Source organism: Dama dama, chromosome 7 (assembly GCF_033118175.1).
Source record: "Dama dama isolate Ldn47 chromosome 7, ASM3311817v1, whole genome shotgun sequence".
Lineage (NCBI taxonomy): Eukaryota > Metazoa > Chordata > Mammalia > Artiodactyla > Cervidae > Dama > Dama dama.
In genome coordinates, this window is record NC_083687.1 from 48,885,510 (window position 1) to 49,007,405 (window position 121,896).

General features: G+C 43.5%; 2 protein-coding genes and 1 non-coding gene across 5 annotated transcripts; all 3 read left to right on the forward strand.

The window, feature by feature from the left end:
- The first annotated feature begins 49,998 nt into the window (after positions 1-49,998).
- On the forward strand, positions 49,999-50,070 carry TRNAC-GCA (transfer RNA cysteine (anticodon GCA)). Its single transcript has one exon. It is a non-coding gene; the product is annotated as a tRNA-Cys (tRNA).
- A 16,109-nt stretch (positions 50,071-66,179) lies between these two features.
- On the forward strand, positions 66,180-81,711 carry EEF1E1 (eukaryotic translation elongation factor 1 epsilon 1). 3 transcript variants are annotated; one of them, XM_061147655.1, is made up of 4 exons: positions 66,180-66,321; positions 71,019-71,219; positions 76,195-76,290; positions 81,061-81,711. In XM_061147655.1, the coding sequence occupies exons 1-4, from the start codon at positions 66,235-66,237 to the stop codon at positions 81,199-81,201; spliced, it is 525 nt and encodes a 174-aa protein (XP_061003638.1). In that variant the 5' UTR covers positions 66,180-66,234; the 3' UTR covers positions 81,202-81,711. The 3 variants fall into 3 exon arrangements, with proteins under 3 accessions (XP_061003638.1, XP_061003639.1, XP_061003640.1); XM_061147656.1 differs by lacking the exon at positions 81,061-81,711 and adding an exon at positions 77,901-78,181; XM_061147657.1 differs by lacking the exon at positions 81,061-81,711 and adding an exon at positions 76,968-77,886.
- Positions 81,712-91,494: 9,783 nt separating this feature from the next.
- On the forward strand, positions 91,495-121,354 carry BLOC1S5 (biogenesis of lysosomal organelles complex 1 subunit 5). The gene is made up of 5 exons (XM_061147658.1): positions 91,495-91,650; positions 92,459-92,541; positions 100,624-100,753; positions 106,367-106,425; positions 113,786-121,354. The coding sequence occupies exons 1-5, from the start codon at positions 91,536-91,538 to the stop codon at positions 113,963-113,965; spliced, it is 567 nt and encodes a 188-aa protein (XP_061003641.1). The 5' UTR covers positions 91,495-91,535; the 3' UTR covers positions 113,966-121,354.
- Positions 121,355-121,896: the final 542 nt, after the last annotated feature.

A 121,896-nucleotide genomic window follows, 5' to 3' on the forward strand; every position in this document is an offset into this window, starting at 1 on the left:
CACCAGCTAATTACCAGTTAGTGATGGGTTAGTCACTTCTGTACTCATTTCTGAAAGCCCCACTTTCCTTAGAGTGGGAATTCCTGGAGTACAGAAATGTCTGTGTACAAAGAGTACCATCATAGCTAAATTTTAAGAAGTAGCTGGAACACTTTAGCAGACAGTAGTTTACTTGATCCTTACAAATCCAATTATTTGGGCCTTCCCAGGTGGCAGAGTGGTAAAGAATCCGCCTGCCAAAGCAAGAGACGTGGGTTCAATCCTTGGGTCAGGAAGATCCCCCAGAACAGGAAATGGCAACCCACTCCAGTATTCTTGCCTGGAAAAGTCCATGGATGGAAGAGCCCAGCGGGCTACAGTCCATGGAATCACAAAGAGTCAGACACAACTGAGCAACTGAGCACAAACATACCGTTAGAAAATGGAAAGTGGATGGATAAACTCTAGCTATTGCTTATTTATTTAAACTTATTTAAAGCAGATTTGATTATTTGACCCTGTTTTACAGGCAGGACATGAATTATTATTCATACTTTACATATGATCAAACTGAGGCTACAGAAGATTGTAACTTACTTACTCTCACGCTGCCTGTCAGCTCACAAACAAGCCTGCTTTTCTGATGTTAACGGGAGTACCTGTTCTATCAGACCACAGTTTCCCTCCACTGTCACTAATGATCACACACAGGTGTTGAGAAAGCATTCCCCTGGATGCTGAGAGAGAGACAGGAACCCCCAGAAGGTCTCCATCCCACAGCAGTCTGAAATCTAATTGAGAGAACAAGGCATTTCATTTGTAAAAAAAAAAAAAGTGTTTTTAAAAAGCATGTAATAGCTGTGTTAAATGTTGAAAAATAGATAATAAGAGACAATCTAGGCAATAAAAGCCACAGGGCCTGGTGTTTCAAACTCAATAAAAGGGAAGAGTCTTTCAACAAATACTTCTTCACTATATTTATTGAGCACCTACTATGTCTCAGCTATTTTGTCCAAGACCGAAGACCTTGTACTTTTCTTAACTAGCTTCTCACAGCACTTGGAGAATCTGAGTAGGAAAAAGACTACAGAATGCACCCGGATGTCTTTGGGGGCCCCTAAAGTGCAGAATTGATGGGGTCTTTAGGGCCCGTGTGTGGCACTGGGCTGGGACCCCGGATGTTACGCCAAATTTCACGTGGCCAGATGGCTATCTCATGCCCCTACCCCGCCCCTTGTCTTGTCAAGCAATCCGTACTTTGAGAAAACTACTGATAAAATATTCTTGGGACCAGATTAGTTTTCAGATCTACCTAGTTCAGTTCAGTCGCTCAGTCGTGTCTGATTCTGCAACCCCATGGACTGCAGCACACCAGGGTTCCCTGTCCATCACCAACTCCCAGAGCTTGCTCAAACTCATGTCAGATCTATCTAATGGGCCATGAAATGTGTTGTGTTGGCTCCAGCCATCACAGGCCATGTAACCCACTCTGCTTTGTAGCCACGCTGACTGGTCAGGCTCTGGAGCACATTCTTCTGGTTTTTATCCTTTTGAGTCTTTGGGGGAAGAGAAATCTCCCTGCCAGTCCTTCTGGCTTGTCTTCCCTGTTCATTGGCTCACACACACGTCTTTTGTTTTTCTGTTTTGCTGGGGAAGTTTCTTCCATGCCCCAATCTTAGCCAGCTCCTAACCAGAAGAGCCAATGAGGGATATTATTTTTAAGAAGAACTGTGTTTATTTTTAAAAATATGTTTGATTTGTTTCTTGGTGATAAGACTTACTACAGGGAGAGTTGCATGCTTCACACTGTCTGTAGACTGGTTTTGTTTTGTTGTTGTTGTTTTGAGGGCTTTTTTTTTTACATTTTTTTATTATGATAATTTTTATTTATTTATTTTTTTTTTTGGCCACACTTCGTGGCATGCAAGATGTTAGTTCCCCTTGTTATTGTTGTTGTTCAATTGTTCAGGCGTGTCTGACTCTTTGCGACCCTGTGGACTGCAGCACACCAGGCTTCCCTGTCCTTCTCTATCTCCTGGAGTTTGTGCAAACTCATGTCCATTGAGTCAGCGATGCCATCCAGGGATCAAACCCATGCCCCCTGCAGTGGACGTGCAGAGTCCTAACCACTGGACTGCCAGGGAGTCTAGAGGGAAAGTCACTCAGTCACGTCCAACTCTTTGAGACTGACCCTGTAGACTGTAACCCACCAGGCTCCTCTGTCCATGAGATTCTCCAGGCAAGAATACTGGGGTGGGCTGCCATTTCCTTCTCCAGGGGATCTCCCCAACTAGGGGATTGAACCCGGGTCTCCTGCCTTGGAGGCAGATTCTTTACTGTCTGAGCCATGAGGAAAGCCCGGACTACCAGAGAAGGCCTTTAATTCTTATTTTAGTTGAAGTATACTTGACTTACAATATTGTGCCAACCTCCGCTGTACACAAAGTGACTCAGTCACACACATGTATACATTCTTTTATATAAGCATATTATTTTCCATTATGCTTTATCCCAGGAGATTGGACATGATTCCCTGTGCTATTCAGTAGACCTTTTTGTTTATCCTGAGCTGGTCTTACATTAGTTACGTTAACTCACTAATGTAATGAAACAATCTGCCTACTGTGTGCCAGAAATTCAGGAGGAAAAAACTGATTCCTTTATTATATAATAATTTTTCAAAGTGGTTATTACTAGTTCCTTTTAAGCAGGGCCTTCCCTTGTGGCTTGGGCTTCCCTGGTAGCTCAGGGGTTAAAGCGTCTGCCTGGAATGCGGGAGACCCAGGTTCGATCCCTGAGTTGGGAAGATCCCCTGGAGAAGGCAATGGCAACCCACTCCAGTACACTTGCCTGGAGAATCCCATAGAGGGAGGAGCCTGGTAGGCTATAGCCCATGGGGTTGCAAAGAGTCGGACATGACTGAGCGACTTCACTTTCACTTTCCCTTGTGGCTCAGCTGGTAAAGAATCCACCTGCAATGTGGGAGACCTGGGTTCAACCCCTGGGTTGGGAAGATCCCCTGGAGAAGGGAAAGGCTACCCACTCCAGTATTCTGGCCTGGAGAATTCCACGGACTGTATAGTCCATGGGGTCGGGAAGAGTCGGACACGACTGAGCGACTTGCACTTTCGCTTTAAGCAGATTGCGAAGAATGATCTCTTCCTTGGTTGATCTCTGCCTTGGGTATCATTACCCCGTTTTATCCTCACCTCCCACCACGTCAGCACAGACCCTCTGTTCTGCCAGGCCAGGCTCCTCACACGTGGCTCCTCACCCCCCGAGTCCCGCCCATCACCCTGGCTGCAGTGTCCTCTTAAATGCTGACTCATATTCCACGTACCCTTGTGGCCAAGGTGCTTCCCAAATACCATGGAAGCATTCCTGGCCACTCCATCCTCAGCTCTGTCTCTCCTCTGAAGTCCGCTCTACAGCAGCCGTGGGTAGAATCTAACCGGTACCATTTCTTCAAAATGCAGGAACTCCGACAGCGGGTGTCAGATGCTATAGCTGGTGCCATTCCCAGTTCTGAGCATGGAGGTGCCGGAGTAACTGACTCTGAACCGGTCTCCCGTATTGTTAGAGAATCGAGAAAGAAAGGTGGGTCCTATAGCTGCTTGTTTTCCAATCAGTCTCCTTTTATATTTTTAGTTCAGAAGGCAGTAATTTAGTCCGCCTCGTTTTTGCCCGCTACCTTTCGGCACACTTCCCCAGAAGTCTCAGTTCTAAATTATACTCTTTTCTTTTTTGTGTCCCTCTTTTCACCCCATCAGTCAAAATTTAGCCATTTTCGTTTCTCGGACAAAACATAAAAACTGAATTTGGTGATTCCAATTAATTAGCAGCTGTTCTTACTAAACAAATCAGGAGCAAAAAGCTGGTTAAAAAAAAAAAAAAAGTCTTAAAATCTACCAAACGTATCTGCAACTTCTTACACCGCCCAGGCCCTCGTCTCATCTCAGCAACAGTCAGAACCGGATTGTCCTGGTTCCCTTAGAAACTGCCCGCTGACCCCTGTCAGAGGCATTCGTGTGCACACAGCGTTAGGTAGAGCAGAACCTGGAAGATTTCTGCACGTGCCTCTTTGTGCCGCATAACTCTACGTGATTTTCAAGATCCTAACCCACCTCTCCTTCTCCCTGCCCCCCAGAACTAATCTATATGCTAATTTGCACTTGATCATGCCGCCCCACAATATGGTAATTGCTGTAATGTTTTCCAGGGAGGAAAAAAAAAAAGAAGAAATTCAGCCGTGCCTCTTTCTCTGAAGTCTGCATTCGTGAGAACCTCGGCCCAAATAGCAAGTTAGAGAGCCTGCGTCCACGGTGATGCTTTGCCTCATCCAGGTCAGCGTGAGATTGCTTTGGAAAAACTGGAAATGTTCCCCTAGGCTACCTTATTTTGAACTGATCCCCAGAAGTCCCATGTGTCTGGGGAAGCAGTGAGTTAAGGTGGCTGCCTTCCCCTACCTGAGAGGGTCTCTAGATTTATAAGAAACCTGAAAGCTCTCACTTAACGGTTCACCCTCTGAAGGATGGCCAAGTGGTCCAGGCTTCCGGCTTCTCCGCTTCGCCTGTATCCACGCAGGGGTCCCTCCCTTCTTGCCCTGTTTCCCACTGTGTGCCCTCCGATGCTATTAAGATGTCAAATGCTGGAGTGACAACAAGAGAGCCCTAATTAAACAGCATCAAAGAGGGCCCTCGAAGGAACAGACTGAACCCAAACAAGAGGAGCTTGGGACTGGAAATGGGGAAGAAAGGCGATGGGGGCTTGGTAATCAGCTGGGTTTCAAGCCTTGGGTTTGTTGTGTGTATTTAAAGGGCCCAACGACACAAAGAGCTCCCCACGGTGTCAGGCCAGAGACCAAGTGTGGACGCGCCAGGACAGAAGGGGTGATGCTCCCTGAGTCCTGTGACCAGGATCACGTCGTGATTGGCCTCCGAGATCACTTATGGCAATCAGGGAAGTAATATACTTCTGAATAATTATGAATAATTAGGCACATTTATGAATAATTATACTGATAATAACTATCCAACTCATTCCATTTTAAAATTGTAATTCAGTCATTATGTGTTGGGTAGTCATTGCCTCCCTCCTGCCTTCTGCATATTCATGGTCTGATCCAACTGCCAATCTCACTGAGTCTGGCGCTTCTCTGCAGGTCAGGGTGGTCATAGCAACAGCCAGATCCTGGACTCATCCTGGGGACCAGAGAACAGACTGGTGGGCAGGATCGGAGCTTCGTAGCCTTCGCGGCTGACTTGGAAGCATCTGAACAGTAGAAAGCAGCAGAAAGGACATAGGAAGCCCATTCGTGAAATGCTGGAGCTCTGCCAGCTCGTGACTCATTTATCAACATGCCCAGGACTTCAAAGTAACGGCCCGGAGTCGCTGGTGCCTTCAATGCTGATGGTAAAAAGAAGCTGTTGTTTCCACCACGTGTCATTGTAAAGAACACCAGTAAACTGTACTAGAACTGTCTCTTCGTGGAATCTTCTGATCAGAGTTCTAGGCTGCTTAGAAATCAGAAGTCCCAGCTGGAAGACGGAATTCAAATCATGGGTGTTTCCTCAGGTTTTAAAGCAGCACGTGCACTGGTCTTCTTGCCTTACGCTTGTTTCCTCTCATCCTACTTTTCCTTTTTCTTTCTCTGTCTCTGTCTCTCTCTCCCTCCTACACCTTTGCCAACTTCCCTGTCACCTTCGTGCCTTTTGCTGTTCCACTTTTAACAATGACAATCATAAAAGTAAGGCTGTTGTTGTTTAGTTGCTCAGTCGTGTCTGACTCTTTGTGACCTGATGGACTGTAGCCCACCAGGCTCCTCTGTCCACAAGAATACTGGAGTGGGTTGCCATTTCCTCCTCTGAGGGATCTTCCCAACCCAGGGACTGAATCACCTGTCTTCTGCATGGCAGGCAAGTTCTTTACCACTGAGCCACCAGAGAAGCCCCCAAAGTAAGCTTATATTTCCCCAATTCCAAAAGTAATATGTGTTAACTCGGAAATTGGGAAAGGATTGGGGCATAAGGAAAATGGAATTTAAAAAGTCAATATCTCAATACCTGAAAGAACTAATAGTAACTTAACATTACAAGCTTTCTTTCTCCATGCATATTTTATACAACGAAGGATATATTACAAAACCTATTTTGCATCCCAAAATTTTCTTTAACATTTTGCATAGAACTGTATTTTCTATATTATTAAATCATAAGTATTTTATGTGTTATTAAAATTTGTTTTAAAAGCTTCATGTTTGATATGGTCAAATGAAATTATATGAAAATGTATATGATAGTCATTTACTGATGCTTTGGATATCCATATTTCCCATTTTTGCTAGTTTGCCATATAATATTGTGGGGAAGTCTTTTCATTCTTATTTCTCACCCTATTATTTCCATGTTCCCCTCCTCTTAGATTAAGACTTGACGTGGGCGTAAGGAAGTATGAGGCTCCAGAAATGAGACAGTAGAATAATGTTTAGCACACAGACAGGCTTACAACACACAATCTTTTGAGGGATGAGCAACAATAATATCCTGCAGTTTAACTCTAAACAAAACTTTTTGTGCAGAATTAACCATAACAGGATTTCATCTTGGACTTTAACCAAGGGGACTTGGTAACTGAAACACCTTCTAATGCCTCCTTTCCTGAGACTTGATTACAGAAAAACAGAGGCCTGAATGGCATCTTGTTGAGCTTCTGAACAGTCATTTGCAAAGACAGCTTCAGATGCATCAGCGCTGCCTGGTGAGCTTTGTAAAAAGGCGTGTTCCTGAGTCCACTGCTGATACCCTGATTGAGTGGAGCTGGGAGCGAGGATCAAAGCAGGAAGTGAAGCAGGCGGTAGAGGTGAGGTGCCGTGTGTGTCATGCCAAGAACGCTGGACTTCACCCTAGAAACGTGATTCATGCGAGCGACCCAGACAAGGGGTCGCAGGAGAAAGGTGGGCCCGGTGCAAGGGGACAGAATATACTGAGCGGCTGTGAGCCAAGCGTGCAGAGGTCCAGCCTGAAGGGAGGCTTTTCTTTCCTTCGTGAGGCAGGCCGCACCCTCTGTGAGCCGCCACCGCGCACCATCAGCCTCTCGGAAAACAGCGTGAGCCCCAAGTGTCAGTGAGCCCCCCTTCCCTCTGCCTTCCCCTCCACACAAAGAGGCCATTATCTCCCGCCCCCACCTTTTTAGTTTTTTGAGCGAGGTATTTGGATAATGATTCCGCTGCCCAGTCAACCCCTCCTCCCCCACTTTCCCGCTGCCAGCTAAATTCTAGTGATTGATGGGGGCAATACTTGGAAATTTTGAGATGTGGGGAGAGGGATGGGGAGGAGGACCACTGGGGACAAGGAGGCGCGGAGGAGCTGCTGGAGCACCCGGGACGTTGGAACATGTCGGGGCTGGTAAATGCTTCATTGAGGTGATGATGACAAACATTTATCTCTGAGCATATATGTGCATTTTACCTAACGATCTCAGGCGTCCATAAGGAAATCACAGGAACAGGCCCTAAATGAGAATCTCTTAGGAGTGGGAACTGAATTGTAAATGCCTGCCAGAATCTTGCACATCAAATTACAATCAGCAGAATGATATTTTAAGCAGCTTAATACTTAAAGGGTAGAGGGTAGGTCTTCCCTGGTGGCTCAGACAGGGAATTTAAAGAATCTCCCTGTAATGCTGGAGACCCTGGTTCGATCCCTGGGTCAGGAAGATCCCCTGGAGAAAGAAATGGCCACCCACTCCAGTATTCTTGCCTGGGAAATCCCATGGATAGAGGAGCCTGGCGGGCTACAGTCCACAGGGGTCACAAAGAGTCGAACATAAGTTAGCAACTAAACAACAACCACCACAAATAATCATACAATCCCCAATATCACTTTCCTCTAAGAATTCAAGATAGAATCCCGGGCAGTCCAGTGGTTACGACTCCACACTTCCACTGCAAGGAGCACAGGTTCGATCCCTGGTCAGGGAACTAAGATCCCCCAAGCCTCATGGTGTGGCCAACACAAAACAAAAAAGAGAATTCAAGATAGTTCAGAATTTTCCAATGCCTTGTGATCGTTTTGAATGTCACTTATTTTAGGGAGATGCATCATTTTTCTGTGACAAACATTTACAGATGAACAATTCTGAATAACAGAGAGCTTGTCCAGTAGAGTAATAACAGGAATAGTAAGGAACATCACGGGGTGACAGGAGGCCCAGCTCATCCTTCACTTTCTCCCCACACCCACCCTAGCAGACTCCTCCAGGTCCCCCTTTCACACTTGAATAGAGATTTCAAGAGGCCAGGAAGCCTGCCCAGGTCAGGCAGCCTGTAAAAGGCAGAGACAGGAATTTGAACCCTGCCCTACTTATCTGTTTACCCCAAAGCTCTTTTACTGAAGGCTCGGGAGCTTCCAGCAAGGTTCAACTTACCAAGAGCTCAACAAAGGAAAAAAAAGAAACACTGTTGAAAAACAAGTGGGAAAATAGCCCATTTTACAAAAGGAAAACCACGAGGCTAAAACTTAATATTAAAACACTTAATATAAAAATTATATACGTGTGTGTGCTCAGTCGCTCAGTCGTGACCCCACGGACTATAGCCCGCCAGGCTCCTCTGTCCATGGGATTCTCCAGGCAAGAATACTGGAGTGGGTTGCCATTTCCTTCTCCAGGGGATCTTCCCAACCTAGAAATCGAACCCAGGTCTCCTGCATTGCAGGCAGATTCTTTACCAACTGAGCTATGAGGGAGAACCCCCCCAAAAAAATATATATATACAAAATAACATATATATAAATATATATATAACATATATAAAGCTTTTTTAATATATAAAGCTTAATATAAAAATTTATTAAGAAAAAACAGCTAAAAGAAAACCAGGCTCTAAAAAAGTACTTTATTATCAAGACATTAGGAACATAATGTATTATTCAGTCTATTTGAAACTGATATGGAATTTATGATTTTATTTTTTGTTAACAAACTGGAGATGAAATAGTGGTAACCACTCTTCAAGTTTATATCTTTCTTCTTTTGGTTTTTTTTTTTTTTTTTTTTGGCCCACCATGCAGCATGTGAGATCTTAGTTTCCTGACAGGGGTTCAAATCCATACCCCCTGCAGTGGAAGCATGGAGTCTTAACCACTAGACCTCCAGAGAAGTCCCTCGAGTTTGTATTTCTAATACAATGGCTAAACTTCGTTTTCCTGTGACTTCTATCTTCCTGTGTCTGCAGGCTGATGGACTAAGATGAATTGTGATAGGATTGGTAGAACTCCAAGTTAATGTCAAATAAAACCTCTTATGTGTTGTTTCTGTTTTAATTGTACAGCATCTTATAGGCTTTGGTCTCTACCAGAATGATCAACCTGTCACTTGCATTGTTTGACTATTGATTAAGTTTCAGAAATGTGTTGACATAAGTCTGACTGTAAAAAGAAAGTCAGCTCCCCTGCCTCCTGCCACCGGGATTCCCAGTCTCATGCCGTTGCCTTTTTGCATGATTAATGTTGTTCTGAAAAAGCTACAGAATCAATAAACATTTTCTGAAGCAGAGATATCTACATCCCCAAAGAGGGGTGCCTATTTAGTTTCCCACTCAATCTACAAAATACATTACCCTTTGGAGTGGAAGGGTCAGTCTTGGCTGCTGGATAAGAATCAGGAATTTTGCTTAGATTTATTTCTTCTTTTCAGAGTGAAAGTCCTAGGAGGACACCAAATAGTCTCCCGGGTGGCTGGGAGGACTAACCACACTTACTCTGGTTTACAAACACCCCTGAATGACACAAGTTAGACACAGGAGGGATCGGACCCTTTGGAGCTTCTGCTTAGAATGCTTCTTAAAAGAACAAAGCTGAGGGCTTCCAGGTGGCTCAGTGGTAAAGAATCCGCCTGCCGACATAGGAGACTCCAGTTCGACCCCTGAGCCGGGAAGATCCCACAAAGCACGAATCAACTGAGCCCGTGCCCCACAGCTACTGAGCCTGTGTTCCAGAGCCTGAGATCCGCAACTACTGAGCCCACAGGCCTTAACTACTGAAGCCCTAGCACTCTAGAGCCTATGCTCCAGAACCAAAGAAGCCAGCACAATCAGAAGCCCGTGCGCCGCAGCTAGAGAGCAGCCCCCACTTGCCCCAACTACCGAAAAGCCCGCAGAGCAGCGAAGACCCAGCGCAGCCAAAAATAAATAAATATATTTTAGAAAACCTCTTTGTTAAAAAAAAATTTATCTCTCTCTCTCCTACACCCTCTCTCTCTCCCCCTGCACCCTTTCCCTCTCTCTCTCTGTAATATAAGATTCTTGGGAATAAACAGCATCACCTCCAAGTGTTTAGAAACCTACCTTGTTCTGCCAGATATCATTCCATTAGCTTGAGAAAAACCCTCTTTTCTACTGAGGCTGTATAGTATGACACCTCTGTCCCCTTCCACTGGGGAAAGATGTCCACAAGCACAGCTGCTACAGACAAACCCAACTGTGGCCAACACACACGAGTCCAGGGAGGCAGGGAGCTGTCAGAGCCGCAGACGTGGACGAGATTCAGGTTCTCTGGAATCCTCTTTCTCCCACAACCTTACGTAGAATTGCCATCAAGGAGAAAGTCTTGACTTCAGGTCTTTTCAAGATGAGGGCTCCCTTCTAAGTAAAATGAATGAAATAATTTGGAACCAAGGTTCAACTGTACAAAGGGAAAAAAAAGAACTCCCCACCAAGGTCAGGTACTCGTGGCTCCCACCCCCCACCAAACCGCCGCCTTCCACGTGCTCAATCCCCCGCCCCGTGGCCAGGAGGTCCTGCCTTGAGTCATATCTGACACTGAGCCCCTGTCTTGCTACATGTCACTCCGGACCTAGGGAAGGATAAGGATGGATGGTGGAAGGCCTTTATCTCAAACCGATGGGATTCTTGTTGGGATTCTGGTCTTTTGAGTCAGAGCTGACTCGAAAAATAAAGCAAGACCAGGCGATGCCATGTGATAAGCTGAGAAATGACTGTCAGTTCCCTCAGCCTCAGGGAGGCTCCTTCAGGACCCTGTCAACACACGGTCAACACGCTGGATCTGATCTCAGGGTTGCAACAAAAAGCTTTCCCTGTGTGCTCAGTCACACTCCCTAGCTCAGAGAGGAAGAATGGGAAGACTGACTCTTCTTCTTGAAGACGACACCATGGCCCTTCCTTCCACGCAGCAAGGATTCCCCAATCAGCAAGCTTCTGAGGCTATTTGGGGCACAGCTCTTCAGTGAGAATTCTCTCCGTGCCTGGAAAGAATGAAAATTAGCAGTCCAACCATGTCATGGAAACAACCTGGGACATCACTTAATAGATCTAATTACATGAGAATAATTTCATTAGCACAAGCTTTCAGTTGAATATGCTACAAATGGTCCCCAAAATGTGTATTTCCTTCCTGGAACCTATCCATAATGAGATTTTTGTGGCTGAGGGTTTATTCCATAGGACAATTCCAAGGCACCCAATTTTGAGCTAGATGAACACATTAAGCAACCAGGCATGCTCAGGTTTGTATCTGTCATTATTTATTTACAAAGTCTTCCTATAAACACCAGGATAATGTCATTGAAGTCACGTGAGAAGTGTTAGAGAGACTATCTAAGTGGTGGACACATTTGCAGAGGCCAGGAATTCTGGCTCTTCATTGACCATCCCTCTCTCCCAAGGTGGGAACTAGGGGAGCGCCAGGCATCCTCCCAGGCCCCTCCCAGGGCCAGGGAGCACTTCCTCTCATTATGATGCAATGACCTGAGTTTCCTGCGGTGAACAGGCTTCAGATGAAATCTAACCAATAAGGTCTTTCCTTCCTCTTCCCTCCTTTCATATCTTCCTTCTTTTCAATTCCTCTCTCTTCCTTTTTTTTCCCTTTCTTTCACTACTTCTCTCCCTCTCTGCCCTCCAATTCTCAACACACTGGAGAGTAAACATTTAACAATGAATCTTGTACATATATATATATATATATATATATATATATATATACACACATATATATATAAATGTATGTATAATGTAATATTAGTCATAAAAAAGAATGAAATAGTGTCAAACATCAACATGGATGGGCCTAAAGATAATCATATTAAGTGAAGCAAGTCAGACAAAGACAAATGTCATATAATACCACTTATATGTGGGATCTAAAAATATATATACAAATCAACTTATTTATAAGACAGAAATAGAATCACAGATGCAGCCAACAAACTTAGGGCTACCAAAGCGGAATGGGAAGAAAAGGATAAATTGGGAGATTGGGACGGACATCCACACACTACTACATATAAAATAGGTAACTAATAAGGACCTACCGTGTAGTACAGGGAACTTTCCTCCATACTCTGTAATGACCTAGATGGGGACAAAATCTAAAAACCAGTGGATACACTTCTATGTATAACTAATTCACTTAGCTATACAGCAGAAACTAACACAATATTGTAAATCCAATATACTCCAATGAAAGTTAATTTTAAAATGATACCCCCAAAAATGAATCTTACTATCTGATAATAAAGGATTTCGATTTCAATTTCAGCCCAGTCCAGAAGTCTTGAACGATGTAGCTAAGACTTACTTATGGAGAATTAGATCATCCCGAGACTCCTTAAAGACTAATCAATAAATATGTGAAAATACAGCTTCTCCTGCATCACATTGCCAGCCTGGGAAATCAGCATTAACATCATTTTCCTTTAACTTTCTGTGATTCAGCCAAGCTGCCATCGGTTCCTTGCGTTACCAGCATTCCTCCGTGTTTTACTTTTCTTTTGCACCAGCTAGAAGCAAGGATCGCTGTAAATTGCCACCAAGTCCCTAATTACTAAACCGTGAAATGCCACTCTACTGGAATCAGCAGGAAGGGGTTGATGTTCCAGATGAAAGCAGGCCACCAATAAAACCTCATTAATACCTGCAGCTTCAGAGAAAGAACACGGGCCACCGCCATGCTTCAAAAATGTCAAGAGAACAGGATGACAAAGGCCGCCTCCTCCCTGCTCCCCAAGCCCACCCCCCAAGGACAGACAATGTGCTAACCAGGTTGAGGGACGACAAGGCATTCCCAAAAAGAAGACCAAGAGGAGAAAAAATGCACTAAATTCATTCTTTTTCCCCCCATAAGTCATCTGCCACCAGAAGTATGTTCGTCCCCGCAGTCTCTCGTAGAGCAAAAAAAAAAAGAGAGCTTCAGGTGAAAGGTTACCTACATTTATAATGTCAGGCAACGGGCCTGCCGAGGTAAAAGGTAAATGGTAATTTTATCATTAGCATGCCTGACCCCTGGCCGCCCCATATCTCACAGGAAACGTTACCAACAGCTCACCTGTCAAGACGCAAATGCTTAAAGGTCAATGAGCACAGAAATCTTCCAGGGCTCACAGCTGAATTGCTGACACCTTATATTATTGCCGCTTAAATAAATGATTCAAGGAGCAAGATAAGGAAAGACCGGCTTCCTGGGGAGGTTCCATGATGGCTTCTTGGGGGTTTTGTTTCAAAACTCTAAACCTCTTTGCTGTGCATTGGCATCGCGAAGCAAGCCAGGCTTCAAGGCTTCATAAATATTCCTGGACTTGAAGGATTTTCAGTATTCCTCAAAAAGACACCATCCATTTGTAATGGAATTTGGCCAGAAGTTCCCTTCCTGTTTTGCTTTTTATTCCACAGAAATTCAACATTTTCTCCTCCTTTCTATTAGCAGTAGCAGGGCAGATAGTAAGTCTGCTTTTCACAGCGTCGTGTGAATATTGCACAGTTGGAAAAGCAAGAGGGATGAATGGAGATTTGAAAGGTTGTTCACTTATTTTTTTCACAATTAAAATCATAGGTAAAAATACATTGTTTAAAAGTAAGCATGGCAGTACCTCATATGGTTCCAAATGGAGTTGCCAAGTGGTTCAGCAACACATACCACTTCCGGGGTTCTGCCCAAGAGAATCAAAAGCCAAGACTCGAACAGACACTGGTACCCCATGCTCACGGCAGCGTTATTCACAGTAGTCACAAGGCAGAAATAGCTCAAGTGTCCATTCATGAACAAATGGATAAACACAACCTGATGTGCACGAGTGACGGAATATTATTCAGCCTTGAAAAGGAGCTCAGTTCAGTCCAGTTCAGTCACTCAACCGTGTCCAACTCTTTGTGACCCCATGCACTGCAACATACCAGGCATTCCCTGTCCTTCCCTGTCCTTCCCAGAACTTGCTCAAACTCATATCCATTGAGTTGGTGATGCCATCCAACTATCTCATCCTCTGTCATCCCCTTCTCCTCCTGCCTTCAATCTTTCCCAGCATCAGTGTCTTTTCTAGTGAGTCAGTTCTTTGCATCAGGTGGCCAAAGTATTGGAGTTTCAGCTTCAGCATCAGTCCTTGCAATGAATATTCAGGGTTGATTTCCTTTAGGAGTTAAATTCTGATAAATGACACAACATGGATGAATCTTGAAAACATTTTGTAAAGTGAAAGAAGTCAGACACAAAAGGACAAACGCTGTTATCAGTCTACTTATATGAGATGTCCAGAAGAGGGCACGCCATAGGGACAGAAAGTAGATTGGTAGTAACTTGAGACTCAGGAAAAGGGAAGGAATTGGGGAGGAGGTCACTCAGGGGAGGAGAGCACTTTCTTGGGCTGATCAAAAAAACTCTATGTCATCACAGAGCACCAAGTTGAGCTCCCTGTGATATACAGCAGGTTCCCAGGAGCTATCTATTTTACACGTGGCACTGTATTTATAGGCTTCTTCGGTAAGCTCGGACTTCCCTTGTGGCTCAGCTGGTAAAGAATCCACCTGCAATGTGGGAGACCTGGGTTCAATCCCTGGGTTGGGAAGATGCCCTGGAGAAGGGAAAGGCTACCCACTCCAGTATTCTGGCCTGGAGAATTCCATGGACTACAGTTCATGGGCAAAGAGTCGGACACGACTGGGTGAGTTTCACTTTCACTTTCACTTTTTCTTGGTAAGCTCAGGGGGTGAAGAATCTGCCTGCAATGTAGGAGACCCCGGTTCAATTCAGGAAGGTCCCCAAGAGAAGGCATAGGCGACCCACTCCAGTACTCTTGGGCTTCCCTTGTGGCTCAGCTGGTAAAGAATCCGCCTGTGATGCGGGAGACCTGTGTTCCATCTCTGGGTTGGGAAGATGTCCCAGAGAAGGGAAAGGCTGCCCACTCCAGTGTTCTGGTCTGGCTGCATAGTCCATGGGGTCACCAAGAGTCGGACACGACTGAATGACTTGCACTTTCCAGTATTCTTGGGCTTCCCTGGTGGCTAAGACAGTAAAGAATCTGCCTGCAATGTGGGAGACCTGGGTTCGACCCTGGGTTGGGGAAATCCCCTTGAAATGGCAACCCACTCCACTATTCTTGCCTGGGAAATCCCATGGACAGAGGAGCCTGGCGGGCTACAGTCTGCGGGGTCGCAGAGAGTTGGACGTGACTGAGCAAGTGAGCACAGCACGGTGTATATATGTCAAACTTTACCTCCCAGCGCATCCCACCCCCGCCCCCTTCCTCCTCTGTGTCCACTTGTCCATTCCCTATGCCTGTGTCTCTCTTCCTGCCCTGGACGTGGGGGGCAGAGGGAGCGGACATAGGTATACATGTAGCTGATTCACTTTGCTATGCAGCAGAAACTAACACAAGATTATGAAGCAATTATACTCCGACAGAAAAATTAAAATAAATTTCAGATTGCTACATACTTTTTTAATGATCTAAAACCGAATGTGGTAATGAATTTACAATTCCTTAAGCGTAATAAAATCCTGAAATTCTGTATTTTAAATGGGTGAATTGTCTGATAGGTGAGTCTTATCTCAATAAAACTTTTTAAAAAGAAAACAAGGTGTATTTGGATGTGAATGCTAATGTCACTGACGGAATCAAGATAGAACTGCAAGATAAAATACTGGTCCTTTTTATCTGGTAAATCTCATTTCCCTAAGTTGTTCTAAGCACTGCCAGAAAAAACCTTGAAATTATATCCATACTATGCCTGTTTGATTCATTCGCCACAAGGATCAGAATTTAGAATAATTGACAATCGCTCTGAATTTGTGCCTGCTCAGGTAGACCAACCACGGCTGTCACTTGTTTCCAGCTCTCCACCGGGGCCAAGCTGCAGGTTCGAGTTAGGGGTGTCCCTTGGAAATGTTCCTGATGAGCCCTCAAAAGTTGGGGCTTCTAGCCTTCTGGAATTTGCGGGGAATCTGAGCTCCCTTTCACTAGTCCCATGAAAGAAGGAGGGACATCTAAACTCGGAGCTTAGGGAGGGATCCTGAGCATTTCAGCTCCATCTGGGCTCACTTTCTCAATCTTAATTTGCCTACAGCCCACGCACCTTCTTCCCCAGGTAGAAAGCAGCCTGCACCTTCCAGGAGGCCCATAGGTCCCCAGCTGTCCAGCACACAACTGGCTAGTTAAGCTCATGCAATTCAAACAAGAAAAACAGAAAATTTTCCTTCTGGCTTTCTACTGGGTGATCTTTATCAGACCCTTCCTCTCAACTGATTGAGAACCCACGTGGGAAAGGAGAGTCACCACTTGTTTCTGCCAAAACCCAACAGAATTTCAGTTCAGTCCAATCGCTCAGTCGTGTCTGACTCTTTGTGACCCCACGGACTGCAGCACGCCAGGCCTCCCTGTCCATCACCAACTCCCGGAGTTTACTCAAACTCATGTCCATCGAGTCCGTGATGCCATCCAACCATCTCGTCCTCTGTCGTCCACTTCTCCTCCTGCCTTCAATCTTTCCCAGCATCAGGGTCTTTTCAAATGAGTCAGCTCTTCGCACCAGGTGGCCAAAGGATTAGAGTTTCAGCTTCAACATCAGTCCTTCCAACAGACTTTACCGGTCAGGAGAAATAGCCATCACACTTGGAGCAGTCCCCTGCCTTGTATTTAAATAAAACCTCACTCTCTTTCAAGCTGCTCTATCAACAGCCACATTGCTAGAGCCTGAGGCCATGCTAACAAAAAGATCACCAGAATGCCAGTGAAAGATGGGGTTGGTCATTCCAAGCTTTATTTTTCAAGCTTCAGAGGATCATAAAAATGGGCTCAAGGAAAGAAAATACACAGATGGGAAATCTACAAATGGTCTTAAATATAAAGTTACTAAAAATTGATTTTTAAGGCCGTCAGAATTTTATCTTCTAATTTTATCTTGAAAAACTAGCGTTAAGTTTTAGTTGCTGAGATGTGTCCGAGTCTTTGCAACCCCGTGGACTGCAGCCCGCCAGGCTCCTCTGTCCATGGAATTCTCCAGGCAAGAATACTGGAGTGGGCTGCCATTTCCTTCACCAGGGGCTCTCCTGACCCAAGGATCGAACCCAGGTCTCTTACACAGCAGGAAGATTCTTTACCATCTGAGCCTTCAGGGAATTTTATCTTGAAAAACTAAAAGCAGAAGGAAATACCAACCATAAACCTTCCATCTGAGCACCTTCTCACAAATCTTCAAGGGCAGCATCTACCTTCATAGACATCAGTGGCCATTCCATGAGGCAGCGTCTGGATGCATGACCATCCAGATGACGGGGAGAAAGGACACGTGTGTGTGGTTTTTTATGTTCTTTTTTTAAAACTGAAGTATAGTTTATTCACAGTTTTGTATTAATCTCTGCCGTACAGCAAAGTGACTCAGTTATATATATATATATATATATATATATATATATACATAAACTCTATTTTATAGTCTTTCCATTATGGTTTGTCCCAGGACGTTGACTATAGTTCCATGTGCTATAAACAGTAGGACATGCTTATCCATCCTTTCTATATGTAATGGTTTGCAGCTGCCAACCGCAGACCCCCAGTCCATCCCTCCCCCACTCCTCACCCCTTTGGCAACCACAAGTCTATTCTCCATGTCTGTGAGTCTGTTTCTGCCTTGTAGATGGGGTCACTTGTGTCATATTTTAGATTTCACATGTAAGTGACATCATATAGTAGTTGTCTTTCTGACTTATTTCACTTAGTACAATAATCTCTAGGTCCATCCATGTTGTCGAAAATGGCATTATTCCATCGTTTTTTGTAGCCAAGTGGTATTTGAGTGTGTGTTTTTGAGGGGGAAAACGATCCCAATAAACAAGGCATCAGCCTAAGTCTTCTCAGGGATTTCCCCCCAAAGAAGTAGCTCTTTGCTCTAATAACTGTGTTTCACCTCCATCTACCAGACCGTCCCTTACATCTTAGAGCTTCCTCTGGAGCTTCCCATTGAGTATGCACCAGAAGTGACTCAGGTCATTTCCAGAACTAAAGGAAGACTCCTACCATCCCCATGATTGCAGGATCCAGAGAGAGACCAACAGGAACTGGGGTTCCAGGCTGGCTTACTTACTCCCCCTCCTCTCTTCTTCCCCTCATCATCCATCATTCTCCCCTTTCTCTCCCTGTCCAGCCCTCCACTCTACTAACCCAAATTCCCACACAAGTCATATTGTTCCCTGAGAACCATTGGTCAAGAAGCTGCCGTGTGAAGTGGCAGTTAGGACAAGTGTGTGTGTGTTAGTCATTCGGTCATGTCCAACTCTTTGCAACCCCAATGGACTGTAGCCCGCCAAGCTTCTCTATCCATGGGATTCTCCAGGCAAAAATACTGGAGTGGATGGCCATTACCTCCTCCCCTGTGATTGGGTAGGAGTGCATATTTGATTTTTTCGGCTTGATTCTAAGTTGGAGGTGGGGACAAGAATTAGGGAAGTCACCAGTTATTCAGTCCTGACCATTTGGGGATGATCGTCACAGGGGTTATTGTTCGGCTTCCTGAATTATTATTGGAGACAGTAGTCTGACATAAACCTGTCTTAGAGAGAGTAGGCTGGCAGCCAGGGCTGACTACTGCAGATAATGGATGGGTTTCCTGGGCTGGTTGCTGCCACTCTGTTTTCCTATATGCTGTGGATATCATCCACTTGTATTTATTAGCTCTCTGTCCATATACGTGAAATAAGAACTGGCTTCTGGGTTCCTGGCTGACACTAAGAGTAAGGTCTGTTTGGTAAACACACAAGCTTTGGGGATGAAAAGGTGCAGGAGGAGTTGCATGAGGGCGGACATGTGCAAGGTCAAGGTCGGCCAGGTGCTCACATGGGTGTTCGGCAGTCAGGGCTGGAGGGGGGCAGAGGTCCCGGCTGCTGCCCCGAGGGACTGAATCCTCTGGAGAAAAGGACACCTTCTCAATGTTCAGGGTGTGGATATGACATCCCTGGACATGTCCTATACAGTGTGTTGGCCTCTACATTCCTTTGAGAGACAGTCGTGTAGACACCACCTCAATCTTTGATAGATAGTCGTGTGGACACCATCTCAACAAAATGCTTGTCTTCTCTCAAGTGGGAGCCAGGAGCAGAATCCCTTATTGAAGCTATTGGAAATAAAGCATGAGAAGCAAAGAGACTTAAAACTTTATTTTTTAGGGACTTCCCTGGCAAGCCAGTGGTTAAGACTCTTGAGCTTCCAATGCAGGGGGCACAGGTTCAATCCCTGGTCAGGGAACTAAGATCCCACACACTACACCACATGGCCAAAAAAATAAAAAATAAATTAAATTTCAAAGATTATTTTTTTATATAAAGTTCAGGTATGCAGCATTTCAGTTTAACATCTGCCTGTACTACGGACTGCTCACCACCCCGGAGACTCTGCTCTGGTGAGACAGACGTGACCCTTGTGTCTCTTTAATAAAAAAGAGACTTGTCTCTTCTCAACCCTCCCCTGGAGTCTAGAAGGCTTGACTGGAAAGGCAAATCTTTTTTTCTCCCCCCTTGACTAGTATCAGGTGTCCTACTCAGGTAGTTGGGTAAAATAGTCAAAATATTTTTATAAAGGCTATAAACGGTTTTACAATATACTTACTCTTTATGAGGGAGGCCGACACATTGGGAGTTTTCACAGCTGTGACAGACACACAGCAGAATGGCCAGGGTTTCTTATGGAGTTTTGCTAAAATGCATTAATCCTACTCACAAAGCCAAGTGTAAAATTTTAGTGGCTTCTGAAACTGTCACCTTTTTTTATGTTCCTCATCTGAAGCTCTCTGGAAGGCAATGGAATCTGACACAGCCAAACATATTTGCTTCTGTGAACCATGTTCACAAGGTTGCCTTCGCTTACTGACACAGGGAAGGGGACTAGGGGGATGGGAGTGTAAATATCACCTTCTAAATAATTACGGCCCGAACTAAAACAGTATTATGAATGCCTTGAAAAACTTTTTCACTTAACCTGAAAGCCTTTTTGCCCAGTTAAATGGTTATCTCTTTACACAGAAAAGTTCAACCACTGAAAACTTGAAAAAATTATCCAGTTTTCAAAAAGGCAAGAATGAAAATAAAATGAACTGGGGCACATCAACTTTTTTTTTTTTTTTGCAGGATCAGAGAGTACGTTTAAATTATTAGCATTCTCTTTTATAGCCAATAGCAAATAAACAGAGTTTAATGATCCTAATGATATAAATTCTTTTGAAATAACAATGTGCTAGAAAATTATAAGGAGATTCTCATTAGACTCCCACAACCAATATCGAGAGATGACTACAATTTGGCAGATGTTCTTTTTTTTTTTAATTGAAATACAGTTAATTTACAATTTGTGTTAGCTTCAGTGTACAGCAAAGTGATTCAGTTATCTGTCTGTCCTCTTTTCCATTATATGTGTATGTGTGTGTGTGTGTGAACTCAGTCGTATCCGACTCTGTGCGACCCCATGGGCTGCAGCCCGCCAGGCTCCTCTGTCCACGGAATTCCCCAGGCCAGAATACTAGAGTGGATTGCCACTGTTTGCTCCAGGGGTCTTCCATCCCCTGCATCAGCAAGTGAGTTCTTTACCACTGAGCCCCCTGGGAAGCCCCTTTTCCATTTTAGGTTATTACAAAATATTGAGCTGGGTTCCCTGTGCTTTCCGGTAGGTTAAGGAGGGAGGGAAGACGGAAGTCTTTATATCAGCTGTGTTTCCTGCATAAACCCTCTCTCTTTCGGGTGCCATTTCTGTCAGACACACCTAGTAACCCTGCAGTCAGATTCCAGCGCGTATAAACTGCCCGATCAGAACCGAGTGCGCCTGCTTCCCCAGGTCAGAAGGACAGCCACCCTTCTGAGCTCAGTGGCCAGGCGGCCACACCTCGATTGAAACCCGACTCTGCCCTGTGCTCTGCCCTAAACTCCCTGAAGCCTCCCTCGGCCTCTGTCACGGAACAGGGACACCTCCTCAGAGGACCATGTGTTGTTCAGTCGGTCAGTCGTGGCTGACTCTCTGTGACCCCATGGACCGTAGCTCGCCAGGCTCCTCTGTCCGTGGGATCCTCCAGCCAAGAACACTGGAGTGGGTTGCCCATTTCCTCCTCCACGGGATCTTCCTGATCTAGGGATTGAACCTGCATCTCCTGCATTGGCAGGCGGGTTCTTTACCACTGACCACCAGGAAAGCTCCCAGAGAGCCATGAGCGTATATTTAAATGAGACAAGTAGGTAAAATTCTGGCACATAAAGGGCAGTTCATTTTTTTCTCCACGTTGATTTTCTCATTTTATTTGGGCATCCGAGATCAGAATCCAGCAGCCCTGGTTGGGTAGGTTCTGCAGTGCTGTCAGCATTCAGTCACACAAATTAGTGATCGTTTTTTCCTCTAGAGGAGCCCAGAGTTGAAAAGCTTTGATATTTTTGATCATTGACAACTCCAAATTAGGAAGTTACATTCTCAGGCAAATCCATCACCACAGAGAGGCGGGGTCATGGAGCTCAGAGAGGAAACCCTCCTCAGAGCTGTAGCCTTAGAAACCCGCTTCTCCTCCAGCCTTGGTGTCCCCCCATCCTTCCTCCCCTACTCTCTCCAGGCTGGGACAAAGGCGACCCAGACACAGCTGGACAGACACAAGCCTCTGAAAGAGTTGCTCTGCATTCCAGGGAGATGAAACAGCTGCTCAGCATTCTGCTTTTTCTGGAAGAAAAAGCACAAATATTGCCTGAGGTGAGGATAAGAGCAAAGAGCCATGGGGCCAGGAAAGAGGCCGTTCCTGTGACTCCCAGAGAAGAGCCCAGGGCTCACACGGCAGCTTCTGCAACCTCGCCCCTCTCCTGCAGGTCCTGCCTCATCCCTCGCTTTATTTACAGTGGCTGCCATCAAAGAGAAGGATGATAAGCGGTTTTAGGCAGTTTGGGAGGTGCAGAGGGGACAGGAAAGCAGGAGGGAGAGAGTGGAGAGGTAGTATCAATGGAGAGAAAAAGAGTTAAAATTGCATAAAAACCAGACAGGGGCGAACTCCACCAGGAAACCATAGGACTGAGGGCCATGAAGGCTTCAGAGAGAAGCTCGAAGTTAATCTGAGCAGGTGAGGTTCACCTGGTGCCCTTTCCAAACTCTCCGCGTGGGGTTATTGTCCATGGAATGAGCTCAGCAAGGCAGAAAGACCGAGGGCTGGAAGGAGTCGTGATCACAGGTCACTGAACGCTGGCGTCAGTTTCTCTGACATTTGCACACCTGGGAGAAGAGCTGCAAAGACGCGAGCACACTTCTTTAAAGACCAAAGAAGTGTGGTGTGATATCCATCAGCTTCCACCCTGAGACTGCCTTCCTCCCACCCTCTCCTGGAAGGGGGTGCAGACGCAAGCTCAGACAGAGCCCCCCTGGTTCAGCTGAGGCTGACTTTATTTGCAGACTCTCTCAAGGACTTGATACACATAGCAGTCCTGGCAGACGGAGGCAGCAGGCCATCTCACTTGGATTCTGAGCGCGTGGGCCCTGCAGAGAAAGGGACCCATAGCTGTCAACTCAACTCCGAGCGCAGCCGGAGACTCACGAGCCTCCAGGAACCCTGGCCAAGACCCTGTGTCACCTTTTGAAGTCTGACTGGACCCAGCAGAGCCAAATCTTCCCCCTTCTGTGTCCCCACACCCTGTAATTCATACCCCCATTATATCATGGTGGTTTAGTCACTAAGTTGCTAAGTCTGACTCTTTGCGACCCTATGGACTGTAGCCCACCAGGCTCCTCGATCCATGGGATTTCCCAGGCAAGAATACTGGAGTGGATTGTTATTTCCTCCTCCAGGGGATCTTCCCAACCCAGGAATCAAACCCAAATCTCCTTGATTGGCAGGCAGATTCTTTACTGCTGAGCCATCAGGGAAGCCCCTATTACATCATAAATCATGTTTATTAGAATCTGTACACATGCATCTCTGTCTGCCCAATACACTATGAGCCTCTCAGAGGCAAGGAGCAAGACTCGTTCAGAGTTTATACCTCTAGAGTTTAACACAGTGCCTGATATGTTATAGATACTCGGCCAGAGTTCAGTGTGTAAGTAGATTAAATTTAACAAATTCTAAAAGAGAGAATCTTCCTCAATTGGTCCCCACCAACACCAAAAGTAATAGGGGTAAAGAAACCAATAATTAACCCACTTTCACATTTCCACCTTACAACTTGTGTTATACTTACCAAAGGCTTCCAACATAATTTTTAAAGTAAACTGCAAATATTAACAACTTTTCAAAAGAGATAGTAAATTTTTTCACTTAAATTTATTCTTGCTGATCCCCAAGGTATCTTGGATTCTAGAACTTTAATCAAGAATCCCAGGGTGGGGAGATGGATGAAATGAGTGAGGAAGATTAAAAGGTACAAATTCCCAGTTATAAAATGAATAAGTCACAGCATGTTATGTTCAGCATAAGAAATACAGTCAATAACTTTGTAATAACTTTGTACGACAGATGGTAACATGATTTATCATGCTGATTATTTTTTAATACATAAAAAGTATTGAATCACTATGTTGTACACATGAAACTAATATAATGTCAATTATACTTCAATTTTTAAAAATGTCAAAGATAATTTTCAGATACAATAGTCTCTACTAATTTTCTAAAAGGCTGGTCTTTAAACTACAGAGTCTGAGTCCCGCCCCAACCTTACTGCCTTAGAGTTGACAAGAGAATGACTTAGGAATCCGTATGTTTTTAAAAAGACCAACCGGCAGGGTCATTGTTAGGATCAGAAACAAAGCTATAAGAAAGTGGTAACATGCTGGAAAAGTGTCATTCTTATGATGAATTCTGTCTCAATTCTAATCATCCAGCTTATTCAGAAATGTACCCTTGGGGGCTTCCCTGGTAGTCCATTGGTTAAGATTCCAAGCTTTCACTGCAGGGGGCATTGGTTTGATCCCTGGTCCAGGAATTGAGATCCCAACAGCTACGCAGTTCAACCAAAAAAAAAAAGAAAAGAAATACAACTTCTTCTGGTTCCAAGAGAGTATAATCTCTCCAAGCTGAGAATAAATAAGCATTTCAGTGCCTAGCAATACAGCCAAGAATCCCACCCCAAAACTTGCAAACGTCATGGTTTCCCAGTAGGGTGAGTGTCAACCCAAGAGCCCAAAGACCAACAAGTGGGGTTGTAAATCTCATTAACACAGAAAGGGGACAGAAGAAGCAGACCAGTGAGAGGCCTTGCTCTTCTGGAACCTTCCCAAGGCCTCAAGAGCACCCACCACCTGCCCAGCTGAGGAGTGAAGGGCCAACTCTGCCGTGGTGGACAGTGCCGCCGTCTATGCACTGCAGACGTGGGACAAAGGGCAGAGGCTCTTTCTTTGCGCACACACTGGTCACCTATGACACATTCTAACTGGGAATTACCCAGTTAAGTTACTGCACTAGGCCTGGTTGGGGAACATGTAAAACAAGGTGCTTGTCCTTCTCACCCTTGGTTGAGCTGTAGCTAAACTGTTGATACAGTGGATCAGCCTCTCCATCTTTCATTCTCCGTGCAGTTCTCCAAAGTCCGTTTCAGTTGCTTGCTCCTAGGCCTGCCTGCTTACGGCTGACACCCTGTGATGTTGAGTGCGTTTTTCTGTATCAGGTGTTTCAGTTCTGAGAAAGTTGTTTTCTGGGAACAGTCACGGCTGCACAAGCAGCTGGAGGGACCCGAGCACAGCTAGGCTGACACTGCGCAGCACAGACGTCCCAGGCGGGGATAAGCGTCACTGCAGACGGAGATTCTAACGAGGTTAGCCTGTGAGGAACAATTTTATAGCCACGAGGTTTGCCAGATACAGCAAATAAACATACAGGACACACAGTGAAATTTGAATTTCTGATAAACTTGTAATTATTTAGCTTGTGCATGCTCCAAGCAATATTTGGTATACAGAATTTTTCTAAAATTATTCATCGGCTATCAGCTTTAACTGAGTCCTGGATTTTATCCAGACAGCCTCGATAGTAACAGTGAGTTCTATTTCTTTCTCTGGTGACTCTCAGCTTTGGCTGCCCATTAGTAGCATCTAAAGAAATTTGAAAAAAATCTTGATGCCAACCCAGTGAAACAGAATCCTTACAGGTGGGGTCCAGGAGGCTTCTGTGTTTTTAAAACTCCTTTGGAATCACAAACCTTGGCCAAAGTTACTACCACTGTCAGACTTTTATTTTTTAACTAAAGAAGGATAGACCATCACTGCTAATAGTTGTTTCTTTCGCGCTTTCTCGAATTGGGATAAAGTTTGAGCACCTCATCGAAGTCCTTATTACCAGGAAGCTATGAGCTCTGAGCTCTTCAATAAGCAAGCACTAATTGAGCGCCATGAACAGGACTAGAGAAGCAGAAATAGATAAGACACAGCTCCTGCCATCCTGTACTAGACTTTTACCAGAAACCTTCCCAGAAAAAAGCTCTTTCTTTTCAAGGAAGAACTGAGTAAAGGAGTTCAGAGTGAAATCTGAGGCATGGCAGAATGATGTCCCCAAGTATTTGTGGACACGTTTCATCAGAAGCAGGAGGACTTAGTTGCTTGCATGAGTGATCGTAGGTCCCCAACCAGGGACCAAACCTGCGTCTCCCATATTTCAAGGCGGATTCTTAACCACTGGACCACCTGGGAAGTCCTGTTCTACTCATGTTTCAATGCCACATTCACCAGTAACTTTTTTTGCCTAACACTTTAGCCTAAAATTAGCCTAACATTTAGCCTGTCTATTTCACCAAGAATCATGAAAATGAAAGTGTTCCTAGAAATTACACATCCTAGTTCAACCCATTTATTGTATTAAGGAGGATGTTGGAGCCCAAAGAGGTGACAGGGCTCCCCTGACACCTACCAGAGAATAATCTGGTAACCAAGCCAGCACCAAACCCATGGTTCCTGATTCCCTCCCAAATGAACGTTTCAACTTCAGTGTAAATACACTGAATGAGGTATTTCCTAAGAGCGGAGTGAGAGAGATGGCAAGAAGGTATTGGATTCCTGAAATAGGCAGAGAGTCACAGAGAGAAAATGAGTAGACCCAATTCACAAATTCTGCCTCGGGCTAGACCTTTATACATTTAATATATGATCATAATAATAATAGATCTGCTCAGTCGTTCTTTTCTTCCAAGGGACTAAATTCGCCAGTTCTTTCCGATGGTCAGATAGGAATGACATTTGGGGGCAATGACATTCTATATACATCCTGCCCTTGACGTCCCAGGGTGCATCTTCCTTGAGGGTTATAATTCTTTAGCTGACTTCTAGCCTACTCCTGGTTCTCACACCAATGACTTACACCCAAGAGTGTATATCTATTATAATTGCTACCTAAAGAGAATAAGAATTACAGATAAGTAATTTTCTTTTTCTAATCTAACCCCCTGGAGGCATTTTAGCAGCTAATACGGGTGATGACAGGCATTTCTGCTATAATTTATACAATTTCATTTTTCTTAATCATGGGTTTTAGTTCTCTTACGTCACTCGCTTGAAATGGAAGCCAAATTTTTTTTGTCACTGCTTCTACACTTGCAGTCTCTTTAGTAAAGTGCTTAAAATGTCCACACAATTATGAGAAATTTAGATTAGCATCATCTCAAAAACAGCTTCCCTCTAATTACTTGGAAATCCCCTGAAAACAATTTATAAGGCATGAATTTAGGTGCTTCCATGGGACATCATATTTTCAATACTTAAGAGTACATGAGAAAAGTAAATAAGTGGGCCTAAAGGTCCACTTATAAACAGCTATTTGCCTTGGCAAAGAAATTGGTGATTAAGAACGTATATTTAATACAATTTGTATGGTGCAACATAGAAGAAAATTTAGGAAATGCCTGGTGTGGGCTTGAGTAATTCATTTTTGTGGTTCTCATATCTGACACAATGCTAGGTGCATGGAAAGATGTCAGTAAATATTGATAACTTGCATTTAATACAGTTCAGTGTCACCAAGTAAAGTAGTATTCTGATCACACCCTTAACTTCCCCATCCATTCCTTCAAAGCCAATTCATTTCAGCCAGCCTGACAAATCCAAGACAAGCTAGTGATCACCATTCAAGTCTAGACCATGATCATCTGAGATCTAGAATTGTGGGTGGCACCACCATTAATGGGTCATGAGATCAATTTAGTAGCTCACCAAACAGGATTTTGTTGGAGTGGAATGCGATGTTATAGAACAGAATAGAACAGATTGCATCTCACTCTGGGAAGAGAAAGCACTGTTTTGTACAATTCTGTTTCCCTGGATACATGGGAGCTAGCTTGTGTTGTAACAGTATTTCTTCCTGTAGTTCAAAACAAGTTTGAGGGAATCTTCTCAAACCAGGGATCAAACCTGTGTCCTCTGCACTGGCAGGCGGATTCTTATCCACTGCACCACCAGGGAAGTACTAAAACCATGGCCTTCAAGAGAAACATAAAAATTCAAGGCCCCACAAACTGACATAGCCCTAGGATGGGAAAAAGAACTGTATACCAGCTCCAGTCACCAAAGCCAAATAAAGACAACCCTCAGTCCTTTCCTTTCAGATGAAGAAATTTCATTAAGCTTAATTTTCTGTACAGTAAGTATTTTAATTTTCCTAATATAAATTTATAATAATAGTTATGCTCTTTCAACCCTAAAGAATGGATTAGAAAATCACTGTTTTCAACTTCTCCCTAATCACTAGAGCCAGCCAAAAATGGAACTTGGCAAGAGTGAGGAAAGATGGCTCCTTTAACAACGATAATTCTTCTCCCCATACTCTTTCCAAGATAGGCCAAAAGAAGGGTTATTTCTAGAAACGTCTGAATATCAGTCACCATAAGGCATGCTATCCAGTGCTGGCCCATCCATGGGCCCTGAACAACTGTCTGATATCCAAGCTCTATGGCACACACTTTAATTGGACCATAATAAAACGGAGTTCTAGGTGTTTATGATGAACCCACTGCACCGTTAGTATCAGCAGTAAGTAGTGCTATGAACTGCCAAGGACCTACCATAGTTGTGGGCCTCCCTAGTAGCTCAAACGGTAAAGAATCTGCCTGCCAATGCAGGTGATGCAGGTTCGATCCCTGGGTCGGGAAGATCCCCCAGAGAAGGGAATGGCAACCCACTCCAGTATTCTTGCCTCGAGAATTCTATGGACAGAAGAACCTGAAGGGCTATATCCATGGGGTCCCAAACAGTTGGACACGACTAACACTTTCACTGTCACTTTTCTTTACCATTTGGCTCTTCTCCAGCTTAACATGAGGACTGCAGTGCATGTCATTTCAAGGAGCCAGCACCTATGTGAAAAATACAGGAGACAGGACTTCCTGGTGGTTCAGGGGCTAAGACTGTGTACTCCCAATGCCAGGGACCTGGGTTCGATCCCTGGTCAGGAAACTAGATCCTACATGCCACAACTAAGACCCAGTGCAGCCAAATAAATATTAAAAAAAAAAAAAAAAAAAAAAAAAACAGGAAGCAAGATAATCCAAATCTCATTCACTCACGTAGTCATCACTGTCTTTAAATCTTCATGATAATGACTCTTTGCACTAGTTAGGACACCTAGACAACAATTCATACATAGTAATCACTCTGTACAAACATCAAACCTGATTATACATTTTGAGATGGTAGTACAAACCAGATATTAGGATAATTATCAAGGAGTAAAAAACAGAAGGAGATGTAAGAGTAACTATGACAAAGCCATCAAACCATTTATTGTATTTTTGACCAGCATGCTCTTTATCCCTTATATCTCAAAAACATTGAGATAAATAAGATTTTCAAATTGGTAGCCCCCGCCCCCAATAATATGTTGGTTAAGCTTGAAAGCCTCTCACCAACCATAATCCCTCCCTCCCCTCTCAGGCCCCAGAGAGACAAACCACGCTTCATCAAGGAAATGTCACCACTGATGGATTGCTCTCTTCATCCTTGTGACACTGTCTATAAAAGTGATTTGTGTGCATTAGGATGACTGTAAAGATGACACAAGAGACACTTAGGAGCGAACTAAGACAAAGAGGAGGAGGGAGGCCTGGTTACAGGCAAGGATTAGTAGGAGCAAGGGACCACCACTGTGATCCAGGAGGAAGCCACCTTCTCAGGTGGCAGATAGGAAGGGAGCTATTTCTTAAATGGCTTCCCAGGTGTCTCACTTCTAAAGAATCTGCCTGCCAATGCAGGAGATGCCAGAGACCAGGGTTCAATCCCTAGGTCGGGCAGATCCCCTACCCAGAAGGGAGGAAATGGCAACCTGCTCCAGTATTCTTGCCTGGAAAATTCCTTGGACAGAGGAGACTAGTGGTCTCTAGTCCATGGGGTCGCAAAGAGTCAGACACGACTGAGCACACACACGTTTTTTAAATTAAAACTCCTTGACTTCTTAGGCAAAGAGAAGAAGAGACAACAGCGCAAACTAACGGGAACAGATAACCCTAAATTTGAAGGCTGTACCCTGGATTAAAGAGGGCTTCCCAGGTGGCACAGTGGTAAAGAATCTGTCTGAAAGTGCAGGAGACACAAGAGCCATGGGTTCAGTCCCTGGGTTGGGAAGATCCCCTGGAGGAGGAAATGACAACCCACTCCAGTATTCTTGCTGGAGAAGAAGCCTTGAGGGCTATAGTCCAAGGGGTCCCAAAGGGTCAGACACGATCTAGAAACTGAGTATGCACGCACCCTGCACTTGAAGATTGAAAATGAACTCTGAACTTGAACAGGCGAATGCATTTCTCTAATGCTTAGTTTTCCTTTCTGAGAACGAAGTCAACCAAGCTTCAGGTTGTTATGATTATTCATTGAGCTAATGTCTGTAATATGCTCAGCACAGTCACTTGACAGAGCATTCTGTAAATGCAACCCTGTTCTCAGCTGCCCTGGGCTCACTGTATCCTATAGACATCTAGAAAAAGTCATATCACAAACTTTTCTTTAGACACAAATTAGCACATTTCTTCAGCAAGGACAAATTGGTTTAAGTTCATTTCAGTCAGTGGTTCAGTCCTGTCTGACTCTTTGTGACCCCATGGACTGCAGCACGCCAGGCCTTCCTGTCCATCACCAACTCCTGGAGTCCACCCAAACCCATGTCCATTGTGTCAGTATGCCATCCAACCATCTCATCCTCTGTCATCCCCTTCTCCTCCCACCTACAATCTTTTCCATCATCAGGGTCTTTTCCAATGAGTCAGTTCTTCCCATCAGGTGGCCAAAGTATTGGAGTTTCAACTTCAGCATCAGTCCTTCCAATAAATATTCATGACTGATTTCCTTTAGGATGGACTGCTTGGAACGCCTTGCTGTCCAATAGACTCTCAAGAGTCTCCTCCAACACCACACTTCAAAAGCATCAATTCCTCAGTGCTCAGCTTTCTTTATAGCCCAACTCTCACATCCATACATGACTACTGGAAAAACCATAGTTTTGACTAGACAGACCTTTGTTGGCAAAGTAATGTCTCTGTTTTTTAATATGATGTCTAGTTTAGTCACAACTTTTCTTCCAAAGAGCAAGAGTCTTTCAATTTCATGGCTGCAATCACCATCTGCAGTGATTTTGGAGCCCCAAAAAATTAAGTCTGACACTGTTTCCACTGTTTCCCCATCTATTTTCCATGAAGTGATGGGACCAGATGCCATGATCTTAGTTTTCTGAATGTTGAGTTTTAAGCCAACTTTTTGACTCTTCTCTTTCACTTTCATCAAGAGGCCCTTTAGTTCTTCTTTGTTTTCTGCCATAAGTGTAGTGCCATCTGCATATCTGAGGTTATTGATATTTCTCCTGGCAATCTTGATTCCAGCTTGTGCTTTATCCAGACCAGCATTTCTCATGATGTACTCTGAATGTAAGTTAAATAAGCAGGATGACAGTGTACAGCCTTGACATACTCCTTTCCCTATTTGGAACCAGTCTGTTGTTCCATGTTCAGTTCTAACTGTTGCTTCTTGATCAGCATACAGATTTCTCAGGAGGCAGATCAGGTGGTCTGGTATTCCCATCTCTTGAAGAATATTCCACAGTTTGTTGTGATCCACATAGTCACAAGGCTTTGGCATAGTCAATAAAGTGGAAATAGATGTTTTTCTGGAACTCTTGCTTTTTCAATGATCCAACAGATGTTGGCAATTTGATATTTGGTTCCTCTGCCTTTTCTAAATCCATCTTAAACATCTGGAAGTTCACAGTTCATGTACTGTTGAAGCCTGGCTTGGAGAATTTTGAGCATTACTTTACTAGCGAGTGAGATGAGTGCTATTGTGCAATAGTTTGAACATTCTTTGGATTGCCTTTCTTTGAGATTGGAATGAAAACTGACTTTTTCCAGTCCTGTGGTCACTGCTGAGTTTTCCAAATTTGTTGGCATATTGAGTGCAGCACTTTCACAACATCATCTTCTAGGATTTTAAACAGCTCAACTGGAATTTCATTACCTCCACTAACTTTGTTCATAATGATGCTTCCTAAAGCCCACTTGACTTCATGTTCCAGGATGTCTGGCTCTAGGTGAAATGATCACATCATCGTAGTTATTTGGGTCACAAAGATCTTTTTTGTGTAATTCTTCTGTGTATTCTTGCCACCTCTTCTTAATATCTTCTGCTTCTATTAGGTCCATACCATTTCTGTCCTTTATTGTGCCCATCTTTGCATGAAATGTTCCCGTGGTATCTTTAATTTTCCTGAAGAGATCTCTAGTCTTTCCCATTCTATTATTTTCCTCTATTTCTTTGCAATGATCATTGAGGAAGGCTTTCTTATCTCTCCTTGCTCTTCTTTGGAACTCTGCATTCAAATGGGTGTATCTCTCTTTTTCACCTCTGCCTTTGGCTTCTCAGCTCTTTGTAAGGCCTCCTCAGACAACCATTTTGCCTTTCTGCATTTCTTTTTCTTGTGGTTGGTCTTGATCCCTGCCTCCCCTGCAGTGTCACAAACCTCTGTCCATAGTTCTTCAGGCACTCTGTCTATCAGGTCTAATCCCTTGAATCTATTTCTCACTTCCACTGTATAATCGTAAGGGATTTGATTTAAGTCATACCTGAATGGTCTAGTGGTCTTCCCTACTTTCTTCAATTTAAGTCTGAATTTGGCAATAAGTGTTCATGATCTGAGCCACAGTCAGCTCCCAGTCTTGTTTTTGCTGACTGTATAGAACTTCTCCATCTTTGGCTGCAAAGAATATTATCAATCTGATTACAAAATGGCTTAAACCATATTTTCTCCAGCCCGGCTAACACTGCCACCAGCATCCTGAGCAAAGAGCTCTGACACTGTCCCTCTTCTCCTCAACAGAGCTTCAGAGACCCCTCACCCCCGACCATCCTCATCCACCCCTCCTCATTGCATTAGAATTTCATTCAAGGGACTTCCCTGGTGGTCCAGTAGCTAGGAATCTGTGCTCCCCAATGCAAGGATTCCAGACTCAATCCCTGAGCAAGGAACTAAGATCCCACACACCACAACTTAGACCCAGCACAGCCAAATAAATGAAAAAGTATTTTAAAAAAATCTTATTCAAGACAACATGGCAGAGACGAGATTAAGATGGCAGAGTAGAAGCATGCGGCCTCATCTTCTGCCAAAACACCAAAATTGCATCCAGGTGTTGAATCCAACCAGGAAGACAGTGGAACCCACCAAAAAAAGAAATCCTACATCCAATGACAAAGGAGAAGCCACAACGAAATGCTACAAGGGGAACAATTACGATAAAATCAAATCCTATGGCCACCAGGTGGGCAACTCACAGACTGGAGAACAATAATACCAAAGAAGTTCTCACACTGTTGTGAAGGTTCTAGGCCCCCCATCAGGATCCCCAGCCTGGAGATCCGGCCAAGAGACTGGGAAGCCCCAGGGAATCTGACTCTGAAGGTCAGCGGGATTTGACTATAGAACTTCCATGGGACTGGAGGAAACAGAGACTCTTGGAGGGCACAAACAAAATCTTGTGCATATCAGGACCCAGGGGAAGGGAGCAGTGACCCCCACAGAAGACTAAGCCAGACCTACCTGTGAGTGTTTGGGGGTCTCCTGCAGAGACATGGGTCAGCAGCAGCCTGCCACGGGGATGGGGTACTGACAGCAGCAGTCCTGGGAGACGTGTCTCAACATAAGCCCTCTTGGAGGTCTTATGCTGAAAAGCAGAGACATTACTTTGCCAGCAAAGGTCCATGAAGGAGTCTTTTGGGCCTAGAAAAGAGAGCGACAGTCTCAAGGGCCCCTTGCTGAATCATCTAACTTCGGAAAAAACAAAGCATAACTTTAGTTCCATCCTGATGCTCCAGGCCAGCTGCATCTATCTGGGACTTATCACCCCCTGTCTGGAAACCTACCACCCCCTACACCCGCCCAGAAGGCTTATCACCCTCTGCCCAACTACAAGTGTCATCTCAACAAAAGAATACTCAAAATATCCCGCCTGATTGATGTTTCCCTTATCGCTTCCACAAACCTCCCTATAAGTATGAAGCCTCCCTGATCCCTTTCCGCGCTCAGCCTGGTCATTAGGCCGACTGTCGCCCCTCCTTGCCTGAATAAAGGTAACCTACTTCTGTTGAGGTCGTCTTTCCTTTTCTGCCTCGCCGGAACTGTACCTTACAGTCCATCTAGTCAAAGCTATGGTTTTTCCAGTAGTCATGTATGGATGTGAGAGTTGGACCATAAAGAAGGCTCAGTGCCAAAGAATTGATGCTTTTGAACTGTGGTGTTGGAGAAGACTCTTGAGAGTCCCTTGGACTGCAAGGAGATCCAACCAGTCCATCCTAAAGGAAATCAGTCCTGACTATTCATTGGTAGGACTGATGCTGAAGCTGAAACTCCAAACTTGGGCCACCTGATGCAAAGAACTGACTCATTGGAAAAGACTCTGATGCTGGGAAAGACTGAAATTGGGAGGAGACGGGGATGACAGAGGATGACGTGGTTGGATGGCATCACCAACTGGATGGACATGAGTTTGAGTAAACTCCGGGAGTTGGTGATGGGCAGGGAGGCCTGGCGTGCTGCAGTCCATGGGGTCGCAAAAAGTCAGACACGACTGAGCGACTGAACTGAACTGAATTGGGAGGTCACCAATAGCCCTCCTATATAAGCCTATAGACTCCAGGACTCCATCACCCCAGGCCAAACAACTAACAGGGAGGGGGCACAGCCCCACCCTTCAGCAGACAATTGGATTAAAGTTTTACTGAGCACCTCCCACCAGAGGAAGACCCAGTTTCCGCCACAGCCAGTCCTTCCTGTCAGGAAGCTTGCACAAACCTCTTATCCTCATCCCCTGGAGGGTAGACAGAAGAAATAAGAAAACATGGCAGCCTGGAGAAAAGTGTGTACTTAAAGGTCTGTAGGACCTGGGCTTAAATTCGAGTCCTGCCACTTAGTAAGAGGTGATCTCCAGCAAGTTCCTTGATTTCTCTCTGTCTCAGTTTCCCCATCTGTAGAAAAGGAACAACAACACTACAGAAAAAGGAAAATCACATTTAATTGGGGACAGCTACTTTAGGGATTGAAAACTAGGCCATTCTCAAAGGAACTATCAGTGCCTAGTACAAAGCAGGCACTAGATGGGACTTTCCTAGTGGTCCAGTGGCTAAGACTCCATGCTCCAAGTGCTGGGGGCCAGGGTTTGATCCCTGGTCAGGGATCTGGGTCCCACATGCTGCACTAAAGATCCTGTATGCCACAGCTAAGACTGAGTGCAGCCAAATAGATATTAACTAAAGTTTTTTTAAAACTAAGCAGGAACTAGATGAATTTGAATGACTTCCAGCTTCACTCCGCACCACCCCTCCTTCCATCCCGCTTCCCACCCAGACAGCGGGCTCCCTTCAAGGCTCTCATCCCTCTCCTTGTTCGGCTTGCACGGTGCTCTCTACCTGGAGTGCCCTTTTCCATTCCTAAAAATCCAAATCTTGCCCGTTCTTCAAAGCTGAAGTTAAACACCATCCTTCCCGAAGAGCCTTGCCTCTGGACACAAGAAACGATCGCCTGCCCTCTGAGCTACCTGGTGCCTTCCGGAAACACTTCACATCGAGTTTATAATCGTGGCTGTCAGTTCAATCACAAGTGAACTCTCTAAGGATGAAGTATCCATCTGCATCTTGTTCCTGGGCACAGCTCAAGAGCTTGAAAAATACTTGTTGAATGAATGAATCAATAACAAAGAATGTGCATTGTAAGAAAAACCTATATGAACTATCTATGTTCAATTAATAAATGAGAAAATTCCCCGAAGCAAAGATTTGCCTTCCATTTTACTTTGTGTGTGTAATTAAAGGGATCTGCATGGCTTACAAGGGAATTTAAAAAGTTTCCCAATGCCTGCCTTCAATATTCCCAATATTTTGTGGCCCCTCATTTCCTGTAAAATAGCAAGTGAAGTTAACTGTGCTCCTTTTCAGCTCTTGACAGCGTTGGGGCTCTGTGTAAGAGAAATCAAAGCAATCAGTTACTTCATTAATTCAACGGTGGGAAATGTCAAAATATCACCTGTCTTTGCATACACTTGTGAATTGACTGAATTTTTCTCTACTAATTTGTTCAGTAGTCATATAAACAACACTTCAAATGCAACTGAAATACCCAGTTTTCTGAAAATTTATTTTTATGATCTCTTTAAATTTTGTGGGGTTTTTTAATTGTAAAATATCTTCAATATTTAAAATACTAATAAATGTGATTATACTAAAGACGTGAATCAAAAAATAATACGTTTCTTGAATTCCCTGGAGTCCAGTGTTTAGCAGTCTGGGCTTTCACTGCCAAGGGCCCAGGTTCAATCCCTGGTCCAGGAACTAAGATCCCACAAGCCACATGGCTCAGCTAAAAAAAAATTAAAAATAAAAAAACCACAAACTTTTCCTTTATCACATCCAAACACTAAGAAACTGAGCCCATCAGCTAATTTCAACTATCAGTTGCGGAAAGGCAAGACCAACGATCTTGTTTAATTGGAACCAAACTCTTCTGCTCCATTGTGTTGTCCTGAGCATGAATGGTAGACTCCCAACTAAGGTCAAGGCCAAGAATAAGTCTCATCATATGTAAAGCTGGCTTCCCAGGTGGTTCAGAGATACAGAATCTGCCTACCTGCAGGAGACACAAGTTCAATCCTTGGGTCTGTAATAGGAAATGGCAACCCACTCCGGTATTGTTGGCCTAGAAAATCCCATGAACAGAGGAGCCTGGCAGGCTACAGTCCATGAGGTCAAAAGAGTGGGACACAATTAGCTACGGAACAACAACAACCGTACATAGACCAGCATCTCTCTGTTCCAGAATACGCTTCTGGTCAGCTCTCCCTAGGACATAATCAGACCAACATTTAATATACTTGTAGCAATAGCAAAGCACTTCCAGGTTATGATGCAAAAAGTGTAAGTCAGAAATCATTCCAGCTTTATTTATTATGCTGTCATTTACTGTCACGTGGTAAGGGCCGAAGGATCTAATTCCCTTTGCTACCAGGATTGTAGCAGCCTGTCTTTCTTAAACAGATTTCCTATTTCAAAGATGCTTCACCAGGCTCTCGTTGTTACATGGTGTCATTCGTCTGGGCTTCCCACTGTCTGAGATCTTACGTGAAAAAAAGTGAGTTTAACCCAAAGACATCATGCTTCTACCTTGTGATCTCCTCTGGTGTCTGCCCAAGATAAAATTGAAATACAGTGTTTTTTTATGTGAATCTGTTTACATCTATGTCCTTCACTACAAACATTTTTAAACTCACTTGTGTTGTTCAGATGCTGACAACAGTGCCATGCCAGACCAAACTGAGGCAAAAAGAAAAATCAGTAACACTGATCCTGTCTTCAAAAATTTGTTCATCATAGATTTTTTGTATTAATCTTAAAAATATATTGTCTTAGAATATTATTTATCTTAATTACTGAGTGTTTTGGCAGCTGCTTACGGTTTGCAGCTGAGGAAAATGACTTACTTCATCCTGGTCCCAGTACAAAAACAAAATGTTAATGGCATATAACGGAATCTCCTTAAGAAAAAATTCAAGACTAAAAAGCATAGCTTATTGATTCTGCCATTCAGAATTGTGTTCTACCCACTGTATTCATTTCCTAAGGCTGCCATTACAAAGTACTACAAACTGAATAGTTTAAAAACAAGAGAAATGGGGACTTCCCTGGTGGTTAAGAATCCTCCTGCCAATGCAGGGACACACTTTCCACCCCTGGTCCGGGAAGATTCCACACACCCAGAAGCAACGAAGGCTGTGGGCCGCAACTCTTGTGACCGTGCTCCGAGACTATGAGAAGGCCAAGCACCACAACTACAGAGGAGCCCGCACACAGCAACGAAGACACAGTACCCCCAAAAAATAAATCAATTAAGAAAAAAAAACAAAAAACAGAACCATGGTGTCTCACGGTTCTAGAGACCGGAAGTCTGAAATCAAGATGTCCGCATCGCCTGGCTCTCTCTGAAGGAGTCCCGGGGTGAGTCCTTAGTCTTCGTGGCTTGTAGTGGGGCCGCACTCTGAGCTTGCAGCCGCCTCGCTTCACTTTCTGTCCCTCATCACCCGGCCTTCTCCCTCTGCGCCTTCCCGACGTCTCCTTGGAAAGACCCCAGACACAACAAGGTCCTACCCTTCTCCAGGATGACCTCATCTGACTGAGTCCTTGGGGGTTAAGGCTTCAACACACTCTTTTTGGAGGACGCTATTCAACCTCTATTCAACCCACCAGAGCAGGTGATAACTCGTATTTAAATACTTGGCCTGCCAGCGTGTCAAGCTGCTTGTGTGGGGGTGTGACCCCGTGTAGGTGACCGAGGAAGGTCTCCTTGGCCACCCGATGGCCCCGCCCCCTGTCAGTCACTCAGGGCCCGCCCATCGGGCCCCGCCTCCTCCGCTCTGACCCACTGTGTGTTAACACCGGTCCTCGCTCTCTCTGTCCTTACCCCTGGCACAGCTTCCTGACCTCCTGCCTCCTCCACATCCACTGCCCCACGGATGAAGAGCCTGTGGTCTTCATAGTCCGTCATTCTTTGACCAGTTCCATCTGACTTCATTCAGTAAATCTGAGCCTCCTACTCAACGCGTTCTGCCAAAATTTTGCTAAAGTTGGGTTGTGGAGACCTCATGTGAGATTCTCATGCCTCATATCCACCTTCTCGAGGCTTATACTCCTCCTTCCACGGAGAAAACTTCCAAAACTCCAGATGTGAACTACCATCAGACTTCACGAGGAGGAAAAGAAAAAGGGCAAAGACTTGGAAAGTCGGTATCTATCACCCCACACCCTGGCTCTCCATTCTTCCTGGACAGCCATCATCACCTTTGAACAGTAAACCATTTGCTTAATCACTTTGCTTTTCCCTGACTGCTGGTAATGAAATGCTGCACTCTCTAAAATAATTTCCTGACTATTTGCTAAGATTCATCTCTGACATTTCATTAAATATGATCATTTAACTGTACAAGTACAAATGCATTTTTAATTTAGCTTACCACAGATATTACAGATGTGGGGAAATGAATTCATATTGCTCTAGGACAAATATATCATTCACATATGCAAGCGACAAAAGAACAAATTATTAAAAATTACTGAAACTTCCATGAAGATTTATATTTAACTTTTCCATTTTCAACCTCCACGTCACTGGGAAAACATATAGCATGTCACCCTGTCAGCCATGATTCTGTGAAGAATGTGGGCGGCTTTCTGAAAGGCTCTCGATCAACAGCCTTATCTCTGTCATCGACACATTGAGGCAGGAAAGAGATGGAGATGATTTCAAGAGCAAAGTTAAGAAGCTGGCAGTCTCATCACTGAAGCAGTCGCTAATTTGCCTTCCCTACAAAAACAAAACAGCAACAAGAAGTATATCTTCTATGCCATGTGCTATAAATCCTATCAGAATAAATGCAAAAGTTTTATTGAATAGAAAAGTGCTCACATGCGAACTGACATTCTTGAGGGTCTTCTTGGGATCAATTGTCACTGAATTCAAAGCTGACTGAGGAAAGAACAAGCTTGGTTTGGGGCCTTGAGCTATAAAATCGAGAACTTAAAAGTCATGGGCTAACAATTACAATCTCATAGGGTATCAAGTTTCCACAGGATGTACTTTTATTGATGTGGAAAGAAATAGGATTCTTTTCCAAATTCTTTAAGATATGGTATGGCGGCTCCGCAGTAAAGAACCTGCCTGCCAACAGGAGACTCGAGTTAAACCCCTGGGTTGTGAAGATCCCCTGGAGAAGGAAACAGCAACCCACTCCAGTATTCTTGCCTGGGAAATCCCACAGACAGAGGGGCCTGGCGGGCTACAGTCCCTGGGGTCGCAAAGAGTCAGACATGACTTAATGACTAAACCACAACAATTGGTATGGTATGGCAGTCAGGCGGCAGCCTGAACAGAACAAGAAGGTTGACCCTCCTCTTAGTTACAGGGAATCCTCTTGCCTGGCTGCTTTTGAACCAGGACATTGGCATTGCCTTCAGACTCAAACTGAAATATGAGCTCTTCCTTCCATCTCAGCCCAGAACGTAGTCATTGGCTTTCCTGGGTCTCCAGCTTGGTGACTGTAGATCTTATTCCCATAATCCCATGAGCCAGTTCTTTACAATAAATCTCTTTCTCTATGGAAATGAATCCCATTGGCTCCGTCTCTCTGGAGAACCAATAATAACCCTGGCATGTCTAAACTTCACACCATTTAGAACTGCTTTTTAAAATTCCCCAGCAGTCCAGTGGTTAGGACTGGGGGCTTTCACTGCTGTGGACCAGGTTCAATTCCTGATCAGGGAACTAAGATTCCACAAGCCGCAAGGCATGGCCAAAAAAAAAAAAAAAATCCAACCCTCCACTCAGGAAAAACTTGAACTTAGGCAAATATCGTACACACCCAAAGCTCAAAAGCAATTTCAGAAATAGAAAACTTGGGGACTTTCCTGGTGGTCCAGTGGCTAAGACTCCATGCTCCCAATTAAGAGGACCCAGGTTCGATCCCTTGTCAGGGAACTGGATCCCACATGTTGCAACTAAGATCTGGTGCAGCTGAATAAATATTAAAAAAAAAAAACAGAAAACTTGCCTGCCAGAGCTACTGGATGATGGCTCTAAAATTGATGCCACATAAATATCACACATTAAAATCCTCTCAATGTGTTACAATAAGAAGGCTGATGTTCCCAGGCTGAGTTTACTGTGAAGCTTACGAACTCAACCATCTTATCCCTACTTAGGTAATTTTGAAACAACACACATCCTGTCACTTGCAGGATGCCTGGCACTCCTTTGGTCATTTACATTTGCTTTGGATTTTCTCTTTTCTGATGAATCAAATGTCTTTCTCCCTCACCAAGCTGTGAAGGGGGCTATTTCTAGGCACAGCATGTTAAAATACAACTGGGGAGAGGCAGTGACCCCCAGGTTCTCTTACTGTTGAATGGTAGCTAGGATCACCTTGCTGCGTGATGAAGCAATTAGGCCAGCCAGTAAGAGCTCTGATTCCTGAGCCCTGGGCTTGTAAAACCCCACCACTCACAAGCGTCACAAGTCATGGTGCTCAGTGAGGCTGCACGCCTGTGAGGACTCCGCTCATTCTCGACGAAGGGGATTGAGGGGTGTCTAAACCTCCCAAAATGATGAGATGACCATTGACAAAGTTGGTTTGTTTTTTTTTTAACCACAGGAGCAAATGTGCCATTTGTCAAAAGCTGAGCCTTGATCTGCTAATCCAAAGAGATTTTGAATGCAATGTGTTGAAACATTAAGAGACTAATTCTGTCTCTTAGCAAACAGCTGGACCCAGGATGGAAGTGGACGTGTCTCCTCCCATCAGTGTTTGCTTTCCAGTTCGTAGATTTGCATCACACCTTTAATTTCAGAAGCTTGGCGGTAGGCGCTTTTTTGTCTTCTGGGAGAATGGCAGCATTGTTTCAGTAGCCTCTAGTGCACAGGGGGAGACTTGAACCCTCTGTTGGTTCCAACAAATGCTTTCCCTTCTATCGTGACCGACAAGGAAGGAGCAGCTGTACTCTGAAGGCAGTGGAATGACGGGATGGTCTGCTCACCTGCAATGAGACAGAGCTTCCGGCTCTCCCAGCAATCCCCCAAGGAGAAGTGCAGGTAGGTTTATCTCGACTGCACCCCCAGCCCCTCCCCAGCCCCTCCTCCTGGGAAGCTTCACTACTCTTATCCGAATTGCTTGCAGAGTACATCATGAGAAACACTGGGCTGGAGGAAGCACAAGCTGGAATCAAGATTGCCAGGAGAAATATCAATAACCTCAGATATGCAGATGACACCACCCTTATGGCAGAAATTGAAGAACTAAAGAGCCTCTTGATGAAAGTGAAAGAGGAGAGCCAAAAAGTTGGCTTAAAACTCAACAGTCAGAAAACTAAGATTGTGGCATCTGGTCCCATCACTTCATGACAAAAAGATGGGGAAACAGTGGAAACAGTGACAGACTTTATTTTGGGGGGCTCCAAAATGACTGCAGATGATGACTGCAGTTATGAAATTAAAAGACGCTGCTTGCTCCTTGGAAGAAAAGTTATGACCAACCTAGACAGCATATTAAAAAGCAGAGACATTACTTTACCAACAAAGGTCCGTCTAGTCAAGGCTATGGTTTTTCCAGTAGTCATGTATGGATGTGAGAGTTGGACTATAAAGAAAGCCGAGCACCGAAGAATTGATGCTTTTGAAGTGTGGTGTTGTTGGAGGAGACTCTTGAGAGTCCCTTGGACTGCAAGGAGATCCAACCAGTCCATCCTAAAGGAGATCAGTCCTGGGTGTTCATTGGAAGGACTGATGCTGAAGCTGAAACTCCAATACTTTGACCACCTGATACAAAGAGCTGACTCATTTGAAAAGACCCTAATGCTGGGAAAGATTGAGGGCAGGAGAAGGGGATGACAGAGGATGAGATGGTTGGATGGCATCACCGATTCAATGGACATGAATGTGAGTAAAGTCCGGGAGTTGGTGATGGACAGGGAGGCCTGGCATGCTGCAGTCCGTGGGTCACAAAGAGTTGGACACAACTGAACTGAACTGAGCTGAACTTAGGATAAACAGAAATCATCAAGAGGAAAGAAATCTCTCACTTACCCAGATCAAGTCAAATACCTTGTCATGTATCCAGGACTACTTGTGATCACCAAGGAAATGACTAGCCCAGTCTTAATACTGCTTCTCATTACTACTAGGAATCAAACAAAATACTCCTAATTTTATAAAAATTACTAGGATAATTTTAATGAAAGTCTTAGTAGAGCTGAAATACCCTATCAAGCAAGACAAGACTTTTCTAAAGTAATTCCCAAAATAATATCCTACCTCTTCCCTAATTCTCTCTCTTACAAATAAGAGAAGGGGGTAACAATATTTTTGTGACCCTGCTCTGGATGAAATACACAGCATTTGCAGCTTTTCTTCAGTTCTCATATATTTTTTTAAGAAGTGTTATATGTAAAATCAACATTTCAATTATTTTTGCAATCCAAGCTCTTATTTACTTTTCACTTATTTTCATACTTTATTTTATTTTAATATTTGTTTGAATCATAGTTCCCTTATATTGGATGACTTAGAGAAGCAAGACTCTACATTTAATTCCATTTTTATGGCATTCCCATGCTGTTTCACATAAGAACTTAATGGCAGTGAAAAGGGGGATGCTGCAAAGATGCTGTTAATTAAGATGAAGATAATAGTGATTGTTGTTTAGTTGCTAAGTCGTGTCCATCTCTTTCGCAACCCCATGGACTGTAGCCCGCCAGGCGTCTCTGTCCGTGGGATTCTCCAGGCAAGAATACTAGAGAGGTTTGTCTTTTCCTCCAGAGGGGATCTTCCTGACCCAGGATTGAACCATACCTCCTGCATTGGCAGGCAGATTCTTTACCACTGAGCCACCAGGGAAGCCCCGATGATGGTGATGGTGAGGATGAAGATGCTAACGAGGTTCACCTCGATCAATGAAAAATCCTTCCTCTCCGATGACTTCCACAAGCCATTTTCCTATGGCTTTCAAGTGGCTTTCCTCCTCAGAGACACCAGGTTTCCCTAAAAGACTTTTACCAGCTCTTCAGGATGATTTAGTGGGATGAAAGAAAATGAGAAATTTTCTGTAATTCAGAAAAACTCTTGCTTTACCATAAGGAAGTTCAGCAATCAAATGTCAGGTAGGGGAAAGGAGAAATTGCAGAAGAAAAGTAAATCATAATAAGCCTCAGATGACCCCCTCTGAGTAGGAGGACTACAAAATAGAGCAGAGAAGTAAGAAAGTTAGGTTGTGCCAATAAATGTTTGGCACTTGAGTGCATCTAAGGAGATGCTGGAGGCAAAGATGCCATCTGATAGCAGAACTTGGTCTGAGAAGGCAGGGCTGGGCTACCTCTTCCATCAGGCAGCTGGAGCTGATGAGCCCTGACAGGCAGCTCTGAATAATTGCTCTAATCGCTTCAGTGAGCCCCCTACTTTGTCCTAGGAAAGGAGTCATGCCTCAGCTGACTTCAGAGGCCAGGCACCCCTAACCTGACATCTCTAACAAAGATTCCTTTATTTTCAGGGAAGCATTATTTGGTGTTGCTTGTCGGAAGCAGAGATGGGGGGAGTTCAACAGAGACCTGAAAGTTGGCCATAGATCAGGACCTCGTTAAATGACGCTGGAGTTTGTATTTTGCAGGCAGCCTTGATGTGATGACCACTTAGTAGAGACTGATAATCCCAAGAAGGGCAGAAATATGTCACCCGGAATTGGGTTGTAGATTCCACTCTACCAGAGAGTAGAAGATAATTAGGGCGGTGAGTCATCAAAACTTTTCATGTCAAGTGTAGAACACACTCTCTCTAAAGATTGTCAGATCCGCTTAAAGCTGTGAGCGACAGGGACCTCTTTCCAGCCTGTACCTTCTCATCGGAGATGCCAGCTTACTTTAGAGGGCAAAGGGCTGAGACGCTTCACTTGAGCCTCAGTCTGCTGTGCATTTGTTTGTTTTGCTACAGAATGAAACATAAATGACAAAATTTCTTAGCCCTTGAGGCAATTACGTGTTTGTGGCTTTCCCTGATACTTGAGCATTTTTGCCTCACTACTCAGGTAATTTCTACAGAAGACAAAGTAATTTATTCTGATACTGAGCAATGAATTATCCCACCTGTCAATCTAATGGGAAGGAATTTTCATGGAAAGAAAGCATTGCATAAAATCCCCCGTAATGTGTTAGAAACTATGGAAGCTCATAGGTGTCAATCCAAGTAACCTTTTAGAGTAACGACATCAACCATCTACTCACCAAAGTGCACACTTCTCTATTACTGATTGTAGCATATCTTATTTGAGATAATTATTTTTGTGTCTGTGCCCCCACATGAATTTGAGCTTCAAGAGGGCTGGAATCACTCTGTTCACTGTATAACCCTAGGGCTTATCCTAGTCCCTGGCATTTAGCAGGTGCTCAATGAACGTTGCACAATCAGTCTTTTTTCTTGGCCCTGCCATGAGGCATGTGGGATCATAGCTCCCCAACCAGAGATCGAACCCACAGCCCCTGCAGCAAAAGCACAGAGTCTTAATCACTGGACTGCAGGGAAGTCAACACAACCAATTTTCTTAAACCCTGAGTTAATTCTTTCCATTAGCACAATCCCAAGTAATCATCTTAACTAAAATTGTGCTTCTGTACTAATTTTCATATTGTGTTGATAGCATTCCTTTACTATTCTTTTGTTGTTATTGTTGTTCTCTTTGTCACCTCCTTTTCTCATCCTTCATTCATTCTATTTCATTTACTATGAGGCTAATGTTGGGTTTTCCTGAAGAGTATGTCAGAAAAAAAAAAAAAGTGAAAGAGAATGGATATTTATTGAGTAACCAGGGTTAGTGCTAATGAGAGGGACAAAATAGATGATTAAATAGTTAATCCCACTAGGGGATTGTAAGTAAAAAATATGAGACCCTTGTAAGCCACTCCAACAGGCATTCCAGTGAATTGACCCTAAATGTGCCCAATCTTGTTTGATCTCGAAGCTAACAGGGTCTGGCCAGGCTTGAACTTGGACGGGAGACCAAAGAATTGACTGCAAGATGTTATTCAGTCGCTAAGTCCTACTGTCTCTTTGCTACTTCATTGACTGCAGCACGCCAAACTTCCCTGTCCTTCACTGTGCCCTCAGAGTTTCTTCAAATTCATATCCATTGAGTCCATGATGCTATCTAACCATCTCATCCTCTGTCACCCTCTTCTCCTTTTGCCTTCAATCTTTCTTCCTTTTAAAGGTAGCAGTTGGCTGTATTCATCTATGGACGAGAACCCTAGGCAAATTCCATTAACATTTGAAATTATACTAATGTACCTTCTGTGCATACATTGAGGGGCTAAAGCTGATTGAATAAGGCAGCAGTTTGGAAAGTCTGGATCCTCATTTCTAATTCTCATGCCACGACCATTCAGGGTTGCTTTTTTAAAAATCTATAGACCCAGCATTCATAAACTGCTTTAAATAGTTTGGCAATGGTAAATAGATAAGTAAATGGGATATCTAAAATGGAAAGACAATAGAAAGCAAGATCCCTGGGAGAAAACCTGATTCTCTGTGATACGGGAAAGACGATTCTTTGGAGACCATGTTTCCATTTCATAAATTTAACTATAGACTTCCCTCTCAAGGATGTAAGGAAACCATTCAATCTCCCATATAAATTTAGGTAATTATCAGTAACATGTAGCAGTAAACGTCATTCCTCTAATTTACTATTTTACTTACTGAGACTAGTGACATTTGCAGCAAAGACAACTAAGCCTTTCTCCTTGTGTAAGGAATCATGATCCCAAATCCTCTTTGCTGATTCTTTAAAAACAAATGTTTTGGCCTCTTTTGTGCCCACCTTCCCTGTCTTTCTGATCCGTGTGCCACTTGTGCAGACCTTGCTTTATAAACTCACAGTTACTGCTATCGTAAGAACTAGACCCATGTCACATGATCAAAACCTATTTCTTTAGCTGCTACTCCCTTCAATAATTGTTCCATTAGCATTCTACAGATAAAACAGCATAGCACAAGGGTGCATGCAAAGAAACAAAAGAGCATAAAATAAGGAGGAAGCATTTTATAATCACCGTGTGTGTGTGTGTGTGTGTGTGTGTGTGTGTGTGCGTGTGTGTGCTCAGTGGTAGCCAACTCTTTGTGACTCCAGGGACTGAATCCTACCAGTCTCCTCTGTCCATGGAATTCTCCAGGCAAGAATACTGGAGTGGGTTGCCATTTCCTTCTCCAGGGGATCTTCTTCACCCAGGGATCGAACCCATGTCTCTTGAGTCTCCTGCACTGGCAGGCCCATTCTTTTACCATCTGAACCATCAGGGGAGGAGCCCTTTTATAATCACTATCAAGAACTAACGCACATAAGATAGTTAGATAACAGACTCTAAATGTTACAACTCCATAAATAGGACAAACATATTGATACATTGCTACTTAAAAAATTTTTTGTTTTGTTTGCATGAATTTTGTAGACTTTTACTGAGCTTTCTGTTCAGCATCACAAAATGACATGATGATGTCTTCCAAGGTCCTTTTAACCTGTTTCAGAGCTTCTTCCCTGCATACTGCACAGAATTTGCATCAGCTCAAGTTGATAAGCATCTTAAAACAAACTTTCCAGGTGCTCAATTCATCTCAATCTATTTATTGGAAAGTAATGAATTAATTCATCTTGATGGGAAGTTCTTAACGTGTCTCCCACTGAGCTTAATGAAGGTGAAATAGAAAATTGGAGAAGGGAGACAGACAGGCTCAAATATAAGAAGAGATCTGAGAAGCAAGTTCCCCGGATCAGATCTCCATCTGAAGAAAGTCCTCTCTCCTTTTTCTCTTTAGCTGCCTCCTCATCCTCAGTTTTCTTATCTAAAAGCCCAGGAAGCACCCATTTTCACCCAGAAATCACTTGGATGAAAACCAAATTAATTATTGTTTTCAACTTTTCCTTTGTCATGAGAAGTTGAGACATTTTTAAATCCCGTGTTTGGTATAATATTATTTTATGACATCGCAGACTTATATTCATCAGACCAGGTTGTGCTGGATAACAAAGTATCTCCCACACTTCAGTATCTTAAAGTATCACATGTGCCTTCTGGTCATTTTTATTGTCCAAAGCATGTCACATGAACGTGGGAGATTAGGATTCCACCCCCAGAAGGGCCATGCATAATTGTAAACAATAATAAGATCTACAGCAGTGATGAACCAGTTGACAACGTTTTAAATGGATGTGTTTTAATTTTTAAGTCACTAACTCACTGAGATATTTTTATATCATAATTTATTTTTTAATGGATTGTGGATAGGAAAGAAGCCATAGGATATACACAATTCTCCATTAAGTTAAAATAGAATTCTTTTGAGATAAAATTTTATATTTTATAGTTGATTATATATTTATAAGTTTTTATTAAAATTTATAAATTCTATATATTTATAGTTTATAATATATTTTATAGTGTATTATATATATTATATTTTATTATGTAAAATATATTTATATCAATGATTTATATATATGTATATACTTTTTAAAGTCTGCGTAATGATCGTGGACACCAACCCGTGGCATAAAAAAAGGGATTTTGCTGGAACTTCGCTGATGGTCGCGTGGCTATGACTCTGTGCTCCCAGTGCAGGGGGCCTGAGTCAGGGACCTAGATCCCACACGCCGCAATGAAGATCAAAGATCTATGCTGAAGGTAAGGCCTGGTACAGCCAAATAAATAAACACATATTTTTTTTAAGAAAAGAGAGAGAGGGACTTCCCTGGTGGTCCAGGGCTTAAGAATCCCCCTGGCAACGCAGCAACGTGGGTTCAGTCTGTGTTCTGGGAAGACCCCCCGTGCTGCAGGGCAACTAAGCCTACAGGCCACAGCACCAAGCCCACGTGTCCCGGAGGCTGTGCTCCGGAGCAGGAGAAGCCGCCACAACGAGAAGCCCTTGCACTGCAACTAGTGAGCAGCCACCGCTGGCTGCAACTGGAGAAAACCTGTGCACAGCCAAAAATAAATAAATAAACAAAATTTTTTAATTCTAAAAAAAAAGAGCTGATTTTTCTTCCTTTTATTTATCTATACTTTCTAAATTTTTGACATGACATTATTATGTCACTAAATTTATAATAAAAGTATAATATCTGAACATTATTTTAATACTTGTTGCTTTATTTTGATGTAGTCAAATCCTAAAGCCTTCGATACTTCAGAGGAAAAGGCCACTCTTAATTCAACTAGTTTTGCATTATAACTCCATTTTCAATAATTTAGCCTTCAAAGCATCTTAATATAAGATTTCTTTAAAATACATATATACAGTCTCAGGATCCATGGAAGGAGACCAAGTTAAGTCAGTTTAAAATCAATCACAATCTACAGAGCCAAGGCCTGGGCCCTGGGCCCTGGGCCCTGGCCCCTGTGGGCTTGGGCAGACTCTGTTCCCCCAGGCTCGGTGGTCTTCAGGGAGGTTTCCAGGACATCTGGAAGTTTTCTATGATCTCAGGGTTCTGAAGAGAACTACAGGCTATCGGCAAATCTGTACCATGCTATTCCAAAAGGCATAAGGAAGCTAAGGAAATTGGGGGACATACTTCAGTCAAATAAACCAATATCTCAGGCTGGTCTCCTCATTTCTAGACCGGGGAGGGGGTGGAAGAGGCATTATGGACTGAATCGTGCCCCCCACCCCAATCATGTGCTGAAGCCCTAAACCCCCAGCACCTCCGAATGCGTCTGCCTTTGAAGATGGGTTTTTAAAGATGAGTTAGGACCCACCTCCTTAGGGACAGCCGTCCACAAACTGGGGAAGACAGGAGCCTCAGAAGGAGCCAGTCCCGCCGCCACCTGCTGCCACCGCGGTCTTGAACTTCCCGCCTTCAGAATTGTGAGAAAAGGAGCTTCTGTTGCTTAAACCACCCAGTCTTGATACTTTGTGATGGCAGCCACACAGTTAGTGACCCCGAGTCAGCAGGTCTTTCCCTCAAACACTTAATTTTTTTGTTTTAAGCAACTGTGTGCACTTTTATGACTCCAAATAAACTGCTTTGTATGCGTGTGTGTGTGTGTGTGTGCATTTAATTAAAGTATAATTGATTCGCAATGTATCAGTTTAATACAACTTTAACCTTGAACTTGGAGAAGGCAATGGCAACCCACGCCAGTACTCTTGCCTGGAAAATCCCATGGACGGAGGAGCCTGGCGGGCTGCAGTCCATGGGGTCACGAAGAGTCGGACATAACTGAGCGACTTCACTTTCACTTTTCACTTTTGTGCATTGGAGAAGGAAATGGCAACCCACTCCCGTGTTCTTGCCTGGAGAATCCCAGGGACGGGGGAGCCTGGTGGGCTGCCGTCTATGGGGTCACACAGAGTCAGACACGACTGACGCGACTTAGCAGCAGCAGCAGCAGCAACCTTGAACTTGAGAAGGCTTCTCTGTGGCCTCTGAGAGCCTGTGCATGATAGCAAACAATGGCATAAATACCTTCTACCTACAGAAATTTTCAAGATTCTTATTAGGTCTTACTCCTAACCTTCCCCCTGTACCACACCTCCAAGATTTGCAAAAACCGTGATCAAGAGACTGATCTGAAATCTCAAGTCCAGCTGGGACTCTATGACAGCCCACCCAGATCAAGAGCAGACACAGAAAAGGACACAGGGAATAAGAAGTCTAGAAAATATACCATCCAGTTAATCCCCATTAGAGGTCATTCTAAGTTAGTTGTAGGGCTTCCCTGGTGGCTCAGAAGGTAAAGCGTCTGCCTGCAATGCAGGAGACCCAGGTTCGATCCCTGGGTTGGGAAGATCCCCTGGAGAAGGAAATGGAAACCCACTCCAGTACTCTTGCCTGGAAAATCCCATGGATGGAGGAGCCTGATGGGCTACAGTCCATGTGATCGCAAAGAGTCGGACACGACTGAGTGACTTCACTTTCACTTTTCAAGTTAGTTGTACCTAAGAAAGCGGAAGCAAGAAGAAGCTGACAGATTATTAGCCTGACCCTCACCATTTGCAAAACAGAGATAACAGACTCATTATCTCAGCCCCTTTCCTTAACAGTATGGGTTTGATTGTCCTCTGGCCTGCAGGTAATTCTCCATCAAAATTAAATCTGTCAGCTCGTTCTCAATTTTATAAACTATGCAGGCAGTGGGAGAGAGGAGGTCGGGCGAGGGCTGGCACTGGGTGAGGGGGAGGTTATCTTTCCCCAGGCTGCCAGGATGCCAATCCAAAGTTCCTCTAAGCCAAGGACTTGGAAATATGCCTGCATTCATGGTCCCATAGTGACATCAGCTGGTCAGTTCCCAAACAACACCCCAGCCCGGGAGGAACGGGCTTGAAAGCCTTTAAAAGTCAGCTACAGATGAGAATCATCTGGCAAAGGTATTTTTCAGCACCTATACAATAACCCGATTTTCAAAGTGTCTGTTATAATGATTCTTCCAACTATGTAATATCAATAACTGGGAGTAATAACAAATTTAGAAGTAAGCGTTCAGAAATGGGAATTCAAAACCTTCCAGGGACAAAAAGTATAATAATCAGCCCAAATAAAGTGCATGAATTTTGTAGATCAAGAATGGATTTTATGGGAGAAGGCGAGGGTGGGATGTTTTGAGAGAACAGCATCGAAACATGTATATTATCAAGGGTGAAAAAGATCACCAGCCCAGGTTGGATGCATGAGACAAGTGCTTGGGGCTGGTGCACTGGGAAGACACAGAGGGATCGGGTGGGGAGGGAGGTAGGAGGGGGAATCGGGATGGGGAACACATGTAAATCCATGGCTGATTCATGCCAACGTATGACAAAAACCACTACAATATTGTAAAGTAATTAGCCTCCAACTAATAAAAAATAAATGGAAAAAAAAAAAGAATGGGTTTTAACGTATAAAGTGGAAATCAAGCACAGTCTGAGATGGATTCTCAGACAATATTAAGACAAAAAGTGACTCCTTTTGGAGGGTTACAGCTTTGCCAACTAGCCCAGGCCCAGCATGAATGGGCCTTTCCCGATGGCGCTAGTGGTAAAGAACCCTCCTGCCAATGCAAGAGATGTGGGTTCATTTTCTGGGGTGGGGAAGATCCTCTGGAGCAGGAAGTGGCAACCCACTCCAGTATTCTTGCCAGAGAATCCCATGGACAGAGGAGCCTGGCGGGCTACAGTCCATGGGGCTGCAAAGAGTTGGATACAGCTGAGTGACAGAGCACACACAGCATGAAGTACAAGAAAATGAACAATTCAGGGGAAGGGTCGCAGGAGAACAGAGTCTAGTCTATCTTAGTTAGACCTCTTTTATTGGGTTACCAGAAAGAGGGCTTTGGGCAGGATGGCTCCTTAACCCTACTGTTTGCTTTTTTTTTTTTTTAAGCCATACAGGAGATTCTGTGGATGAAGAAGAACAAGACCACAGGCACAGAGGATTGAGAGGAGGGTTGGAAGAAGGCTCTGAGCATCAAACCTCTAATTCACACCGTGGAGCAGGGCAGGCGTGAAGAAACATTCTTGGGATTCACAGAGCACAGTTTGGAAAGTGAAAATCACTCAGTCGTGTCCAGCTCTTTTCGATCGCATGGACTATACAGTCCATGGAATTCTCCAGGCAAGAATACTGGAGTGGATAACATTTCCCTTCTCTAGGGGATCTTCCCAAGAGATCGAACCCAGCTCTCCCATATTGCAGGCGGAGTGTTTACCACTGAGTTTGGAAGCAGCTGTCTGTATGTAATAGTGTTCTGAAGAGGAGAAATTGGATGACCAAGGATTAAATGAGATAACCTAGGCACTCAGAATGATTTCTCTCTCTTTTTTGGTTATTTTTAAATTAATTTTTATTGGAGTAGAGTTGCTTTACAATGCCGTGTAATTTCTCCCTTGATTCAAGGTAAACTCATTTTAAAGGTAAAGGAAATATGGTGGTTTAGTCGCTAAGTCATGTCCGATTCTTGCAACCCCATGGACGGTAGCCCACCAGGCTCCTCTGTCCATGGGATTCTCCAGGCAAGAATACTGGAGTGGGTTGCCATTTCCTTCTCCAGAAGGAAATATACTGGTAAAGAAAGAATAAGAAGACTGATTAAAATGGAAGAAGCCTTAAAAATTTAAACACTAGAATTAGATATTGGCAATTGGAATGTGTTATTATAAAAACACAACCAATGACTCAGTATTTCTAGTTGATTTTCTCACGTGTGAAGAAGCGCTTATATGTAACTACTGCCCACAATAACAATGATTTCTTGCTCATTATCCATTTAAGCTGTCGGTCAGCAATTGTTTTACGTGCCTTGTTTGTTCAGATTCGGGCTGATAGAAATGCCCCGTGTCTGGGGCATTTTGACAAAAGAGCTAAGTGACAAAATCTAGTGACAAAAGAGCTAAGACCAAACCATACAGCAGCTCTTAAAGCTTCCACTCACCAATCACTGACCAAAATAAGTCAAACGCCCACCCCTGACATCTGCAGGCAGAGAAGTATTAATATAATCCTCACGTAGGGAGACACTGCCATCCATGTGGGTAGGACTGAGTGATATTAATACCAAGGACAAGAATACTAATACGACCTGCCAGTAGTGGTGAAGAATCCACCTGCCAATGCAGGAGATGCAAGAGACTCAGGTTCAGTTCCTGGGTCAGGATGATCCCCTGGAGGAGGGAATGGCAACCCAACCCAGTATTCTTGCCTGGGAAATCCCATGGACAGAGGAGTAGTGGATTATAGTCCATGGAGTTGCAAAGAGTCAGACACGACTAAGCATGCATGCATCACTATACACAGTAGCATGGTTAAGTCTCAAAATAATGATGGGCAATGTAAAACCAAAAAAAAAGTACATTCTGTACGATTCCATTTATTCAAAATTCTAGGAAATGCAAACTAATCCATGATGACAGAAAGTGGTGGCCTGGGGAGAGGAGACGTAGGGGTGGTGGAGAGAGTAGATAAGGGAACTTTGGGGGCGATGAATATGTTAATTATCTTGATCGTGGTGATGATTTCATGGGTGTATTCATCTGTCAAAACCCATCAAATTGTAACTCCAAGTATATGCAATTTATTGTGTGTCAATTATGCCTCAACAAAACATGGAAAGTACTTTTTTAAAGAGTGCTTAAAAGTGAAGTCGCTCCGTCATGTCTGACTCTTTGCGACCACATGGACTGTAGCCCGCCAGGCTCTTCCATCCATGGGATTTTCCGGGCAAGAGTACTGGAGTGGGTTGCCATCTCCTTCTCCAGGGGATCTTCCCAACCCAGGGGTCAAACACAGGTCTCCCGCATTGCTGGTAGACGCTTTACCGTCTGAGCCACTGGGGAACCCCTGGTAAAGAGTGCTTACTGCATGATTCATGAAGTTCAACAAACAGGCAAAACTAATCTCTGGTGGTCTACTCTTGGGCTAGGTCCCGACCAGAAGGATGACAAGGATACAGGTGATGTTGCCTTTGAGCTGAAAGCAAGTCAGAGCTACACAAGCGTGCTCTATTGATGAAATTTCACTCAGTTGTATGTTTTTGCTGAGTGAGCTTTTCGGTAGGCAAGTTATACTTCAATAAAAAGTTTTAAATGTGCTGCTGTTTTTTTAAACAAATACCAACCATCTTAACACTATTAAAGAGAGCCATCCTCATAAATAATGTATGACAGAAAATTAATGGTAATGTGATTGCCTTATTTATCACCTACTTTGGAAATTCAAGGGCTGTGGGTGAATTTTTGTCCTGCAGGTCTCCATTCATTAGAAGGACTGATGCTGAAGCTGAAACTCCAATACTATGGCCACCTGATGGGAAAAACTGACTCATTGGAAAAGACCCTGATGCTGGCAAAGACTGAAGGCAGGAGGAGAAGGGGACAACAGAGGATGAGATGGTTGAATGGCATCACTGACTCGATAGACATCAGTCTGAGCAAGCTCTGGGAGTTGGTGATGGACAGGGAGGCCTGATGTGCTGGAGTCCATGGGGTCACAAAGAGTCGGACACGACTGAGCGACTGAACTGAACTGAGGTCTCCATGACCAAGGACTTGGATCCCTGGATGTGGGATGCTACCCCAACTAAGTCCTAGAAATATGCCAGTTTTCAGGACTGAGATCTTGGTAGGAGCCCCGAGGGCCTTAGAGAGACTTGGCTGAACCTTGATGATGGCCCCAAGGAGACTATTGGTGAGAGCTCAAAGGAAAAGAAAATGTTCTAGGAGACCAGAGGAAAGGGGCAACTTGTGATGTTGTAGCTGGAAATGTAGTAACACGGTGGCTATGGGAACATGGAAATAGGACGTGTACTTCTGAAAGGGATGGTCTAACTGAAGAGACTTCCAAGCAGAGTACGGAAGGTGCTGCCTGCCTTGATTTGCCGCTGTAGAGAAGGCGAGTAGAGAAACAGACTCAGTAAACGAAAGAACTGCTAGATACAAAGGAATCAGGACTTCTTAGGCTCAAAAATAAAACTCTCCTGCCAGCTTTCCAAGTAGCAAACAGCGCTAAGATTAAGAAATACCTTTCAGACAAAGCTCAAACCCAAAGTATGTCAGGAAATCACAGTCTATAGATGAAGCCAAGGATGTGATTGTTAAACCTTTTGTGACGATCTCATAAGGCAACACTCTTTCAAATAGAGAAGTCAAAGAGTCTTAAAGCCTCGGATCGTCGGACGCCACCTTACAGGCAATCTAAGCTGCAGAAAGGTTTAGTTGAGAGATTTCAAGTGTTTCTTTTAGATAATGGAAGGGATTACAGATGAATTCACACACACACACCCACACACACTACGAATTTTTAAAGGAATTACATTAGCTTGAATTGAGAGCACAGACTGTAAACATGAAACGATGCCTTTGAATGCTCAGATTTCTACGGTTAGAAACCAGATTGAGAAATTATTCAGCTTCAAACAAGGGCACATTTCATGGAAAAGGAAGCCTATTTCAGAGGGTGAAACTGAGAGCCGCTGTGAATCATTCCCAGGCATCAGAATTGTGCCCTAATCATGAACCTGGCAACACATGCCCAGATGAACTCCAGAATTTTACAAACCTGTAACTGCTGTGTGTCTTCACCTTTTTTGAAAACAAAGGTCTCTAACGGCAGATACGAGGAGCCCCTGCCACAGTTGTGGAGGTATTGAAGTGTGGACTCACGGAAGGAGCTGGGAGAAATCAGCATCTCAAGAACATAGAGAGTGTGTGGATTTCCCAGGCAGTACAGGAGAGAATCTGCCTGCCAATGCGGGGGACGTGGGTGTGATCCCCGGTCGGGGAAGATTCCACATGCCTCAGAGCAACTAAGCCCGTATGCCAACAACTACTGAGCCCGAGTGCTGCAACTGCTGAAGCCTGTGTGCCTAGAGTCCGTGCCCGTGCCCTGCAGCCAGACAGCCACCACCGTGAGAAGCCTGCACCCAGAAATGAAGAGTAGCCCCACTCACGGCAACTAGAGAAAGCCTACTCGAAGCAACAAAGATAATGCAGGGCAAATAAATACATGGTTTTTTAAAAAGCCAGAAATCTGGATTTTTATGTAAAATTTCTTTTAAATGTTGGCTACTAATTCAACATTTGGCTACTAATTCATCCTGTGAAACGGTATAGTTCAACATCCTGCTGGATAAACCAGCACATCTATAGACTAAGGCAGATCTGCTGGCTGCAAATTTGTGGCCCTTTTGTTTCCCCTATACAGCTTACACCTTACATTTACAGGATGCAAGCTTAGCCTTAGGAAATGGATAATTGTATTTGCTTTAGCAGCGACTCACTGGACAAAATGGAGAATAAAGATGGGTAGCGGACACCCTCATAATGAACTTGGAGCCTCCGTATCGAATCCCTCCATGGAATTAGCCGTGCAAATGTAGGATCCTCCTGGAGCACTTCCCCTTGGAATCATGTCCTAGACTGAATAACTCAGTCTCAGGGAAATACACCAGCCAGAAGAGAGAGACCAATCTCAGTGCATATAGGTTGGAGTTTTCTGGGAGGTTGATGGACAGCCACATCATGGAAGTTTAAAAGTTGGGGGAGGGGAAGTACCTTGGCAAAATTGTATAAATGTGTGGGTGGAAGAAATGAGATTAGGATCTGGGAATACCCATGCGGGTATCCCAAACATCCTCCTTGGAAGGGCATAGCTTCTGGGATGCAGACCTGTTCTTCAAGCAAATGAAACAGTCAAATGTGCAACATAATTTTAGGCTTCTTTCGCTTGTAATTTTCTGTTGTTGCCTTGACCCTTCAGGTGATGTGCAAGGAAACAAAGGAAGAAGGCAGAAATGAGTGTGGAGCCTGCCCATCCTTACTCCTCCACAGGCACGTGAGAGCAAGTGATGCTTATTGTAGCCAGCAGAGAAATGAGTGATAGTTGTCCACACCAAAGCTGTGGGCTTTCCCTGGCAGCTCAGACGGTAAAGAATCCGCCTGCAAAGTGGGAGACCTGGGTCCCATCCCTGGGTCGGGAAGATCCCCTGGAGAAGGGCACGGCAACCCACTTCAGTCTTCTTACCTAGAGAATCCCAGGGACAATGGAGCCTGCCGGGCTACAGTCCATGGTGTTGCAAAGAGTCGGACCCGACTGAGCAAATAACCACAAGCACAGCAAAGCTGTGAGAGGAGATGAAGAGGGCCAGAGGCCAGGACCGCTCAGGAAGAGCACACAGCAGAGCCTCCGCTTTCAACTCATATGGAGAGCGACCTCCCTGGTGGTCTAGTGCCTAAGGTTTCGCACTCCCAGTGCATGGGGGCCGGTTGATCCCTGGTCACGGAACTAGATCCTACGTGACAAAATTAAAAGTTGCGCGCCGCAACTAAAGATCTGGTGTGCTGCAACTAAGACCCAGCACAGCCAAATAAATCAATAAATATTTTTTTAAAAATAGCATTGCAAGGACTGATGCTGAAGCTGAAACTCCAATACTTTGGCCACCTGATGGGAAGAACTGACTCATTGGAAAAGACCCTGATGCTGGGAAAGATTGAAGGTGGGAGGAGAAGGGGACAACAGAGGATGAGATGGTTGGATGGCATCACCGACTTGTTGGACATGAGCTCTGGGAGTTGGTGATGGACAGGGAGGCCTGGTGTGCTGCAGTCCATGGGGTCGCAAAGAGTCGGACATGACTGAGTGACTGAACTAAATACAGAGAGAATGACCCTTCAAGAGAGGGAGGCATATATTACCTATAAAATGGAATCATGGAAACTTCAGACATTATCCATCAGTTTCTACATTCATTTTTCATAGTTCAGTTCAGTCGCTCAGTAGTATCCAACTCTTTGCAACCCCATGGACTGTAGCATGCCAGGCCTTTCTGTCCATCACCAACTCCTGGAGTTTACGCAAACGCACTTCTCAAAAGATATTTTATGTGTTGAAACTGTGTGATCATTAATAGGGATTTATCATATTACTCTCTTTACCTGTGTGTATGTCTGAAAGGTTCCTTATTAACTCTTTTGAAAGAAAGATTGCACTGAAATTGAACAGATGAAACAAACCGAATGCATGCAGCTGAAACACCACCAAATTAATACTGTCAATATTCTACATACTCGCTGAGAATCATTTCCAAGCAACTCTTGGTAGATGGTCTGGCACTGCTTAAATGCTTATGATGACAAGCAGCATACTCATTTTGGGCAGTCAGAGTCGGATGGCTCTGCTGGTGAGGAAAATATGTTAAAATGGACCCAAAATAGGACCTCTTATAACTTCCAATGAAAATCAGACAATTCCTCCACCAAGAAAGTATAGTTATTGTTTTTGTTTTATTCAGTGCGGTTTCAAATAATTCACCCCCCCCCCACCCCGGCACTGTTCGGTATTCAGGATCACACCCGTATATGCTACCGAGTCTTAGAGAGCTGCTAAGGGCTGTGTCTCCATCCTCTGGGTTCAAAAAGATGTGAGCAAAATATTTAAGTAAACTTGAGATACCTACAGGCAAAACCTGACAAAGTGTTGCACACTGTGCTACATAATAGATTGAGATATTTTTTAATATCTTAGCCCCCCATATCTTCACCTACCTGTCAGCTCCACATCATTTGTTATTAATTTAACACCAGAGAGCCTGGAAAGAGCTCCAAGCTAGCGAGAGCGCACAAATCAGGAGCAAAAACAGCAAACCTCCTTGGAGATTCTTGTTCACAAACTTTAAGGGAATTTGAAAAATGCCTCTCAGTTGGGAGGATGCTTGATTTGAAATCAAACAAAGTAGAGAAACATGAGTTTCAGTTGCCTAATTTAAAGCAAAAACCGAGACTAATATATGGGCAGCCAGGTCATCTATGGAATTCCAAGCAGCAAGTGAGGTATAGTTGATTTACCAAGGTGTGGTGGTTTCTGATGTACAGCAGAGTAACTCAGTTATATGTGAATATGCATTCTTTTTCATATTCTTTTCCATTGTAGGTTATTACAAGGTTATTTAATATAGTCCCCTGTGCTATACAGTAGGACCTTGTTGTTTATCTATAGTAGCATTAATCCCAAACTCCTAATTTATCCCCATTTATGGTAACCATAAACATGTTTCCTACATCTGTGAGTTTGTTTCTGCTTTGTAAATAAGTTCATTTGTATCTCTCTCTCTTTTTTAGGGGGGGGTGGGGGTAGCTGCAGCACGGCTTCCAAGAATTTAGTTCCCTGACCAGGGATTGAACCCAGGCCCTCGGCAGTGAAAATGCCAAGTCCTAACCACTGGACTGCCAGGAAATCTGCCAGCTATGATAATCCTGAGGTTCATCCATTATTGACGCTTCATTACTTCATTCTCTTTGTGGCTGAATAATATTCTTTTGTATGCATGTACCACATCTTCTTTACCCGTTCATCTCTTTTGGACGTTTGGGTTGCTTCCATGTCCTGACTACTGTAATCAGTGGGTGCTGCAGTGAACACTGGGGCACATGTATCGTTTTGAATTAGAGTTTTCTCCAGGTATATGCCCAGGAGGGGGATTGCTGGGTTATATGGTGATTCCTTTTTAGTTTTCTGAGGGACCTCTGTACTCTTCTCCATGGAGGCTGCACCGATTTACACTCCCACCAATACTGTAAGCAGGCTCCCTTGATGCAAAGATTTCTTGACGCAGTTGACAAGACACCTTCTGGTCCAGCACCTGCTTGCTCGCCCAGCTTCCCTCTCCCCCGCTGACCCAGAACAGCTCCTGCGAGAATACTGTTCTGCTCAAAGTACAGCCTCGGTACGTGTGATCCCCAGGCTTCCCTGGGGGCTCAGTGGTAAAGAATCCACCTGCCAAGCAGGAAACGCAGGCTCGATCCCTGTGTCCGGGAGACCCCCTGGAGGAGGACACGGCAACCCGCTCCAGTATTCTTGCCTGGAGAGTCCCATGGACAGAGGAGCCTGGCGGGCTACAGTCCACGGGGGTCGCAGAGTCAGACACGACTGAGCAGGTAAGGAGAGCCTGTGCAATCCCCAGCCCCCCAACCTCTCCACCAGCGCTCCCTCTCACCTGTCACTGAAAAACACCTTTTCCTCCCTCCAGTCTCAGCTCAGACACCTTGACCTCCAGGAACCTCCCTTCCCTGACCTCCCCCAGTTCCAGAGGCAGGTTTTCTCTGTGTATTCCTGCCTTTCTCTCTGTGTCCTTCTCCTTGTCTCTCACACGACTCTTTTATTCTTCCCACACGATTCTAATGGCCTGTCTTCCAGCTTCTTCCCTCAAGGCTCCCTACACCGGAGCTGTTGTTCGTCCATGTGACCCTAGCGCTTCAGTCAGGGCTGGTGCGTAGTGATGGCTGCATGAACCCTTGGGATGAGTGCAGGACAGACGTGGATGTGGGAGTTACCTGCACGAAATCAGAGCAGGCACTCACCTGCACCACCTTATTTACCACGCAGTTGATGGCGGTGAAACTTGGTTTTAAACAGAGGTTTAAGATCCCAGCATCTTCTGCAACAGAAACTGAAGTTCTAGAGCTGAACATTTGCAGACAGGCACTGCTAAGAGCGATCTGATACAGTAACGGCTTCTGGCACATGCAGCTCGTTTTAACAGATACCGAGATGACAGACAGAAAGCTGTCAGGCCTGCTCCAGAAAGGAAAATCAGCCGGTTCGTGTTCCACTTGACAAATTAATTTCCTTTGACGTTTAATTTGTATCCTCAGGTACTGTAGATTTAAAACTTGACTAGGACAGCAGCAGATTAGAGAAGGGTTCCATTTCACAAAATCAAATTGTCAAGTTACTTTTATTATGAGCAACACGGTACCCGCATGGATATTTCCAAATCAAATATGCAGATTACTGACTATTGTAAGTAAAATACAACCTCTCTTATCATTCTGAGGCCTAATGTTGAGGGCATGTATCCGCTCACCACAAACACAGGGGAAAGGACAGTGGGAAGTTACAAGTGTGTGGGCCTCAGAACCGGAAAGTTGAGTCAAAAGTCCAGATCCTCCATCTATTATAGGAGGGTCTCAACCTTGGCTTTATGTTAAAATCACCAGGGAATTTTTTTTCCTTTTCTTTAATTCAAGTATGATCAATTTACAATGTCGTATTCTATACACTTTTGAAGCATATAGAAAAGTGATGCAGATAAACATACATATATATTCTTTTCAGATTCTTTTCCCTTACAGATTATTACAAGGCACTGACTGTTGTTCCTTGTTCTACACAGTAGGTCCCTTCTGTTTACTGTATATATTATATAGTGTATGTTAATCCCATCCTCCTAGTTTATCACTCCCCCACCTTTCCCCTTTGATAACCACAAATTTGTTTTCTATGTCCATGAGTCTATTTCTGTTTTGTAAATAAGTTCATTTGTATCATTTTTTCAGATTCTATATATAAGCAGTATCATATGATATCTGTCTTTGTCTGACTTACTTCACTTAGTATAATAATCTCTGGGTTCATCCAGGTTTCTGTAAATGACATTATTTCATTCTTTTTTTATGGCTAATATTCCATTGTATGTATGAACCACATCTTTATCCATTCATCTGTTGATGGACAGTTAGGTTGCTTCCATGTCTTAGCTATTGCAAACAGTGCTTCAATGAACATTTGAGTGCATGTATCTTTTCCATATCCTTAAAATCACCAGAGGATATTTTTTTAATACCAATGCCTATTCCCACCTCAGACAAAATAAATCAGGATCTCCAAGGAGTATGGCATGACATCTGCAATTTTTAAATCCTCCAGGTGATTCATGCATAGATCTATTAGCCACGTGGATTTTTTTTTTCTTCTTTAAAATGTATAATTGCTTTACAGAATTTTGAGGTTTTCTGTCAAACATCAACAAGAATCAGCCACAGGTACACCCATGTCCCCTCCCTCCCGAACCGCCCTCCCACCTCCCTCCCCATCCCACCCTTCAGCCTGTCACAGAGCCCCTGTTTGAGTTCCCTGAGTCACAGAGAAAATTCCTGTTGGCTATCTATTTTACATATGCTACTGTAAATTTCCATGTTACTCCCTCCATACATCTAGCCATGTGGATTTGGGCACCTTTACTTAATATTCCTGGCATATAAATGGAGTGTCGTAGACACCTGTCACTGTCCTAACTGACCATCAACATTTTTCTTATTTAATAACAGGTTTTTTTGTTTTTAGAATCAAGTTTGAAAAAAAGATTCATACATTGTAATTTATTGATATGTTCTCATAACTGTTTACATTTATTGGTTCCATCTCCCCTCTGGTTTTTCTTTTTTTCTTTGCAAATTACTTACTGAAATGATCAGGCCACTCCCTTGTCCTATAGAGTTTCCTGTGGTTTAGAATTTGCTGTTGCCTATCCATGGTTTCACTTAATAAGTTCTTCTTTCCTGTTATTATTTCCTGTGAACTGAGTGTTTGATAAAAGACTTAATAAGATTCAGACTCAATTGGCAAGACTACCTCCTAGGTGATAAGCGTACCTCTTTCAGAAGCTCATTCAGTCTCTTTGCCTCTATTTGTGTGATGTGAAGTTACTGATAATCATTGCCTGGATCCATTATTTCACTGGGATCTGCAAGACAACATCAACATCAATAACCTCGGATATGCAGATGACACCACCCTTATGGAAGAAAGAGAAGAAGAACTAAAGAGCCTCTTGATGAAAGTGAAAGAGGAGAGTGGAAAAGTTGGCTTAAAACTCAACATTCAGAAAACTAAGATCACCCCATCTGGTCCCATGACTTCATGGCAAATAGATGGGGAAACAATGAAAACAGTGACAGACTTTATTTTCTTGGGCTCCAAAATCACTGCCATGGTGACTGCAGCCATGAAATTAAAAGACACTTGCTCCTTGGAAGAAAAGCTATGGCCAACCTAGATAGCACATTAAAAAGCACAGACATTACTTTGCCAACAAAGGTCCATCTAGTCAAAGCTATGGTTCTTCCAGTAGTCATACATGGATGTGAGAGTTGGACTATAAAGAAAGCTGAGCATGGAAGAATTGATGCTTTTGAAATGTGGTGTTGGAGAAGACTCTTGAGAGTCCCTTGGACTGCAAGGATATCCAACCAGTCCATCCTAAAGGAAATCAGTCCTGAATGTTCATTGGAAGGACTGATGCTGTGGCTGAAACTCCAACACTTTTGGCCACCTGATGGGAAGAACTGACTCATTGGATAAGACCCTGATGCTGGGAAAGATTGAAGGTGGGAGGAGAAGGGGACGATAGAGAACGAGATGGTTGAATGGCATCACCGACACAACGGACATGAGTTTGAGCAAGCCCTTGGAGTTGGTGATGGACAGGGAAGCCTGACAAGCTGCAGTCCATGGGGTCACAGAGTCGGCCACAACTGAGCGACTGAACTGAACTGATGCAAAACAATGATATTATGTTGTTTTATCTTCATTTATTAGCTGGAACACTTCTATATAGAGAAACTCCTGGGACTTCCTTGGTGGTCTAGCAGTTAAGATTCTGCACTCCCAATACAGGGGGCTCAGTTCAATTTGTGGTCCGGAAACTAGATCTCACATCTGCTGGTATTAAGGTAAGAAAGTATGACAGGAATATTAGACACCCCCCCATGGCCAGCCCCCAAATATGTTCAAATAAGCAAGCATTTTATTTATACACCACAGTCAGCCCCAACAAAAGGCCCTTCCAACCAACAACACAAAACTGCATTAGTGGCACAGTCACATTACAAAATTACAATGGTACAAAAATACATGCTCACTTTAAGGCAGAAGTCTCCAAATACTGAAAACCTGGATATCAACACCGAAAGAAACCAGAGAGGATATCTAACCCCAGCCATTTGTATTATACTCTGGAAAACTGAGTCCCAGTGGAGTTACCTGCATTCCCGGAGTGACACCACTAGCACCTCTGACTCCGAAAGTCTGGTTTAAATTTGTCCCTTTTAATGTGACACCACCTTTCTGTTCCATCTTAGAAGCACTGCATTGGTCAACCAATTTTATTCCCCAGTTATGCACATTCTCAACAAAAGGAAGACTACAGGGAAGAAAAGGAAATTCGAGGTTAAAAATCTTCAGGATTTGAAGGGAAGAAGTAAACTTATAACTCCTCTAAAACAAACAGCTTTCTTTTAAAGTACAAAATTTATTTATATTTCAAATCAAACTGCATAAATTACAAAGGGATAGTTCACCCATGTATTCAATCTATTTCTTATTAGGGTGTCTGTTCTTTCTGATACGTGTGTGTGTGTGTGTGTGTGCACGCACACGCACTAAGTCATTTCAGTCGTGCCTGACTCTTTGCGACCCCATGGACTGTAGCCCGCCAGGCTCCTCTGCCCATGCGATTATCTAGACAAGAATACTGGAGTGGTTTGTTGTACCTTCCTCCAAGGAATCTTCCTGACCCAGGTAGTGAACCAGCATCTCTTATGTCTCCTGCGTTGGTAGGCAGGTTCTTCACCACGAGTGCCACCTGGGAAGCCCCTGATACTTTATTCTAGAATTCAATCAAACCTTTTAAAAACATATTTATTTACTTGATTGCTCCAGGTCTTTCTTGAGACATTCAGGATCTCTAGTTGCAGCATGTGGGATCTAGTTCCCCGACCAGGAATCAAACCCAGGTCCCCTACATTGGGAGAGCAGAGTCTTAACCACTGGACCACCATTGAAGGCCCTCAAATCTTAGTTTAGGTGATTTAGATCTAGTCTTATTTTAACTACACCACCCATTGGAATCAGATAACTGTAGAAATGTTTTAAATGTTTCATTACAAGCAGTATACCTAAACACTAAAAATAGATGAATTTTGTCAGAGGACTAGCCTTTTTGGAAGTAGAGAAATAGTCATTCAAGTCTCTATATAAGGAAAATAAGGATAATTAATGCACAATAATCCACTTACACTGGAATTTCCTTTGTCTTTTGTTTATGTCTATTTGGCCAAATTTTCTTTTCCTTACCTTTATTTCTGCTGCCAGAATTAACTCATTAAGTATTTTAGGGTAGGGAGAGTGTCACACAGTGATAGCATTGCCCACTAAACTTCTGTACTTTTGACTTAGTGATCAACTATCTTGTAGCTCTTTTCCACTTCTCTCAGACTAATACACACATTGTTTATTCATTCATTAGTGTGGAAATTATTTTCAGTAATATTTTGGAAATATTCAAGATTCAACATATACTACCTCATTTTCTACTTTGAAGATGTAAGACTATAGCAACTTAGGGAGAGTGGGTTATGTGCATTGTTTATTTATACACCAGAAGCTACATAAGTTGTTGTCACTATCACTGAATAAACCCACATAAATTAAACATAAATATACTTCAAGTGCTGTACTCAGTCAGTGGTGTCCAACTGTTGGGCTCCACGGACTGTGTAGCTTTCCAGGACTGCAGCCATGAAATTAAAAGACGCTTGCTCCTTGGAAGGAAAGTTATGACCAACCTAGACAGCACATTAAAAAGCACAGACATTACTTTGCCAACAAAGGTCCGTCTAGTCAAAGCCATGGTTCTTCCAGTGGTCATGTATGGATGTGAGAGTTGGACTATAAAGAAAGCTGAGCATGGAAGAATTGATGCTTTTGAACTGTGGTGTTGGAGAAGACTCTTGAGAGTCCCTTGGACTGCAAGGAGATCCAACCAGTCCATCCTAAAGAAAATCAGTCCTGAATATTCATTGGAAGGAGTGACGCTGAAGCTGAAACTCCAATACTTTGGCCTCCTGATGCAAAGAACTTACCCATTTGAATAGACCCTGATGCTGGGAAATATTGAAGGCAGGAGGAGAAGGGGACGACAGAGGATGAGATGGTTGGATGTCATCACCGACTCGATGGACAAGAGTTTGAGTAAACTCCAGGAGTTGGTGCTGAACAGGGAATTCTGGCGTGCTGCAGTCCATGGGGTCGCAAAGAATCGCACACGACTGAGCGACTGAACTGAACTGAAGTGTCCATGGGATTTCCCAGGCAAGAATATTGGAGCGGGTTGCCACTTCCTCCTCCAGGGGATCGTCCCCGCCCAGGGATCCAAACCAGGTCTCCTGCATCTCCTGCATTGGCAGGTGGATTCTTTACCACTAGGGCCACCTGGGAAATCAATATATATATATATATATATATATATATATAAAATACACATAAATAAATATATACATAAATTGTGTCACTATTATATCTTAGAGGCTTTGTAAGTAAAGATCATTAAAACAAGTAAAGGCTAACTTTCTTGGGCTACGCAAATTACTGGACACTAACATACCCAGCGCTCTCTGAATAATCTTTAAATTCGGGATTCTGCTGCTACCCCAGCTCCATCTCAGAGGCTAGCCAGCCTCTCTCCACCTGTCACACACCCCGCCTTTGGCCCCGCCCTCATTAACCCCGCCTCCTGCGTGTTGGCACGCCCCCCTGCGTTCAGCCAATAGGCGGTGACGCTTGAGGGAGCGGGACGTCCCTCTCAGCCAATGCACGAGATCCTTGCTGACTCGGTCCCGCCCTTTGCCGGGAGGTCTGCCGGAAGATGGCGGCGGCCGCGGAGCTGACGCTGCTGGAGAAGTCTCTGGGGCTGAGTAAAGGGAACAAGTATAGCGCTCAGGGCGAGCGCCAGGTGAGACGCGGAGGCGGCGCGGAGCAGGGGATGGGGACGGGAGCGCGGCCGGCTGAGCCCGAGTAGGGCCGGGCGGGCGGGGGAGGCGGCGGAGGGAGGATTCCGCCCGGCTTCTCCTCACGTGTCTGCGCTACCCGTCTTCTGCGGCCCTGGCTCCGGGAGGGAGCGGAGGGAGCGAGAGGAACCTGCTCCGCTCGCCGCGAACTTTTCCTCCTGCGAAGCTGTCATCATCGCGCTCTGGGAAAGCGAGGAGGTCCTCAAAGAGCCCTCGGGTTCCCGCTCTCGGTAGGCAGGGGGTTCTTCAGAGAGCCCTCGGGTTCCCGCTCTGGGAAGGCGAGGGGCTCGTCAGAGAGCCCTCAGGTAGAGCAGGCTGGAGGCCCGGCGTGTGCGTTCAGTGACAGCACTTACTGTAAACAGTACCTTTCATTCAGAATGCCGCATCGACCGCAGAGACCAAATGGGCTGCGGAGTCCACCGTGCCAGGCCGGGGGGCACGGCCGGTGGTCGAGGCGGCCGCGCCCCTCCGGAGGCTTGATTTTTAGCTGAGCGGACACACATTGCAGCCATTTTGGTTACAGTGCTGAAAAGTGCGGCGTTGCGGCGTGGACGGCCGCGAGATCCCTTAGTGGAATCCTGTTCTAAGGTCTGATCAAGTTCCTTGTGCAACGTACAGACATCAAGGGGGAAGTTCCGCGGTCTGAGGTGACCTAGTGAGGCGTAGGAACAGATTTCTAAGGGCTTTGAAGGGCTTCTGTGTTTTATAAAGATAAATGGTTGCGGTGGAGCAATGACTGTGTTAGAGGAGGGGACTGTAGGAAAACAACTTTCAATTATATAAGGTTTTTGCCCCTTGGAGATTTTTTTTCTAGATGAATTTTTTTTTTTCCTGACTTCCTCCGTTCTTCACATATATATATATATATTTTTTTCTGACTTCTTTGGTTCTTCTTCAGAAGAACCGAAGACTGCTTCATCTCCAAAGCAGTCGTGTTGTAGTTTTTACAAGTTAGACTGAAGTCTAGAAAGGGTTTCCCAGGTGGCTTGGTGGTAAAGAACCTGCCTGTTAATGCAGGAGACTCCGGTTGGATCCCTGGGTCAGGAAGATCCCCTGGAGTAGGAAATGGCAACCTACTTCTTGCCTGGAAAAATCTGTGAACAGAGCAGCCTAGCAGGCTGCAGTCCATGGGATTGTAGAGAATCACACACAACTGAACACACTCACACAGGGTCGGACTTAGCTGAACACACACACACAACACAGAGTTGGACACAGCTGAACACACACACAGACACACACAGGAAAAGATGTGTGATGTGCCGAAGACCAGCCCACTGACTGGAGCCAGAGAGACCTGCTTTTTCCTTTCTCCCCTACCTCCCGCTGATTCCTCTCCTGCTGCTTCTCTCTCATTTGGTTTGTGTTTTTTCCCCACATGTTTACCAAACATGAGTCCTGCCTTCGGGGAGCTTACCATCCAGCACGAGAAAAAGTCATTAGGGGCTCTTTTTAAGCAGAACAGAATAGTTACTAAATGAAGGAGAGCGCTGTTGATGAGTGAAAGAGAAAGTTAATTCTGACTATAAAAATGAATTTGGAAACTTCACGAAAAGTTGGTGTTTAAAGTGTATAAAACTAATAAATTATGGTGGACTGCAAGGAGATCCAACCAGTCCATCCAAAAGGAGATCAGTCCTGGGTGTTCATTGGAAGGACTGATGCTGAAGCTGAAACTCCAATACTTTGGCCACCTGATGCGAAGAGCTGACTCATTTGAAAAGACCCTGAAGCTGGGAAAGATTGAGGGCAGGAGGAGAAGGGGACGACAGAGGATGAGATGATTGGATGAGGCATCACTGATTCAATGGACATGGGTTTGGGTGGACTCCGGGAGTTGGTCATGGACAGGGAGGCCTGGCGTGCTGCAGTTCATGGGGTCGCAAAGAGTCAGACACGACTGAGCAACTAAACTGAAGATTGGGTAATTTGAGGCAACAAGTAGAGCAATGTGATGGATGATGCAATACAAGGTAAACCCAGAATTATAGTTGGAGTCCTAGTTGGGAGGGTTGTGGAGTTTAATTTAAACTTTTTTCTTTTTCTTTTTTTTTTTAAGCAGAGGGCAGCTATTGAAGGTTTGTTGATGTGTTTGGGGAAAGGGATGATGATGTATGAGAAGGTTCATTCATTTTGGGGGGAAGACAACTGACAGCAATTAGCCCACAATAAGGCATTCTCTGCAATAATATCAATAATAATTAAAATTTCAAAACAATCCAGAAATGCAACTCTGGGAGAACCGTTGTTAAACTATGGCACATCAGCACGTTGAGGTGTTATTTATGTAGCCGTTGAAAGTGATTACTTTGAAGACCATGGAACCTTAAGATGAATGTGAAGTAGTGTGTGTCCCATGATTGCAATTGTGTAAGGTTTGTCTGCTTAGGCTGTGTGAACGAAAGAAAATGAACTTTCCAGCCAATTGTACTTTACTGAAATCCTGACTCCCCCATCACAAACCTGGTGACCTTTGTTCTTCATCTGTGAACTGAGGATGAAATTACTTGCCTCTTAGATCTTAGAAGATGTAACAATTAGATGAGAAAGTAACCAGGAATTTTTTGACTTCCTATGATAGGGTTGTGGATAATTTATTTTTACAAATATTTCTCTTTAGAATTGTCCTTTTCCTCCCATGCTCAGCAGTTGTCAGTTCTTTACTTTCCTCTTTCTTTCCTTTCTGTTCCTTCCTTCCTCCCTCCCACCATCTCCCTCTTTCTCTCTTTTCCTCTTTCTTCCCTCCTGACCTCCCTCGCTTCCTGGAAGCATGGGCATCTCTTTACCTACCATAAAGTGCTGAAGAAGGAAATGACAACCCACTCCAGTACCCTTGCCTGGAGAATCCCATGGACAGAGGAGCCTGGAGGGCTACAGTCCAGGGGTCACAAGAGTCAGACACGACTTAGTGACTAAAGCACCACCATAAAGTACACACAGTCACAGTCAGGGAATGGAACATTGGCAGCACCCTCAGCGAGTTTCATGTGTTTTCTTTTTCATGCATTTCTTAAGGGAGATTATTGGTGATCTTAGAAGTGATGGTTTCGCTTGAGGGTGAAGGCAAAAGTGAGAGTTCAGGGAGCTAGGTAGTGAGCGGAAATAGCTGGTGAGGAAGTGGAAAGCTGAGACCGCCTTTGGTCACTTCCTTTATTGTTTAGGAGGCAGTCTTTGAATTTGTATCCATAAGATGTTAATCTTCCCATATACTTCACATGGTCTTGTTGACCCAGGTTTGAGTGTGAAAGGGCCCTGCATAGAGTAAGTCACTCTGAGTTCAGGAGACTGAAGAGAGCAGGAAAGAGCAGCCGTCTTCTGAAAATGTTCTCTTGCAGTTTCCTGAAGTCGTTTAGATTGTTTACTTGTTCTTTATAATTGGTTGGTCTCCCTATTGGTGATACTTCCCATTTTCTTTTAAATTTCTCAAAATACTTTGCCTAGTTGTACATCAAAAGCTTTTAATTAGCAGTTCCTTATAATCTGATCCTTTGTATTGCTGTTATAATAAGGAAAACTTTAAAAAGTAGAATTGTTTTTCAGATGATTACCTGAAGCCCTGACTTTATTATAGACTTTTATTATCAGTGTATTCACTCTAAGTTACTCCGAAATTGATGAATATGCACTCCATGGCAGCAAAGTCACCATCACAGTCCATGCCATATAATGAGTTAAGTAATTAGTTAATGGGGTAACTCATTATATTAGAGCGCCTGTCACTTAAACCAGGCTACAGCTCATTTGATGGTTCTAGCTGCATCAACATGAATTCAGTGCTTACTGCAATTGTTTCTTGTTTTTGTTATTGCAAAGTTGGGTTTATTTAAGCATGCTCATTCACCTTGCTCAATAGGCTGTGGGTAATCTTGATAGAAATCAATGTGGGATTATTAGGATTTCCATCTTCTATTTTTGTACATATGTAGTTATAAATTCAGAGACGGCAGTGGCACCCCACTGCAGTACTCTTCCCTGGAGAATCCCATGGACGGAGGAGCCTGGTGGGCTGCAGTCCATGGGGTCACGAAGAGTCAGACAGGACTGAGCGCCTTCACTTTCACTTTTCACTTTTATGCATTGGAGAAGGAAATGGCAACCCACTCCAGTGTTTTTGCCTGGAGAATCCCAGGGATGGGGTCGCACGGAGTCAGACACGACTGAAGTGACTTAGCAATAGCAGCAGTAGCAGTTATAAATTAGGTAGAAATATCATTACTCATTTTTGCAATGTTACTACCGGTTTCATGGCATGAAGCCACTGTTATCAAATGTAAACTAATATAACTCTTGTTTTCCTGACTTTGATTTGTATATAATTTAATATCTTCGTGCATGCATGCTTACTTGCTCAGTTGAGTCCAACTCTTTGCGACCCCATGGGACTCTAGCCCCCCAGGCTTCTCTGTTCATGGGATTTTCCAGGCAAGAATACTGGAGTGGGCTGCTATTTCCTTCTTCAGGGAATCTTCTAGACCTAGGGATCAAACCTGTGTCTCCTGCATTGTCAGGTGGAGTCTTTACCACTGAGCCACCAGAGAAGCCTATTTAATATCTTAAGAGTATTAAAAAAAAAAATAGTTTAGGATTTAGAACTTACCAGTCGTGATGGTATTTTAAGATTTTTTTTTTTTTTCTGTTTAAGATTCCAGTTCTTCAGACGAACAATGGTCCAAGTCTAACAGGACTGACTACCATAGCCGCTCACCTCGTCAAGCAGGCCAACAAGGAGTATTTGCTGGGGAGCACGCCGGAGGAGAAAGCCGTGGTTCAGCAGTGGCTAGAATACAGGGTGACTCGAGTGGACGGGCACTCTAGCAAGGACGACATCCGCACTGTGCTGAAGGTATGGCAAGGTTTCTTCTCATGGGCTGACGTGTGTGTGAACTGCTAGTAGCTGGGATCTGTTTTCCCTGAGACTCAGTAACTGAAGCTCTTGGTCTCTACTGTTTCCTCTACCCCGCGATACTCTGGACCTGTTACTGCCTTCCCCTGTCTGTACCTGTTACTGCCTTTCCTGGGAACAGACTGCCTGGCCCTCGGCTCCTGCCTCAGCTCAGATCCCCTCCTCAGTCATATCCTTGACTACTACCTCTCTCTCTCACACAGAGGAACTTTCTTCTTTGAATGCTTTTCTTTACTAACATCCTCTGCTTTTCCTTTGTAGCACTCATCACAGTCAATAATTATAGCTTTTTATGATTTTTTCTTTTATATGCTTGCTTGATACTTATTTCCCCCAGTCAGTAGTTCTGATTCTCTAAGCAGCAAAGTACTTTCTTAAAGGAAAGAAGGAATCAGAGTTTGAGGGGGTTGTAGTTTGAGAAAAGCCTGTCCAATTGATGTGAGAATTCCCGTTTCCCTCCCTTGAGACTTAATGCTTTAGGATTTGTATTTTCTTTCTAAAGAAATCAAATTAGAATTAAAGAATCTATTGTTATAAAATATAAACCAAATATGGCTCTAGAGTCACCAAGAATGAAAGTTTCTAAATAAAATTATTTTTGTTACCTATATAAAAATAAAGCAGTTTTTTTTTTTTTTTTTCTAAAAAAGCTTAAAATTTGAAGGAACCTTGACATCACCCAGATAACCACGTCATTGTAGGAATCCTTTGTTTCCTAATTTTATGCCAATTGTAAATTGGTAATGTAAGTTGTACGAGAAGAACTCATAGTACTGAAAGCTTTTCATTTATCATTCTGGGGGAAATGGTTTAAATTCTATTCCTGACAGATACCATCAATAGAATTGGTAGAAAATAAATTCCAGATGTTTTTGCTTTATAGGTCTATCATGATCAGCTATCCTTTTTTTAAGTGTTTTTGTTTGTTTGTCATTGTTTTAATAATATTATCTATTTATTTGTGTATTTATGGCTGGGCTGGGTATTTGTTGCTGCACAGGCTTTCTCTGGTTGCAGCGAGCGGGAGCATCACTCTCGTTTCGGTGAGCAGGCTTCTCATTGCAATCGTTTCTCTTGTTGTGGAGCATGGGCTTGGGGGCTCCGTAGTTGCAGTTTCCAGGCTCTAGAGCACAACCTCAACTGGGGAAGCGCATGGGCTCAGTTGCTCCGAGGCATGTGGGATCTTCCCAGATCAGGGGTCGAACCCACGTCTCCTGCATTGGCAAGTGGGTTCTTCACCACTGTGCCACCAGGGAAGCCTTTCAAGTCCATAAATATTCACTTATATTGTCTCTGATGAACCTTTTAGTATTCTATCATATAGTCTTGCCAGCATTAGTCTGTCCCCATGTAATTACCAGACTGTGGCTAAATATTTTAACGCATTCCGTTTGTTTCCTTAGGCTAAACTGCAAGGGAAACTGTTGGACCAAAGCTACATACATTTCTAAGGCTATGTTGCTCATCTCCCTTCCAGGAAAGTGTTTTATTGTAGCTTGGCAGTATGCGATGACCGTGGCCTCTTCCTCAAAACCCCTGCTGACCTAGATGTTACCCCTCTTCCTCCTGTACCACCCCGATTTCATGACAAAGCCCAAAAGTGATCTCCTTGTTTACTTTGCTGTTTTTGGGTGTGCGACATTATTAATGCTGTGGCATTTTTTCCATAACACGAGCATTTTCATCATTTTTTTAAAAAATTTGCTTACATATCTTCTTTGCTTGTTTTTATACTGGGCTGTTTCTGTTTTTATTACTTTTTAAAAAATCTTGCTATAAGGATATTGTAAAAGGATTTGATTTACTTGCTAAAGTTCCATTTCAAAGTTAAAACCACAGTGACTCAGAGCTAAGGTAATATGTAATTAAAAAACAGGCATTGGGCTTCCTCTGTGGCTCAGTGGTGAAGAATCCACCTGCCAATTCAGGAGAAACAGGTTGGATCCCTGGTCCAGGAAGATCCCTGGAGTAGGAAATGGAAACCCACTCCAGTATTGTTACCTGGAAAGTCCCATGGACAGAGAGGAGCCTGGTGGGCTACAGTGCACAGGGCCGCAAACAGTCGGACACGACTGAACACGCCCGGGAAGATCCCTCCTGCTGAGCAGCAGCTAAGCCCATGCGCCAGAGCTACTGAAGGCCGCATGCCCTAGAGCCCGTGCTCCACACTTAGTGGGTAGCCCCCACTCTCCGAAGCCAGAGAAGAGCCCGCACAGCACAGCCAAAAATAAATAAAATTATTTTTTTAAAAAAGCTGACGTTACAATACACTGACATTTGGATCCAGATGAAGGATGTGTGAAAGTCGCTCAGTCGTGTGCGACACTTTGTGATTCTCCAGGCCAGGATAATGGAGTGGGTAGCCTTTCCCTTCTCTAGGGGATCTTCCCAAAGAATTGTCACTATTTATCTGTTTGGCAGCCCTTTGAGAGCAATGTCTAACCAAATAGAGAATATCAGTGAAGTGAAGTGAAGAAGTGGAAGTTGCTCAGTCATGTCTGACTCCTTGTGACCCCATGGACTATACAGACCATGGAATTCCCTAGGCCAGAATACTGAAGTAAGTTTAATAAGTTTAGTTAAACAGAAAAATCAGATATGATGTCAGTTTGGCAGTGGCATCAGAAATGCTTGTTTAAAAAATATATATATAATATAAATGTATATATAATATATATATATATATAATAAAAATATATATAATAAAATATATAAATAAAATAAAATATATATATAATATATATAATAAACATCAGACTATAGTTCTTTTCTATGAATATTTTGAGTGTGAAATTCTCTTTTAAATTTCAGAATTCAGATTCTGAAAAATCAGAATTTAATTTCTGAAAATTTTTATTTATATCACTAATCAGAAAAAGATTACCTCTTGATAGTTTTTGAAACTCCATTTTAAAGTTTTTCTGACTGAAGAGCATCACCTTAAAGGAGTCTTTATAATGAAACATTCTGTGCTGTGCTTGGTCGCTTAGTTGTGTCTTTGTGACTTTTGAGACCCCATGGACTGGAGCCCGCAAGGCTCAGCTCCTCTGTGCGTGGGATTCTCCAGGCAAGAATACTGGAGTGGGTTGCCATGCCCTCCAGGGGATCTTCCAACACAGGTCTCCCGCATTGCTGATGGGATTCTTTACCGATTCTGAGCCGCCAGGAAAGCCCTAACTAAAACATAGATATGGACTATGTTAAGAATATCTACACTACACAAAGCAGTGTTAAATTATTATTTCAGATTCTTTTAGAGATGGTTCTTAAAATTAATTGTAGGTATATTTATTTTATTCTTATGCTGTATCAGACTTGTTTCATATGAAGACATTTGGAGGAAAAAACATTTCCATCCAACAGATTGCTGGGGAATTTAAGTGATAGCCTGTATATACCATTGTGTTTTACCGTCTCTGCCCAGTTTTATTTTGATTCTTATGCATTTGTTTCCTTGTCTGTGTACATGTTTCTTTATGTCATCATCTGTACCACCGCTTACAATCCCATATTCATATACAGTCTTGAAAATTACTGTCTTTAAATGAAGACTTGGGCATATTCAAAGAGTTCAGATTCAATTCAGCTAACATTTACTGATTACTGAACCACTGTGTGCCAAGCATGTGGCATATGATTTGAGAGTGAAAACAAACTGCTCTCTCTGCAGCTTAAGAAGTTTTTCTAGAATGATTACATAGGAATGTTAATCAGCCTTAATAAAGAAGGAAATTCTGACACAGGCCACATCATGGATAAATCTTAAGAATATTATGCTAAGTGAAATAAGCCAGTCACAAAAAGACAAATAGTACATGATTCTGCTTATATATACAGCATGTGCAAAATTCTGTGAATAAAATTCATAGAAACAGAAAGCAGAATAGTGACTGCCAGGGCCTTGGGGATGAGAGAAAGGGGAAGTTGTTTTAAAAAGTACAGAGCATTAGTTTTCTGAGATGAAAAAGTGCTGAACATCGATTGTACCACAGTGTGGATACCCTTAACATTAAGTGAATTATGCACCTACAGATGGCTGTGGTGGTAAATAAAAATTTGATTAATTTTAATGTGTTCAGTTCAGTCACTCAGTTGTGTCCAACTCTTTGTGACCCAATGAATCGCAGCACGCCAGGCCTCCCTGTCCATCACCAACTTCCAGAGTTTGCTCAAACTCATGTCCATTGAGTCAGTGATGCCATCCAGCCATCTCATCCTCTGTCATCCCCTTCTCCTCCTGCCCCCAATCCCTCCCAGCATCAGGGTCTTTTCCAATGAGTCAGCTCTTCGCATGAGGTGGCCAAAGTATTGGAGTTTCAGCTTCAGCATCAGTCCTTCCAATGAACACCCAGGACTGGTCTCCTTTAGGATGGACTGGTTGGATCTCCTTGCAGTCCAAGGGACTCTCAAGAGTCTTCTCCAACACCACAGTTCAAAAGCATTTTATGTGTTACATGTATTTATCTCAATTAAGAAGTTAAAAGTATACATATATAAAAAAATCTAACAAACCAATACCTTGTAATTCTCTTAAGATGTAGGAATTGTTGAGGAGCTTTTCATATTTCAATGGAGAAAATAAATCTAACATGAGCATGATTTACAAAATGTCCCCCCATTTCCCAAAAGAAACAGTTGGAGTCTTTGAAATTACCATAGATGGCACTGTGAATATCATTTTCTAATGTTTTCTTATTTCTTTAAAATAAAATAAGATGAATAATAATTATCCTGATTTTTAAAATGAGTTGATGTATGATTTGTGATTTCAAATAAATTTCTGTTATTGTCAAAGACTGAATTTATTAAATGTCAGTGTTTTGTTTGCTAATAGCTTTCTAAATGTTTCAAATCAAATGTATAGTTAAGTTTATTATTGTTTTTTAAATTAATATTTTATTATTTGTTTTTCTAGGATCTTAATTCATATCTTGAAGATAAAGTCTACCTTACAGGATATAACTTCACATTAGCAGATATCCTATTATATTATGGGCTTCATCGCTTTATTGTGAGTATTCAAATAGTTATTGGCTTTTTTTGTCTGCAATGTTCAGAATGCCTTTTTTTCATTTGTCTTGAATTTAAATCAAATATGCATTTTCACCTTATCAAATGAAAGGGATTATTTTTATATAAGGTACCTTATGCAAATATTCCTTCCTTCCGTGGATCCATCACACGTGGGAGCTTCCTGCTCCTTGACATTCTTGGTTTTGTTCCTGTTCTTATTCCTGCTTTTCTCTGTGGCTCCTTCTCTGCCCTCTTTGGACTTGGTCGTCATCCTCACCTGGACCCTGCCATCACCTGTCCACTCCTGCTTTTAGTACCCCACCTTCTGTGGGACCTCCTCTCTCACTGCAGTCTCACTTCCCTCCAGTCTTACTCCCTGGTCCCATCATTACCTGAAGTAACTCAGTTTCTCCCCTTTTTTCAAGCCTGTGCACTTTCTTTCCCATCCAGCCTAGATCGCTGGATGTGTAACTTGAATCCTCAGCTCTTGGTTTGTCCAGATACACGCCTTCAGTTCTGTCTCCCTGCTCAGCTATGTCAGAGAAATCACACACAAGCTGTCATTAAGAAGATGAGCATTTCTTCCCTCTAATTAAAAAAATAAAAGACTATATGGAAGTGTGACTCTTGCAAACCAGTGCTTATTTTACATTCTTCTCTCTCTGGCTTACACAGGTCATGCAGTAGGGAAAGGAAATACTCAGAAGGAGGGAGCTTGTGTGGAAATCTTTGCCAGCAGAGTGAACAAAATCCTAATTCCCTAATGTACCAGCTGCCAGGCTATTTCACTGATTCTAGGTGCCCACAAGGGCCTGTGGTTCCCAAGCAGGTTGGAAGTGTTTCATTCAATGCCGCGTGTTAAATCGAGGCTTCTGGGAGTACCTTGGTGGCCTAGTGGTTACGATTCTGGGCTCTCGCTCCTGTGGACTGGGTTCAGTCCCTGGTCAGGGAAACTGAGATGCCACAAGCCATGTGGCTCAGTCAAAAATAAATAAACAAAATAAAACTTCAAAAAAAAAAACACCCGAAAACCTAGTCTTCCATTGACAGTATTCTGTGATCCCTGCCTATTTATATCTCTATTTTGAGATGTGTATCCTTGTTATATGATTGCAATATTATGATTAAGGCTCTCATGCTCATTTTTTCTGAAACAAAATTGAGTGGAATAATATGTAAATCACCTCACCGTCCCTTCGGGTTCATCAAATGAGCCCACAACCGAAGCTGTTCCTCCACCCTGCTGCGTGCGCAGGCAGGTCACGTCGGGGCGGGAGACACCTTCTCAAGGAGCAGGCCTCCCAGACAGAGCCTGTGGTGCTGAAGGACACCCCTTCTGAGTTGGGTGTAAATGTACCCAGGTGAGAAGAAAGTGATTTCTAGGTATTAATTTCAGGCAGGGTCAACGGGAGGTTCAGCTAGCTTCATGCTCAAGTTCATCCCATAGCTTCTTGTTTTTCTTGGCTGTGTATTTATTTTCACCCTCATATGTTCCTTCATTTCCTTGTTCACATTATTAAAACTTAATATGTCATCAGCGCAGTCAGCACCGTCCATGAAACAGGGAACCTTCAAGCCATCAAATGATCCCGCTGTGTTTTGTTTCAGCGTGAGCCCGGGTGTAGCTGCGGCCGAGTTGCTCTTGAGGTCTGGTCTCTTAATTCCCTCTGAGCAGCATTACGTTGTCCGTCCTTTGTTGCAGTGCCAGTTACTGTGGCCGTCCGTGATTAGCCCCGTGACTCACTGCTCTCTGGAAGTGATTTCACCAGTACACGGCAGCCCCCGTGAGCAGGCTGTTCCTCGAGATTATTAAAATCCTTTGTAACGTTACGTGCAGCTCAACTATAAGATTGTTACCAATTGAAATACATTTGTTTTGGAGTTTGGAACACCAGTGGAGGTATCATTCTTTTAGGAAGAAAGGAGAAGTAAAAAAGAAAGTGCTACCGAACAATCCAGGAACGCCAGCTTGAAGAGTGTCCTAGAGGCAGCGTGGAGTCTGCCGGAAAGCTCGCAGACCAGCATTTCCTCTGATCTGGAAAGGGTCGCTCAGAGTGTTTCTCACATGTCTTCATGGAAAATTAGTGACTAAAGATATTATCTGTTTGGCCTTACAGTTCAAACTGGTTATAGAGCGCCAGTATAAATATGAAGGAATGATTCGGTAGAAAGGCTGAACATCACTGCAGACACACTGGCACGCAGACCAGTAAGAAACAGGAAGTGTTAATTAGAACAATCGCATTGTGTTTCCCATTATTAAAAAAAGAAAAAGGAGAAAGAAAAATTGTCAGCTAGAAAGGGATGGTGGAAATTCAGTTATTAGTAAAATAGTTGATGGGGATCCCATCCCACAAGTTCTGAAAGAATTTAAGCGTGGTGAGAGTCAAGTCTTCTGTTGCTCTGTTTACAGTATGTTTTCCGAAAGAGTAGTGGTGGTAATAAAACCAAAAGGTTAAGTGTAATGTCTTCCTGGAAACAGGTTGTATTCTCGGAAAATGTCCTGAGGGAAAGTGAACAAATTTACATTGTCTACCATAGATCATCTAATTAGAAGAATCAATGAGGAAATGTTAGAAGAAACTTTAGAAGCTCTTGGAATGAAAATTGCATTATGCTGTGGGTCTGTTGTGTTCCTGACACTGGAGGCTGGGAAGTGTGAGGCCCTGACCCTGCCGCACGCCGTGTGTGTTGCTGCCGTGACACAGTCACAGGCCTCGCGGCAGCATCCTCCAGCCTGACAGCGCGGCCTGTTCTGAAGTGCAGGTTTTAAAACACACACTGCCCTTCGCTGCCGCGTCACAACTTGAACCTAGATCAAACAAGCGTTACTGTTCGGAAATGCTTTCTTTGTGTGTTTTAATTCATTCTGAACGATCACATCTCACAAAACAGCTGAGTAGAGGCTTTTTAAAATGAAAGAGTTCTGAAATTAGTCAGATTGTAAGCAGTCAAATTGGACTCACCATATGTATCAACAGCTGACATGAAATCAAGTTGGAGTAATACTTGCTACTTCTGTTTGCTTTAGCTATCAGTGAAGAGGTTTGTTGAAGTTGGTTTTGAATTTTATTTATGTATATATATACAAATGTATGTGTTTGTGTGAAAGCGGGCTTCTCTGGAGGCTCAGACAGTAAATAATTTGCCTAGTGCAGAAGACCCGGGTTCAGTTCCTGGGTCAGAAAGATCCCCTGGAGAAGGGAATGGCCATCCACTCCAGTGTTCTTACCTGGGAAATCCCATGGACAGAGGAGGTTGGCGGGCTGTAGGCCATGGTGTCACAAAAGAATTGGACATGACTATGACCTATCAACAAAACAATAACGAATAGCACTTTGCATGTAGGCTTTAAACCGGAAAGTGAAATTTTATGTAACAGTAGCAATGAGACTCTGCTAGTAAACTGGTCCAACAGAGATAGACATTTGACATCAAAGATGATGTTAACAGATCAGCTATTAGTACAATTGTATCCTAATGTCATGAAGGCAAAAAGGAAGGCCAATGACCTCTCTCCACTTTTCTGTTTAAATTGCCTGGTAGTAAACATGAAAGGAAAATACAAGTTCAATTAAACATTTGTTGAGAAAATGCTACCTGTCTACCCTTATAATATTTTCTATTCTGTAATAGTTATCAAATACCAGAGTGATTTGTCCTTCAGTGTTGCTGAACTGGTGCCTTAGGAGAGCATTTGCCTGTGGACACAAGTATATGCAACAAGCAGATGGCTAATGGATTTGCAGTCCGAGAGGGTGACTGAGATTTTGTGTGTTTGTGAGCATTCCTACTCAGTTGCATGGAGACTTGCAATGTGTTAAGTAAATGAACTAACAACAGGAGAAGGAACTACACTAGTCTTACCTGGTCCATGGCTGGCCTGCTGGCTTCTTCTTGCCTGACACCTCTTCATGATTCCAATCCAAAATTTGGCTCGGAGAAATGGCTTCAAGTCGCCTGCATTGGGGTCTGAGCCCAGTGAAGTGATCGGGGGTCTGACCCACTGTGTTGATTGCATCTTTCCCTAACCAGGTCTCTGGGCCTCCTTGTAGCGGGACAGTCAGTTCTGTGAGCTGCTGCATCCTCTAAAGATCAAGTTCAGCTTTACTGCAAAGAGAATTCAGAATGCCTTTAGTTCATCTGAGGCACACACCCTGGAAATAGCCCTTCCTTCTTCTGTTAAGCAATAATTAGTTCACAGTAAAAGGGTCATTGTGCATTTCTGCAGAGTGGTAGAAATCAGCAGTTGTCTGCACGTTTATTTACAGCAGTCATCCAGAAATTGTGTGTGTGTGTGTGTGTGTGTGTGTGTGTGTATTTGTAGACATGTATGTGTGTGAGTTTACTTTGTATTCCCTTGTTAAGTATGTTAGATGCCAACAAACCTTTCTTATTTTAGGTTTGCAAAAAATACTGGAGAAAGAACCATATCTTAGTCTCTCAGAAGCTATTCTCTTCCTTTTCAATAAAATTTAATTAAAAAAAAAAAGCCCTCTGGTCTTCCAGATCCTGACTTAATGTAGACTTTTCATTTGTTGAAAACTTGAGATTTCGCTCAGAAGCACGTCTGGTCTTGACGGCAACATGAAAGCCTTAAACAAATGGAGAGCTCGTCCAAGTGGCTGAGATGGTTCACTCCTATCTGAATATGTTGGCGTTGATCCCCGTGGGGGGATCCCCCCCAGTTTCTGTCTCCCACTTGAGGGATATTAATAGTTGCACTTATGTAATGTCTGTGTTGTGTGTGTTTTTCATCTCTACTTAGGTTGATCTGACAGTTCAAGAGAAGGAGAAATATCTTAACGTGTCGCGCTGGTTTTGTCACATTCAGCACTGTCCAGGGATTAGGCAGCATCTGTCTAGTGTTGTCTTCATCAAGAACAGACTATATACTAATTCCCAGTAGAAGCCACCCACGCCCGCCCAGAAGAGGGAATAACCTGTGTCCAGTGGAAAGTGTGTTTCAGACCAGAGGACTGACGTGAACTGATACGCACCCACTCTCTATTTGTTGAAGTTAGTAGAATTTAAGTACAAACTCACGTCCCAACATTTTGTCTGTTTTTTTAGTTGACATTTTGCAGTTTTTTTAATGTAAAACTTCAACTGCTGTCAAAACTTGAGTTGAAATCAAGTTATCAATTATCTTGGTTTTTATAGATATAGATGAAATTTCTGTGAATAAAAGTTGCAAATCAGTGGTTTAATCTTTTAAAAAAAAGTCCTTCCAGTGATTGACATATTTGACTGCTTATTGACCTCTGTTATCTTGTAAAATTCATTTTCCCCTTCTGCATATTTCTAGTAGTTTGTTTATTAACAGCTGGAGTAAATTGTCACCAAGGAGACAAAAAGGGAAGACAGATGGATTTGTCTTTCGTTATTTATGTGAGCCAGTAAAGGTGGTTGAGAAAAATCTTTTTTGTTTCTTTCTTTCCTGTAGCCAGTATACATTGAAGTGAAACCAACTGCTGCTCTGCCACAGAGGAAAGTGGAATAAAATATGTTCCTTTGAGTTAATGGTTCTTTTGTTGGTCTTGGGCTTATTGGAATATGCAGCAGCTCAAAAGGGATGGGAAATTCATACCACCCTCCTAATTTTGGACTCTGTAACTACTAGATTTTTCTAAACTATTAATAAAAACCAACATAGAAAGACTGCCTCGATACCCTAAAGAACAAAAACTCACACATTTATTAACAAGCCGATATAGTTTATAACTCTTAGCAGCTGAGTCGATAAATAATCAGTGATTGAGAGCTAAATTGCTCACATTTACAAACTCTAGGAAAAGCGGAGTCTTTGAGCACTTTATTGTGATGTAATATTTTGGTGCCACCCGCTGAGTCTCAGTAGAATACAATTCAGAGTGCAAGTGCAAAGAGCAGAGGCTTGGGAAATGTCCATCACGTCCTTCTGGCTCCGTGCTGCTTTGATCACACACTAGCTGCGTGCGTGACCTGAGGCAAATCAGGTAACCATGTTTTCTTAAGATGTAAAAATAAAGATAAAATGTAAAAACAAAGATAACTCAACTTGGAGGATTCGTGGAGACACTGTGTGTGGAAAAGCATTAACACGCAGCCCCTGGCTATAGGTAAAGGTTTGCCTCTGTAAGAGCCCCACCCCGCCTGAGTCAAGAGATTTAATAGGCAAGAGTGTTGAGTAAACTGTAGTTTGTTGTGTGGTTGCTTTTTGCAACCCCATGGACTGCAGCCCGAGAGGCTCCCGTGTCCATGGGATTTCCCAGGTAACAATACTGGGGTGGGTTGCCCTTTCCATCGCCAGGGTATCGTCCCAACCCAGGGACTGAACCCAGGTCTCCCGCATTGGCAGGTGAATTCTTTTTCCCTGAACCACCAGGGAAGTCCATAGAGGAAGATAGTTTTTACAGGATTGGATTTCACAGCTCACTGCTACTTGGAGCCTTTTTCATTTTTACAAAGTAGCCCTTTGTATTAGAAACTGTGAACTTGTGTTTGCATATTCAGAGACTAGAGGGCTCAAGTTCATCTTGGGAGTTTGTGAACCACAGAGGGGGGCTTGCTCTGTCTGACTTTTCGGGCGAACCACTCCCCCAGCTGGTTCTGCTGTAAGCCTTCCACCTTAAGTTCAACTACTGGGAATCACACCTTCCTCTAACACTTCTCTGGTGTCCCCTGGACCCGGGGAGGTAAGCAGGCCAGACAGGATAGAGGAGAGACGGACTAGCCCTCCCTCCCGTTGTGAGCATTTCATTTTATGTCAGTGTAGGTCCGCTGGAGGAAAGGGGCGGAGGACGCCTCTTTGCTGAATGGACCCTCTTCCCACTTGTGCCTTGTGAGTCTTAACCCTCTGGGCTTCCTGACATCTGCTAGTCAGTTCTTCACTGCAGAGTTCAACATTGTTTCAACAGGTTATCACCAGGGAATTCCCTGGAGGTCCACTGGTTAGGACTCAACGCCCTTACTACCGAGGACTAGAGTTCCATCCCTGGCCAGGGAACTAAGATCTTGCGAGCCCCAGAGTGCAATCAAACAAAAAACAAACAAATTCTCTCGTACTATATGCCAGGATGATCTTGGAGAATGAGGATGGAAGAAAGAAAAACCTGTTCCCTCAGGCAAAGATTAAACAATACTCTCAGTGTCTAAATTGAAACCGTTCAGTTCCCCTTAGAAAGGCTGCTGGGCCTCTCAGGTCATTTCTGTCAGGCACTTCTCTGCCTGAAATGCCCTTTCTTTGATAACCTCTTCAGTATTCAACTTTGTCATGTCCTGAAAATCAGGTCCATGCTGACCACCCCATCTCCCATTCTGGCACTGAACGTCACTGTGCTATTTTTGATCACCCGTCTCCCAACAGATGTTTAATTCCTTGAGATCAGGTACTTTTTGCAGCTGTCAAAAACAATGACTGGCACATAACAGTAGATGCTAGATATGTTTGTTGAAGAATGTAGTATTAAGTACATCTTGAGCTAGCCAAGAAAAGTGTAAGTGCAAATTGCAATTAGATACAGGTAGATAGAAAAACCAAAGGATTGGTTTTTTCTCATGTGAAAGAAGACAGTCCACAGTTGCTGGTAGGCATCCAGCTACTTCTTCATACAAAACAAGTAGTTTTCTGTTTTCTCAAGTTCACCTCATGGTCCAAGTTGGCGATTGGCTCCAGACTTTAAATCCATGATTAAGATTCAGAGAAGGAAGCCAAGAGGAAGGGCAAGAAGACTCCTCTCCCAGCTGAGTCAGTTCACTCGAAGGACCTTTCCTGGAAGCCCTGTTCAGCAATATCTATTTACATGACTTTGGCCCTCCCGGCAGGGAGGGAGGCCAGAAATGTAGGTCTTTAGCACACACATAGCCAACCAGAGTAAAACCTGTGCTCTGTCAGTGAGGAGGAAGGAAAGAAGGGATAGGTAGGCACAAGACTGTCTGTCACAGCGAGTAGACAGGAAAGTCTATTCTTATGTACTTTTCAGGGGTGCTGAGCAGCTGGCAGCCTCTCCAAGAATGCTTTCCATGCTGTTTCCGGAATTTGTTTACAGACGATTGGATTGGAAACTCTATGAGGGCAAGTGTGTAATTGTGTCATCCACAGAGCCTGTGGATTCTCTGAAAGTAACTAGAAATAATGAGATACCATAGTCATGTCTGTTCTGGGCTCTGTACCAGGCGCTTTACAACATACACATTATCTCATGTTAATTTAGGAACCATGGCAGAGGCTGAGACTAACCCTCAGGCTGCTCACCCAGTGAGGCCACAGCTGACATGAATGGGAACCTTACGACTGCAGAATCGGAGGACATCACCTGTCATCCTCGCATACACTGGGGTTTGAGGTGATTTGTGGAGCTCTGTGGTTGTCAGTCCATGGCAGGCAGATGCTATCCCAAGGTGGTAGGAAAAGTGACCTGATTTAAATTATCCCATCACCATCCACATTCAGCAATAAGATTATTGCACTGAGTTTTTTTTTTTTAATTCATATTTGGCTGCACTGGGTCTTCATTGCTACGTGTGGGCTTTTTCTAGTTGCAGTGAGCAGGGGCGAGGACGTGCAGGCTTCAGAGTTGTGGTGCTCAGGCTTAGCTGCCCCATGGCATGTGGGATCTTCCCAACCAGCGATCAAGTCAGTGTCCGCTACCTTGCAAGGTGGATTCTTAGCCACTGGACCTCCAGGGAAGTCCCACACCAGGGAGTTTTAACAGATGTGTGGGCATTCTCATTTTCACTCCCGTTAAGCATATAGGTCCCCCATTGGCTCCACCCAGTTAAGTCTGAAGCCGTACTCCCCACAGTCTTCAATGGGCACGTTAAGTTTCCTGCAGGGACCGAGGTAAGGAGGTAGAAGTGGAATGAATGGGCAGATCACCCTCTCGTGGTGCTAAGTGTCAGAGCCCTGCTAAAGTCCTTCCAGAAAAGCTTCAAGATGTCTTGATAAAAGTTTATGCAGAAGTATTGTTAGGAAAGAATAGAACTCTGTAACGATCAGTTACACATACATCACATCAAGAGATAAAAGACACAGTTCTTTGACAAGGAGTCAAATTAGAATGATTATGAAGCACAGCTCTTTCGTGTATTTTTCCTATCATTTGACTTCATTACTTAAAGAATCAGATGTTACACAAACTTTAATATTAATCTAGCTTTGGCAAAGATGTGGTGGTGTCATGGATTTGAGCATTTAGCTTTCTAACCCCAGAGAGCAATATTTCTTCTTTCTCTCCATAATTGGATAATCTGTTCCGACCCATTACCAGGGCACTAAATTTCAAATTCTCCATGCACCTGAGTAGGCTGCTACATATCTGGCCATCTTAATTTTAGTCTTGATTTATTGAAGCTGAATTACATTCCCAACTCTTCCTGGAGCTCTGGGTGAATTTTACTGCAAAAGCAATGGGGGAAAGTTGCCATCATATATCTCTTGCCAGGCAGAGGTTCTCGGTACACAAGGGGTCTCCTCATCCCACTCCTCCACGTCTTAGATCTGGATTTATAACACTGAAGCCCAGCTCCAGGGTTACATACAGGCATATCCGAGATGAGATGGGGAATTTGATTTTGCAATAATGATTACTTGTTGCTGGAGCCCATATTCCTGCAGGCTCTGCCTTATTCTCCCTCCTGCTGATGAATAAAACTAATTCCAACTGCTACCTTATCTAGCAAAACTCATCTTTCACTTACGAGCGAGACCAAAAGCAGGGAGACAGGAAGTCAGGAGAATTTGAGATGCTGGCCACTTTTGCTACTGTGGCTCAAGGGTTTCTTCTTCCATTAGTGCGATTCCTTTAGGAATATTTTCATCTTTTAAACTTGCGTTTCTTTGTGGGGAGAATGAAAGCGCCGCAGCTCTTCCAGCCTGCCGAGTTAATGTGATGGCCCATCCGTGCTGTCTCTTCCACTTCAGAGAGGCTGGGTCCCCAGGGCTAGTGAGCTGTAGGAGGGATCCCACGGATTAGGCTTGCCATTTCTGCTGAGGGTCATCTGTGCTTGAGGCCTTGCTGTGGATAATTTTTGTCCCCCCGAACATCATCTGCTTGAGAAATTTGTGCCTGGCAGGCCTGTCTATCCAAGTTAAGCTTGAAATAAAACAGCCACACAGCTAACCTGACAAGGCATTGCTCTAAACAGCAAGGCCCCAGGCCTGCTTTGTGCAAGACCACAAACTTCCAGCCATCTGATTACAAAGTTTCTTTGGTGCAGTCCACGAACTAGCCTGTTTGTGAAGAATGGGTTATCCTTCTTCCACTGGCTCAGTTTTTCCTGACCTCCAGCAACACATACACACACAGTCATGCGTGCACACACACACACACACACACACACACACAGTCATTCACTAGTGTCTGACTCTTTGTGACGCCATGGACTGTAGCCCGCCAGGCCCCTCTGTCCATGGGATTCTCTAGGCACGAATACTGGACTTGGTTGCTGTTTCCTTCTCCAGGGGATCTTCCCGACCCAGGGGTCAAACCCAGGTCTTCCGCATGGCAGGCAGATCTTTATCATCTGAGCCACCAGGGAATGTCTGGCCCTCTGGTTGGCCTCACCAGCTCTACAGTTCCTGACTGCTGGGCATTTGACTCGAGCCTTGTGACTTGTGTGAAAGTACTCTAGAGTTAACTGTCATCGTCAGAAATCTGGGGCATGGATGACAGACACTGCATGAATGTAGTGGTTCTCAGGCTTGAGCATGAATGGTAATCACCTTGGGCTTCCCAAAACACAGATGGCTGGGTCCCCGTCTGAGTTTCTGATTCAGCAGGTCTGGTGTGGCAACCCCGCCACGAGAACCACCTGTCGGAAGCTTGGGTGACACAGAGCAGCTGCACTCATCCTCAAACGGGTGCTCTTGTCGTCTTTCACATCCGAGTGCAGTTTTCTGGAGGTGGGCCCCGTGTGCTGTCGGAGCATCCTGACCTCCGAGCGGTTGTCTCTGTCCTAATAGCAGCTTCACAGCAGCGGCTCTCGCGGTAAAGCACTGCGTGTTCTCAAGTGACGGAGCTACGCCGGAAGCAGCGCTCAGGGCAACAAGCGGGATTGGGTCCAGGAAAGATCAGAACTGTAAAGCTGCTCCTAGAAGACAGCTGACACCAACACGCAGCGCATTATTTCACAACACACGCGCCTCCGGACTTAGTGTGCCAGAGGCATTTCCAAAACTTTATATGATTAACACACAGTAATATTAAGTATATTACCCCTAAAGACCGTCTAATATTTTCCTTGCTTTTCATCAGTTTCTTCCATTTTTAATTTGTTAACCCACTTCAAAAATAGGTTCTACTGGTCAGAGGAAGTCACAAGGTCAGTCCAGACGGACCGACCGCTGGAAGGAGAACAAACTCCTTCTCTTGATGGCAGAGCAGTGTGCTGTCCCGAGTGTGCAAGGCAAGGAGGAAGTGTTGTAGACATGTTAAGAGTCTCACCCATGTTCTGTAATCCTGAGTTTCTGTAGTTAAAAAATGGATATTTTGGGTTTTTAATTATTTTTTTTTGGGGGGGGTCACGTCTCACAGCACATGGGATCTTAGTTCTTCAACCAGGCGTGGAACCCATGCCCCCTACATTGGAAGCACACAGTCTTAACCACAGGACCACCAGGGAAGACCTGAAAATGGGTATTTTAATATTTCCTCAAATAGATTAATGTGAAGATTGAGAATGTGGTATGTTATGTGTTGTTGTTTAGTTGCTCAGTTGTGACCAACTCTTTTGCGACCCCATGGATTGTAGCCCACCAGGCTCCTCTGTCCATGGGCTCACCCAGGCAAGAATACTGGAGTGGTTTGCCATTTCCTTCTCCAGGCGATCTTCCCCATCCGGGGATCAAACCCTCATCTCCTGCATTGCAGATGGGTTCTTTACCACTGAGTCACCTGGGAAGCCCATGTTATGTGTGATAACAGTTTATAGATTGTAAAGTGCAAAACATATGCAAGAAATTACAGTGGTGGCAGGCTAGAAGAATGAGAGCAGATTATACAGGGCTTTAAAAGAAGATACAGGAGGTTATTGAAATAATATTTATTGAGCATTTCCAGGCACAGTTATAACTTTCCTTTCAAGGAGTAAGCATCTTTTAATTTCATTGCTGCAGTCACCATCTGCAGTGATTTTGGAGCCCAGAAAAATAAAATCAGCCACTGTTTCCACTGTTTCCCCATCTATCTGCCATGAAGTGATGGGGCCAGATGCCATGATCTTAGTTTCCTGAATGTTGAGCTTTAAGCCAACTTTTTCACTCTCCTCTTTCACTTTCATCAAAAGGCTTTTTAATTTCCTCTTCACTTTCTGCCATAAGGGTGGTGTCATCTGCCTATCTGAGGTTATTGATATTTCTCCTGGCAATCTTGATTCCAGCTTGTGCTTCCTCCAGCCCAGCATTTCTCATGATGTACTCTGCATATAAGTTACACAGTTATAAGTACTTTACAGGTTTTATCTTTTTTCATCATTACAGCTTTATAATATGGATATTTTATGGCCATTTTGTAGAAAAGGAAATTCAGGCAAGTGGCACAGCCAGAATTTGAATCCAATTCTGTCTGATTCCAAAGTGTTAACTACTGCACCTGGAGTTCTTTATCACTTATCTCCTAATCAGTTGGCAATTGGAGAAGGGGAGGGAGCAGCTACCCCAGAACCACTAAAACAGAACTCGGGGAGGCACAACCCAGAATGTTCATTTTTAACTCCACATTAATGTGGGAGAAGCAATCACTCATGAAGAGGGAGGCCGAAGGTGAATCCAGCCTCTGTACCCCGACACCAGATTAAACTTCAGAGATAGAGTTTTGGGTGAAGTAGAAAAGAACAGCTTTAAAACTGTGTGTCCCATCGTGGAGGGGGTAGTGAGAGTTTTATAGTAATGGTTCAAACAGGGTGTGATCAGCTCGTGGACACTCTTCTGATGGGCTGGTGATAAGGTCAGCGGGAGTCCGAATTACCAACCTTCTGTTTTCCAAGCAGTCTGGGGTCTACACATGCTTGTGGGCAGCTTTCAGTTAACTTCTCCCACCTGGTAGGGGTTTCAGTATCTGCAGAAAAGCTCAAGGACATTGTTCTGTGTATCCCTTGAGGGGGAACCAGTGCCCTGCCCCAAGACTACACTATTTTTTTTTGCCTCATAGCTTGCAGGGACCCTAGTTCCCCAATCAGGAACTGATCCCAGACTACAGCAGTAAGGGGCTTCCCTGAGAGTTCAGTTGGTAAAGAATCTGCCTGCAATGCCGGAGACCCCAGTTCGATTCCTGGGTCAGGAAGATCCGCTGGAGAAGGGACAGGTTACCCACTCCACTGTTTGTGGGCTTCCCTTGTGGCTCAGCTGGTAAAGAATCTGCCTGCAATGCAGGAGACCTGGGTTTGATCTCTGGGTTGGGACAGTCCCCTGGAGAAGGGAAAGGCTACCCAATCCAGTATTCTGGCCTGGAGAATTCCATGGACAGTATAGTCCATGGGGTCACAGAGTCAGACATGATGGAGCGACTTTCACTATCTATCTACAGCAGTGAGAACACGGAGTCCTAACTACTCTACCACTAGGGAACTCTAGACATTATTGGTTCTGTTAACTGTTCCTCTCTTGTCTCCACATCCACCCCCCTTCACTAATTAACAACTGTTTGAACCTGTTCCTTGGGACTCAGGGAAGGTCATGGAGGCTGAATGAATTCTATTCCCTGTAATCAAGAAATGGGGGCTACAGAGAGGTTTTGTGCCCAGGAAGCCCACAGGGTCCTGCTAGGTATCAGGTCTGCCCAGGTTTTTCAGTAGTTCAAAGACATTCAGAGACAAGCTTAGAGAAGACTTAGTCTTGCAGGTGTAGAAGAAAACTTGAGTCAGAAAAGTGCCTAGACGTGAGGAGGATAATGAAGGGCTTTAAAAATAATTATGTTTTCTGGAGGTAGATGCCAGAGGGAGGGAAATGAAAAGTTAGAAGCCTGACTTAATAACTTGCAATAAGCCAAGCTCACATTCTGTTTATGAATTCATCTATATTATGCCTCTTTATTTCCTCTGCTAGAAATTCCTAAGTTCCATCCTCACCCCCACCCCACCTAACACCTCATTTCAGATCTGAAGACAAAATACACCTCTGGGAAGTCTCTCCTGACCACCTCCTGTCCCCAGGTGTCCCACATGTGTGCTGGGCCTTCTTCCAGACTGTCATTTATAACGCCCTAGGCTGTAAATGTTGGTGGCTAGAGAAACCCTTGAGAGTAAGCACTGTGCAGGAAGAGGGGAGGGAGAAAGGGAGGGATTGAGAAATGAGTCTTAGAAACCCTGGATGAATATAGGAGGTGAAGAAGATACTGTCACGTTGCACGGTCCCATCCTTTCAACAGGCAGGAAGACTCGTTGAGACTACGAGATGAACTTTGTAAAGGCTACCACACAGCAGCCCTAGATTCTCGTCAGCACCAGGGTTGTCTCTTCACGACTGAAAATCAAAGCGACCTAGCAAGAAACCGTCCCTTCCATAATGACAGGTGTTTTCTCTTAGCCTGCGGAACAACTGGTTGAGATTTTGTGAATACAGATGCCAAGAACAGACACGTTTTGCTCTTTACATGGGCATGAATGATTCGGAGAAGTGATCTGGGCAAACTAATCTATAGACCTATTTCTTCATTTATTAGAAATGACAAAACTGTTCCCCAGAGTGGCAGTGTTCCCCAGAGTGTTCCCCCAGGTGGCAAAGCACGCACATCAAAATCCTCTGTAAAATACTGGTGGCTGGTAACAGTACGGAAAATATACTTATGCCACTATTATTAATATCCCCTGGAGAAGGGAACGACAACCCACTCCAGTATTCTTGCCTGGAAAACCCCGTGGACAGAGGAGCCTGGTGGGCTACAGTCCATGGGGTGGCAAAGAGTCGGACACGACTGAGTGACTAACACACACACACACACATTGTTAATATTATTCTATGACTAGATTCCCTCTCCTCCAGCCTCTCCAAGCCTCTCCAGCGGGTTTAGGGAGGAGGAATAAGTTTAGCTCTAACGTTCAGACCTCCTCCTCGGCCGGCAGCACCTGCCCTAATCCAGCATGGCGGCACCGGCTTCTTTCAAGGTCAGGTCACTGGCTACACCTCAGTGCTCTTACGGGAACCGCCCAGGGGTCGACTCCGCTTCCCCGACGCCCTTTGATGACGCCAAAACCCCGCGCAGGGAGAGCAGTCCGCGGAGGCGTGCGCAAGCGCAACGCGGTCGCGAGTGGGCGGAGCTGGTCGGGATGAGCGGCGGTGGGACGGAGACCCCTGTGGGTTGCGAGCCCGCCCCGGGCGGCGGCGGCAAGAAGAAGGACTCTCTGGGATTCGCGGGCTCGCCGGCGCACCTCATTATCAAGGGTATGGCGTAGCAGGGCTCTCGCCTGGTGGTCCCAGCGCAGCCCCACCTACCAGGCGGCGCCCTGTGACCGGGGGCCGAGCCGCAGGTCGAGCCCCCGCGGCCTCTGGTTTGCGGCAGGCTGGGGGTGGGGGACCCTGGCCCGGGTGCGCCTCTTTCTCCGCGCCAGGTGCCTCCCAGCAACGGCAAACCGACCCAGCCCCTCCTGCTTCCTTGTTGAAGCCGCCTGTTTTGAAAGTTTATATAAATGGCTTTATCCTTCTGAAACTTGGTTTTGTGTTTGGCGTTTTATTTGTGGGATTTGTCCATATTAATAAATATTACCCCACTGTATCCATTTTCACTCACTGCTTTGTAGTATCCATGAGTACATTAGGTTGTTCACCCCGCCCCCGCCTTTTTTTTTCCTTTCCTTATACTCGTCCCGTAATAAACATCTTACAGTCTCTCTCTTTTGTAAAAGAGGTTTTTCTAGGGCACGTACTTAGGCATGAAATTGCTGGGTGTGCATCTAACTTTATTAGATGTGGCCAGATTGCTCTTTCAAAACTAGCGATTTACTAACCAGATTATCCATAGTCTGAACTGGATTTTAATCTCGGCATGAAATTGCTGGGTGTATATGCCTTTACTTTATTAGATATTGCCTAATTGTTTTCAAAACTACTTTACCAATTTACTAACTGGATAATCCATAGTCTGAACCAGATTTTAACCTGCGTATGTTTATGGGGAACAGGAAGAGTGAAACAAGCTGGAGATTGTGCCACTTAACATGGGTTGACCTTGAATTTCATTTTCTCTTTACAGATCTTGGAGAAATTCATTCAAGGCTCTTAGATCACAGACCAGTTATCCAAGGTGAAACCCGTTATTTTGTGAAAGAATTTGAAGTGAGTATTTGCAACTCAATTTGCAAAAATACCACCCTGATTGTTAGTGTGTTAATACAGAGAAGGGAAATTCTCTAGTTTTAAAATCTCTGATTTCTGTTCTTGTGTCCGTAAAATATACAAAGTAAAACTTATTAAGAGACATTGACATGGATAGAGGGAGCACAGTTGTAGGTGGGAGGAGCCTTGGGCTCCAGGTCTGGTGTCGGCTTTGGCTTATTTATTGTCTGTTGTGCTCAGTTTTTTTTTTTCTGTAAGATGAGGTATAGTTAAAAAAAAAAGAAAAAAAAAAAATTTTAATATGGATGGGTCAGTTTTCCAGACCCCTTTTCTGTATATTTTTTTTCTCATTTGAGGCAGCAGCATCTACCCAAATCTCTCAAGTTAAAGCATGAGAATCACCCCTGGCTATACCCTCCCCTGTAGGTCACATTCAGTGATCAAGTTTCTAGACATTACTGCTTAAATCTATCCTTTCTGATTGGTGTGCCTGCTCTATCAACCCAGTCAGATCTAGTCTTCACCCTGCTGCCAGTGTAGTAGTTGTTGAGTTGCTCAGTCGTGTCCGACTCTTTGTGACCCCACGGACTATAGCATGTAAGTCTCCTCTGTCCTCCACTCTCTCCCGGAGTTTGCTCAAATTCATTGAGTCAGTAATGCTGTCTAACCAGCTCATCCTCTGCCGCCCACTTCATTTGCCTTCAAGCTTTCCCAGCATCTGGGTCTCTTCCAGTGAGTTGGCTCTTTGAATCAGGTGGCCAAAGTATTGGAGCTTTGGCTTCAGTTTCAGTCCTTCCAATGAATTTTCAGGGTTGGTTTCCTGTAGGATTGATAGTCCAAGGGACTCTGCCATAGAGTTTAACACCCTCGGATGTCACTTTCTGCCTATAGACAAAGGCCAGTATTCTCTTGTGACCTGGTCCCTGTCTTTCTAGCTGGACCATCTACCACCTCGCCTTGTGTATTCTGTCCCCACAGTCCTGATCCACCAGCCTGCCATCCTGTTGCATTTGACTGTGGTTTTGCACATGTATAATGGTTCACTGTGCATTGCATAGTAACAGCCGAAGTTCCTGATAGGTTGATGATGGTTAATGGTGTTACACAAACAATTTTGTGATTCTCTGTGAGTCAGGATTTTATTTTCAAGTGAGACTCTAAGCAGGAAGTCTTAGGTCTGCCAAAAGGAGAGGTTTCCATAAACGCTTTACAAGTCCAGAAAGCCTCTGGTACAGAGCACTCAGGAGGCACGGACAGGGCTGCCGCGCTCGACACCGTTTCTGGGCTCAGCAGGCTCAGTCTGCAGGACGCCTGCTTCACAGGGCTGTTGTGAAGGTGAAAGGTGCGTGTCTCTTGGAATATTTTCTGGTACCTGAAGCTGTTGGTTTTCTTCGTCTTCATTACTTTTGTTGCAGGATAAGAAGAGTTATCCCTCACACACAGAAAACTCACTAGACCCTGTCCCCTTATCCTGCTGTGTAAAGGTCATTGGCTGTTTTAGGAGAAAGCCTGGGCACAGCGTGGTGGGCACTCTGCTCAAGGTCTTACCGGGTGAAAATCCGGGGCTGGGCCAGGCTCCAGTGTTTCTTGGTGCCCAGGGTCCTCCTGATTCCCGTAACTGTGGCAGCACTCACTTCCTCACTGACACAGACAAAGGTCCCATTTCCTTGCTTGCTGTCAGCTGGGAGTCACTCAGCTCCTAGAAGCCACCCATCTTCCTTGCCGTGTGGTCCCTTCTTCAAAGACTTAAGAAGTGGCGAGTCCATCAGGTGGAATCCCTCTCATGCTTCAAGTCTCTCTTGTTGAGAAGAGTCCACGCCTTGTTAAGGACTCACTGATGAAGTCAGGCCTCCTTGGGATCATCTCCCTTAAAGTCAGCTGATGTGAGACTTCAGGTAAACTGTAGAATAGCTTCACAGCAGGACTTCCATTAGGATTTGACTGAATCACTGACAGATGTGTGTGGGCTTCCTGGATGGCGCAGCTGTAAAGAATCTGCCTGCCAATGCAGGAGACGGGTTTGACGCTGGGTCGGGGAGATCCCCTGGAGGAGGAAATGGCAACCCACTCCAGTATTCTTGCCTGGAGAATCCCGTGGACAGAGGAGCCTGGTGGGCACAGTCCAGGGGGTCACAGAGTCTGACGGGACTGAGCGGTGTTGCTGTTTGGTCACTCAGTCGTGTCCGACTCTTTGAGGCCCCGTGGACAGCAGCACCTCCCCTTCTCCTCCCACCTTCAGTCTTTCCCAGCATCAGGATCTTCTAATGAGTCACCTCTTCGCATCAGATGGTCAAAGTATTGGAGCTTCAGCTTCAGTCCTTCCAGTGAATACTCAGGGTTGATTGCCTTTTTAGGATTGACTGGTTTGATCTCCTTGCAGTCCAAGGGACTCTGAAGAGTCTTTTCCAGCACCACAGTTCAGAAGCATCAATTCAGTTTCCAACTCTCACATCCATACATGACTACCAGAAAAACCATAGCTTGGACTAGACAGACCCTTGTTGGCAAAGTAACGTCTCTGCTTCTTAATATGCTGTCTAGCTTGGTCGTATTTTCTTCCAAGGAGCAAGCGTCTTTTAATTTCATGGCTGCAGTCACCATCTGCAGTGATTTTGGAGCCCAAGAAAATAAAGTCTGACACTGTTTCCCCATCTATTTGCGATGAAATGATGGGACCAGATGCCAGGATGTTACTTTGTGAATGTTGAGTTTTAAGCCCACTTTTTCACTCTCTTCTTTCACTTTCATCAAGAGGCTCTTTAGTTCCTCTTTGCTTTCTGCCATAACGGTGGTTTCGTCTGCATATCTGAGGTTATTGATATTTCTCCCGGCAATCTTGATTCCAGCTTGTGCTTCATCCAGCCTGGCATTTCTCATGATGTACTCTGCATATAAGTTAAACAAGCAGGGTGACAATATACAGCCTTAATGTACTCTTTTCCCAATTTTGAACCAAGCCATTGTTCCATGTCTGGTTCTAACTGTTGCTTCTTGACTTGCATACAGGTTGCTCAGGAGGTAGGTAAGGTGGTCTGGTACTCTCATCTCTTTCAGAATTTTCCACAGTTTGTTGTGAATCACACGTCAGAGGCTTTCGCATAGTCAGTGAAGCAGAAGTAGATGCTTTTCTGGAACTCTCTTGCTTTTTATATGATCCAGTGGTGGTTGGCAGTTTGATTTCTGGTTCTCTTCCTTTTCTAAATCCAGCTTGAACATCTGGAGGTTCTCAGTTCTCATCCTGTTGAAGCCGCTTGGAGCACACCATAGCACATAGTGTATACTGGGGGTGGGGGTCTCAGGGACCAGCTTAGAATTCTGCCTCCCATAAGCTCTTATTACTGCCTATTTTTCTTACTCTTTGCTTGTTTATTGCCCATTGCCCTTCATGAGAATGTAGACACTTAACCGTTCTTATGCTTTGTTGTATCCAAGTGCCTGAAAAAATGTCTGGTATGTTGAAGGTACTTACTATGATTCAGGGGAACAGTTGGCAGAGCTTGGACTAAAACTTGGCTTTTCCAACACCCACCAGTTTTTTCACAAGTCATCTTACTCCCCCCCGCCCCAGGCTGACTAATCTGAAATACTAAAAAGTTTTTTTTTTAAGTTTGTAAATGTATCTTTAAAGACCTGTGTGTGCGTATTCAGTTGTGTCCAAGTCTTTGTGACCCCTTGGACTGCAGCCCACCAGGCCCCTCTGAGCATGGGATTCCCCAGGCAAGAATACTGGAGTGGGTTGCCATTCCCTTCTCCAGGGAATCAAACCGGCATCTCTTACATCTCTTGCACTGGGAGGCGGGTTCTTTACCACTAGTGCCACCTGGGAAGGAGATTGTTTACTAAAGGATAAAATTTTCATGCTGGATATGGTAGATGTAAGCTTGTTATAGAAGGTCCAACAGAACACCTTGAACACTTATTTTGTGAGACCTCGTGTTAGGAACCAGTGCTGTATCCGTGGGTGAGACAGTCCCAGGCCCCTCTTCATGCAGCCGGGCTGACTCCTGTCCTCACGGAAGAATCGTCTCTGCAGGGCTCAGAGCGTTTCGGCGGCGTGCTGGCGCTCTCAGCAGCTGCCTGTCGCGTCCCCCGTCTTCATGAAAGGTCCCTGGTGCTGGCCTCTCCCGCGCTCACCTCCTGGGTCTTTCTGGGAGTTCAGTGGGAGTTCCTCTGTATCGGGCTCAGCCGCCTTTTCTGTCTGTTACACTCTCACCTTTCCCCTCAGATTGTGCGGGAGACACTGAAAGCGTTTTGGAGATTTAGAGTTGAGGAGATGTGTGCGCTGTTTACAGTTCTTTTCTTGGCCCAAATAACACCCTCCTCTGCTTCAGGAGAGCGGTCTGCCTGAGTCACACAGCTGGGCCCGGAGGAGTGGTGAGGAGTGCTGGCAGGGCTTCCTGGAAGTTTCCTGTTTTGTTTAGTTTTTTTAATTATTGAAGTGCAGTTATTAACAGTGTTTCAGGTACACAGCAAAGGGATTGAGTTACGCGCACACACCTTCTTTTCAGATTCTTTTCCGTTACAGATTATTATATGACGTTGAATGTGGTTCCTTGAGTTTCATCTTCTTTAGAGCATTTAAATGTGGTTCATTTGAAGCAAACTGGCTCATGTTTAAAGCGAAGCTTGTTTGTAGTTTATGTATTTTTAAAAGTTAATGCGCCCGGCAACAGTGATCTTTTTCTTTATAAAATTTTATCTCCAAAAGAAAGGAGTAAGTGCCACACGGTGGCAGCGTTACTTCAGTTATCGGCATCCTGTTAGGATACTGGAGGCCCTCTTTTTGCATTCTCTAGTGTTTCGGGACCGTTGACTGTCTTGCTCCGACTTTGCACAGCGCTTTTATTCCCCCGATTCCAGTCAGTGCTGTGAACAGAGACCCGGGCGGGGCCTCTGGAGTGCGCGTCCTCCTGGTGATCTCAGCGAGTAAAGAGGTGCCGGGCCTCCGAGGGGGGAGGCCCACGTGGGTCGCAACTCATGACCTGCCGTCCTGCACCAGCTCCCTGCGTCATCTTCAGCAAGCTTCATTGTCTGTTTTACTCGAGTTCCCGAACATACCCGCGTGTGTCCGAAGGAAGGTGTTTGGTTCCTAGGGACAGACCCCCGAAGAGAGTGGCTCTCCTCTCCTCCCACGGCGGCCAGAGCCCCGCGCCCTCCACCTCTGCTCCAGCGGGGCTGCTCGCGTCCTCTCGCTCACAGAGTGGCTTCAGGAGGCCAGCCATCACGTGTGCCTTTCCTGCAGCAGAAGGCAGGCAGGTGGGAGGCAGCTAGTGGTGTCTGTTCCATAAGCACCTTTACCGCCAAGTGCTTCCCAGGTGGCTCAGTGATAAGGAATCCACTCGCCAACACAGGAGATGCAAGAAACACAGGTTCCATCCCTGGGTGGGAAAGGTTCCCTGGAGGAGGAAATGGCAACCCACTGCAGTGGTCTTGCCTGGAAAGTTCCAAGGCGAGAGGAGCCTGGTGGGTTAAAATCCTTGGGGCCGCAAAGAGTTGAACATGACCAAGTAGGCAGGCTGCCGCCGCAGTGACTATAGAAATGCTTGGTGATCACCACCAAATGGTATTTGGGTGTTCAGAGGAAGAGGGAAGAGGGGAACGGATCCAGAACTGTCTGCCTCAGCAGATACGCAAAAATGAATAAGAAACAGTTTCTACCTCCAGGGATTTACCATCTGCAGAGAGCAGATTGTAATGATGAAACTACGATGTTAAAATAAGTGCAGTGATTGAGATCTCAGAAGAGGGAACAACTCTCAACTGAGTTGGGAGGGAACTCTTCAGAAGAGGGGCTGATGTTTGCTCTGAGAAAGAAACATAGAAGTTAGAGAAATACAGAAAAAGTGGAGGCAATGTTGATTATATTTGGGGGAGGAAAAAAAGATTGTTCAGATAGGTACAGTAATGAGAAGAGTTGGGAAGGTTCATGTTGATGCATTTGAATGTTGATTTATTAAAGAGAAAATCCCTTGAAAGGCAGGACAAAGTAAAATTTCACTTGACATCTGATCTCTCATTTTGGTTAGGTTGTAAAAGTATCTCAGATTATTAAATATAAGGAAAAAGTCTATCCCCCATATGACATGTAATAAATTTATATAGATATGCAGTATGGTTTTAGGACTTGTGGGACTATTTTTTGAATAAAAGAAAAATTTAAATATTACATCAGTCTCTCATTTCCTCTCTGATATTATTAAATTACATCTTTAATGTAAAAATATAATTACTGATACTCTGAATAATTGCTAACATTTTTTAAGTGTTTTGTGCCAAGTACTGTCTTAAGCACATTATGAGCACTTGTTATCAGTTTCAATTTGAGAAAAGCTCACCGAATCTGTAATTTTATGGGGTGTTATACACCAGAAACCAAGCTTCATTCTTTCATTCTCTCTCAACTTGTGTATAAGTTTAAAATTTTTTATTATGGAAAAATTGGAGTAAAATATCTTACCCCAGCTGCTCCATAAGATAGTGCAAAACAAAACCTCTAGTAACTACTATAACATTATTTTTTCATAATCATGCTTACCACCCTTCATTTTCAGTGAACTTTTTGCATTGTATTATTTTAAGATTTACAGTAAACTTGCTGATACAGCACAGAGTTCTCACGTACCCCTCGCCCACTTTCTCCCATTATTAATCTTTTATATTAATTACTGTGAGACATCGGTAAAAACTAAGAAACTGACACTGGAACATTACTGCTAATGAAACACCAGCCTTTACGCGCATGTCACCAGTTTTTCCATTACAGCCCTCTTCCTGTCCCGGGACCTAATCCAGGGCACCACACTGCTTTTAATTGTCCTGTCTCTCTAGTCCGCTTTGGTCTGTGACAATTTTTCGGGCTTTCCTTGTTTCTCTTGATCTTGACAGTCTTGAGTTCTGGCCAGTATCCTGTAGAGTGTGGCCCCGTCTGGGTCTGTCTGATGTTTTTCTTAGGATTAGACGGGGCTGACGCGCTCCGGGAAGGCGTCCGAGCGAGGGAGCATGTCCTTGTGGTCACGTCACCTCGGGAGGTGCATGCCGTCATCATGACGTCACTCACGAGGTCACCTTCGTTGACTGCACCGTGAAGTCCATGTTTTTCTCATTCCCCGCTTTATTCTCTGGAAGCGAGTCACTCAGTTGAGCCCGCCCAAGCAGGAGGGTGGGTTCAGCTCAGCTTTCTGAAGCTAGGGCTGGGCTCGGGGTCCCAGGACCACCCCCAAGTGCATCAGTTCAGCAGCACTTCTCAGCGTGCTGGAGCCCAAGGTTTTTCGTGGCCTAAGGAGGCAGAGAGAGCAGGTGCCTGGGGAGGCATCTGGAGGAGGCCAGGCAGGAGCTTCCAAGAGGGTCTTACCCGCTGGAGTCATGCGAGGCACGCTTCACTCCCCCTGTGAAGTGGGGTTGTGACAACACATGATATGTTGTCTTCCGGGGAAGCTCGTCTGAGCCTGGGGGTCCAGGGTTCTTCCTCGGGACCCGACAGGTAGGCAGCCTCTGCCTGTCATGTCTCAAAGTTCCGGACTCCTGGAAGGAGAGAGGTGTCTTGTCATTAACACAAAGTGTCACCTGCTTGGGAGCTGTTGGCTGGTCAAGTTCCCAGTCCCCACCAAGCCCAGCCGTGCAGGCAGGCCCTTGTAAGGTGGTCTCAGGTCCTCAGTGATAGCTCTTCTACAGAGGGAAGAACCCATGTGTTACTACTTGTTCCACGCGTTTTTATTTGATGAAGTGGGATCAGAGCATAATAATAGCAGCTTTATGATGATAAGAACAACAAAATATAATTTAAGATCTGATCATTTCTTTGCCACAGATGAAATGCATGGAATCTAAGTCTCTTGTTCTTTTGGTGTTTCTCATGCCCATTTTTAAACATCAGTATGAAAATATGACTCATATTTGCAACTTTTGAAGCATTTCATAATTTTAAAAAAATACCCCCAGGTTGTGACCTCATTCACCGCCAAATAATTAATTTACTGTATAAATTTCAGTAATAAGTTGTAACCTAGCAACCAGAACTTGGGTGGAAGTCTCAGAAAGTAATTACTAAGATTTAAGGCACAATATGTACTTTTCTTTTAATAGGAAAAACGTGGTCTTCGAGAAATGCGAGTTCTTGAAAATCTGAAGCATATGATCCAGGAGACAAATGAACATACTCTTCCGACGTGTAGAGCAACAATGCAAGACAACTTAAACCAAGTTCTCCAGAGATGTAAGCCAGCGTTGTTTGTTTTTTTTTTTATATATTGCTTTATTTCATAACGCACGCTCTGCCCAAACGGATTTCCCAGGGTGTTTGGTGGGAGATGGAGAGGGAAGCCGCCCAGTTTCAGAAACCAGGTGATTAGTGTGTGTCGCCCTTGATGTTAAGAGCAGTAACCTCCATAGGAAGGTGGGCACGCAAGATTACCCTTCCAGGATGTAAGAAAATTGAAACCTTTTTTTAGCTTAAAAAATGTATCTGCAAGAAAATGTTTGATGACTAGGAATTAGGGTATGCAATGAAGCTTCGTTGCCAAGCAGGATTCCAGAGTTTTTAACTTAAAAAAAAAACTCCCGTCATAAATGTTTGTTTTATCACTTTTTTTATTAAGCAAAATGTTTTAATGTGGAAAGAGGTTTGCTAAAAAGAATACTTATCAAACATATCAAATCACAAAATCAAAGGAGTTTTATGAGTAACTGAGTTTAAAATTAGAGGTGGTATCAGAAACTCGGGGCTTCCCCTCAAATCCACATTGATGCTGTTCGGTTTGTCCAAGGACAGAGGGTGCTAGAAAACGAAGCAGCGTCTTTCAAGGGAAAAAGGGAAGCACCAGGGCTTCTGGTGGTCCAGTGGCTAAGACTCGGCGCTCCCATTGCAGGGGCCTGGGTTCCATCCCTAGACAGGGAACTACTAATAGATCCCACATACTGCAACTAAGAGTTTGCATGCCACAGCTGAGACCTGGTGCAGCCAAATAAACAAGTTTTTTTTTTTTTTTAAAAGAAAGCAAAGACTGGTGACATAGTGGCCTGTGAGGGGAAGTGGCAGAAGGGCTTGGTTAATGACCGAGTTACCCGAGGGTGTGTGTGCAAGTCCAGGGAAGTCTGCACCCTCAGATGCTCGGAGGAGGGTGGAGAGGACATGGGGTTTCTCTGAGTGGAAGAGGGAAGAGTCTAAACCTGGTCTCAGGCTTTACATGTCACTGCAGACATGCCCTTCTCCTTCATACAGTCAGTTCCTTAACCTCGACAAGCTGTCTAGACATTACACTGGAAGTAGAACTCAGATTTATTGATCAAAATGCCTGTGTATGCTTTTGAAACGTGCTGTAACTTTCCTTTTACACACTTTGAGTATATAAAAATAAATGGGATTACAATTAGTTTAAAAAAAAAAAACTATGAATGGATTTTTCAATCAGTTTCATTCCTGGGCCATAGCTATTTCTGATGGGAAGCCTCATGTTAAAAGCATAGTCTTGGGACTTCCCTGGTGGTCCAGTGGTTAAGAATCTGTCTGCCAGTGCAGGGGACACAGGTTCCATCCCTGGTCCACGATCCCTGGGTCCGTGGGGCAGCTGAGTTCCTGCGTTGCGGCTGCTGAGCCTGCGTGCTCTAGGGTCCGTGCTCCACACCAAAAGGAGCTGTCACATGAGAGGCCTGCATACCACAACCAGAGAGCGGCCCCCACTCGCCGCACCTGGAGAAAGCCCACGTGCATCAGTGAAGGTCCAGCACAGCCAAAAATTTAAAAAAAAACATTAAAAAAAAAAAGCGTAGTCTTCACAATGAAATAGCAAAGTTTTAGAGGTCATAGGGAATCCAGACGGTACATGTATTTTCCTAAAAGGAAGAATTAAAACGTGAGGCAATAATGAAAGTTTTAGCATTAGAAACACACAGCGGCCTTGGGGGTACTGCTGAGAATAGAAACAGGAATGGCTTCCTCAGTAGGCTCCAGCCTAAAGATGTCCTTGTATCTGTTATCACGAACGTCACAGGTATAATGGAGATAATCGTTTGCTTTTAGAGCCAACATAGTTTTTTAAGAATTGGCCTGGGCCCAGCTGCCGTTCCTGGGGAATTTCACGTTTGAAAAGCTGACATTTTAAGCCGCGATGCTGGCTTGCGTTTGTCTATGGGATGTGCTCTCATCCAAGTAAGTTAAAGTTGAGCTGCAGGGTTAGTGACCGTGGGGTTCCGTCTTGTGCCTGTCAGGCCTGTCTGTCGTAGCTCTGCACATCTGAGGGCTGAGCTGGGCACGCGGTCAGCTGAGACCCCCAGAGCTCTGAGTGCGGATCTGCAGCTGTTGGTCCAACACTGCTCAGACCTGAGCTACAGTGGGTCTGGGGTGGGGGCGCGTCCTGACTGCTGGCGCGGAGATGGTCAGGGAGTCCCAGCTGGGCCTCTTAGCAGGGGGTGAGCAGGGCCGACAGATCCAAGGATCCCCGTGGCTTCTGGAAACGTTAACCCCGGAGAGTCCCTGAGCTCTGGGAGGCTGTGTGAGTGGGGACTGACCCCCACAGCACCCTGTCAGCAGAACACCGCGCTCACGCATCTCCGTTCCAGAGACGCTGCTGAGTGTCTGTTCTTGCTTAGAATCAAGAACCAGTCCTTCTTCTGAGAGGGTAAGAAGGACAGACAGCCTCTAGGTTGTTTCTCAATTTAAATTAACTAACAAGGCCATAGTAAAAGAATTTTCTCTCCCTTCCTGCCTTCCTCTCTCTTTTTTAAGACTTTATTTTTCATTATTTAGAGAAAAGGATATATGTCTAAGTAATAAGAAAGTAGAAATAAGAAAATAAGAAAGAAAAAGAAGAAAGCAGTAAATCAGTTTAATTACCTAAAGATAACCGTTGCTTTTTAACTTTGGTGACTTGTCATCCCGACATCTCTGTGTATATATATTGAAATAGAAGGCTGAGTGGAGGCGGTAACGGAAAGAACAGTTGGGTAGGTGTGAGGAGGGGAGAGAACTTTTGTTAAGAATGGGCTCGGGCAATTTTTAAGTTAAGGTATTAATTTTAAATTTTAGTTGAATTTATCAGAACAAAATCTCAAGTAAAACTGAAGGAAATACATTAAAATAATTGTTTCTTTATTGTAAAAGAGAGTTTTTACTGAAAGATCACTCAGAGGAAAATAAAGATTAAAAGAGGGCAAGAGTTAGAGGCCTGTTGTTTATGCATGAGATGCTGGGGGCGGGGAGGGTCAGGCCCTCACCCCTTCCCTCTGCCTCCTCCCCAGGCCTCTCAGTTGTGACCCCTCACTTTGTTTACAAATGAGGCTTTACAGTCTTTGCTTTCTGTTCTGCAGTAATAATGCTGCCAATTATTTAGTCCGAAGATTGTTCAGTTTCTTTCTGTCTTTGATGCGTTTTTAGATCTGTAACGAGGTGGTTATAGTTGTTTGTTTCCTTAGTTCTGTGGTTTTCTCATTTTTCATGCTGCGTGTTTGATGTCTCTTAATAAACTCGTGTGATGATTTTTCTTAGGGACTATCTGTGGAGAGTTCTATGAGGTTTTCTTTCAGAATGAATGCTTTGTCTTATCTGTCTCTCCCACATTGTATCCCTTTCTCCCTACCTCCCCGCCCCACCCTCTGTTTCTCTGCAAATTAAAGCATGTTAGAGTTGTAAGAATTTTGTCAACCCATTTTATTTTTCTCATTTTTCAGGGGGTGGAGTGGTTATGGTGGGATGAGGCATCTCAGTTCTTCATAGAATCTGTTCCTATTGCTACTGAATTGGGAACAACCTATTCATGGTGTAGAAGAGATAGGAAAGGTTAGCGAAATGAGCCTTTTCCTCCTGGAGTCTCGACTTGTGAGGAAAGGGAAAAGAAAAGTGTAGTCACTTCTAAGGTGGTTTCTTAGATTTTAGAAAAGCAGGTTTCCTTAAATTTGGAAAGCAAACCTTTTTTTTGGATGAAAAGTTAAAAAAACATTACTTCAGAGACTGAAATGTCTAAAAATGGATATTCTAAGTACAAAGATAATTGTGATAAGGAAGAGAAGTGTGCCTTTGTCAGATGTATTCTAATTAAATTTTTAAACAAGATAAGTGTCGTGTTCCTTTAACACTTAGATTAAGCCCAGAAAATGATGAAGCATGCAAAGTCCATAAAGTGGATTTTTTAAAAGTTATGTTCAGAGCCGGGGGGGGGTGGAAACCAGGTAATGGAACCAATGCTCGGGAGAGATGATGTAATAATAATATACCACAGAAAGAAGGCAGATCTAATTGACTCCTGTTTTGTTTTGTTTTCAGCTTTTCTATTAGAACAAACAATGATTGGGAACCTTCATTTTTAGTACTAGAGTATTATCTTTGGTATGACTAGAACGAATGGCTACTGATAAAAACTTGACTTTTTAAAAGTGGCATCCTCCTGTTTGCCATGTTCTCACAGGGAGGGGCCTAACATTTTTCTGAAGGACGTCCCAGCGCCTGCCCTGCATGGAGCTCTGAGCTCACTGGGGCTGGTTCCGGGCGGGTAGAAGGCGTACTTGGGAAACACCTGGGGAAGCCTCTGTTTGAGGCAATGCAAAGTCACGGGGTAGGATATACACCTCCCTGATAAAAGAATTTCAAATAAGAGGAAATCCACATAGGGATAGGTTTCATCTGGAGGGCTTTATGAAGGCCCTAAACCTGGGACTGGGCTTCTGAAACATGTCCACGTTATAACTAGCGGAGAGGAATAGGAAAGCCCTTTGAAGAGGGAGAGGCCAGGGTGTAGAATGAAAGCGTCAGTGACGTTTCCTGACTGCTTACCAAGTGCAAGAACCGCTGCTCAGAGTGGCTTTTACTATTAATATTGGTCTTCCCGTGGTTTTAAGCATGCTGTCTACTTCGTTATTTATTTCTGCCATCAGCTCTTAAGCCCTCTCGCCAGTCATTATGTTTGTTTCACAAATGAGGAGCTAAGATTCTGAGAGGTGAGGCGCAGCAGCGGTAACACCTGGCACCTCGCAGGTGCTCAAGAAATCACCTGACAGATGAGTGAGGACGCAGGCACGCCCCAGCGCGGTTACCCAGGTAGTAAGGCTCTGGGTGTGACTCTTGGTGAAATCGTATGAGGGACAGAGTGTTGACGGTGGGCACCGAGTCTTCAGACTCAGGGCCTCATCTAAGTCCTGCTTTGTGTGTGTCTGTTAGCCACATCCTGACATTTCACTTCTTCACACCTCAGGTTTTTACAGATGCCAACAATGTCAAATGGGCTGGTGATCCTCACCTAGTAGGAAAGTGGAGAGGAGTAACATGGACAGCGCTTAGCATGGCTCTTGACACATAGTAACACTCAGCAATTAGCTACAGTCATTGTTACCAGCTGTTTCAATTCATTGAAAAGGGAGCTGCCTGGAAAGCAAGCAGCCCAGAGAAACCTGAGTCTGGCAGTGGCAGCCAGGGCGAATTAAAAGACGGGAGAAGAATAGGAGAAGGTCCTTGGAGCTTTCTGGGTATCAGTTCCTGCCCTGCAAGGGATGAGGAAAAGGAGAGAGGAAATCTGATGAATCAGAGGTCGCCCCATCGGAAGGGAATGATGCATTTGTCATGTGTTTATATCTTTCCAGAGAATCTTGAGGTTGTTAATGATGACTTGTCATTGAAATTGGTACTAAATGTCCTTGGCTCACAAATGATAGTGGTTCTCATTATGCCATTCCGAATCTTTTTTTTTCCCTCACTTTTTAGCCACCAGCTTTTTTTGTGTGGTTCCTTGAGATCCAAGACAATCCAAGTGTTGTTTTGTTTGTCCTTTTGCTTTTTAATCCAGATAAGTCTCCCCTTGAGTAAGGGTTGGTGACTGAAAATCCCCTGTCTGTTTTGTTTCAGTGCAAGCAGCTACTGACTCGGTCTGTAGACTCCAGCAGAGGGAACAGGAGCGAAAAAAGGTAAAAGTGGATCCTCTGGATAATGGAGCCTGTAACTCCAGGGCTTTTATCATCATATTATTAGCAGTTACTTTTGGTTAAAAAAAAAAAAAAAAACTCTGAATTTATTTTCTTTTATGCAGTGATTTTTAAAGATTAAAAAATGGCTGATTCATTGAAGATGTGCTGAGTCAGTGAAGTCACATAATTGCACTGTCTATATTTTTATAATTCAGATTGCAGACTTCTTTTTTTTTCTTTCTCAACATTTCCATCTGTTCCCTAAAAATGGATTTCTCTCTAAGAGGAGAAAGAATAGGACTTTTACATGGAACAGAAAATACCCACCAGCTTGGAAATAGCAGTCTTTGAGCCTGAAGCCTTGAGTGTACGATGTATATTTTTTCTAGAGAAGGAGGCGTTCATGCCTGTGGATGGGCTCTTTAATGACTAATCTGAGAGTGTGCGAATCACCTGCTGGGTAGTGCTTTGCTTATTTAAATTGTATCTTAACTAAATTCAGGTGTGGAAAAACACAAGCATTTAAGTTCCTGTGATACTTGGTGTTTTAACTTACAGTTTAGAGAATTTTTATGAGTTATTTATTGCTCTAAGCCAGTAGAAATATGCTTATTAAGAAATACGGAAAATACTGCCTTTCTGCGTGTGTTGTATCAGCAAGTATTACTGTCTCCATTTCTCTGCAATGTGTGGTTAATCAATAGTAATGGTACAGATTTGCCACTGTAAAAAAAAAAAAGAAATGAACCATGCCCAAGTTTAAATTTCTCAACTTTGTGTTCAACTCTTAATGTTGATATGAAGTTTAAAGATTCAGCAGTTTGATAAATCAAACCTCACCAAAAGGACTTGACGATTAAGCCAGGTGGGAAGGCTGCCTGGGAGGAACAGGATCCCAGTGGGCCAGGGGGGGAAGCAGGGCTGTCGCGAGCACACCTGTGACCTGGCCGGGCCGTACTGGCTGCGAAGTCGGGGCGTCGTACCCGCCCGGTGCCCAGAGTGCATGGCAGAGGCGGAGTGGGCGAGGCCCGGCTGGACCACAGGTATTGTTCCGGTATCTACTTGACTAGGTGCCACTGGGGGTGAAAGATTTTACTGTAAGGCAGTTTGTACACACAGAAGCTAAAGGTCTAGGAGTCCCAACCACTGACACTAATATAGTGTAGGATAAAGTTACGACCTCTCATAAAGTTGCGGAGAACTTTGCGTGGCCCGGGCAAAGAGTGTAATTTACTAGGAGGATGGGGGCACCCCAGCCCAACCTTGATCTGCGTGTAGGAACGTGAGTGATGGAAGATGGAAAGAAAGATACTGTAGGACAGGGAACGGGGAGCAGAGCCATGGATGGGAGAGGTCGGGGTCCAGGGAGCTGGCGCGTGGAGCATCCACGTGGGTCTTTCCAGAGAGGAGCACAGAGAACCAGGCATGAGATGAAGCAGTTTGTTGTGGAAGCACCAGGGACGCGTTTGCGTTTGAGAATCAGGGAGCCTGTGATAGAGCCCTGGCTGTGACATATGCAGTTCTCTTGGCTTTCAAAATAAAAATGAAAAAGGGTCTTTTTTTTTTTTTTTTTTTAATGTGACTGTGCACTCGTTATTGATCTTTGTTTCTAAGACATTCTCAGAGCAATTCTGATTTCTGATAAAATGGCAATTCTTGCCTTCTTGAGCAGAACTAACCTAAAATTAAATTATATTTGGGGATGGATGGTTCTTCTTGACTCTCTGAATTTTTTTCACATTTGGTGTATTAACAGTGTCTAAGTAGGAAAATTACCAGATTGGGTAAAAAGAAAAACCTGGTGTCTTCTATTTTTAGGTACTTGCCTTTGTTAGCTAACCATATGCCCTTGGATAAGCCCTTGAGCTTCAATGCAAATGCTTATTCTTCTCAGGGGATTATGTGCCTGATACGCTGTGTTGTGTGATTTATGTGAAATGGTGTTACTCTACAAATGTCAGGTGGCGTTTCCCCCGCCAGCTCGATCGTCACTCTGGATAAGAGCCCTGCTGTGGTCTGTAGAGTTGGTGAAGTTCTTGAGAATCCTGCCTGTTGATGATTTTCTAAATTCAAAGATACTGTCCCTTGGTTTAAAAAAAAAAAAAAGAGCCTCAAGAAATAATAAAGCCCTTGGGGATTTTCATTTTAAGTACATTGTAGGTATTATCTCAAAGATTGTTATTGAACTGTTTTTTTTTTTAATGGAATACACATTAAAAATCAGGATTTTCGAATACATTGAAATATCTTTATTAGCACTTATCTAGTTAGCAGAGCATTTGAAATACAAATCTTTAAGGTCTTTTTCTTTTTCAACTGTACACATGGTTTTCCCAAAACGTGTGTGGCAGAGGTTTGGGACTACCTGTATATAAGACAGAAAAGTGAGGCTTAATTTCTTGTCTAGCAAGTCTGTACCAAGCAAAATTGACCTCTAGCTGCATTTTACAGTCTAATGTTAACCGTTGCCTTGGTTATTCTCTTGGCTGCATTTTGTGTATTTGAATGGCTCTCAGAACAAAGAAAGATGGGAGTAGTAATGGAATAAAATAGACCATTGCCTTTAATCGTTATTGCTTTCATATCGAGACAATTTGTGGAATTCTGTGGGAAGTAAATTATGATAAACGTCATTCATCCAAGTCACATTTCCCACAATTGATACCTAAAAGTACACTCAGAACAACAAATTCGCATTCCCCAGCTATTTGACATATGCCTTAAAAACTAGTAACTAATACAAGTTGCATATTGGGTGCTACCAAATGAAAATACAAATGACTGATAAAGTCAGTGACTTAAATAAGCTGCCAAAAGCAGGCGATGAGTTGATTGATTATCTGATACTAGTTTATACTGAGGTTTGTGCACAGGCATCAACTTTTTGAAGTTCTGTTCAATCAGACTAGAGATAATAATAAAGTGAGTCTGAATCCTTTGATTCATCTCATCCACAAATACTTACTAGCTTTAGTTTTACTCCTTGTTTTGTTACGAGAGCAGGGAGATAGTGTGGCTCAGACATTTCTCTTGATAGAGTTTGAAAATGCCAAGTAGTGGGTCAGTACACTAGGCTGTCTGTATCCGCTGGTCCTGCATCCATGAATTCAACCAAAATGTTTTAAATGGATATTTTTTAAATTCCAGAAAGTTCCAAAAGGCAAAACTTGAATTTGCCACATGCCGGCAGCTGTTTGCATAGCATTTATGTTGTACTTGCGTAGCATTTACATTGTATTAGATTAGGCATTACGTGTAATCTAGAGATGACTTTAAATGTGTGGAAAGATGTACGGGTTACATGCCGTGTCCTGTACCATTTCTCTAAGGGCCTGGAGCATCTGCGGACTTTGGTATCCGTGAGGGTCCTGGAATCATCACCCCACAGATTCCTCAGGGTGACTGTACATAGTGTTTTAAGTACTGAAAATAACTACACTTGCTATTCTGACACTTTATACTTTCTCATTTATCTGTGTAAGGCATATGTAAGATTAAAGGCACATGTATTGCTTACAGATATTCCAAAAGAACCTTTTAGACAACCGTTGGTTTATTCAGAGTTTTCCCTTAGACCCAGGTTTTTCAGCCTCTGCGCTGTTGACATTTTGGAGCAGATAAGTCTCTGTTGTAGAGTCTGTGTAGGATGTTTAGCACATCCTTGGCCGCTGCCCACCAGAGGCCAGTATGACCCCTTCCCCCTCAATCTGCATTGTAATAACCAAAAATCTGGGGGACAGGAGAGGACAGGAGCGTCAGAATCACCCCCCAGGTGAGAATTACCAGCTTAGAGTAAAGCGTGCAAAAATGTTTGTGTGTCCGTCAGTTCTTTTATAGACCTGGTCCTGGACACGGTTTGCCTTCAGGACTGACTTCACATTTGTCGCCAATGGAACGTAAGGAAGCTGGGTTGTTATTACTGTTTCTTTGTTGTAGAAAGAGACAAACCTTTACAGCTAATTACTTTTGGTTCCCAGTACAGCTCCTTAATAAACTTTTCCTTTATTTTCTTTTAAAGTGGGGTTTTCTTTTTTTTATCTTGAGAAAACAAATAATGTCTACATCTTTGAGTATGCAATTGATTTCATTTGGGAACCCCACCCACCCCGAAACTTGAAGTTTTTTTAATTGTGATAAAATGCACACATACATAGTTTGGGGGAAGTATTAAACATAAGTCTGGAAGAGATTCATAAAAAGCACATTTCACAGTAAATTCTAGAAATTGCAATACTATCTTTATTTCTTTGGAAACCATTGTAGTGGGTCCCAGTCTCCACAGGATAAAAATTTTAAGTACAGAGTAAAAATATGTAAACTTAAGTAAACATTGTAGTGTAGAATTCTAGATTTGAACTAATTCAGGCTTTATTTCTGCAATTGCTCATCTATGTCACTTTTTTTAAAAAAATGCAAGAGTATTGAGTAACCCAGGAGTTAGAGGGGCTGAGCATCTAAGGAAAGCATGTGACATGATTCTGAACTGTTAGGAATTTACTTTGGAAATGAACATGTGTAGGCAACTCAATTTGTCCAGGATTGGCTCTGTAACTGGAAGTCCTTTAAATTAACTTCAGAGTTTATTATTAAAGGATAAACAATGAAAATGTCTTAATTTGAAACTTGGGTATTACTGAACTTCAACAGTAATCTCGGCAATTGTTTAGAGCTCAGACCAAAGAAGGATTTGGGGCTGAGGAGTCCTGTGTCTGACCTTATTCAGTACTGCCAGTGCCTGGTGATAATAAGAACCAGTCTTTCCGTTGTTTGTGTCACTGATGTAAATTTTGTTTGAACAGTGCACCCTCTTGTTGCCTGCACCCAGGCAGAGCTCTCCCCACTCCTGCTGTATTGTATCATTATTGAAAAATTGTACTTGCAGACGTGTAATATGACTCCATTTTGTAATTAAGTAAATATTTGTATAAACATAGGAAAAAGACTACAAGTGTAGCCATCGAACTAGTAATAGTCCTAGAAAAAAGGACACGGATTTGATGTGTGTTGGGGGGTGAAGGAGGGGGCCTGTCCCTTTATAATCTTGTATTTGAATTTGTTTCTAAGCTCTGTAATACTTTAATAAAAATGAAGGGGAGATGCTAATCCAAGAGACATGACTGAGCCATAAATATTTACACTTTCTGTTTTGATAGATTTTTGCAGATTGCTTGCCAAAGATACTAATTACTCCCACCACCATGAACATCACTTTTGAATGTATAATTTAGTATGCACTTTTTTGGTAGCTGCTAGAAATTTTAGCTGCAAACTGTAATTACCTCTTACAGGTAATTTTAACTATTACTACAGGTAAATAATTTGATTGCTCTATTGTATTCTTCTGTTAGTCGTGTGTGAATCTGTTGAGCATGAGGACAGATGTGACAGTGATTTTTCAAGAGTGTTTCAGCTAGAGGAGTCCTTGTTTCAGACTGAATCTGACACAGAGTCCCTTTATTTGACCTTAAAAGCCGAATTAAGATGGTCGTCTGACGTGAGCTCACAGTTTACAATGATTGTTCCTTTTTTTTTAAATTTATTTTTAATTGGAGGATAGTAGTAGTAGTGTTAGTCATTTAGTCGTGTCTGACTCTGTGACCCCGTGGACTGTAGCCCTCCAGGCTCCTCTGTCCATGGGATTCTCCAGGCAAGAAGACTGGAGTGGGTTGCCGTTCCCTTCTCCAGAGGATCTTCCCGACTCAGAGATCCAACCTGGGTCTCCTGCATTGCAGGGAGGTTCTTTACCGTCTGAGCCACAGGGAAGCCCTTAATTGGAGGATAATTGCTTTACAATGTTGTGTGGGTTTCTGCTACAGTACAGCATGAATCAGCCTTCAGTATACGTATGTATCGCTTCCCTCCCACCCACCCTGTCCCTTATTTGGGAGAGTCCTTTTTAATTGTAAACAGAGTCCCTGGCTTGTTAGGCCAAGAAGTGTGCTCCTGTTGGGATGAGCTTGGGGGCATCTTTGCTGCTTCTGATGGAGAGCAGTTGGGCTCCCTGTCTAGGCTCGGTTCTGGGGAAGTCACAGCTAGGCAGACCGCATTTCCTGACAACCAGAATAGATGAGACCCGAGAGAACCTTCACTCCTGTCAGCTTAGAATACTTTTTAACTTGCTTCTGAGTATTCAGGGTTCGTTAGTATCCTCTGTGCTTATTAGAAATTAATTTCCAACTAAAACTAGAGTATCATTTTGATGAAGTTTATTTGCATTTTTCTTCTCTGACTATGGCTTTTCTCTTAGAATATAATAGTTTTTGCCAAAGTTCCATGAAAAGAATTTAATGAACTCTTAATGTTTTATTTATCTTTTGAAGAATGGCCGCCTCTGAGGCTGAAAGGTTAAAAAGTCATGTTTTGCCTTTTGTCTAACCTGTTTCCCCAACGCACTGGATCTAACCTGTTTCCCCAAGGCACTGGATCTCGGCAAACCCCACCCTGACGCGCGCTCTGCACCACGGTCCACCTACTCAGACCCCGTGGGTCAAGGGGCATGCCTGAGGGGGTTGTTTCACTCTAACTGAAACTTCAGATTCACTCTTGACCTCTTTTTACTTGGGAAGCCTTGGTGCTGAGGAAGTTTAGATCAGATTGCCAGAAAAATACTCTTGTAATAGCTTTATGTGTGTGTGTGTGTGTGTGTGTAAGACTTTTAACTGTGTAGAACTTCCCTGAAATGATCTGATTTGCATTTGTGATAGAAAAGACATAGGTTTGGGTGTCAGGGAGCCCTATGTTTGAGTCTGCGATTTAGTAGCTCAGTGGCCATGAAGAAGTACATTTAGTGTCCTCATATAGAAATAGTAAGGAACATCTCAAGATGAGCTTAAGATATTTGATGCAGATACTTTTGGTGTTTATTTATTTTAAGAATTGGAACTGAACTAAAAGAGATTGCTTGAATTCTCTCCCATTGATTAATAATCTGTGGTTCTTTTAAATGTGTCTAAAAAATATTTTGTGTAAGATGTGCATTTTAATTTCTTGCAACAGCAATTCTTTTGGCATGTATGCTTTCATTTTAAATTATATGCAATTAAATGAAATTTGGGAAATAGAGGTTTGAAAATTTACTTGGATTGTATTTGAATCTGTCGTTTAAAATACTAGATATTTTTGAAATTTCAGAAATGTGAATGCCCACGTTCAGGCATAGTAAGAGAACTGCCTTATGTGTCTGATACGTTGTTTTCTTGTTGGACATTAAAACTGTAACGGAGTTTTATCATTGTGACTTACAAGCTGATTGTTATGCTGCACTGAGCAAATGTCAAGAGATAAAATTATTTTTGTCTCCCTGCATGGCAAAATAATTGTTTGGAAAATGTCACGTGACTTTCAGATTTTCTTTTCTCAGATTCATAATGACCTTTTGATAGCTCGTGAGAAACAGCAGGTGACGCAGTGGGAGGACTTCATGAAAGAGCAGCACAGCAAGCAGGCCGAAGTGGACGGGGAGCACGGGAAGGCCCTGGAGAAGCTCAGAGAGCAGTATGCCGAGATGGAGAAGGGCCTGGCCAGGTTCTCAACCTTCTGAGCATGTGAGCCACAGCAGTGACGAACTGCCGAGGAAAAGCTGACCAAAAACGGCTCCCACCCAACCAGCTAGCCTCTGCTTCACGCTCAGCAAAATATTCGATGGCACCCTTCTGTCGGAAGACGGAGCCCTCTCCTGGGGCCTTCGCTGTGTCCTAGAGGAGTGCCACCTCTTTCCAGTTTCAAGTGCCTCTAAATGATCCTTCGAAGGGGAAGAAGCTGGAGGAAAGTGGTGTCCACATGCTCTCGGCTATTGTGGACCAGTCGTGGTTTCCATTGATTGATTATCTCAGAGAACGAACCGTAAGTACAGACTTCTTAGGGAAGTAATGTAATTCATCCTTCTGCAGGGTTAATGTTAGTTTATCATTATGGCTTAGAAAGCAGAGATGGTGTCTGCCTGTCATGGCCTCCTTGGCTCTTGAAGGAATGTATATGGTGTTATTCCATGAGTAATGTAGACAGAAACAGCTGTCCCAGGAGCAGAGATCATAGTGAAGAGAGAGGAGCGTCAGACCGCATCTCTGCTGTGACATGGGGCCACGCTGGTCTCTGAACAGTCCGCTGGGAGAAGTTGTCGTATAACGCCGTGTTTTCGCTGGGCAACAAGACACGCTTGTTAAGATTGTGGCCTTCCAACATTCATGTTTTCAGCTTTGTTTAAAACATGCTTACAAGGAAAAGCTTACCAGAAACACAGTTGACTTTGAACCTTTTCAAGAACCATAATCTTGCCCATAGTCTTTACCTCATTTTTACGTCTGTTTTTGCTGTGGGTAAGCTTTGTAAGAGAAATAACATCTCTACATGTTTCAGCCATTTAATGAGTAATCAGCAAATTCTGCCAAGGCCTCCCTCTGGAACCGTATAAAGATCCTGGCTCTGAGTAAACCAGAAGTATTTGCCCACACGGCAAATGATCCATGTTAAATGTAAATCCTTTTTAGTGTTGAACGTCTGTCCTCATAAGCAGGTGTATTATGATGAAACATGTACCAGTTCTGTCATCACTGTGATCTTTAAAAATCTGCATTTAACGGTCTAATTGAGGAACTAAATAGATTTTTTTTTTAATTTACCATGAACCAAGCAGAATTTTATGCAGTAATTTCGAGATGAAGGTGAGGTATGGAGAGGCCTCTCGGGTGTTTTCCTCGTTGCTCTTCAGTGAAGAAAACACCCAGCTCGCTTGTGTTACCTCAGTGTTGCTGCTGCAGAAGAGTGACAATGCCCGCCTGTGTGAATTTATGGCTTACTGTCAAGGCTTCATTCTTGGCTGCATGTTGAAAATGTGATTAAAGTTAATAGAGGAGATGAAATAAGTATTTGAGATTTCTTTCAATAACACAGAACTTCTGCCAACTCCCTCTGTCCGCTACTGTAGGCTTGACAGGCTCATCCATCATCCTCTGGTACCTGGACCAAAAAGAGTACTTGCTGACATGCAGGCATGTTGGAATTTTCTTAATTCTCTTTTCAGTGGATGGAAAAAGAAAACATACTTCCAAAAATATCCTGCACATGAAAAGGGAGGGGAACCCTAAATGAAAATTCCCTTTGTACTGTAGGCAGTTTCAGAAGAGCTATTAATTGCCAGTGCACCGCTGAACAGATGCTGGAACCAGGAAACCAGGGTCGTGTGTGTGAGCAGTAACGATTCCTCCACTTGTGCATAGATTTTTGACCATGTTCATTCATCTCGTGTGAATAATAAATACTTTACCATATGAGTTTGTATATATTATATGAGGATCTAAGGGCCTTCTTAAACCAAAATGACTTTATGAACTTTTTGAGCTTTAAACATTGATGCTAAATCTCATCTTTGTAACTTTTTTAGCTACTCAGTATACCTTAAGAAGAGATGGTTGGTTCTCTTTCCTTTTAATATTTTTAGTAGTGAACACTTTCACTTATATTTCTCAGTTTCTAAATCACTTTTGATATGTATTTTATTTATATATAAGAATTTGCTTTAGTGGTTATATAATAAACAGATTTCTGCTGTTATGGTGTCTAGCAGAATATGGCTTCTCCGTGGCTCACAGGATTACTGTCTAATGAGAAAATGAAATAATGTTTTGTCAATTTAAAGTGTAGACATGTTTGTTTTTAAATTCTAACTCTTTTTTATTTTCTGTCATGATTTCTTTTTTTTTTTACTTGCATATGTGGTTTTTTTTTTTTTCCTAACATGTAGACAAAATTTTAAGTTCTGTTCTTACTGATTTCTGCTTTCATTGGACTGTTGTCCAAGAATAGATTCATATAAGACTGAACTGTTACAACTTGTTGAGATTTGCCATCTGACTTAAAATATGGTCAGTTTTTGTAAATGTTGTGTTAGTGCTCGAGAGTATGCCTATTTCCAGTTGTTGGGTGTTCATTAGACCAAACTGTTAATTGTATTGGCCAGATAGTCTCTATTTTAATGTTCTTTTTTCTTCTACTTGATCTTTCAGATTCTAAGAGGTGTTAAAATTTTCTGTTCTAGTAGATTTTCTAATTTCTCTCTGTAATTGTGTTAGTTTTTGTTTTATATGTTCTGAAACTTTGTTATTCCATCTATTACAAGTTTAGAATTATTTATCTTCCACATTTAGAATTGAATCTTACATTTGTTGTCACAGCTTCTATTTCTAACAATGTTTTTATATCATTTTATGTTGCCTTAAAATCTTATGTTTCTGAAAGAAATATTTATATAGGCCACACCAGCTAGTTAGTGTTAGTATGGTATATGTTTCTCTGTTCTTCTGTCAGACCTTTATGCTGTGTTTTCATGTACCCACTAAAAACTAACTAGATTTTTTTTTTTCTTTCTATCTATATTTTAGCTGGAGACGCTAATTGATTTACATTTGTGGAAATTACTAACATATTAGGGTTTATTTATACCATCTTATTGTGCTTTTTGTTCTACCATTTTATCATCTCTCTGCCCTTGGGTGTTCCCCACCCCCATCTTCTGCATTGAGTTTCTTGTTTTTCCATCTACTTTTTCTCTGCTAGTTTAAAAGGTAAAACTCAAATTTTGTCTTTTTAGTGCTTACCGTGAATTTTAGTTTGCATTTTAGTAACAGAATCTAAAGTTTTATGTTTTCACTCTTAGGCTGAACATCAGACTTCTGAACACAATCTGATTGCCTTCCCTTAATTTATAAGTGTCTAGAATTTTAGTTTTATCTCCGTTTAATTCCAAAATAGTTATTGTATACAGTCAGTATTTGTTTAAATTTACCTACAAGTTTACTGTTTTATTGTCCTTGAAAGTTAGCTGGGTATACAAGTCTGGATTGGCAGTTACTTTCTCTCATTGTTTAATAATGCCGCTCCACTCTTGTGTTGCTTCCGCTGATTCTTCTGAAATGACCCTTGTTAGCTGGTTAGTGTTCCTTTGTAGGTAATCGGTCTTCTCCTTTGGGTTATGTTTAAGTTCTTTATCTCTGACATGCTGCAATCAAATGTCATTATACTAAAACCTGTCTGCTGTGGATTTCTTTTTATTAATCTACTCAGATTCACTGAGCTGCTTGAATCTGAGAGTTGGTGCCTTTCATGAATTATGGAAAATTTTCAGCTTTGACCTCTTTGAGTAATATACCTTTGCATGTTCTCAGTTCTCTACTTTAGGAAATCAAATTAGACTTAAGTTTTACCATCTCACTCTGTTCTTTATATCTCATAATCTCTGTTTCATATTTTTCTCATTGTCTCTGTGTTGAACACTAGATAATTTCTTTACATCTGTTGTCCAGTTCACTAATTGTGTTTTCTCGCTGTCTCTAATGTATTTAACCTGTCTATTGTTCTTAATTGTGATTATATTTTTTCATTTCCAGAAATGTTTGGTTCTTTCTCAAACTTCCTTGGTCATTTGGGGTAGTTCCTCTATTCTCTCTTTTTCTTTTCTTTTATCATATTAAATTTTCTTATTTTATATTCTGTTTATGATAATCTCAATATTTTTATCCTTTTTTTGTGGATCTGAATCTATAGTCTGTTTTGTCCAAAACAAGTGTATGACTTGTTTTCTGATGTGATCAGTGAATTGTTGTTGTGCATTGACATTCCTCTGAACTCCATTTTGGGGAATTTTTGATACATTCCAGCAGACAAGTTTGCCATGTTGTTTTTTCCCAGCACTTGCGTTTTGGGCCTGCTAACCCTGGGCCGCATCAGGGTCAGAGCTCCCTTGGGTTTCCCCCGCTCCTTCCCTGTCCTTCAGCGTGTCTGTGTGCTCGCCGACACGCACAGCCTTGTGAATTTCCTCCGCAGACACGCAGCAGTGTCAGGCCGTGATAAGGCATTCCTGGAGACTTTTTTCATCCTTCATATCTCCACTTGGAACGCAGCCGAGAAATGTACGGTGTTTCCTAGCTCACACCCTGAGAGGGGCCTTTGGGGAGTCATCAGTGGTGTTGCGGTCCAGCTCAGTCCCTCTTGTGGGTTGAATCGTGTCCCCCAAATTCATATGTTGAAGCCCCAGCCTCCAGTGCATCTGTATTTGGAGATGGCGCTGATAAGGAGGTAATTACGGTTGAATGGAGTCAGAAGGGTGGGGCCCTGATCTGACAGAGCCTGTCTTACAAGAAGAGACCGTCTCTCCATGTGCACACAGAAAAGGTGGCTGTCTGCAAACTAGAAAAGAGGTCACAACAGGATGGAATTTTATGGCGCCTTGATCTTGGACATCTTGCCTCCAGACCATGTGAAAATGATTTTCTTGTGTGTAAGCTGCCCGTCTGTGGAGCTGTGTTACCGTGGCCCGAGCAGACCAACACAGTCCCAGGCCGTGATTCCTGCCCCCCATGCAGGTGTAGTCCTTAAAACTGGGGTCCTTCTAGGCGTCAGGGGTGGGACCTGGGACAGTTATCAGTTCCGTAGCCAAACTGTCTTGTGGAATTTCAGCTTTTCCCAGTATATCTTCAGTTGTGTTCATTAATTTGCCATGAGCTCAGCCATATAAAAAAAAAAAAAAATAGTTTAAATTTTCTCCAGCATTTCAGTTGTTCAGTAGCTAGTGAGATTTCTCTATACAGAAATAGTGTGTGACACGCCTTTATTTAAAATGGATAACCAACAGGGACCTACTATTCAGCACAGGGAACGCCTCCCAGTGTTACATGGCAGCCTGGAGGGGAGGGGAGTTTGAGGAGGAATAGATGTGTGCGTGTGTATAGCTGAATCCCTCCGCTTTTCACCTGGAAATACAACAACATTGTTTGTTAATCAGCTGTTCAGTTCAGTCGCTCAGTCGTGTCCGACTCTTTGCGACCCCATGAATCGCAGCACGCCAGGCCTCCCTGTCCATCACAAACTCCTGGAGTTTACTCAGACTCATGCCCATCCAGTCAGTGGTGCCATCCAGCCATCTCATCCTCTGTCATCCCCTTCTCCTCCTGCCCCCAACCCCTCCCAGCATCTTTTCCAATGAGTCTTTTCCAGTGAGTCAACTCTTCGCATGAGGTGGCCAAAGTACTGGAGTTTCAGCTTCAGCATCAGTCCTTCCAATGAACACCCAGGACTGTTCTCCTTTAGGATGGACTGGTTGGATCTCCTTGCAGTCCAAGGGACTCTCAAGAGTCTTCTCCAGCACCACAGTTCAAAAGCATCAATTTTTCGGTTCTCGGCTTTCTTCACAGTCCAACTCTCACATATATACATGACCACTGGAAAAACCATAGCCTTGACCAGACGCACCTTTGTTGGCAAAGTAATGTCTCTGCTTTTTAATATGCTATCTAGGTTGGTCATACCTTTACTTCCAAGGAGGAAGCGTCTTTTCATTTCATGGCTGCAATCACCATCTGCAGTGATCTAATCAGCTATACCTTAATACAAAGTAAAAAGTTAAAAATGTCAAAAAATAAAGTTACCCAAAAAAAGAAATGGCATGTTAGATAGGTATACGTGGATTTTATTATGTTCAAATTTCCCTCCTAAAACACCATGTCCATATTCTAGTATAAAGGATGATGTCTTTTCTTTCAGTCATTGTGCCTAATGTTTTCTATTTGGTGGTTTCTTTTTTTATTATTGTTATTATTAGGTTTCTTGTTGTCTGTAAGCTAATTTTATTGTTTCTGTTCCGTTGAATTCTTTTCACTATTCGTGAGCTAATAAAAGCAAATAAGAGCAGAGTAGTCTTGTTTTGAACCTGCGTAACTCTTAACCTGAGTACTTCATTTTGGAATTTTCTTTTCTTTTAGGACATTATTGTAGTTTGTGAAAATGTGCCAGGTCCCTGTTATAAGTATGTAGATAGAAGTACTAGATTTGTGGTATTAACCCCAAAGTTCGATGAAAATCAGGAGAAATCACAGATGCCTCCAATGTACATTGTGAATTCTCCTTTTTGCTTCTGTCACACATAGGTTTTTCAGTCTGAACACTTCTGTTTACTTCTTGAACTGTCTTCTACAGTACGTATGTTTCAATACATTGGGTTGTGGTTGCCATTGCAAATTAAAAGGCAGAGGGTTTTATTGCTTTGTAATTTGGCGTAATGATTGCCTTTTCTGAAATTGTACCCTCAGGCCTCTTTTTTGTCATTTTACAGCTGTAAGTCTTTATCTCAGGATGAAAAATATCAGAAAAAAATATTTAAAATGTTAATTCAGTCAAACTATTTGAAGCTAGATCATTATAGAGAATGCATTTTTAGTAGCCTGCTTTTAGTCCTTCAGAAAGGTTTTACAATTATTTCATTAATTTTCAACTCCAATTAAATGCAGAGATTAATATTTTATTGACTTAGTGTAACTCAAAGTCATACAATGAATAGAGGATGGCAAATTAGTTGTGTCACTTATTACCTGCTCTTTCTTACTCTTCTCATTTTTTTAACTGCTAAAACAGTGTTTTCTTGTGACTTGCCTGTCCACCTTAGCAAAGCCGTATTTTCTCTGATATTTTCATATTTGTGTTCCATAAACAAGAGGAAAATAACCTGGGTTTTCAAACACCGTGCACTCAACAGAGCAATAAATTAACAGTTACACTATTTTGATCCTCACAAAAGTCCGGATTCAAACTATCTGTGGAAATAGTCAATTTATGGTAAGTAAATACAATAATTATATCTGTATAACACAGCTTACAGTATACTTTTTAAGTGCCTTATATAATGTAATCTTACTTCATCCTTCTAAACAAGATGTGCTCACTTTGATTTTAGAGAAAGAGTAAGACGGTAGAAATATAGGGAATTTAGTGTTTTGGTCACCTAATGTTGAACTGGCAACCACACATCAGATAAACAGTACTTTTATGGTTCAAAAAAAAAACAACTCCTTAATGTGTGTTAACTGATTGACTTTTTGCTGTATAGCAGAAACTAACACATTGTAAATCAACTATATACCAATAAATTTTTTTGAATGAAAAAGATTCCTGAAGTGATATCATGAAAATGCATAGTACAGGTGTGTCCCCCAGTTTTTCTGCACAATCACACAGTAGTTTGTATTTTTGTAAAGAACACTCAGCCGTCAGCACGGCTCCTCCCTTCTCTGCAGCCTTCTGTGAGCCGACGGCATGAAGTGAAGAAGCAGTGACTAGAGCACATCTTGCTGATGGACGCATGAAATACAGATAAGTCGAGATAAAACCCAAGTGCTCCCAGACACGGTTGAAAGCTTGGCAGCTTAATGCTCAGATGCCGAGTGACGGAGCTTCTCGGTACATGCTGCCTCTGTACCAGCTTGTAAGATCAATGCTGAAAGCTATGTGTGTTCTACCTTTTTTTTTTTTTTTTTCATAAAAATGAAAACCCTCTTTGGATTTCTTTTGGTTAGCAAAAACAAGTACTAATATATGTCTTTTATAAAAGTGAAGAACGTGGCACCCTATACCAAGGTCTTAGGACAGACATCTTTGGAACTGACCGATCTCCATAGCAGCTGTTGCCTTGAGCCTCTGGATCTAAAC

Coding starts and splice junctions, on each gene's coding strand:
- EEF1E1 (XM_061147655.1), top strand. CDS start 66,235: ATGGCGGCGGCCGCGGAGCTGACGCTGCTGGAGAAGTCTCTGGGGCTG. Junction 66,322..71,018: donor GCGCTCAGGGCGAGCGCCAG/GTGAGACGCGGA, acceptor TTTCTGTTTAAG/ATTCCAGTTCTTCAGACGAA. Junction 76,291..81,060: donor ATGGGCTTCATCGCTTTATT/GTGAGTATTCAA, acceptor ATCTCTACTTAG/GTTGATCTGACAGTTCAAGA.
- BLOC1S5 (XM_061147658.1), top strand. CDS start 91,536: ATGAGCGGCGGTGGGACGGAGACCCCTGTGGGTTGCGAGCCCGCCCCG. Junction 100,754..106,366: donor AAACCAAGTTCTCCAGAGAT/GTAAGCCAGCGT, acceptor GTTTTGTTTCAG/TGCAAGCAGCTACTGACTCG. Junction 106,426..113,785: donor GGGAACAGGAGCGAAAAAAG/GTAAAAGTGGAT, acceptor TTCTTTTCTCAG/ATTCATAATGACCTTTTGAT.